General features: G+C 41.7%; 4 protein-coding genes across 6 annotated transcripts in view; 1 reads left to right on the plus strand and 3 right to left on the minus strand.

The window, feature by feature from the left end:
- arhgap15 (Rho GTPase activating protein 15) overlaps window positions 1-3,260 on the plus strand; it is a 24,790-nt gene extending 21,530 nt beyond the window's left edge. The window contains exons 8-10 of the mRNA XM_070914072.1: window positions 933-1,067; window positions 2,121-2,226; window positions 2,929-3,260. Of these exons, the coding sequence (XP_070770173.1) occupies window positions 933-1,067; window positions 2,121-2,226; window positions 2,929-3,112 (425 nt within the window). The 3' untranslated portion in view covers window positions 3,113-3,260. The remainder of the gene's footprint in view (window positions 1-932; window positions 1,068-2,120; window positions 2,227-2,928) is intronic.
- A 4,264-nt stretch (window positions 3,261-7,524) lies between these two features.
- Window positions 7,525-46,159, minus strand: LOC139291989 (kinesin heavy chain-like). The gene is made up of 25 exons (XM_070914091.1): window positions 46,025-46,159; window positions 41,853-41,940; window positions 38,614-38,687; window positions 35,804-35,908; window positions 35,368-35,416; window positions 35,203-35,258; window positions 35,012-35,099; window positions 33,749-33,873; window positions 33,168-33,272; window positions 32,644-32,792; window positions 31,868-32,016; window positions 27,161-27,333; window positions 26,939-27,007; window positions 26,618-26,824; window positions 26,137-26,283; window positions 21,984-22,172; window positions 18,455-18,572; window positions 18,240-18,316; window positions 16,936-17,045; window positions 16,494-16,595; window positions 15,768-15,828; window positions 15,604-15,675; window positions 13,899-14,003; window positions 8,464-8,680; window positions 7,525-7,679 (listed from the first exon to the last, which is right to left on the minus strand). Exons 1-25 carry the CDS (start codon window positions 46,157-46,159, stop codon window positions 7,525-7,527), a joined length of 2,925 nt encoding a protein of 974 aa, XP_070770192.1.
- Window positions 46,160-47,471: 1,312 nt separating this feature from the next.
- On the minus strand, window positions 47,472-68,614 carry epc2 (enhancer of polycomb homolog 2 (Drosophila)). The gene is made up of 14 exons (XM_070914750.1): window positions 68,389-68,614; window positions 66,716-66,875; window positions 65,796-65,941; window positions 63,312-63,518; window positions 61,695-61,843; window positions 61,120-61,300; window positions 60,422-60,616; window positions 60,249-60,332; window positions 58,222-58,349; window positions 56,213-56,538; window positions 55,960-56,093; window positions 55,369-55,528; window positions 50,407-50,641; window positions 47,472-48,359 (listed from the first exon to the last, which is right to left on the minus strand). The coding sequence occupies exons 1-14, from the start codon at window positions 68,539-68,541 to the stop codon at window positions 48,290-48,292; spliced, it is 2,328 nt and encodes a 775-aa protein (XP_070770851.1). The 5' UTR covers window positions 68,542-68,614; the 3' UTR covers window positions 47,472-48,289.
- Window positions 68,615-77,635: 9,021 nt separating this feature from the next.
- On the minus strand, window positions 77,636-107,366 carry acvr2aa (activin A receptor type 2Aa). Of its 3 annotated transcripts, XM_070914157.1 has the most exons (12): window positions 106,728-107,366; window positions 102,245-102,482; window positions 101,820-101,935; window positions 100,830-100,984; window positions 100,036-100,059; window positions 97,116-97,259; window positions 95,579-95,722; window positions 95,340-95,485; window positions 82,795-82,909; window positions 79,380-79,518; window positions 78,252-78,382; window positions 77,636-78,015 (listed from the first exon to the last, which is right to left on the minus strand). In XM_070914157.1, exons 1-12 carry the CDS (start codon window positions 106,780-106,782, stop codon window positions 77,821-77,823), a joined length of 1,602 nt encoding a protein of 533 aa, XP_070770258.1. In that variant the 5' UTR covers window positions 106,783-107,366; the 3' UTR covers window positions 77,636-77,820. The 3 variants fall into 3 exon arrangements, with proteins under 3 accessions (XP_070770258.1, XP_070770257.1, XP_070770256.1); XM_070914156.1 differs by lacking the exon at window positions 100,036-100,059; XM_070914155.1 differs by lacking the exon at window positions 100,036-100,059 and having other exon boundaries at window positions 101,790-101,935.
- Between the last annotated feature and the right edge of the window lie 36,813 nt (window positions 107,367-144,179).

Raw genomic sequence — 144,179 nt, forward strand, 5'->3', positions numbered from 1 at the left:
ATCCATTGTCAAACAATGTCAAAAATGGCCACTGTCTTGTTTTGTAGACACATTTTAGATGAACAATAGCAGTCAGTGTGAATCTCACTGACAAACACATTGCATTTCCTGTGACTACTACATAATAAGTGAGGTTTTGCATTAGCAGTAACTTAATACAGATTTTTTTCTGGGAATGTCGTCCTAGTTCATAATGTTGTAAATGCAGGGGCATTCATGTGCTTTCATCAGTGGACCATAGGCTCAATCACCATTGTGTTACCTCATTAGGTAAATTAGATAGTGACTTAACGGACATTAATTTAAATGAAAATCTTTTGAGACTATAACTTTAAGTGACTACTAACTATATGTTGGTTCGGACATGAATGCTTTTGTAAGCAATAGTCTCGATATTTTCTTCAACTCTATCAAACTCTCAAGAATGTGCATCCAAAGTACTTAATCTCTTTCTAACAGACTGAAATTTAACTGATGTGTGGAGGGTGCATAATCCATCTGCTAAAGTGCCCAGTGATAAAGTTTCATCATAGCACCAATAAGATTAAAGTAAATAAAATAATATTTTAACCTAAGCCTAAATTGATGATAATTTGTTTGTTTGACAGAATTATTGAATTTCAAAAGCAACAATGATTAAATAACATGTGATGCACTGATAAACTCACTGGGGTGTTTTACCTTTTATAAAATATTTTGTGTGTTGTGTGAGATTTTGTGGTTAACCTTAGTACTACAGTAGTTAGTGTTCAGAGTTTTGTAAATTCTAATTCTGATGTGAAAACGGAGCCAAAGCAGATGTAAAATATTGTAATCACCTAAAGTTAGATGGAGAAACATTATTTTTATTATGTAAACATTGTTATAGTAATGTTTTTATCGACATAAACATTATTAAATGATCCCATATCTGTACTGGTCTGTCCCCCCAGAGGAGAACCTGGACCTGGACCACAGTCAGTGGGAGGACATACACGTCGTCACCGGTGCCCTCAAGATGTTTTTCCGCGAGCTACCCGAGCCACTGTTCCCCTTCAGGTTCTTCCAGCCATTTGTGGAGGCCGTCAGTGAGTCAAACCTGACAAACAAACTTCACGTTTCTAACTTTATTAGAATCCTATTTGGGATTATTTTTAGCTTGAATTATCAGATATGTCTGTTACAGATCCTCCTTTTTTTAAGCTCTGAAATTTCAGACGAAAACATCTCATATCAAGTTTTACTTTTTTTAATAATAGTATTAATAACTTAAATTTTTTTATTGCACTTTTCAAAACAAGAGTTGCAAAGTGTTTCACAGATAATAAAACATAATAATTATGTACATACAAAAAGACAATAAGTAAAACAAAGATAACTACATACAGACAAATGAAAAAATAATGGCTCTGTCAGGTCTAGTTACCAGCCTGGATTGATGAGCAGCTAGTGAGTGAAGAGAGGGTTAGATAGGGTTAGGGTTGTAATGTGATCACAACTTAAATTTAAAATCCTTGCAGCCACATTTTTTAATACATGTTAAACTACGATACTATACACATGTTCAACTACAATACTAAACACATGTTAAACTACGAAACTATACACATGTTAAACTACAATACTAAACACATGTTAAACTACGAAACTATACACATGTTAAACTACAATACTAAACACATGTTAAACTACGAAACTATACACATGTTAAACTACAATAATATACACGTTAAATTATGATACTTTATACATGTTAAACTACTATAATATACACGTTAAATTATGATACTTTATACATGTTAAACTACGATACTAAACACATGTTAAACTACGATACTATACACATGTTAAACTACAATACTTTATACATGTTAAACTACAATACTTTATACATGTTAAACTACAATACTACACACACGTTAAACTACAATACTATACACATGCTAAACTACGATACTTTATACACGTTAAACTACAATACTATATACATGTTAAACAACAATACTTCATACATGTTAAACTACAACACTATATACACGTTAAACTACAATACCTTATACATGTGAAACTATAACATGATGCATATATTAAACTATAATACGATGCATATATTAAACTACTGCTGCTGTTTCTCTGAACAGAGATGAAAGAATCTAAATACAAAGTTCAGGCAGTGAAGAAACTGATCCAGGAGCTGCCCAAACCCAACCAGGACACCATGAAGCTGCTCTTCAACCACCTGCACAGGTACGCCTACATAAACCCAAACTACACATGAACCCCACCCAAGGCCTGTACTAGGAGGCAGGATATGAGGTTAGTGAGGTAACTTCAGGGTTATGGTGGTGGTTCACTTATGAGTCAATCTTTTATCTTGGACCTATTTTTCATGGCGGAGCTATACGTTCCCCTCCGTCCGTTTACTTTTTCAAAGAGAGCACTAAAATCATACAAATTTTAAAGTAATTTAAACAATAAATTATTAAAATTGAGTAACTAACAAAAACTAGTGCACACATTGTTTCTTAGAGTAAAGAAATGAATTGAAACCAACAGACCAGAAGTTTAGAAAAACACATTTCAAAATTACAGTCAGTAATAGAAGTTATAAGAACATATTAGTTACTGGGAAAGCCAACGGTACCGCCACTTTAAGTCACTTTTTTAAGCAATTAACAGTAACAGTAGTTGACTGTTAATCGTAGGGTTGTCCACATGCTCAAGTGCCCTGGAGCAAGACACTGAAGCACAAACTGCTTCAGTACTGTACTGTAAGTCACATTGTGAAGTTTATTGTTGTTGTATTTTTATATAATATATATTATAATGTATTTTGGTGTGTAGTTTATTTTCTCAAGTTAAACAAAAGTACTGATTAATACACACTGTACTTGTAAACTCTGTATGTTCCCATGTTTCTATTCAGTTTGTGTTCCTTCTGCTGTTTAGAGTTCTGGCCTTTTCCAGGAAGAACCTGATGTCCACTCAGGGCATCAGCATCGTGTTCGGCCCAACGCTGATGTGGCCTGAACTGGACATAGGAAACATGGCGGTAAACATGGTCTACCAGAACCAGATCGTGGAGTTCATCCTCATTGAAAGTCGAGAAATCTTCAACCTGGACAGGAAGTAAAGTGCCCTGAGGTGGACCTGATCATCTGACAGACTCATATTTACGCATCAAAGCTAAAAATAACCAAATTCTTTCAGAAATGTTATTGTTTGAACAGAAAAGGTTTTGGCTGGACTGTAAAAAATAAATGGATGGCTTGTGATCAGAACACAGTTTGCAGAGGATCCTTTTTTAAAGAAATGTATATCTTAGTGTGTGATATTAATACACATACAGATTCCAAATATAAAGGTGAATTAAATCAAATGATCAAGTTTTCAGATGATACTACACTGTTGTCTTTGTTAGGAACCGAGAGTGTCATGCCTAGTACTACTGTTTATATAATACAGTTTATTACCATATAATACCTTTTTAAGCATTTAAGTATTTGCTGTGTGAATTATACATTTTATGGTTTGTTTTACCATTCAAAGCCACAACAGAGGGACAGAATGAGACATAATGAAGATTTAACTAATGAAATTTATTACAGTACAATGACAGATCACCACCTGTTCTACAGTCATGTTCTTCTTGTACCCTTCCTTATGAATATACACCAAGGAATCCCTGATTGATCTTTATAGTTGTGCTGGGTGTCAAACTTCAGTCACTTTGACTGATTTCTGTAGCAGTGACTTAGTAAAACTCTACTGAGGGTGCTTGTTTCATTTTGTGTTTTATTTAGATAATGTTTATATAGAGCCGTTATCACGATTCAGACTTATCATACTGACACGACAGGGTCAAGTCCATTTTATTTATATAGCCCAATATCACAAATGACAAATTTGCCTCAAAGTGATTTACAAACTGTGCTGATGACACCCTTTATCCTCAGACCCTCGATTTGGAAAATGTCAATGGTAACACTCTATTTTAACCCACAAATATTTATCAGCAGTATATGATCAATTAATAAATGATAATGTTGTATGTAAATATAAATACAGTTTTTATAAACTAACCTTGAAGCTCTGCACATCTTCATACAATTTCAATACATTTCAAAACAGTTTTTAACCCTGAATGATTTTAGTATCAGCAGTTAATAAATGTTCTGTCGTTCCATACAACTTATTGTGTGCATCAACAATTAATGTTTTGTAATGCACCATGTGATTCGTTCACAGGCTTTAATGGTTAACAAATGTTTAGTAACGTGTCGTAAAAGGTTGTTCACGTGAGTAAAGAGTCAATAAATGTTTTAAAACACTGTAAAGATTGTTAATACATATGTCCTTATATCTACTTATACTACTGACAGTTTGTTAGAAAACCATTTATTTGTAGTTTATATACTGTTATTAAATGCTAAATAAGGGGATTAAAGTAAAGTGTATTTGACCATAAATACAATAGATAACATGATGTACTGACTGGCTGATCAGCGGTGAAGTGAGCACTGTTACATCACCTCACTACTGTCCACAACTATCATTTCAGTATTCAGTCAACACACTGCATGACACACAACAACTGCACCACAGTTTAATAATACATAAAGGCCACAGTTGGACAAACACTGTGGTTCAACAAAAACCTGGTCTTAAAGACTCTGTGCTTCTCAGACTCATGATGCTTTCAGATGAATCCAGTTACAACAGCTTACGATGACACACAGCAACAGGTCAACACTGTTTTACACTGTAGAAATATTACATAGATAGAAACACTGAGCTGATGAACACTGGCCCAACAAAGTACAAAAACTAATTCCACTAATTTAATCTATAAAAAAAGCTCTGTGATACATTTTGATTATTAAAAAAAGCTCAATCAATATCGGTGTGATAAAACATTCAGTCCAGGAAAATAGTCACAAAACATTAGGAATAATGAAAATACTTTACATCATTAAATGGCTTTAACATCATGAGATAATTAACTTTTAGATAATATTGTATCCCAGGTAAAAATGATTTGACTAACCATAACTACTGTTTTATTTGTTAATATTATTATTTATTCTTGTATTTATTTTATTTCACTTACTAATTCATTTAAAGATATTATCATAAATATAAAGTCAAAATATGATATTTGACTTGTATGTATTTATTTTGGCCACTGTGATGGGAAAGTCAAAATGTTATGAGAAGAAAATATTCACAGTAATTATGACATTATATATTTAGTACTAATTTTGTAAGGATATTTCCAGATAAATTCATAATGTTACAGGAACGTTTTCTGATATTTTCAGGTCAGGTAATTTCAGGTAATCGTATTTTGTAAACAAAGTCCAAATAGCACTTTTTTTTCTTGTTAAATTACAACTTTATTCTTTATATTATGAGGTTTTATTGTAAAATGACGACTATATCTCATATTATGGTTTTTTTTTTGGGGGGGGGGGGGGTCAAATTTTCTCATCATTTTACTCCTAAAATCACAGATTTCTATTTCCAAACAGTGGAGAAAGAGTGATATATTATTAAGTACTTTTTATTTTATTATTCCTAACGTTCATGTATTTATTTTCCTGGTGGGAAACAGTTGATGATGAACTGTGCACATCGATGGAAAATATATTATTATCTTTTATCAATGTTAATGAAAATAAAAAACGGATGCAAACATTCATCAGAACACAGAAGGAGTTCAAACATGAAGTAGACTCATACATGAATCCTTCAGTAAAGCTGTTACAGATACATAAATACGGTGGAGAAAATATTATCATAATATTATATACTGTATATATGTTACTGAGCTGAGCACAAGAATCAGATTTTATCCTGTTAAGGGACTGTACAAAAATTATGACGTCCAAATTGTGATTTTTTAGTAAAGATATTACGTCACAATTATGACTTTCTAAGTGAAAATTCAATCACTGAATCCAACTTTTGACTCATTTTTGTTTTAAATATTAAATTCAGCGCATTAAAAATTAATGAGTCAAAATGTTGACTGTGACCTAATTTTGGCCAAAAAAGCCCAAACGTTGACTCATAATTTTGATTTCCCTGCAGTACTTTTATTTTTAACATTCCTATTTTTTTAAATTAATTTTTGAAGATTTTGGTTTTTCATAACAACACATGAATCAACATCTGTTCACCAGAGAACAGAAACACCTTAGTCTACATTTAAGTCCATTATCATCTAACTCTTGTTAAGATTTATTCACTTCAGATAGAAACCCTTAGTTAACTTATTAAACTTGTTTGTTTAACAAATTTAACTCAACTGAATTTATCCGGTCAGACTAAAAGACTTAGAGCACCAGATCTGACTTATTTTCTGTCCGAAAAAGAAAAGACAGAGTCAGACAGCTGAACAGACTCAGTGGAGGAAAGAAAGCACTTGTTGGCTGTTAAGGTGGAAAGTAGTAGAAACGAGGAGTCTGGTTCCAATAAAGGCAGAGTGGTGAGAGCAGGAGAGTACAGAAATCCAAAGATCCACAGAAAAGGAAACTGATTTGGAGTCGTCTGTTACCTGTGAAGACAGGAAGTGACAAACCTTTATTTATACGGACTGATGTTAACAAAACTGATCACCAAACTGTTTTTTATTGTACATGTTTAATACTTTTTTAAAAATAAGGTGGTATTTATATTAAAATATAATTTTTTCAGATTTTCATGAAATCAAACCCAAGTAAATTCTATTTATGGTCTTCCTGGACCTGATGTGGTTGCTGTGGCTGTGACTCACCTGAAGCTTACTTGCTGTGGCTCTGATTGGGTTGTTGTGTTGTTGTGGTTGTTGAGGTGGTTGCTGTGTTGTGGTTGTTGAGGTTGCTGTGTTGTTGTGGTTGTTGAGGGGGTTGCTGTGTTGTGTTGTGGTTGTTGCTGTGTTGTGTTGTTGTGGTTGTTGAGGTGGTTGCTGTGTTATTGTAGTTGTTGAGGTGGTTGCTGTGTTGTGTCGTAGTTATTGAGGTGGCTGAGGTGGTTGCTGTGTTGTGTCGTGGTTGTTGAGGTGGTTGCTGTGTTGTGTCGTGGTTATTGAGGTGGTTCCTGTGTTGTTGTAGTTGTTGAGGTGGTTGCTGTGTTGTGTCGTGGTTGTTGAGGTGGTTGCTGTGTTGTTGTAGTTGTTGAGGTGGTTGCTGTGTTGTGTCGTGGTTGTTGAGGTGGTTGCTGTGTTGTGTTGTTGTGGTTGTTTAGGTGGTTGCTGTGTTGCTATGGTTGTTGAGGTGGTTATTGATGTGGTTGTTGGGTGGTTGATGTGTGGTTGTAGTTGTTGATGTGGTTTCTGTGTTGTTGTGTTTGCAGTGTTGTTATGGTCGCTGTGTTGTGTTGTTGAAGTGGTCTCCCTGGACCTGATGTGGTTGCTGTGGTTGTGACTCACCTTTAGCTTACTTGATGTGGCTCTGATGGGGTTGTGTTTGCTGTGTTGTGTTGTTGTGGTTGTTGAGGTGGTTGCTGTGTTGTTGTAGTTGTTGAGGTGTTGCAGTGTTGTTGTGGTTGTGACTCACCTTTAACTTACTTGCTGTGGCTATGATGGGGTTGTGGTTGCTGTGGTGGTTGCTGTCGGGGGGAGAGGTGACGTGGACTGGACATCGCCCCTCCTCCCCGGACGGCCTGTCTGAAGGATGGAGAGGAGGATGGGTGCTGATGTCCTGCTCTGATTGGCTTTGCTACATGGAGACAGGTGACAGGTGAGTCAGCTGTTGGCTTCTTTAACCCTTTAACACCGAGTGTGTCGTCAGCGAAAAAATTCCAACAATTTTTGAAAGCTGAGACGTTGCACTTTACAGCCAATATGGTGTCATTACAGTAATTTCACTCGCGCCTCTCAGTCAAAATAAGCATAAAAGTCCAGGAAGACATTTTGAGGCTTAGGTTTTTACAATTTAAAACCTAAACCTGGCTGTAAAGCGCAACGTCTCAGCTTTCAGAAACCGTTGGAATTTTTCCGATAGCTAACCCTAACCACGTAATTATGGTAATCCAAAGTGCGCTTGCGCAAACATGTCTCCTAAGACACACTCTGTGTTAAAGGGTTAAACATGAACCAGATTCAGACATCAAACTGCTGCTGGATTCTCCTCAGAGGATCAGAACCCTAACCCAAAAACTTACACCAAAATCTAACAAGCAGATTGTCCTGAAAGGTCCTGATTTAATGCTCCTCAGGATGAATCAATTTATGCATTTGAATGACCTTTCCTGTAGCCCCCCCCCCCCCAGGTCAAATCATAGACAACAGAAGTGGACGTAGCCACTGTGATGTCCCCCGTTGGTTTGTGGACTACCATTTTGAAGCCTTGAGTTTGGCATTTTGGCCATTGCCATCTTGTTTTTTTGGAGCCAGAAGTGACCATATTTGGACCAGAGGGTGGAGCTGGGGATCTGACAACCCAAACACACTATGCACGCCTACCTACACCTGCAAGGTGTGAGTAACAAACATTTCGTCACCTATCTGAGCAGAGTGTCCTCTCCTGGAAACGTTCTTGGAGCGAACAACCTCTTTGATGCGGTCCACTTCCTGTTGGTAGCGTTTGCGGTCCCTCACAGCCGACTCCTTGGCGTCTTTCAGGGCGGCTTCCAGAGCTTTCACTCGCTCTGCTGTGGCCCGCAGACGCTTCTCCAACTTGGGCAGCTCACAGCGAAGGTCAGCATTGTCCCGCACCAGCTGGAGAACAGAAAGGGTTTCATTTACTGAGGCTTGAGTTGCTTCAGCGAGTGTTTGATTAAATTAAAGGAGTATTGTACAGATGAAGACATGTTGACAGAGGTTGATTATGCATTCTAGATTCTATACATTTGCAATGGTCAGTTTTACTGGAAATAAATATCTGAAAAGCAGCGTAAACATAACACAGATTGTCTGAAAATACACTTATACATATGCATATATATAATTATATATATATACATATATGAATATATATATACACATATATACACATGAATCTTACCAAATAGAAAATAGAGCAAATCTTATCAATCAACACAATAAACTTGAAATTGACAGACTGTCATTGAACTGTAAAATCACTACACATTGATTGATTGTTTGATTTACAACAGTATTAGAGAAACATCATCTGTATCAACACCTCCACCAGCTGCACTCTGAGCTGTGTTCAATATTACTCAATGAGTGTACGTACATCCTGCTCACTGTGGCTGAAGGTTTCGCCGTCCTCTCTGTTGTTGTTCTACATTAACTTCACTTTTTAACTCAGTTTTAACTAGAGTTTAAAAGAGTTTGTTTATTCTGGATCCTCTTTTTCTGAGATCCTTCAGTTCCACATCCTCTACAGTACTGCGCATGCGCCGACCATGCATGCAGCCTGTTACAGTCGCTCCTGTTTGTTTTTTTCTTTCTTTTACTTTTTCTCCATTATTTATTTATTTAACTCAGAACTTTTTTTAAGTACTGACTTTTGAAGTTGTGCCCTCTTCAAACATGCCGGTGGAGAGAGTTCTGGTCCTTTTTTTGTCTCTGGAAATACTTTCATTCAAACATCGGACAGTCGCGCAGCAACTTCTGGGCCGCTTTGTTTACTCCAGAGATCAGCTGATCGCTCTGAAGCCGGCCGGCTTGGAGACCAGATCATCAGAGATCCCCGCTGAAATCTGGAGAAAAACACGCAGAGGATGCAGAGGGGGAACGAAGCGACGAGGGAAGAGAGTTGGGTCGAGACAGCAGAGGCTTATGGAGAAAAGGACATATAAACTGTGTCTCCCCTCTCTCATCATGGGCAATGTGAGATCGCTGGCAAACAAGATGGACGAGCTGACAGCGCTGGCCATGAGTCAGAGGGAGTACCGGGAGTGTAGTTTAATGTGCTTTACGGAGACATGGCTGCACCAGGACATTCCCGATGACAACGTCTCCATTGACGGCTTTCAGACCGTCCGGGCCGACAGGGATTGCACTGGGAGCGGTAAGCGCAAAGGAGGGGGGCTTGCCGTTCTCTTTAACAACCGGTGGTGCAATCCTTCCCACATCACCATCAAGGATCATGTCTGTTGCCCGGACATTGAACTGTTGGCTGTTGGACTAAGGCCGTATTATTTGCCCAGGGAATTCTCACATGCCATTGTTGTGACTGTTTACATCCCCCACTCTGCCAACCCGAAGTCGGCGTGTGACGTCATTCACTCCGCCATAGCCCGTTTACAGACTCAACACCCGAATGCATTCATTTCTATTTCGGGTGACTTCAACCGCGTCACCATGGCAAAGACACTTCCCACCTTCACACAGTATGTGAGCTGTCCTACTAGAGAGGAGAGGACCCTGCACTTGCTGTATGCTAACATGAAGGATGCATACAGCTCCTCTCCCCTCCCCCCTCTGGGTAGGTCAGACCACAACCTAGTGCACCTCAACCCCTGTTATGTGCCTCTAGTCAAGAGCCAGCCTGCAACCACGAGGACAGTGAGGAGATGGTCGGAGGAGGCTTATGAGACACTTCAGGGATGTTTTGAAGTGACTGGCTGGCAGGTGCTCTGTCAGCCGCATGGAGAGGACATTGATGGGCTCAAAGAGTGCATCACGGATTACATCAACTTCTGTGTGGACTTCACTGTCCCAGCAAGGACTGTCCATTGTTATTCTAACAACAAGCCATGGGTGACAAAGGACATCAAGGCCGTACTGAACGAAAAGAAGAGGGCCTTCAGAGCTGGCAACAGAGATTAGGTGAGAACAATCCAGGGGGAACTGAAGGTGAAGATCAGGGAGGCTAAGGAGAAGTACAGGAGGAAGCTGGAGTGGAAACTCCAGCAGAACAACATCAGAGAGGTCTGGAGTGGAATGAGGACCATCACGGGTTACAGGCCGACCAACAACAGAGGAGCTGAAGGCAGTGTGGACCGGGCCAACGAACTGAATCTGTTTTTCAACAGATTTGACTCTGTGGGCCCTGCTCAACCCCCTCATGACTCTTCTGCTGTCTGCCTCCAACCTTCACCTATTCCACTCCCCCCTCCCCCTCCTGCTCCTCACAGCCCCCCACCCCCCTGTGAGAGCTTTCCTCACACCTCGTTCCCCAGTCCCCAGGCTGATGGCACTCTTAAACCTGACGACACCATCCCTCCCCCACCGGTCATCTCTACAGTGTGCTTCACTGCTGACCATGTTAGGAGACAGCTGATGAGACTCCACTCCAGCAAGGCTGCAGGCCCTAATGGTGTCAGCCCCAGGGTGCTTAAAGCCTGTGCCCCCCAGCTATGTGGAGTACTTCACCATGTCTTCAACATGAGCCTGAGTCTTCAGAGGGTCCCCGTGCTGTGGAAGACGTCCTGCCTCGTTCCTGTGCCGAAGACTCTGCGACCCAGTGGCTTCAAGGACTACAGACCCGTGGCACTGACCTCCCACATCATGAAGACCCTGCAGAGACTCGTCCTGGAGCAGCTCCGGCCCATGGTCAAGCCACATTTGGACCCCCTTCAGTTCGCCTACCAGCCCCGACTTGGAGTGGAGGATGCCATCATCTACCTGCTCAACCGCGTCTATGCCCACCTGGATAAGCCGGCGAGCACTGTGAGAGTCATGTTTTTTGACTTCTCCAGTGCGTTCAACACCATCCGTCTGGCTCTACTGGGTGAGAAGCTGGCGGAGATGCAGGTGGATGCCCCCCTCGTGTCCTGGATTGTCAACTACCTGACTGGCAGGCCACAGTATGTGCGCTTACAACACTGTGTGTCAGACAGAGTGGTCAGCAACACCGGGGCCCCGCAGGGGACTGTCCTCTCTCCCTACACCACGGACTTCAGCCACTGCACTGAGACCTGCCATCTTCAGAAGTTTTTTTTCAACTTTGTCGCATGGTGCGAGCAGAACCACCTGCAGCTCAACGTGACAAAGACAAAGGAACTGACTGTTGATCTGAGGAGGACCAAGGCGCCGATGACCCCTGTTTCCATCCAGGGGGTCAGTGTGGACATTGTAGAGGATTACAAGTACCTAGGAGTTCACATAGACAATAAACTGGACTGGGTAAAGAACACTAATGCCCTCTACAAGAAGGGCCAGAGCCATCTCTATTTTCTGAGGCGGCTGAGGTCCTTCAACATCTGCCGGACTATGCTGAGGATGTTTTATGAGTCTGTGGTGGCCAGTGCTATCCTCTATGCTGTTACATGCTGGGGCAGCAGGCTGAGGGTGGCGGACTCCGACAGACTCAACAAACTGATCCGCAAGGCCAGTGACGTTGTGGGGGTGGAGCTGGACTCTCTGACGGTGGTGTCAGAGAGGAGGATGCTGTCCAAGCTGCGGGGCATCTTGGACAATGTTTCACATCCTCTCCATGACGTACTGGTCGGACACAAGAGCACCTTCAGTGGGAGACTCATTCCTCACAAATGTACAACAGAGCGCCACTGGAAATCATTTCTGCCTGTGGCCATCAAACTGTTCAACTCCTCCCTCTGAGTGTCAGACACTCAGGAAGAGACTGGAAATCTGGATCTACTTCACCTGTTCATATACTACCTCACTATTTATTCTTAAATGTTTAAGTTCAATACATATATAGTTATACACTTCAGTGCAATACATACATACATATATATCTGTATACAAATACATATACATTATTATTGTATATATTTTTTACTTCATTGTTCACTTAAATACTGTAAATGTGTATATTTTTTATTTTCTATTTCTTATTTTTATATTTTGTACATACTTTTAGTTCTAAATTATACCACTTTTTACTCTTGAATGGGAGCACCAGTACTGTACAATTTTACAATTTCTGATTCTGATTCTGAATCATCAGCTGGTGAGGATATTTACTTTTTACCTGGAATCTGTTTTTACCAGTCTGTTAGTATGATGTAATGGACTGGGACCTGTTAGCTTTAGCCTCAGCCTGTTAGCATGATATCATGGCCTGGGACCTGTTAGCTTCAGCCTCAGTCTGTTAGCATGACATCTGCCCTGTTCACACCTAGTATTAACATCTGTCCTGGGTGATCCAATCACAAGTGGACAGCTCTAATACCAGGTGCGAATGCACCAAAGACGCAATGAGATCAGATTGCTCAGACCACATTCGGAGGTGGCCCAAGACACATATTAATACCAGGTGTAAACAGGGTCATCATGACCTGGTACCTGTTAGCTTTAGTCTCAGTATGTTAGCATGATATCATGGCCTGGGACCTGTTAGCTTTAGCCCCAGTTTGTTAGCATGACATTAGGACCTGGTACCTGTTAACTTTAGCCTCAGTCTGTTAGCATGATATCATGGCCTGGGACCTGTTAGCTTTAGCCTCATTTTTAAATTCTGAGTCAGTTTTGGATGGATTCAGTAACTATGGTGCCGTGTTTTGTTCTCAACTGCAAAGAGAAAACGTTTTCAATTCACTACTGCTCTGATTTGTGCCTCTGATGGGCTTCGTCTCAATGGCAACAGTGGCAGAGGCTCATGGGTATCGTAGTACTTTCAGCTGTCTGTCATGACGAAATGAAGAACAAGTATACATGATTTCTCAGAAACTGAAAGGTTGAAATATTTGGTGTCTGGTGTCCATTACTTAAATCTTTAGTATTGTTACATTATCTATGGTCAGTAACATTGAGGTTATCGTTGACAAGCATAAAACATGAAATGGGAATACAGAATGCAGAAAAACACTCCCTCTCACTTCACAGTCAACAATCAGCAAAATCAACAGTGAGGTAGAAATGAAAAGCTTCTTTAAGTCTGATTTAAATTGAGGACGCATTTAAAAAGGACTATGAATGATGGTAAATCTGCCACCGTTATCATTGTAAACTGTTATGTGTGATGTGAGCATAAAGATTGACAGATTAGCAACAGTAAACAAGATGGTCGGGTCCTAGTGAATGGGTGTGAATGTTTCCTTGAGGTGTAATCACTGACCTGTTTGTGGACCTTGCTGAGCTGCTCCAGGTTATTCTCTAAGAAGATGATCCTCTGTCTCTGAGCCAGACTGCCGCCAGCCTCGTCACAGTCGTTCTCTGAACTCTGTTTAAGAAAAAACAAGAAAAACGTCAACACTGATGTTCAAGTATATCTCTGAACACACAGACTGACATACATCTAACATCTCACTCTCACCACGAAACCAAATGACCCTTTAAACTTCTCAAAACCTCAAGGCCAGCAGACATCGGGGGGTATATGATGAGTGTCAAAACAGCCACACCCATTGTTTTAAACGTAGGATGCACCACTGTCCAATTACCCAGCATCTCATTATTGTAGGTTGTGGGACCAAACAGTCAGTGTTCTTGATTATGTTTCATTTAAGCAGCTGCTGGTATTATTATCAGAATCAGAATCAGAATCAGAAACTGTTTATTGCCAAGTAACATACATTACAAGGAATTTGCCGTGGTCTGAAGGTGCTATTGTTTTGACAACAAAATTATTGTGGTTGTCGTCAGTTGTGTTTTATGTGTGTGTCTGTGTGTGTGTGTGTGTGTGTGTGTGTGTGTGTGTGTGATGGCGTCTAACAAACACCTGCTATGTGCAGTAATACTTGAATACTTCATGTTAAAATGACATCAAATTTATAGCATTGAAATATTTTACGTCTGGATTCATGTGGTTTGAAATCCCCTTTTTTATATGTCTACAGAGAAATGTGAAAGCTTTTTTTCAGATTCAGTTGGTGATTTTTAGATGACCAGAAATTCAACTACTCAAATTGAGTCAAAACATCCGTATTTATAAAGCAAATCAAGAGGAAATCAGTTCTAACTGGACTGAAATTCTCAGAGCGATGCTAAGTTGGTTCAACTTTTGGACTAGAAGTCAAAACCTTTTCTGAACTTTCCTAACCTATGAAATAACTCCTACCTGTGCTTATATTTATTAGAGCTGCAGAGGAGCTTTATCCTGTTAGAGCTCTATGAGGTCAGACTGAGATCATCTGTTCAAAGAAAATTTGATTTTTTGAGATGGACTGTGTATGTGATGCAGAGGACAACACATGACATCTTTGCAGTCCCAACTGTATGGAAATCAGCTCAGGTAATCCTTCTGACAACTAGTCTTTCATTTCATAATGAAAAAAAAGGAAACTAAATTACAGACTTTTTTTTTCAAACAATCACGTAATCCAGATATCCTTCTTGTCATTGGATGGGTAAACATTTCTCTTCCTGTGTTTCTGAATCATGTTCAGGTGACCCTTAACAGTGCTAAAGCCAGGAGCTAGCTGCAGCCTACTGCCTACTGGAGTTAGTGGTCAACTGGTTAACCATGTTTATCTAGACCATAACTGTACTCTCCAGCCACAGCAGTCAGGATTTAGACCAATCTGAATTTATTTCAATCTCAGCCTCTACTCTAAATCCTCTACTAAATGATATCAGACAAAAAGCAGCACTGTGCTGCACTATTTGTTGACCTTCCCAAAGCTTTCCATACTAATGATACCTTCTCGGTTCGGATGATGTGGACTGGTCTTAATCCTCGTTTAAGTTTCAGCTTTCAGGGATTCTGAGCTTCTTCAGGGAACTTGAGCTTGAGCTAGAAGATAATCAATTGATTGATCAGCTTTTGTCTGGACCGATCAGTTTAACCCCTGATCAGCCAGCCTGACTGATGGTTTTCTTACATTCTTGACTCGAGTGCCGATGTCCTGGATGAAGACTTTACGAAGGTTGTTCAGCGTCTGCAGCTCTTTAGCCTGTTGGATGAAACATAATAAATCAGCTGATCTCAGATCTGTCACTGCTGCAGATAAAGATTTGATGAATGTAAAAAAAATAATCCACGTACCACAGTGTCCTCCAGACCCTTCAGGTCCTCTTTGGCTTGTTCTCTCTTCTCATTCAAGAACCTGAATCACACAAGCAGAATCCGATGATATTATCATTATGATGATGATGATGATGATGATTATTTTTATTATTATACTATAATAATGATGAGAATCTGAATCTGGGTTTAATAAAACATGGACTGATGAAGAGAAACTGAGTGTTTGTCCACTGAAGGATCTGATGTGAACAAGTTGCCAAGTTTCCATTCAAAAGAAGCACAAAGTTTAACTGAGTTCCAGAAAATCATTAAAAGAAAATGTGAATGAATGCGTGTTTCCATCCACTGCGGCTGTGTGAATATGAGCTGGTTGATAGAGATAAACAGCTGGTGGAACTAATACACAGCTGGTGGCGCTAATTCTTAAGTCACTTCTGCTATTAAACCATCACAGAAGAAGAGGACACAGCGAGATGACATCATTAAAAGATGTGGAGAGCATGATGGAAATATGACTTCTGTTTTATCCACACAGCAACTTTTACACCTCGGCCAAGAGGACAATTTTTTAAAACTTTTATTAGAGATATATATATTTTTAATTTCTAGTGTTTCCAGTTGATTTTTTATATGAAAATGAAAAAGAATAACTGACAGTTTGTGGGAAATGTGAGTCTGGATGTTTGTGTGAAAGCAGCAGAGATGCCTGTTGAGTCTACGGTGACCACAAAGGGACAAACTTACTGCAGTTTCTGGAGTTTCTGGTCTTTGTTCTGATCCTCAGCTCTCAGTTTGTCAAAGTCACACTGAAGTTTCCTGTTCTCCAGCTGCAGAGCCCGATTCACACTAAAACAACACATTTATTACTGCAGCACATCAATCAATACTCCATACCTGCACCCCATTTGAACAGCTGTAGCCTAACATCAAGTCATCAAAATTAAATATGCACGACAAAAATGACACTAAAAACTGACAGAGAACTTTGTATTGATTAAAACAATAACAATAATCAATATCAAACATCAAATTACTAAAATGTGACAACCACTTTCCAACTTTCCACACACTAACCCTATTTAATGAATAAAGACAATATAATAACCCCATTAATGATAAAAACCACACAGAGCAGCAGACAAACTATCAGTCACTGTGCAGTTATAATAATTAATCAATAACATACTCTTTGAGTTGGTCGACATCTCTTTGCTTCTGCTCGATCTCGTCTCGGAGGTGACTCAGCTGTTTGTGATGAACCTCTCTGTGGTTCTCCATCTGCTCCTCCAGAGTTCTCTACAGAACACATGGCAGGAACACTTCAGTTATCTTCAGTTCTTTAACTTGCTTCATTTAACTACAGCAGGAACTGAACCCTAAGTTGCTCCTGATGGAGACCAGCACCTTGCATGGCAGCTCGGTCGCCATCGGTGTGTGAATGTGTGAGTGAATGAGACTTAGCTGTAAAGCGCTTTGGGAACCGTGAAGGTTGAAAAGCACTATATAAGTGAGATCATTTACCATTTATTTCTTTGACTCACTTCATTTAACAACAGCAGGAACATTTCAGTTATCTTCAGTTCTCTAACTCACTTTATTGAACTACAGCAGGAACACTTCAATTCTCTAATTCACTTCATTTAACTACATCAGGAACACTTCACTTATCTTCAGTTCTCTAAGTCACTTCATTTAACTATGGCTTAGCACAGTCCCATAGAATGAGAAGTGATATTTTGGGTGAGACATTTGTACATAGGTAATTACTTAGTTCAGTTGTTACAAATGTGATAAATTCCTTATCATTCAAAAGTGATAGATTTAATCTCCATTGTTTGGTTGTTGGCCTGTGACCTATGTCCCACGATAATGCAAGAGGTACATGATCAGTTACAGTAGTTGGTCAAATGTTTATATCTTCTATCCTGTGCAGCTCTGCTTTGGGGGTAAGAAAATGATAAATTCTAGAAAAAGATGAATATCTATGTGAATGAAAACTAATATATCTACCTTTAGGGAATTTCCTTCTCCAAACACCCACCAGACCTGACTCTGTCGATTGGTGTGTAAGCATTTTACTAATTCTAGAATTGGGAGTTTTTGGGATAGGTTGTCTATAGCTGTGCTATAGTATTGTGGTAAAGATTGTACTAATGAAGCCAGGCTCATCATTTGGAGCATACCTTTTCAAGGGGCTTTTATTCCATCAATAGATCCATTTACCAGAAGCAAATATCTTTGTAGACTTTAGTCAGTGTAAAATTAACTGTCTCAAAAGAGATACTCCTCTCTTTCTACCTGATTGGTGTGTTGAGTTAGGTATATAATTTATATAGATTAGTAACAATAAGGATCCTAAACTGGACCCATGAAGAACACCTGATTTAACACATTGTTGGAATTTGTTTTCTTTAGACGAACTCGGCTCTGACAAGTACTCTGACGTGTGATTTGAAACACAGAGTGAGAACATGATTGGATGACTTTTACCTTCATCTCAACAGCATCCTTCAGTCTGCTCATGTGTTCTTTCTCTTTGTCCATCACCGTCACCTCATGCATTTGACCTGAACACACGCACAAACCAGTTTTCATCTGAAGACTTGAAGACTGAGAGTCTATTATCATCTCTAATCTGTGTTTGATGTTAACAGACAGCTGCCAGCCAATCAGAAAGCAGAGTAACCATGGGGACATTGTCTGACCTTGAGCGTGGAGTTTGGCGACCTCCTCCATCAGAGTGTCCTGACTCTCCTCCAGCTTCCTCTTCTTCTGCTCCACCTTCTGCAGGTCATCTGTCAGAGACACGATCTTCGCCTGGAGCTGCAACAAACATGCAGGACACTTAATTAGCATTAATGTACTGATAATAATATTCAGAATAATATTAATTATGATCATAACAACAACGCAAACAAGAAACTGGATTTATAATTTATTAATTAACATTGACCCACTGCATTACAGACTATATCAACTTCTGTGTGGAGAACATGGTGCCTTCCAAGAAGGTACAGTGTTTTCCCAACAACAAACCCTGGGTGACCCCGACATTAAGGCCCTGCTGAATGAAAAGAAGAGGGCCTTTAGGTTGGGGGACAAAGAGCAGCTGCAGAGCATCCAGAAGCAGCTCCGGCAACAAATAAGGAAGGGCAAGGAGAGCTACAGGAGGAAACTGGAGGAACATCTGGGGCAGAATAACACCAGGGATGTCTGGAGAGGACTTAAGAAGATCTATGGACATGGAAAAGGTGAGGGGAGACACCAGGACAGTGGAGACAGGGACTGGGCTAACCAACGGAACCTGTTTTTCAACAGATTCGATTCTGCCCAGTCTCCCTCCCCCACCTATCCTGCCCCCTCTTCACACCTCCCCAAGCTGCCCTCCACTCCACCCCCCTGCTTGTCCCCTCCCTTATTAACACCAGACCCTCTCCCTAACAGCAGACCAAGTGAGAAGGGAGCTGAGATTCATCAAGGTGAGAAAGGCCTCAGGGCCGGACGGAATCAGCCCCAGACTGCTCAAGTACTGTGCAGACCAGCTGTGGGGTGGTCATGCACATATTCAATATGAGCATCATTGTGGAGAAAGTCCCGGCCCTGTGGAAGACTTCCTGCACTGACGGCACTCTTCAACCTGACGACACCACCCCTCCCCCGCCGGTCACCTCTACAATGTGCTTCACTGCTGACCATGTTAGGAGACAGCTGATGGGACTCCACTCAAGCAAGGCTGCAGGCCGTGATGGTGTCAGTCCCAGGGTGCTTAAAGCCTGTGCCCCCCAGCTATGTGGAGTACTGTGGATCTGAGGAGGACCAAGGCGCCAATGACCCCTGTTTCCATCCAGAGGGTCAGTGTGGACATTGCAGAGGATTACAAGTACCTGGGAGTTCACATAGACAATAAACTGGACTGGGTAAAGAACACTAATGCCCTCTACAAGAAGGGCCAGAGCCGTCTCTATTTTCTGAGGTGGCTGAGGTCCTTCAACATCTGCTGGACTATGCTGAGGATGTTTTATGAGTCTGTGGTGGCCAGTGCCATCCACTATGATGTTGCATGCTGGGGCAGCAGGCTGAGGGTGGTGGACGCCAACAGACTCAACAAACTGATCCGCAAGGGGCATCTTGGACAATGTTTCGCATCCTCTCCATGACGTACTGGTCGGACACAAGAGCACCTTCAGAGGGAGACTCATTCCTCCGAAATGTACAACTGAGCGCCACAGGAAATCATTCCTGTCTGTGGCCATCAAACTGTTCAACTCCTCCCTCTGAGTGTTGACACTCAGGAAGAGACTGGAAATCTGTACCTACTTCACCTGCCATATACTACCTCACTATTTATTCTTTAAATATTTCAGTGCAATACATATATAGTCATACACAACAGTGCAATACATACATATATATACATTGTTATTGTATATATTTTTTACTTTTATTTTTCACTTAAATACTGTAAATGTGTATATTTTTATTTTCTATTTCTCATTTTTATATTTTGTACATACTTTTAGCTCTAAATTATGCTACTTTCTAATCTTGAATGGGAGCACCGGTACTGTACAATTTCCCCTCTGGGATCAATAAAGTATTTCTGATTCTGATTCTGATTCTGAGGTCTATATTTGTTTACATTTAGTCACATTGTCTCCATTAAAGTAGCTGAATCAGCTGTTAGCAGCTCCTGTTTGCAGTGTACTCATGGATGTACAGACAACTATCACTGGATCACTGTGAGACTGAAGGAAACTTTAAAACATGAGGATTCTCAGGCAAGTTCTGCATTTATAAGGAACGTCTGTTTTCTATGATCTAAGTGGGTTTATGGAAATGTTTTCATGATGGACATCAGAGATAATGATATTGTTGGTGAGGGTAAGTTACACTGAATCTAAAAATATGTTTCATGTCTATATTTCTTCTGTATTAGCTTCGCTGCACTGGCTCCCTGTAAAATTTAGAATAGAGTTTAAAATCCTTCTCCTGACCTACAAAGCTCTTGCTGGTCAGGCATCATCATATCTGAAAGAGCTCATAGTACCCTATTACCCCATTAGAGAACTGCGCTCCCAGAATGCAGTGTTGCTTGTGGTTCCCAGAGTCTCCAAAAGCAGAACAGAAGCCAGAGTCTTCAGCTATCAAGCTCCTCTCCTGTGGAATTGGCTCACAGTTTGGGTCAGGGAGGCAGACACACTCTCTACTTTTAAGAGTAGGCTTAAAACTTTGCTTTTTGATAACGCTTATAGTTAGGGCTGGCTCAGGCCTGCCTGGACCAGCCCCTAGTTATGCTGCTATAGGCCTAGACTACTGGGGGACTTCCCATGATGCACTGAGCTTTCCTCCTCTCCCTCTCCATCTTTACACATTCATGTCCCTCCAATGCATGTTACTAACTTCATATCTTCCCCGGAGCTTCTTTGAGCTTTGTCGTCTCGCAGGTTCCTGTGGATCGTGGTCCTGGTACGCCTGGCTGCTGCCGCCATGGGCCCGCCTGACTCTCATCACTACAGTTATTATGTTTAGTCATAGTTATGTTACTATTAAAGCTGTTATTTCTATTATTAATCTCAGCTATTATTACAGATGTAACTACTATTTTCAGTCATATTTCCATTATTATTATAATTATAGCTGCTATGGCTACTGCTAGTGCTGCCATACATCTCTGCCTGTCTGCCTGTCTGTCTGTGTCTCTACGTCTATCTCTCTCTTTCTCTTTCTGTCTGTCTATCTGTCTCTCCCCCTCTCTCTTTCTCCCTCCCTCTCTATGTCTCTCTCTCTCTCTCCCTCTCTCTCTCTCTCCAACCCAAGCAGATGACCGCAAACCTAGGGTCTGGTTCTGCTCAAGGTTTCTGCCTCTTGAAAGGAAGTTTTTCCTTGCCACTGTTGCCAAAGTGCTTGCTCATGGTGGGAACTGTTGGGTGTCTGTAATAACATTATAAAGAGTCGGTCTAGACCTGCTCTATTTGTAAAGTGTCATGAGATGACTTTTGTTGTGACTTTGCGCTATATAAATAAAACTGAATTGAATTGAAATGAATTGAATTGAACTGTGTTCAGATTTCACCGAGATATGAATGTGATCTTTGACACAAATTGCAGAAATAAGGATGTACGTATTTTTATATAAACTGTGCAGATAATCCACTACTATATTATAATACATGATTTTATCCATTAAATAAGGTGAACCTCTGAATTTCTACCTTTAACCATTTAATTTGTTACCTGTGAGACGAGCAGTTGGCAGGTGTTGAGCTCCTTCTCGTTGGCCTCCATCCTGCAGATGTTCTCCGTCAGGTTGACCTCCAGCTGTTTGCTGCGGTTCACCAGAGATTTGACCTCAGACTTCATCTTACTGATGTAGAGACGAGCTGTGGTGAACTCCTCCTCCATCACTCCGCTCATCTCCGTCATCTGAAGAGAGAGAGATACTAACGTGACGAGGTGGGTTTCCATCCACCTGTTTTTAATGTGCATAAAAAAACCTGAGAGGAAATGCTGAAAATTTTAAAAATCAGTTTTTATGCTTGGCTGAGGCAGAAAAGTTATATTTGTATCCATGAAAGCAAAATGTGACAAAGGAAACAGACTTTAACGTCCACTGAAGCTTCCAGTCAAGAGACGAAAAATAGTGTCAGAAAAAAAACTCAGATCTGTGTGGAGCAATGAGGAGACTGTAACCTGTTATATTGTGTCATACAGTATGTCCATCATGTTTTCTACATATTTTTTCACGTGTGAGCTTTGACTAGAGTTCTTTCACGTCCGCAGCATTTCATTAGTAGTTCCACTTCCCCTCAGCACGCAGAATTACGTAACAGCATACGTCGCAGACGCCACTTGCCTAACTAGGGTTAGACCTATACTGCTTTTTACAAATCATCAGAAATACCTGTAGACTCATTTAAATGAGGCGAAGGCGTCTTCTGCAGATAACTGCAAGATGTCGCACTTGGTAATTAGCTGCATCAGTTTCTGATTGAGAAATTTCTGTTTGTGATCTGGATCATGATTATCATAACTACGGGCTTATGATATCTTGTAAAACAAATACAAATTCCATAAAAACAAATGGAAATAAAAGTGTGCATGCGCCGACCATGCATGCAGCCTGTTACAGTCGCTCCTGGTTGTTTTCTTCTTTTTCTCCTTTATTCCTTTTATTTAACTCAGAACTTTTTTAAGTACTGACTTTTGAAGTTGCACCCTCTCCAAACACGCTGGTGGAGAGAGTTCTCATACTTTTTTTCACTCTGGAAATACTTTCATTCAAACATCGGACAGTTGCGCAGCAACTTCTGGGCCGCTTTGTTTACTCCAGAGATCAGCTGATCGCTCTGAAGCCGGCCGGCTTGGAGACCAGATCATCGGAGATCCCCGCTGAAATCTGGAGAGAAACACGCAGAGGATGCAGAGGGGGAACGAAGCGACGAGGGAAGAGAGTTGGGTCGAGACAGCAGAGGCTTATGGAGAAAAGGACATATAAGCCGTGTCTCCCCTCTCTCATCATGGGCAATGTGAGATCGCTGGCAAACAAGATGGACAAGCTACCGGCGCTGGCCAGGAGTCAGAGGGAGTACCGGGAGTGTAGTTTAATGTGCTTTACGCAGATATGGCTGCACCAGGACATTCCCAACGACAACGTTTCCATCGAAGGCTTTCAGACGGTCCGGACCGACAGGGATTGCACCGGGAGCGGTAAGCGTAAAGGAGGGGGGCTTGCCGTTCTCGTTAACAACAGGTAGTGCAATCCTTCCCACATCACCATCAAGGATCGTGTCTGTTGCCCGGACATTGAACTGCTGGCTGTTGGACTCAGACCGTATTATTTGCCCAGGGAATTCTCACATGCCATTGTTGTGATTGTTTACACCCCCCCCCCCTCTGCCAACCCGAATTCGGCGTGTGACGTCATTCACTCTGCCATAGCCCGTCTACAGACTCAACACCTGAATGCATTCATTGCTATTTTGGGTGACTTCAACCACGTCACCATGGCGAAGACACTTCCCACCTTCACACAGTATGTGAGCTGCCCTACTAGAGCGGAGAGGACCCTGGACTTGCTGTATGCTAACGTTAAGGATGCATACAGCTCCTCTCCCCTCCCCCCTCTGGGTAGGTCAGACCACAAGCTAGTGCACCTCAACCCCTGTTATGTGCCTCTAGTCAAGAGCCAGCCTGCAACCATAAGGACAGTGAGGAGATGGTCGGAAGAGGTTTATGAGACACTTCAGGGATGTTTTGAGGTGACTGACTGGCAGGCACTCTGTGAGCCTCATGGAGAGGACATTGATGGGACTCCATTGGACTCCACTGTCCAATGCAGTGGACTCCACTGTCCCAGCAAGGACTGTCCATTGTTATACAAATAAAAAGCCATGGGTGACAAAGGACATCAAGGCCATCCTGAATAAAAAGAAGAGGGCTTTCAAAGCTGGCAACAGGGAGGAGGTGAGAACGATCCAGGGGGAACTGAAGGTGAAGATCAGGGAGGCTAAGGAGAGGTACAGGATGAAGCTGGAGTGGAAACTCCAGCAGAACAACATCAGAGAGGTCTGGAGTGGAATGAGGACTATCACTGGTTTCAGGCCGACCAACAACAGAGGAGTTGAAGGCAGTGTGGAACGGGCTAACGAACTGGATCTGTTTTTCAACAGATTTGACACTGTGGGCCCTGCTCAACCCCCCCCCCATGACTCTTCTGCTTTCTGCCTCCAACCTTCACCTATTCCACTCCCCCTCCTGCTCCTCACAGCCCCCCACCCCCCTGTGAGAGCTTTCCTCACACCTCGTTCCCCAGTCCCCAGGCTGACGGCACTCTTCAACCTGACAACACCACCCCTCCACCACCGGTCACCTCTACAATGTGCTTCACTGCTGACCATGTTAGGAGACAGCTGATGAGACTCCACTCAAACAAGGCTGCAGGCCCTGATGGTGTCAGCCCCAGGGTGCTTAAAGCCTGTATCCCCCAGATATGTGGAGTACTTCACCATGTCTTCAACATGAGCCTGAGTCTTCAGAGGGTCCCCGTGCTGTGGAAGACGTCCTGCCTCGTTCCTGTGCCGAAGACACCGCGTCCCAGTGGCTCCAAGGACTACAGACCTGTGACACTGACCTCCCACATCATGAAGACCCTGGAGAGACTCGTCCTGGAGCAGCTCCGGCCCTTGGTCAAGCCACACTTGGACCCCCCTTAGTTCGCCTATCAGCCGTCGGGACTGATAGGCTGATAGTATAAATAAACTCAGCTTATTTATAGACAGAGGAGCTTCAATAAAACTGATGCTGACACTCAGCTAATAAGCTACGCTAGCATCCTCCATGCTGGACTCTCCAGCTCTCCATCCAATCAGAGCTCAGCTCTGTCAGGACAGATCGCTACAGCTCGTTAAAGTTCACCAAAGTTGAACTTGACACATAAAAACGTGCAGATTTACTTCCTACCTTCACAAGTGAGTTGTGTTCAAACTTGGACTCGTCCGTCCAGAGTACCTTCTTCCAGTCATCTACAGTCCAGTGTTTGTGCTCCTTGGCAAATTTTAGGCGTTTTTGGATGTTTGCAGGCCTCGATAATGGCTTCTTAGCAGCTATTCTTCCCTTTAAGCCTTGTTCCTTCAGTCGTCTGCTTATGGTCATTCTGGAGACTTTCTCAGATTCTGATCTAGAAGCATTAATCTCTGCCTGAAGATCAGCAGGGGTCTTTCTTCTGTCTCTAGTACTTAAAATCTTGAGGTGCCTGACATCTGCTTCAGTTAGCTTTCATTTTCGGCCTCTTCCTTGACGCATTTTGTAAGTACCAGTCTCTGCAATCGAGTCCAAGGCATACTTGACCACACTGTGAGAACACTTTATGTCTTGCCCTATTTGTCTCAAAGATCATCCAGCATCATGAAGTGCTTTAATTCGGACTCTTTCTTTCTCAGTGAGTTCCCTATGCTTCACCATTTTGAGCAGGAGTGAGGAATTTCTAACTGAATTCACGTTTTTATACCCAAATTTGAGCCAGCACATTGGAATTCTCTGAGAAGAAATTAATCAAGAATAACATACAACCACTAAAACAAATTTTTCTGTTCAGGAATGCAAGTAAATAACTGTAATTTGGCATCTCAATCAAAAAATAATCATGCGTTTTACTATACAGTAAATTTGAAAATTCATGGATAACAACAATAATTATATTTTAGCATTAAAGATATCATTTTGATTAAAGAGTTTGCACATACTGGTGGATTAACCATTACAGAAACATAAAAAAAATATTTTGGTAATCAGCAATACTGTTATATATATATATTATATATATATATATATATTGCACTGGCACTATATAAAGTGAAGCGAAATGTGAACAGAAGAGATTCAGTCTTACAGCTTTGAGGTCTGTGGTACCGAGGATGCTGCCAATGTCACTGAGGTCTCTGAGTAGCAGACTGAGGATCTCTGCTGACCTCTTCTTATGATGAGAACTGACCTCCTGCAGGGTGGACATCTCCCTCTGAACTGCCTCCAGACTCACCTAGAAACACAGGACAAGAAGAAGAAGAGCTGATCTCTACAAAGCATACATAGCTCAGACATAGAAAGAGGATCCTATCATCCTAATGTCAAGTATCCTAACGTCCTACCTTCCTAACGTCCTACCATTCTAACATCCTGATGTCCTACCATCCTAACGTCCAACTATCCTAATGTCCTACCATCCTAACATCCTAACGTCCTACCATACAAACGTCCTAACGTCCTACCATCCTAACGTCCTACCATCCTACTGTCCTAACGTCCTAACATCCTTCTGTCCTAACAACCTTCCATACCACTAACCCGACCCTTGTTTCTTTGAGTGGACTCACAGTTTTGTGTGCAAGCTCCTCGTTCAGCTGTTCATTGCAGCAGTTCTTGTTTTCAACCTCTTGGCTCTTGTGGTCGTAGTTGACAGCGAGCTCCTCCAGTGCCTGCAGAACCTCCTTCACCTCCTCTTTGGCCGAGTCACTGTCCCTCTGCAGCCGTGACAGCTCCTCCTGTAGGTGCTCGTAGTCCTGACGGCTCGACGCCAACAGCTGGATGGACGGATTATGAAGAGGTGGGGAAGGCGGTTAAATCAATACATGGGTAGATACACAGTGTAGTGGAGGTTTGTACAGAAAAGGTTGTAACGTGCAGGTGAGACTCACTTCATCCTGATCGATCAGCTGCTGTTTGAGTTTCTCAGCCGTCTGACTGTGCTGGTTGATCTCATCATCCTGAAACATGAGTCAGCAGATTATTAATGTTTCACAGACTCAAACAGAACAAAGGGGTCTGGGTTGGTACAGGTAAGACTCATCTTGTAATCCATCTGATAGTTCAGGTAAGACTCATCTTGTAATTCAGGTGATAGTTCAGGTAAGACTCACCTTGTCGTCCAGCTGATGGTACAGGTCCGTGATAAGTGTCTCGTACTGTGTCTTCTCTTCGTCTAACAGAGGGACAGGGGGCAGGGCCAAGCTGTCAATCACTGCTGTTGTTTCACTGCTGCTGCTTTTCTTGTTTCTGCTGCTCAGCTGCTCCTCCACAGGTACAGACTCACCTGGAGAAGTTAAGAGAGCAAATTTACCCTGACATGCAGGATCAATAACCCAGAAAAAAACATTGCACTGGTTATGATTCCATGTGGAAACTGAAGCACAGCTGTTAGCAGCAGATCTGTTAGCTCCAACTGAACTTTATGAAAGCTCTTCAAACAAAAGCTGATCGTAGTAGTAAACGGCTTTGATATAACTTTAAAGAGATACTTGTAAACGATGTGCCTAAACACACTTCATTGTGTGCCAGTTAGCAGAGAAAAAAACTGTGCAATCAGAGCTGAGTATGTACATTTTGTGTTTAACCCTAATCACACGTCCCATCTTCAAGCTCATGAGAGTCTAGAGAGTCAGAATCAGAAACAGAATCAGAAACTGTTTATTGCCAAGTAACATACATTACAAGGAATTTGCCGTGGTCTGACGGTGCTGACAACAAACATGTAAAAATATAAAGATAAAAGAATAAGATAAGATAAATAATAAATAACTTGTGTTTGTGTTGGGGGGGGGCGGGGTCAGTGGAAGACTTTGACTGTGTTCGTCAGGTGGACTGCAGAGGGGAAGAAACTGTTTTTGTGGCAGGAGGTTTTGGTCCTGATAGACCGCAGCCTCCTGCCAGAGGGAAGAGGGTCAAACAGATAGTGTCCTGGGTGGGAGGGGTCGGCAGCGATCTTCCCTGCTCTCCTCAGGGTCCTGAAGGAGTACAGGTCCTGAAGAGATGGGAGGTTGCAGCCAATCACCCTCTCTGCAGAGCGGATGATACGCTGCAGTCTGCACCTGTCCTTGGTGGAGGCAGCAGCATACCAGACAGTGATGGAGGAGGTGAGGATGGACTCTATGATGGCAGTGTAGAAGTGAACCAGCATTGTTTGTGGCAGGTTAAACTTCCTCAGCTGCCTCAGGAAGTACATCCTCTGTTGGGCTTTCTTAATGAGGGAGCTGATGTTCAGCTCCCACCGGAGGTCCTGGCTGATGATGGAGCCCAGGAAACGGAAGGACTCCACAGTGACCACTGGAGAGTCACACAGGTTGATGGGGGCGGGTGGGGCTGCACTCTTCCTGAAGTCTACAACCATCTCCACTGTCTTTGAAGCGTTAAGCTCCAGGTTGTGACCAGGTCACCAGATGGTCAATCTCCCACCTGTAGGCAGACTCATCCTCACCAGAGATGAGTCCGATGAGGGTGGTGTCGTCCGTGAACTTCAGGAGCTTGACGGACTGGTGACTGGAGGTGCAGCTGTTGGTGTACAGGGAGAAGAGTAGAGGAGAAAGAACACAGCCTTGAGGGGAGCCGGTGCTGATCGACCGCGAGTCTGAGACGTGTTTCCCCAGCTTCACGTGCTGCTTCCTGTCAGACAGGAAATCTGTGAGCCACCTGCAGGTGGGGTCAGGCACGTTGAGTTGGGAGAGCTTGTCCTGAAGAAGAGCCGGGACGATGGTGTTGAAGGCAGAGCTGAAGTCCACAAACAGGATCCTGGCATAGGATCCTGCGGAGTCCAGTTGCTGGAGGATGAAGTGTAGAGCCAAGTTGACGGCGTCGTCTATAGACCTGCTGGCTCTGTAGGCAAACTGCAAGGGGTCCAGCAGAGAGTCTGTGATGGATTTGAGGTGGGACAGGACCAGGCGTTCAAATTATTTCATGACCACAGAGGTCAGGGCGACGGGTCTGTAGTCATTTAATCCTGTGGGCCCTGGTTTTTTGGGGACGGGGATGATGTCAGGACTGTCCCATTGTCTTTCAAAGCGACAGTAGAAGTCGTTGAGGCTGTTGGCGAGGCGTCGGTCGTTAGCAGAGTTGGGGGCTCTTGGCTTGTAGTTGGTGATCTGCCTGAGCCCCCTCCACACAGAAGCAGAGTCGTTGGAGGAGAACTGATCTTGTAGTCTCTCTGAGTACAGTCGTTTAGCTTCCCTCACCGCCTTGCTAAACTTGTACTTGGCTTCCTTAAACTCTGCTCTGTTGCCACTCTTAAACGCCTCTTCCTTTTCCAACCTCAGCTGTCGCAGTCTTGCAGTGAACCAGGGTTTGTCGTTGTTGTAACTCACCCTGGTCCGAGTTGGTACACAACAGTCCTCACAGAAGCTGATATATGAAGTCACAGCGCACGTTAGAGAGAAATATTCCGGGTAGCGGTGTGCGTTGTCCTCGCCGGCGAAGACGCACGAGCGCACCGGCATGTTTGCCTCTACGTCGACGTAGAGCTGCAAAGGTGAGAGCACCTTTGACCAGAATGTCCCATAAAACAGTTAAAGGTGCAAGAAATTCGGGAAACAAATCCACTGGAGTTGTTCCCCTGATGTTCATGAGCTCTTCTCTGGTGAAAGAGCTCCGTGAACCAAAACAAAAAACACTGTTTACAAACAAAACAAGGCAAAACAATGCACTCCAACAGACCGAGGCAGCCATCCGCGGCGCCATCTTGTCCTGTGGACCCTGTTTTTTGGGGGATGGGGAAGATGGTGGAGGCCTTGAAGCAGGCTGGCACGTGGCATGTCTCCAGTGAGGTATTGAAGATGTCTGTGAACACCGGAGACAGCTGATCGGCGCAGCGCTTCAGGCAGGATGGAGAGATGGAGTCTGGTCCAGCAGTTTTCCAGGGGTTGTGTCTCTTGAAGAGCCTGTTCACATCTCTTTCAAGGACAGACAGAGGTGTCGATGTTGGAGGGGTGCAGCTGTGGTGGTAGGAGGTGTGAGAGTTCAGCCCCAGGTGTGATGAGGGGGTTGGGGCTGTTGGGCTGGAGCTGGAGGGTGATGGTGTCAGGACTGTCCCATTGTCTATCAAAGCGACAGTAGAAGTTGTTGAGGCTGTTGGCGAGGCGTCGGTCGTTAGCAGAGTTGGGGGCTCTTGGCTTGTAGTTGGTGATCTGCCTGAGCCCCCTCCACACAGAAGCAGAGTCATTGGAGGAGAACTGATTTTGTAGTCTCTCCGAGTACAGTCGTTTAGCTTCCCTCACCGCCTTGCTAAACTTGTACTTGGCTTCCTTAAACTCTGCTCTGTTGCCGCTCTTAAACGCCTCTTCCTTTTCCAACCTCAACTGTCGCAGTCTTGCAGTGAGCCAGGGTTTGTCATTGTTATAACTCACCCTGGTGCAAGTTGGTACACAGCAGTCCTCACAGAAGCTGATATATGACGTCACAGCCTCTGTGTACTCATCCAGACTGTTGGTAGCAGTTCTGAAAACATCAGTGCAGTCCAAACACGCCTTCAGGTCCTCTGCAGCTTCACTGGTCCACTTCTTCGATGTTCTCACAACGGGCTTAGAAAGTTTTAATTTCTGCCTGTACGCAGGAATCAGGTGGACCATGTTGTGGTCCCAGTGTAGCGCGTGGTCCCAGTGCAACGCAGGTGACGGCGTGAAAAGCATTACTGACTGTGGTGTAACAGTGATCCAGAGTGTTCCACTCCCTGGTGGGGCATTTAATAAACTGTTTGTATTTGGGGAGTTCATGACTGAGGTTACCTTTGTTAAAGTCACCGAGGACAATAACTAAGGAGTCCGGGTTGGTCTGCTCCGTTTCCAGTATCTGGCGAGTGCGCGCTGTCCGTCCTGCACGTTGGCCTCCTGTGGAATGTAAACACCGACCAGAATGAATGAAGCGAACTCACGGGGGGAGTAGTAGGGTTGGCAGTTAAAGAAAAGGGTTTCCAGGGAAGGAGAGCAATGCTGTCAGATCACTGTCACGTCATTACACCAGCTACTGTTGATGTAGAAACAAATACCTCCACCCTTTGTTTTGCCACAGAGGTGTGCGTCGCGGTCCGCTCGGAGTAGCTGGAATCCGTCCAGCTGCAGCGTCACGTCGTGAGTTCTTTCACCCAGCCATGTCTCCGTGAAGCACAAAACAGCAGATGAATAAAAGTCCTTGTTTCTCCTCATCAGTAGCTGGAGTTTGTCCAGCTTATTTCCCAGTGAGCGCCCATTAGAGAGAAATATTCCGGGTAGTGGTGTGCGTTGTCCTCGCCAGCGAAGATGCACGAGCGTACCGGCACGTTTCCCTCTATGTCGACGCAGAGCTGCAAAGGTGAGAGCACCTTTGATCAGAATGTCCCATAAAACAGCTGAGGGGGCAAGAAATTTGGGAAACAAATCCACTGGAGTTGTTCCCCTGATGTTTATGAGCTCTTCTGTGGTGAAAGAGCTTCGTAAACCAAAACAAAAAACACTGTTTACAGACAAAACAAGGCAAAACAATGCACTCCAACAGACAGAGGCAGCCATCCGCGGCGCCATCTTGTACAACAAGAGACAACAAGAGAGCTGCCACCTCAAGTCTGTATGTGTGAACAGAGTCTAAGACCATATTCAGGCTGACATCTGCCCTGTCTGAGAAAACACAGTCCCCTCATTCTTTTCGATGGCACCACTGCGTTGGCTCAGCGGGGGGGGGGGGGGGGGGGGTCAACAAAGAGGACTAAAAACTCAGGGTCGTCCAGAAAAAGTTGAACCTGACTCAACTATTGTTGACATCATCCAGCAAAGTGCTGCTTTGGTCAATTAAATACATGCAGGCTCACACTCCTGGTAGATGTTTTCTACCTTTCCTCCAGCGTTTCAGCTCATTCTCCAGTTTCTGTATCATGATATTCAGACTCCTGCTCTTCTCTTTCTCCTTCTCATACTTCTTCTTCCACTCCTCAGCAGTCAGCTCCAGGTTCACAGACACTGTATTCTTTATGGTTTTAGCTCTAAGACACAAAAACAACACAAGAAGTGGTTTTAATGAACAGTGTGTGCTGTCTGACGGATAAGACATGGTGGATGGACGAACTGATTGATGTTATGAGGTGTTGTGAGAGATGATAGAGATGTGACAGAGATGAAAGGTGATTAGTCACTGTGTCATGACAGCAGGCATATAAACAGAACAATTTCGAGACAAAGGCAAGAAGTAGAAATCTGCACCTCTTCAGTCCAACCTGAGAGATCATTTAAGTCCATGAAACACCTCCTCTAGCCAAAAACTTCTTACTCTCCTCTCCAATGGCAATGCGGCAGCTGTGCATAATGCATAATGCAAAATGCACTCCTTCAAACATCCACATCCAGTAAAAAGATGTTTATGAACTCAGTCATCACATGTGGTTCACTTAATAAGCTGCCCGTGTGGCTTGTGCTATGTCAGAAAGACTAATAGAAAACTAAAGCAACAGGCAGCAAGGGGCTGAATGAGGACTTCCCCTCAGTGAAATGTTTGAATTTATAGCGACTATGTCACACTGTTAATGATTTGCTGTTTATTAATTGTTTCTTTGTTCATTCAGCTACACAACCAGACTCTCTACTTTAACATCACGTGTGTTGTCATGTAGTACCTCTGTCCGAACATGAGGGTGGACTTGCTTTCAGCCTCATTGTAAACAGACGGAGAGCAGCAGATGATGATGGTGGTTCGACAGTTTCCTCCCAGAGAGTCCTGCAGGATTCGAGTCATCTTGCTGTCTCTGTAAGGGACGTGGGTTTTCTATAAACAGACAACAATAAGATACTTACACGTGATCCAAAGTCAAAGTTTTATTACTGAGTTCTGAAGTTTCACAAGAGGCAGAATTTGTTTGTTTTTGTGATGGTTATGTTTCCTGTCGAACATAAAGTTGAATTCTAGATATTTCAGGTTTACATTAGTAGACAATGTCATGATAGCTAGCGTTATGTAGGCTAATGTCATGTTCACTAGCGTTATGTTAGCTAGCATTATGTTAGCTAATGTCATGTTAGCTAGCGTTATGTAGGCTAATGTCATGTTAGCTAGCGTTATGTTAGCTAATGTCATGTTAGCTAACATTATGTTAGCTAGCGTTAGTAAACTGAAGCATGGAGACATGAAGGGAAGACTCACCGTTCCTTCACTCAGAGCTGCGATGACGTTTCCAAGAGCCGACAAAGACTTGTTGATGTTCTTGGCTTCGTCCAACACGGAGCCTTCTGCTCCTGTTTTACTCACCTGAACAAAAACATCATCATCAAGTTATTAGTAAAATCGTTTGGATGAAGAAGCTGATGAACAGCTGAATGATGAAATAATACTCAGGTTAATTATCTGTTCTTTTAAGGTCCCACCCATTAATCAATCAATCAATCAATGTCTAATGATTTCACTGAATTTCAAATTCAAATTGAATGAACACAAACTCCTCATCTGCTGTTTCAAAATAATCACATACTGTGTTAATTAATAACTAGTGCTCTATTTTCTACATCTAAGAATCAGTTTTGAATTATATATGGGCAGATATTATATTTCTGTGATGCTCCTCTCTGATATTTATATTATTATACTCAAGAAATTTTGAAAATAGCAAAGCTACCTGAACATTTCTGGGACATTTTGCTATTCCTCACACTGTGATAAATGCCAAAAAAAAAAACAGTGTTGTTAAGATGTGATGGATCATTAAATGAGTCTGTTGGAGCAGTGACCTTCTCGCTGCCTGCCAGGTCGACCAGGTAAAGTTTCCCCGACAGTTTCATCTCCGTCTCCATGTTCTCCTGCTTGATGTTGATCAGAAAAATACTGTGACTGCGAGAGCTGTGCTCGTTCATGTCTGCAGGAAAAAACAAGGGGAAATATATCTTAATAATCTCAATAAATAAAAACTCATTAATACTCCAGATTATCAGTGTAGCGCCCTCTAGAGCCTGCAGTGGTCATTACAACCAAGCCACCAGGGCTAGCTCAAAGTTCAGTTCAAAGTTAAAATGAACTAGTTCACGTTCATAGTTCACAATTTTGAATTTTGAACAAAGGTCACAGTCCCAAAAAATGAACTAGTTCACTTTCATTAAGTTGATTTTATTCTTTTTCAGTAGAAACTCATCCTACCCAACCACCCCAAACTAAATGAATTACCTTCATGAGGTGCAGTAAGAGTATACTGTGTACAATGTGATGTGTCGTTTCAAATTCGTTGTCCATTTGGCTGACGTTCAAACCTTTTTCTTCAGACCCGGTGGGCACAATTTGCATAAAAGCATGATTTTTTTTCTGTTGGAATCTGTGCTGATTTGTTTACAAAAATCGTTCAGATATTCATATATCTGGCTTCAAGGGTAGCGGTAGCTGTGTTTTTTGCATTGCAGCCGGTTTCATTACAGATGCCAGATGCCGTAAGTCCTCGGGGGCAGAATCGACGTTCATTAGTTGCAAATGTTCCGTTCACTGTTCACCAAAAACATGAGCATGTTGAGTGAACGCTGCTCTTTTAGCATGTTTAAGCACAACACTGATTACAGCCACAATATGAACAAATCTTAACAGTCTTAACAGAAGTGGAGCTAAACATGTCAAGTGTGCCCTGAGGGTGGCGCTAGAGGAAAGATCAGTGAGTCATTAAAGCTCATGGGGTCATTAAAATATAAATCCTCTTAGTTACAGTTAGTATTTTATATCTTGTGTTCATGAGTTTCTCAAGTTTGAACCAGTAGCAGTAATGAAGCAGTACAGTACAGCAGAAATAGTAGTAGTAACAGTAGTAGTAGTTGTTGTAGTTTTGTATGGAACCCAGGAAGACTAGCAACCACATGAAGTGTAGTGTTTATTTTGTGGACCATCTGTGTTTTCAGGACATCAGTAACAATAACAGCAGTAACAGTAGTAGTAGCAGTAGTATTAGTAGTAGTAATAGTAGTAGTAGTAGTAGTTGTAGTAGTACAGTAGTATCAGTAGTACAGTTAGAGACTTACTGGTAACGGCGACATGTCTGTTTGCTTTTCCCTCGTCGATGACGTCCATCACTTCATCAGGACTGGAAACAAAACGCTCCGTGCAGCCCTGACAGGAAATACATATCAACAAAGTACTGACACTGCAGTACTGATACTGCAGGACTGACAGCAGGTCATATTTTGACATTTAAATATTGAAGAGTAGACACCTTCACAAAGGGAACCCTGTTTTTGTCCTCGTGAACAGCCAGGTTTGTCTTTGACACTGAAACAGAAATCACATCAGTCAGCAGGTTAATTTCATTCCAACAGTCCTCATCAACATATTTTAAAAATATTCAATAAATATCAAATATGTTAAATATCATCCTCACCATCGAGTAAGTCTCTGATTTTGTCCAGATAGATTTCAAAATAAGAAACCTACAGAAAGAGACAGATTCACAAAGACACGTTTTATTACGTACAAATACAAGATACAGTAAAATGTATGTTACTTAAATATATTACTATAATATGTAAAATTTTCTCCTGTAAAGCTAAAAAACATATATTCACAGGCTGAGGAAGACTAAAAAGATAATTTTAACCCTTTAAATACATTTAGATTAAATTAGATTAAATGATTACATTTCAGTATCAGTGATGATATATGTTAATTTTAACAGCTATATTGATGAAAATGTGAATATTATTTTGGAAATACTCTCCAAGGCATCCAAGACGATAACATAAATGTTGTGTTGTAACAAATGGTTCTTTCTGGTTTCAGTTTGATGCAGACGGCTCCTGTAAAGATGACATTGTCACCTTGATGTGAAACTCAAGGTTCTCGTCCATGGAGTAGATGTGGTCAAAGATGTCTCTGGCGATACGAGGAATGATTCCCATCAGACGAGGATCGTGCAGGTTCCCCTGAAAAATTCAAAATTATTTAAACATAAAAACACAGAAGACTTCAGATTGAATACAACAAATTCTCTCATGCAGATACAAGAGAGCACTCAAGGCTCCAGTGTGGCATCATGACACTTATCTGAAGTGTTTTCAAGATTTTAAATAAACAAAGTGTGAGAAGGAAACAGAAACAGGTGTTCAGTTTGATGAAGAGGAACGTAGAAAGATAGATGGATGAATAAAGTACTTTATCGTCCCAAAAGAAAATGACAATGCTACAGCAGCTACTTCACATAAATCACAAAAACAAATGAGGTCGGTAATGTTCAATTAAAAGTTATGTACAATAAGTAAAATAAACCTAAACAAAATAGAAAATAGAATTAGTGCTGCAGCTAACGATTAATCTTTCGATTAACTGATTAAGGGTTTGGTCCATAAAATGTCAGAAAATAGTTAAAAAAGGATGATTCAGTCATTATATGTAAACTCTCCAAAACCCAAAGATGATTCATTTATTGTCACATAAGACAGAGAATGTTTTTGTGCTTGAAAAATTACTTACAACAAGTATTTGATCATCAAAATAATTGCATTGCATTATTTTAAAGATAGGACTCTTATGTTAACTCTAATATGTACTGAATATACAGTGCAAGTAATCATACCGCTTCACTTTTTCCACATTTTGTTATGTTACAGCCAAAATAGATTACATTCTTTTTTTCCCTCAATATTCTACACACAATACCCCATAATGACGAAGTGAAAAATGTTTTTTAGACAATTTTGCAAATTTATTAAAAATAAAACACTCAAATATCGCATGTACATAAGTATTAACACCCTTTACTCAATACTTTGTTGAAGCACCTTTGGCAGCGATTACAGCCTCCAGTCTTCTTGGATATGATGCTACAAGCTTGGCACACCTGGATTTGGGGAGTTTCTCCCATTCTTCTTTGCACATCCTCTCAAGCTCAATGAGGTTGGATGGGGAGCGTCAGTGCGCAGCTATTTTCAGGTCTTTCCAGAGATGTTCTATCGGGTTCAAGTCCGGGCTTTGGCTGGGCCACTCAAGGACATTCAGAGACTTGTCCCGAAGCCACTCCTTTGTCATCTTGGCTGTGTGCTTAGGGTCGTTGTCCTGTTGGAAGGTGCACCTTCGCCCTTGTCTGAGGTCCAGAGCGCCCTGGAGCAGGTTTTCGTCAAGGATCTCTCTGTACTTTGTTTCTGCCGCTGAAAAACATCCCCACAGCATGATGCTGCCACCACCATACTTCACTGTAGGGATGGTATTGGCCAGGGGATGAGCGGTGCCTGGTTTCCTCCAGACATGATGCTTGGCATTCAGGCCAAAGAGTTCAATCTTGGTTTCATCAGACCAGACCTTCCGTCTGGCCACTCTACCATAAAGGCCTGATTGGTGGAGTGCTGCAGAGATGGTTGTCCTTCTGGAAGGTTCTCCCATCTCCACAGAGGAACGCTGGAGCTTTGTCAGAGTGACCATCGGGTTCTTGGTCACCTCCCTGACCAAGGCCCTTCTCCCCACTCATTTTGGCCAGGGTGGCCAGCTCTAGGAAGAGTCCTGGTGGTTCAAAACTTCTTCCATTTACGAATGATGGAGACCACTGTGCTCTTTGAGACCTTCAATGCTGCAGACATTTTTCTGTACCCTTCCCCAGATCTGTGCCTCGATACAATCCTGTCTCGGAGGTCTACAGACAATTCCTTTGACTTCATGGCTTGGTTTGTGCTCTGACATGCACTGTCAACTGTGGGACCTTACATAGACAGGTGTGTGCCTTTCCAAATCATGTCCAATCAATTGAATTTACCACAGGTGGACTCCAATCAAGTTGTAGAAACATTTCAAGGATGACCAGTGGAAACAGGATGCACCTGAGCTCAATTTTGAGTTTCATAGCAAAGGGTGTGAATACTTATGTACATGTGATATTTGAGTGTTTTATTTTTAATAAATTTGCAAAATTGTCTAAAAAACATTTTCACTTTGTCATTATGGGGTATTGTGTGTTTGTATTGTGATAGTAGAATTTTGAGAGAAAAAAAAGAATTTTATCCATTTTGGAATAAGGGTGTAACATAACAAAATGTGGAAAAAGTGAAGCGGTATGAATACTTTCCGGATGCACTGTACACTGTACAATGACAGTAATATATGCTGTACATGTGAAGTTTTACAGTTTAGTTTATGGTTCTGTGACTCATTCTGAGGTTAAGCTGTGAAGTATGGAGAGAAATGAGTCTCAACATTGACAAAAGTATGTCTCATGATCTATAAATAAACATTTGTGTGTAATTTATGGTGTTCACAAATAAAACACCCAATCCATAAACAAATACCAACCAATCAGAACAAATGTAAAACAATTTTACAAAAAAAATACATCCTAGGTTGAATAATTGTTAAATGTGTGATCATCTGACACGTGTGGAGTTATATTTGTGTGTTCAAAGTCAAACAGTCTCCAGTCCACAAATGCATGTTGTGTTTAAGTGCTGGTGGAAAACAGGGATATATGGCTTTCCAGTACATTCTTGTAAAAAAGATGAAATATCTTTTCACCCTTTGATAACACAATATTTAATGAAATATTTTTATATTTGTCACCAATATTGAGGTGAATATCTCTCTATATTAAAGCATGTGTAAATTGAAATACATTAAAATATAAAGTGTTGCAGTGAATCACACTCACCTCCATGGTGTGAGTCTTTCCAGATGACGTCTGACCGTAAGCAAAGATGGTCCCATTATACCCTCCCAATACATCTGAAACACACATAACATACAACATACATACATGTATACAGCATTAATACAACATATATACAACATTAAAACAGCATACATACCACATTCATATGACATACATATAACATTCATGCACATTCATACAACATGCATACAACACTCATACAACATTCATACAACATAAATTGAATATCCATATAACGTTCATACAACATGCATACAACATTCATACAACATGCATACAACATTTATACAACATACATATAACATTCATGCACATTCATACAACATAAATTGAACATCCATACAACGTTCATACAACATGCATACAACATTCGTACAACATACATACAACATACATACGTCATAAATACAACATACATACAACATTCATACAACATACATACAACATACAACACGCACACAACACACATACAGCATTCATACAACATACATACAACATACATACAACGTTCATACAACATTCATACAACATACATGTGTCACAGCCCAGGCTCAGTGAGCTAGACAAAGAGGGAGACCACACAAGATTTAAAGTAATTTAAACTATGTTTTAATTGAAAGGAAGACAAAAGCAAAGGTAATAAATTAATCTGTAGTCTACAAGTCAGTGGTGAATGCAATGCTGAATGTATGTGTAGTGTTGTAAAGGCAAAACCAAGGGTTAACCAAACCAAAAGACCAAATGATGCAATTTGAATGAAAGCAATTTTTCAGTTGCTTGAGAATCACAAGGTTGCAAAGCTTTTCAAAAGTATCAATTCTGGAAGCAGAACACCAACGATTAAAGTGACAGGTGAGCTCACGCACAAACTCCACATAGGTTTGACTAGTATTTTTATTCCAATGTCGAAAACATTGACGATAGGCTTCGGGCACCAGCTCATAGGCTTTTAACACAGCAGCTTTCACTTTGGCATAATCTTTACTATCTGCTGGACTGAATGCAGAATATGCTTCTTGAACTTTACCAGTTAAAACACATTGAAGCATCAGAGTGCGATCAGTGTCTGGCCAATTACACATATCTGCCACTCAGTCAAACAAAGAGAAAAATGTGTCAGGATCTTTCTCGTTAAATTTTGGCAATAACCGTAAATTTGTGCCTATGTCAAATCCCACACTTTCCCTGATTGAATGATCAGACAACTTGCACTCCTTAATTAGGTGCAATTTGTACTGTTCCAACTCTAATTTGGTCTGCTCCGTTTTGAATTTCATTTTTTCCAATTCCAGTTGCAATTCAAGTTCTTTTTGTTGTTTTAGTTCATCATGCGCCAATTGCAAAACTAACAACTCCCTTTGTTGTTCGAAGCTTAACCCTGCATTTACCAAACTAGGCTGCGTCACTTCCTTTTTAAGGACCCCAGCTTCCAATAAGTGGGCTTTCAAAATCACCAATCACCAATCTCAATATCATAATGTTCAGCTATTTTCAAAAGCTGATCCTTAGTACACAGATTGAGAGAGTGATCAGAAGGCAAGTGAACAATGTCCTCCACCACAGAAGCCATTATCAAAATCTAAACTAAACAATTGAGCAAATGCAAAAATGTGCAACCCACATCCAAATTTTCCATTTACTTCGTGCAAAACAAGGTGAAGGAAAGCCTAAACAGATTAGGAGAGTCCCCCAGCCCTAACCTTACTTAACAAAGAAACTTACCTAACCAAACTCAACCCTAGTCTTCAGGCAGTCACATATGGGGGGTACTTATGCACTCTAAGCCAGCGGGGTGAAGAAAGAAACCAGCAGGCTGGCACTTTCCCACAACCATGGAGGTGCTCCCGAGCTTAGCTCTACCCACGTTTACCACCAGCCTTGAGTTTATACAGGTGAACCCCCTAAACAGGGTTAGGGTTAAAGGGGAAAACTCCTTAAACAATGGCTATCCACTCCCAGTTTAGACAAAAGTAAATTTGGAAAATATTTAAACAAAAAGGTGGTTAACACTAGCAGAGACAACTACTGCTCTCTAAAACCAAAATCACCAAAACTCCAAACAAAAAAAATGTGTGAATCTCCCAAACAATTGCACCAGTAACAAGTCACAGAGGTAATCTGGATACCTACCCTCTGAACAAACAAGTCCTGGGAAAACTAGAACAAACAAACAAACTGATACCATACTAATTAGACTTACAACTGCCAAGTTTTGAGCCCAATTCAAATCCAAAAGCAGGACGAGTCCCCATTTGTCACAGCCCAGGCTCAGTGAGCTAGACAAAGAGGGAGACCACACAAGATTTAAAGTAATTTAAACTATGTTTTAATTGAAAGGAAGACAAAGGCAAAGGTAATAAATCAATCTGTAGTCTACAAGTCAGTGGTGAATGCAATGCTGAATGTATGTGTAGTGTTGTAAAGGCAAAACCAAGGGTGAACCAAACCAAAAGACCAAATGATAAATACAACATACATACAACATTTATATCAGAATCAGAATCAGAATCAGAAACTGTTTATTGCCAAGTAACATACATTACAAGGAATTTGCTGTGGTCTGAAGGTGCTAATGTTTTGATAACAAATAAGTAGAATATAAAAGCTAAAATAAGAATAAGAATAAAAATAAAAATAAGATAAGATAAATAACAACAGTATACAACATACATACATTCATACAACACGCATACAACACGCACACAACACACATACAACATGCATACAACATACATAAAACATTCATATAACATACATACAACACACATACAATATACATACAACATGTATACAACGTGCTTACAATACTCATACAACATTCATACAGCATATATACAACATACATAAAACATTCATACAACATTAACAAACTCACTTTGAAACAACAACTTTTTAACATTTCTTTTTAACTCTTTTTAAGACTTGGAGCCAGATTGACTGAACCGCAGCACTAACAGACAGAACAAGACTTTGTTATTTTTATTACTGTTTACATAACCTTGTTACTCATATATGTGGCACGTATTGCTGCCACCATGAAAAATAAGTATTTCATGTTTTTATGACAAATGTATTTGTTATTACTCGAAACCAAATTATTCAATTTTCACAAGAAACTTTCTATAAACATATCACTGTATCTTATATCAACATGATGCATGATGCACGATAAGCATGATATAATAATGTATAAAGGGTTAATAATTACGTAAACTGACCTTTAACGATCTGTCTGGCACAGGTGTCATACACCTGAACCTGTTCAGTGTTTGGAGGGAGGACTCTGTCAAACACATACGGCTTCCCCTGAAACACAGTAAACACACCGTCAAAATAATTCCTCCTTTAAGTAGCTTTAAGGTTGTTAAAATGATGTTATTCCTCTCCGTCCGACTCCTGCATTAAGATTCCCAAAACAATGTTTTTAAATTGGAAATGTGACTTTTTGAGCAAAGCCAGAAGAGCAGACTGCTGAAAGTCTTCAGGTATTAAAAAAGATGTTATAATGATTCAATATCAGACTTGTGACAATATTACATTCAATATTAATCCTTAGTGAAGGAATTCATTACATGGATAGATTTTGTTAATTGCTCTTCTTTTGGTTTTGGAGGAAATCTGCATTTTCAGACACATTTCACCAAATTCTCTCCAGAATTTAAATAAAGTTCTGAGGGTTTGAATAAAGTTTGGCTGCACAGCAGGTGTTTGAGCTGAGTGACCCACATTAAAGGGTTAAAAACCAATCAGTTTAGATCTTTCTTGTCTTAAAGCAGGAAGGAGATCCATATATTTTATCTGTCTCTGAAACAACATGATGGACTGACATCATCAAACAAACGTGCTTTAAAATGATGAAATGAAAAGTAGGATGGCAGCATGATGGTGCAGTGGTAAACACTGTCGCACGGGAGACAGAGCGGGCTGCCCCCCGTCAACATATCGATGTGGCCTTCAGCAAGACACTGAATCCTAAGCTCCCGATGGAGGCCAGCACCTTGCATGACAGCTCGGTCTCCATCAGTGTGTGAATGAGACCTGATCTATAAAGCGTTCACTGTATAAGTGAAGACCATAGAGACACAAGGAATATCAGATTATTTTCCCTCAAAAGTTTTTAGTGATCACATTGTGTCTGTAGAGTTAATTTTCCAGAAAATGTGTTGAATCTTAATAATTAATAATAATAATTTTACATTATATTTATCACTAAATGGACATTGTGATGATAATTTAGCTCCTAAAGTCAAGAATGAAACATTACATATCAACTTTTAACTCCACAGTGCTCAGAAAATGATATTATCAGTGAAGTTAGAGTTACTCCATCTGCTGAGGAAGGCCATGTGATATGACTGAAAACTATAGTTCCATTGTTTTCTCAAATCATTGAATCAGAACTCTTTAACACAGACTTTTTGTTTGTTGATGAAGTCAGAAATTCAACAGACAAAAACACGTCTGTAAAGTTATTTAATAACATTTATATCCTCTAGCTAGATAATAATGTTAGCATACCTAAAGAAGCCTAATAAATATATAAACAGAAAGGTTTCACACATCTCATTTAGTCTGTACATGTTTAAAACTGTGAATTAGGAATATTAATTAATCAGAGATTTTCAGACTTTCAATGAAAAAAGCACAAAACCAGTTTGGATAAAATCACTTTACATGTAAACAGACTGTATTATACTTAAATATTTTTCATTTAGCTGTTTTTGTATATATAAACAGTGAAACAATATTTTTTACAACCTTGACCTGTTCTATAATATCAAATAATTATAGCAATCACCATTAAAGATTTGTACATTTTTATAGGCTCTTCTGTGTCATTTCTGTTTTGGGTTCCTGGCAGCTTAAAATTTGTTAGAGTGATCTAAGGACAGTTTCACAGCTACTAAACAAACAAGATGCGACAAGTCAGAAGCTTCCTATTCCTGTCAGAGGCTTTACACACTAATCTACTGACATTTAACTGAACTGAGGACAGTTTGATGGTTTTATCAGCATCCACACACACAGACATTCAGATTAAGAGCAAGTCTCACTGCATATTAAAATGTCAGTGGAATACAGTTTTATATATATATATATATATATATATATATATATATATATATATATACAGTCTCTCATTTCAGCTTTATATATATAAAGCTGAAATGAGAGACTGTACTCTTCAGGAGATCAATAAATCATTAAAATCCACCTCTGAGAACAGAAACAAACAAAAACGTGCTGAATACAGCCGAGTATTATTCATTATTTATTCTATTTTCACTATTACTTGAATAGTGCAGCTGATGATTAACAGGAAAGAAAAGCTGTTTTTTTTGTTCTGATCTTTAATTAATTTATAAGAAAGAACATAACATAAATTAGTTGTTGTTTGAAAGGGCAGCTTAGTTTGTGAATGGTCCTTCTGTCGTGAAGCTTTTCAGACGAAACTTTTATAAATGAGTTTGTAAAAGAAAGAAGATTTTCTTGAAATGTTCAAGCTTTTAAATAAACCCTTAAACCTGAAGTAGAAGCAAACATCATGTTGAGTTAATAACATCTCATTAGAGAGAAACAGACTGAACTCTCCTCGTTATATTTATTATAAATCTGCCATATTACATTTGAACTGGAAACAGATGAGGAGGGAAACTGGGTCAGAGTCATGTGACCTTCATCAGGACGGAGACGATGTTCATGTTACAGGTTTTTAGGACAAAATGGACGATGCCAGTCAATTTAAATTATTGTATTCTATTATTCTTATTACCATTATTATATTAAACTAAATGTATTAAACTCACGTTATTTAAAATCCAGTTGAAATAAAAACAACACAAGGAGACGTGACAGTTTAAGAGGAGCGCCAATCCAACTATTAAACACACTATCTTCACTGCTTTCAGTATTTACATACTAACCAACATCTGTAGTGAAGACTGAAGGAACTGAATTAAAAGTATGAAGTGTAATTTTTGGCTGAATGCAAGTTATGATTATATTGATGATACATATGTTTGACTTCAGTGAATATAAATAGTTGAGGTGATCAATGAAGGATTATCATAGATATCATAGATATATATATATAAACAGGAACACATGTACTTGATTACTGTGTAAAGATGGATTCTTCCAGAGTTCAGCTACACAGAATGCTGCCTTTGTTTTCTCATGTTTAGATGTGAAGCCTCTCTATGAGCTGCAGATGAAACTCACTCACTCGCTCACAGCATCACGGTTAGCTCGGCGCTCCATTACAGTCACGTGATTCAGAATGAGGCAGGAAGTAAAAGGCAGGATGGACGAGATGGAGGAAAGCCCATGTGTGTGACATCTAGAGTCGTCCAATTCATTCGTAAAATACAACTAAAAAACCTATTCTAAGGTCACAGTGACCTTTGACCTTTGACCTTTTGGGTAAAACATCACTTCATCGTTGTATCCTATTAAACATCTGTGTGAAATTTTGTCTTAAGTTCAGGCTAAAACCGTGTTTTGAGAGGTCACAATGACCTTTGACCTTTGACCATCAGATTCTGTTCATCAGTTCAGCCTTCAGTCCAACTGGACGTTTGTGACAAATTAGAAGAAATTCCTTCGAGGTGTTCTTGTTGATGAGAACGGATGGAAACATAATGATGTTGTAACGTTTCAAATGTTTTCTGCTCATTATTAATGTCCTGAAGATTTAATGAATGCTTCCCAAAGTGACGTCCATAAATGTCTTGTTTTATTCAACGAACGGTCTGAAACCAAAACAGATTTGAGCGTTTAGGGGGGTTTTCAACCACATTCTTTTAGATTCTCCGTCTGCAGTTAGACGATGGAAAGTGTTGGTTACAGGAACGATTACCTTGTCTTCAGTCTTTTGTTGAAGCAACATATTCAATTCAACAGGTACCAGAGCTGTTTTATTTAGCTAAATTGAAGGCGGATTAGCCACCATGGTTAGCCACTGGGACTAAACAGTTTACTGCTACTTCTGCAATCTCACCCATAATCATTTCCACAGGTGATATCTTTATTCACTTAGTTTCATGGTGAAGCTCTTTATCTGTAATGATGACTTCATCAGCCTTAAAATCTACATCTCAGTAAATATTTGATAGAAACATGTTTTCTTTCCTGTTTTTGTTGATTAAATTTCAATTTTAGAGGTAGAATACATATATAACTGATTTTATTAACATTTCACAACAGCCTGATGACTGGAATCATCACATCACAGCAGGTTCTGGTGTGTTTGTGTCGGTTTCTATTGTTGCTGACAGACAGACAGACAGGCAGGCAGACAGACAGACAGACAGACAGACGGAGGGTGTGCCGGTAAAATAAACACCGTGTCTACTGGTTTCACACCGACTGATTGTCGGTAGTAACTCACCGCCACCACCACCGTGTCCTCTCCGTTAAATTTGGGGATGTATTTGTCTCCGCGGCTACGCTCCGCGTCGTTCAGCGGCCTGAAGCGACACATCACCTTCACGCCGCACACCCCGCACTCCACCGCGTCCACCATCACCGACGCTGTCCGGTAAACAAGGAGACAAAATAAAAACTACCGACAAATCAGAGACAGACCGAGAGGCAGCAGCTTCAGCTCAGGTTCACACGATTCCGATCCACAAACAGACCGTTTCATGAACCAGATCTCCGGTGATGCTGATGATATCAGTCTGGTCACAGTCTCTCCATCAGGATGCTGACTGACTGAACACTCCCACCTCTCACAGGTCCACTGGACCACCGAGCCGCAGGGAACTCTGGGACATGGAGTCCTTCCTGTTTCCATAGAGAAAAAACTGGTCCAATCGTTTATTAATGGGGAAACTTATCAGCTGCGTGATACGTGGAAGAGAAGAAGAAAAACACATTCATATGAACAGAAGAAGAAAAACTAAAATATGACATTTCTAAAATATTTAGAAAAATCATTTAAACATGTCTATATTTTAAAGGGGATCCTTTATGCTCATATCAGCTCTATATCTTTATTCTGGACTCCACCAGAACATACTGCTCTCCCAAAGACCGTCTGTGACAAGACAGAAAGAGTCCAACTATGGAAGACATCATGGTCCACATCAGGACCAGTGACACTGAAACAAGACTTTACTGATCTACTGAAGACTTAGGTGTTATCAGTGGCCCTCTAGTGTTCAGTCACCCTCTCCCCCTCCTAGATTTCACTGACTGCTGGGACCTTTTTTAACTCCCTTCACCCCCAATCGGCGTCCACCTAAACCATTGGCTTTAAGTCCCAGGCCAGCTTTCGCACATTTCTCAGTTACGCCCCTCGCCATCAGAATCCTCCTTCATATCCCCGGCCTGATAAAAGTACAGCATGTCCAGTTAGCACAACCCCCACACCCAGCTGTGCAGAGGCCGCTCTGCTGAATGTTTAATCTCTTACCAATGAGTCATTTTTAATGATCTTAACACTTCTTATAATCTTGATTTTATGCTTTCAACTGAAACCATCTCTGGATGATAGAGCATTAGTACTAACACCAACATTTATTATATATTATGGATTATAATTATTGATACATTGTGTTGCAGTTCAGTTTAATGATTTATTATTCTGCTGTGGAGTTTAATCTGTAATAATCTCAAATTGCAAAGCAACAAAGTATCGGGTAAATGTAGTGCAGTAGAAGTATAACGTACCTCATAAGCATACTTAAACACAGTGCTTGAGTAAATGTACTTTCCAGCAGGTTGTTTAGTAAAGGGTTAATATCTGTTGAATCATTTTGTTTCTAATTTCCTGTTTTTATTTTCTGAAATTAACAAAAAGGAGGCGACACTCAGAAAGTAGCAGCCTTCAGTCTGTGTTGATGCATTTTTATTGATCTGAAAGTGTGTAAACCAGCTCTCTCGCACGCGCGCGCGCGCGCGCACGCGCGCGCGCACGCGCGCACACACACACACACACACACACACACACACACACACACACACACACACACACACACACACACACACACACACACACACACACACACGTCAGAGCTTCAGTTCACACATGTCTTATCAGCGTCTGTCTGATTTCACCGACAAGTTTAAAAATATAAAAAAACTGTGTTGCAGCTGCAGATCCTCATCTCTTTTTACTGGATGCATATTTTTATTTGATTGTGGCTTTAAATGATCAGAAGGCCATGAAGATATTTGTTAACATTTAAAAAAGATCACCAAAATCCTGATTCAAACAAACAGACGTCACAAAAACATCTTTAAATCTGAAATGAAATGTTTCTAAAAAAAATACTCATGTTCTGATTTTTAAAAGGAATACAAAATGTAAACACAGAGATAAATAACCAATCAGAGCGAGGATACAGACTCACCATGGACCAATCAGAGTGAGGACACAGACTCAGACCAATCAGAGCTAATTCATGATGATAATCTGCTTCAGAAACTAAACTGATGAAACAAACAAAAACTATTTTACATCAAAAACATTTACAAACTGTACAACAATATTAATAATAACAATAATAATAATATCCACAATGTTCTGATTCCGACGCCATTTTCTACTTCTTCTGGAGGTCACGGCGTGTCACATTCACCGGTCAGACACTGAGGAGGAGGAGCAGGGTATGATGGGAGGAGGAGCAGGGCATGATGGGATATGATGTTATGTGACCTCCATGGGCAGCGTGGTCTCTGACAGCCCGTTCAGAAGTCTCTCTGGCTCATGGGAGTCTCTGTCAGAAACACCAAGAATGAACCATTAGTGATGACATCACTTCCCCCAACAGCTCGAAACACCACCATCCATTTAATATTTCAGATCAAAGATGACGTTTTGGATAAACTTTGCAGGAGTGTTTCAAGTTAAACCTAGTTCAACTAATCCTGACCCTTAAACTGGATTTATGGTCGCTGTAATGTCTCTGGCACGCCCATAATGATGTCATTGCGTCGCGTTGTCATGCACCTCTGAATTTTTGGAACTAGACGTATGCGACATTTCGAAATGTTGGGAAACGGTGTGAAACGTTTGACGCTGTTTGACATGAAACGTTGGAGAAACGGTATGAAATGTTATGAAACGTGACATGTTATGAAATGTTGTGAAATGGTATGAAATGTTGTGAAACCTGAAAAGGTATGTATGAAATGTAGTGAAACGTTATGAAATGTTGTGAAACCTGAAACGGTATGAAACGTTGTGAAACTGTATGAAATGTTGTAAAACGGTACGAAATGTTGTAAAACATGAAACGGTAGGAAATGCTGTGAAACTGTATGAAATGTTGTGAAACATGAAACGGTATGAAATGTTGTGAAACTGTATTTCTTTCTTTCTCCCTCCCTCTCTCTCTCAAACCCAACCGGTCAAAGCAGATGACCGCCCACCTAGAGTCTGGTTCTGCTCGAGGTTTCTGCCTCTTAAAGGAAGTTTTTCCTTGCCACTGTCGCCAAAGTGCTTGCTCATGGTGGGAACTGTTGGGTCTCTGTAATAACATTATAGAGTCAGTCTAGACCTGCTCTATTTGTAAAGTGTCATGAGATGACTTTCGTTGTGATTTGGCGCTATATAAATAAAAATTTAATTAAATTGAATGAAACGTTGTGAAACCTGAAACTGTATGAAATGTTGTGAAACGGTATGAAACGTTGTGAAACCTGAGACTGTATGAAATGTTGTGAAACCGTATGAAACCGTATGAAACGTTGTGAAATGTTATGGAACTGTATGAAACATTGTGGAACTGTATGAAACATTGTGAAACGGTATTAAATGTTGTGGAACTGTATGAAATGTTGTGGAACTGTATGAAACGTGAAACGTGAAACCTGAAACGGTATGAAATGTTGTGAAATTGTATGAAACGTTGTGAAACCTGAAATGGTATGAAATGTTGTGAAATCTGAAACGGTACGAAATGTTGTGAAATGTTGTGAAACCTGAAACGGTATGAAACGTTGGGAAACCTGAAACGGTATGAAATGTTGTGAAACTGTATGAAACGTTGTGAAACCTGAAACGGTATGAAATGTTGTGAAACTGTATGAAATGTTGTAAAACGGTACGAAATGTTGTGAAACCTGAAACGGTATGAAACGTTGTGAAACCTGAAATGGTATGAAACGGTATGAAATGTTGTGAAACTGTATGAAATGTTGTGAAACATGAAACGGTATGAAATGTTGTGAAACTGTATGAAACGTGAAATTGTATGAAATGTTGTGAAACTGTATGAAACGTTGTGAAACCTGAAACTGTATGAAATGTTGTGAAACGGTATGAAACGTGAAATGGTATGAAATGTTGTGAAACGTGAAACGGTATGTATGAAAAGTTCTTTAATGTTGTGAAACATTGTGAACCGTTGTTTGACGTTGTGAAACGGTTTGAAACTGTGTTAAATGTTGTGAAGCAGTGTGCAGTGGGCTTTGAGGCACGTGTTCTCTCATTTGGTGGGTGTGTCAGAGGTGGTTTCTAATCTAGTTTCTCCATGTGAGTATGAACAGGACAATGGCCGGCTAAGCGACTGGACGACAGCAGAGATCATTCAGAGCGCCAAGCCCTCGTAGTTGATTTAGCCCTCGGCGTTTTATTTTAAATACGAGGACTGTAGGACGGTCTATGACTGTAACCAAGTAACCAGCTATACTGTAGAGGTGGTGTTTACCTGGGCAGGTGGACTGTAGGTGTTGTTTACCTGGGCAGGTGCACTGTAGGTGAACTGTAGGTGGTGTTTACCTGGGCAGGTGGACTGTGGGTGTACTGCAGGTGGTGTTTACCTGGCTGTGGAGACTTTGGGCACTCGATCAAGGCTGGCGGCGACGGTGGCGAGCTTTAAGGCAGACGTTGGGAGGGCGGAGGGTCGAGCAGTGTGAGGGTGGGCTGGGGAGACGGCTCCCACCTGGCTCCTCTGGTTGGGGAGGGACTGAGGGGAGGAGGAGGAGAGTGACCCTCGAGCTGAAAGACCCGACCTGCTGAGAGATGAGGAGGAAGAGTACGGAGGCCTGGAGGGACCTGGGGAGGAGGAGTTTAACACCATCAAAGTTGCAACACAAGCACATTGTAAATCCATGTTTTTGTATGAAATGTGCTATATAAATAAAGTAAATAAGTATTATTATCTGAAGGTCACCTGATAATGCGAGATACATGGATTACAGATATTTTAGAAATAAAGTCTTTGAATAACTAGATCTGCATAATCTGGAGAAAATGTGTGATCGCTGTTGGTAACATGTTTTAATATGTTGATCTCATGCCCAATATATGAACCAAGTATTTGAGGTACTGATGAATTAATGCTCCAATAGGTAATGGAAATTAAACTTCAAATATATAAAAATGAAGAGAATGAAGTCGATTTGATAAGAATACATTTGCAAGATTAAGACATCTGCAAATCTCAGATCATCTCACATCACATTTATTACTACTGATCTATGTAATAAATGTACCTGTATGTCAACACTCAACTCATAAAGCACCTTAACATATCAATAACCATAATATAGAGCAAATAGTAGTATTACTCTACATATGACTAGACACTATAGTTGTATAAATCTAAAGTATGAACCTAGTTTTCAGATTTTAGTTTAGTTCCTGATGTGCTCAAGGGCTTGTTCTTATACTTCTTATTCTTCATCTTCCATATAGATTGGCGCCACGGATGGCTGCCTCGGTCTGTTGGAGCGCATTGTTTTGCCTTGTTTTGTTTGTAAACAGTGTTTTTTGTTTTGGTTCACGGAGCTCTTTCACCAGAGAAGAGTTCATGAACATCAGGGGAACATCTCCAGTGGATTTGTTTCCCGAATTTCTTACACCTTTAACTGTTTTATGGGACATTCTGGGCAAAGGTGCTCTCACCTTTGCAGCTCTACGTCGACGTAGAGGGAAACGTGCCGGTGCGCTCGTGCGTCTTCGCCGGCGAGGACAACGCACACCGCTACCCGGAATATTTCTCTCTAACGTGCGCTCACTGGGGAATAAGATGGACGAACTCCAGCTGCTGATGAGGAGAAACAACGACTTTTATTCATCTGCTGTTTTGTGCTTCACGGAGACATGGCTGGGGGAAAGAACTCCCGACGCGGCGCTGCAGCTGGACGGATTCCAGCTTCTCCGAGCGGACCGCGACGCGCACCTCTCCGGCAAAACAAAGGGTGGAGGTATTTGTTTCTACATCAACAGCAGCTGGTGTAACGACGTGACAGTGATGCGACGGCATTGCTCTCCTTCCCTGGAAACTTTTTTCATAAACTGTAAACCCTACTACTCCCCCCGTGAGTTCGCTTCATTCATTCTGGTCAGTGTTGACATCCCACCGGAGGCCAACGTGCAGGACGCACAGCGCGCACTCGCCGATCAGATACTGGAAACGGAGCGGACCAACCCGGACTCCTTAGTTATTGTCCTCGGTGACTTTAACAAAGGTAATCTCAGACACGAACTCCCAAAATACAAACAGTTTATTAAATGCTCCACCAGGGAGGGGAACACTCTGGATCACTGTTACACCACAGTCAGTAACGCTTTTCACGCCGTCACCCGCGCTGCACTGGGACACTCTGACCACGACATGGTCCACCTGATTCCCGCATACAGGCAGAAATTAAAACTTTCTAAGCCTGTTGTGAGAACTTCGAAGAAGTGGACCAGTGAAGCTGCAGAGGACCTGAAGGCGTGTTTGGACTGTACTGACTGGGATGTTTTCAGGACTGCTACCAACAGTCTGGATGAGTACACAGAGGCTGTGACTTCATATATCAGCTTCTGTGAGGACTGCTGCGTACTAACTCGGACCAGGGTGAGTTACAACAACGACAAACCCTGGTTCACAGCAAGACTGTGACAGCTGAGGTTGGAAAAGGAAGAGGCGTTTAAGAGTGGCAACAGAGCTGAGTTTAAGGAAGCCAAGTACAAGTTTAGCAAGGCGGTGAGGGAAGCTAAACGACTGTACTCAGAGAGACTACAAGACCAGTTCTCCTCCAACGACTCTGCTTCTGTGTGGAGGGGGCTCAGGCAGATCACCAACTACAAGCCAAGAGCCCCCAACTCTGATAACGACCGACGCCTCGCCAACAGCCTCAACGACTTCTACTGTCGCTTTGAAAGACAATGGGACAGTCCTGACACCATCCCCCACACCATCACCCACCAGCTCCACCCCAACAGCCCCAACCCCCTCATCACACCTGGGGCTGAACTCTCACACCTCCTACCACCACAGCTGCCCCCCACTCCTCCAGCATCGACACCTCTGTCTGTCCTTGAAAGAGATGTGAACAGACTCTTCAAGAGACAAAACCCGCGTAAAGCTGCTGGACCAGACTCCATCTCCCCATCCTGCCTGAAGCGCTGCGCCGATCAGCTGTCTCCGGTGTTCACGGACATCTTCAACACCTCACTGGAGACATGCCACGTGCCAGCCTGCTTCAAGGCCTCCACCATCATCCCCGTCCCCAAAAAACCAGGGCCCACAGGATTAAATGACTACAGACCCGTCGCCCTGACCTCTGTGGTCATGAAATCATTTGAACGCCTGGTCCGGTCCCACCTCAAATCCATCACAGACTCTCTGCTGGACCCCCTTCAGTTCGCCTACAGAGCCAACAGGTCTGTAGACAACGCCGTCAACCTGGCTCTACACTTCATCCTCCAGCACCTGGACTCCGCAGGATCCTATGCCAGGATCCTGTTTGTGGACTTCAGCTCTGCCTTCAACACCATCGTCCCGGCTCTTCTTCAGGACAAGCTCTCCCAGCTGAACGTGCCTGATCCCACCTGCAGGTGGATCACAGATTTCCTGTCTGACAGGAAGCAGCACGTGAAGCTGGGGAAACGCGTCTCAGACTCGCGGACGATCAGCACTGGGTCCCCTCAAGGCTGCGTTCTTTCTCCTCTCCTCTTCTCCCTGTACACCAACAGCTGCACCTCCAGTCACCAGTCCGTCAAGCTCCTGAAGTTCGCGGACGACACCACCCTCATCGGACTCATCTCTGGAGAGGATGAGTCTGATGAGGGTGGGAGATTGACCACCTGGTGACCTGGTGCAACAGCAACAACCTGGAGCTTAACGCTTCAAAGACAGTGGAGATGGTTGTAGACTTCAGGAAGAGCGCAGCCCCACCCGCCCCCATCACCCTGTGTGACTCTCCAGTGGACACTGTGGAGTCCTTCCGTTTCCTGGGCTCCATCATCAGCCAGGACCTCCGGTGGGAGCTGAACATCAGCTCCCTCATCAAGAAAGCCCAACAGAGGATGTACTTCCTGAGGCAGCTGAGGAAGTTTAACCTGCCACAAAAAATGCTGGTTCACTTCCACACCGCCATCATAGAGTCCATCCTCACCTCCTCCATCACCATCTGGTACGCTGCTGCCTCCACCAAGGACAGACGCAGACTGCAGCGTATTATCCGCTCTGCAGAGAGGGTGATCGGCTGCAACCTCCCATCTCTTCAGGACCTGTACTCCTCCAGGACCCTGAGGAGAGCAGGGAAGATCGCTGCCGACCCCTCCCACCCCGGACACCATCTGTTCGACCCCCTCCCCTCTGGCAGGAGGCTGCGGTCCATCAGGACCAAAACCTCCCGCCACAAAAACAGTTTCTTCCCCTCTGCAGTCAACCTGACAAACTCTTACTGACCCCCCCCCCCCCCCCAGAACACAAACACAAGCTATACGTTATATTAACGTACATCACCCCTGTCCCCACTGCGTTACATTAACGCACTCACCCCCCTACTGGACACTTTATCTGGACACTTTACTTTATTCTGGTCACTGCACTGTTTGTTATTTATCTTATCTTATTTTTATTTTTATTCTTATTTTAGCTTTTATATTCTACTTATTTGTTATCAAAACAATAGCACCTTCAGACCACAGCAAATTCCTTGTAATGTATGTTACTTGGCAATAAACAGTTTCTGATTCTGATTTTCACTGTTGCCAACACATTAGCAAAAAAGACATCAAAACGTGCAGCCTGAATGTTGTGCTGTGACTCTTCTAGCGATAAAATGTCGACATCCACAACAATGGGACGGAGCCAGAGGTGGCATCATCGAATGGAGAGGAGCTGTAAAATCTTCTCTCTTCAGCTTCTTCGAACTATCTCATTTATATCATTTTAACTTCAAAACGCAGGAACATGTGAGCTGGTCACAGACATGTAACTATGGAATCAAACAGACTTGCACATGATGGCCGTGACAAACAGCTCCATTGACTGTAGGTCAATGTGCCTTCAAGCAGACTCTTTTCTCTCTCATGATTTTAACATTTTGGTGACTGAACTTTGGCTTTGAGTTATAAGCAAGAATTTGAGAGGTTTCTTCTCTTATAAATGAACTGTCTGACGTGTCTAAGTTGTTGTCTGTCTGCACTCGTTCAGGGAGCCACAATTACCATAGCAACCAGTGACTCAGCAGCTGCTGGGCCGAAATGAACAAAGCTGACTGTGATTGGCTAATTAGACTGCTTAACTTAGTCTAATATCCATGCTGGCTCCTTTCATGGAGCCATGTTTCATTTAATCTTGACCTGGGATGTACACTCAGCATCAGGAACACTTACATGTCTTGAGGAATTTTCCAGTTATTTTTATTGCTTCATTGTGCCTCTTCACCTTTTGTCCTCATGTTGACTTGGCTGCTGTGACACTGATACTTCTCATTGGGTTAATGAAGTTCAGCAGCATCAGTTAACCCTGTGAGGCTCAGACAAGTGAGGTAGCTCACCTGTAGGATGGAGGACTCCGTTGACGCTGGCCTTGTAGGGTTTGTTTTCACTGTTGATGTGACCATGGGGTGGAGGAGGAGCGCTGATCACAGCAGAGGCTGCAAACTGAGCGCTGGCTGAGTCCAGAGTCTTCGAACTAGACTCACCGGACCTGGTGTACTACAGACCAGAAGAGACCAGGACAGGACAGGTTAGGTTGAGACAGCACAGACACAAACAACCAATCAAAACCTACCATAAATCAGACAGATTTACAAGCACACTGCTGTGATTTGCCTGCTGCATTAGAACAAATCTCTTAAATAACTGAATTTATTATCTCTAAATATCAACAATAATTTAGTTAGAACATTCACACGATGACCATGAAAACTATTAGACCAAGACCGTCAAAGACAGAGTTCTGGCAAACCTCTAGTGGTGAGGAAATTGTGAAGCAGTGGTGATACGTGCTTATGTGCTTATGTGTAGGCATGTTCTATGTTTCTGTATTATGGGTATTATTTTATGTCATGCATTATATGTGTTGTGTGCCTGTACATAAAGCTGTGTTGTTTATATATATGTATATACATATATATACATATAACCTGTGTTCGGTGCAGAGCTGTGTGTCTGTATGAAGCTGTGTTGTTCTGTTGTTGCAGCTGTTCCAGCTGCAGTTTCTGCATCCGGACCAGCTGCTGCTGATGACTGTGGTACTGCTCCTCTGTGATGCCCCCTGCTGGCACACAGCGAAAAGACATGTTAACACACACACGTTATTTAACAGGAGCTTCCTCTAATTAATAATGAAACTAATAACATTCATCAGGTATTCACAGGACCCGCCTGCTAACTCACCTGATCCGCAGTTGTCAGGTGACAGAAAACAGGCGAGTCTGTTCTCCTCCACAGAGGACCCTGTGGTCCTTCTGCCCCCCTCCCTCTGGTCCTGAACCAGTCTGGGTCTGAAGCAGAACCTCCTCAGGGTCTGAATGTTGTTCAGGACTGCAGTTAGGGAGGGGATGGTGGTTCCTGAGGTCAGGGGGGGTTTCTGCTGCAGTGCTACTGGGTCATTGAGTAGGCAGGTGCTGGTCCTGGTCCTGGTCCTACACACTGGATGTGTTAACGAGTCCAGCTGCTTCAGTACTGGATCCAGACCTGAGGAGGCTCGGTCCAGGAGGATCCTGATCCGAGAGAGATGGAGAAAAGGCATCAGCTTGAATAAGTGTAAACATTAATTCATTATTCAGTTATTAACTTAATCCATTATTCTCATCTATAATGAACTGTCACGTAGTCACATGTTTGTATGTTCAATAAGAACTGTTTTAGGGATTTTAATGATTAACCATTAATCGATTAATTGCTTTATATAACAATTGATAATTGTTAATAAAAATATATTAACCAGCAATGTGCATTTTTGTCCCATTCCTTCAGAGCTCTCATATGTTAACTTTTATACCACAAGAGGGTGCACTTCACCTCTGCAGGTCAGAGAAAATACTGCTGTGTTGGGGGTGCAGATAACCAGTTCCTTTGTTGCCATAGCAGTCATTAAGAAGTACTAGTACAGCAGTGTGGTAAGACTACTTGAAGTATGTGGCGATGGAGATGGGCTGAGGACACAGCCTTGTGGGGTTCCAGTGTTGGTGGTGATTGTTGGGGATGTTGCATACCCTTACATTCCAGGAGGAGGAGTGGGGTGACGTTGAGGTTCTGGAGCTTCTTCATTATCGTGTTGAATGAGAAAGAGGATTCTGATGGAATCGCCTGGTGATTCCAGGTGTTGTAGCAGGGGATGGAGGAGACATGCTACTGCATCCTCAGGTCCCCTTTTGGCCTTGTAGGCGAACTGGTGATGGTCCAGCTGTAGACTGGCCTCTGACATGATTGTGCTCAGCACCAGCTTTTCCAGACACTTCATGATTACTGAGGTAAGTTCAAATGGCCGATAGTGATCAATTTCTTTGGTACCGGTATGATGGTGGATGTTTTCTGGGGGGGGGGGGGGGGGGCTGCAGACTAAACTCACTACCCACATTCATATGAATGGGAGGACTGGTGTTTTTAGCTGCAACTCCTGATTTGATCTTACTGGGATGCCGTCAGGTACTGGGGCCTAGCTTGGTTTGCGGTAGCTGAACTGGATTATACCCAGTGGGGGTGCTGGTCCAGTGTTCATGTTGCTAAATTCCTGTTCAAGTGTACCTTTGCATCCGAGTTCAGCTTTTACAATGTCCTTTTTAATAGTGCTGCTGATGGATTTGGGGGAAGCCCAGACCTTGCGTTTAAAAGGTTTTTTGATTTCCTTTAAACTCTATTTGATGTGGGGGGTATTGAGGTTTAGAGTTTATGGGAATTGTGGTTGTGATACAGGAGTACTGTAGTTTGTTCTCGTTTAGATCTCCGTCAAAAATATCCCACAGCGATGATGTCCCTGAAGTCCCTTTCCACCATGCATTTAGAATGCAGTATGTCCACTTTATTCTGGAGACCTTCCATTTGACAGGATGATGGAGGGAAGAGGAGGGCAGAAAGATGGTCTTCTCAGCCTGCTGTGCACCCCTCCTCATCTACCAGCAGCTGGTTTGGTGTTGCAAAGGGAAGAAGACCGGAGCAGGAACAGCTCTTCCCGGCTGTCCGTGAGTACTGTGTTGCAGAGGACGTAGCTCAAAACTGTGACTAATAATCCAAAATCACAAATATGACCCAGATTGCCTTGTGTGGATCATCTTAACTTAACGTTGACAATAGTAGCCGAAAGACACAATAACAGACAAGAACGCAAGTCGACAGGTCGGCTGACGTGGAGGCAGGTACAGACTGTTGATGATGGTGGTTAGTATCAGTAGATTAGAGTTTACCTGCCCCCTCGTCCTATCCTGCGGCGGCTCAGTCCCATCCAATGCGGAGGCAGTTCAGTGAGAGAGTGACGGAGACATTGAGGAAGGAGCTTTGGACGTTCAACTCCACCCATCTGCTCCGTACAAGGCTGCAGAAACAAACACACATGGAGAACATTATCAATATTTATTAACCCCTGAAGTGTCCATGTGTAATAACTTCTTTAACAGTATCAACAGTATTTAAAAGCAGAGTAGACTGATTACTGAAGGTGACAAATATCTGTTTTGAATTTTACAGGCCAAATTTAAAAACATAGAAAAACAGCAGCACGCTCACAGCCTGGACTCAATGGAAAAGTACAATTTATGAAGACATGAACTCATAAACACAGACACTTTAGAAAGAGGTTGATAAAGAAGTTACAAACATTCTCTCTTTGAAAACATCATTATTCATTTACTGTACCTTTATTTTTCAAAATAAAAAGGAAAATCAGTTGTTCGGGTTTGTTACTTGAAAAGAAGACAATTTTCATCCTGTCAGATTACCATTTAAACGGCGCTCATTTCAGTCAATCAGGCTTACTTTCAGGCTGACTCACCCAAGCCCTGTTCTTCCAACGTGGTTTAACAAATTTAACAAGCTGTTACCAGGCTAAAACAATCCTGTTTATTCTCATCCAGAATAATTATGCGCTCTTATTTTGAAATAAAAGCAATCACTACTGAGCAGACTCTGGCTCCAAATGACATCACCAGCGCAAGATGGCAGCGGCGGTATCCGCGAGAGTTTGGCTTCATTTTTGTACCGTGGAGGAAGTGGAGACACATCGGCCATCTTTATATATACAGTCTGTGGTGGAGATGTGTCGGCCATCTTTATATACAGTCTGTGGTGGAGTCTCTTTCACGTTTTGCACACTCATTTTAATTGGACACAATTGCATTTTTTGCCCTTATAATACTTATATAAATGAGATTTGTTTTTGATTTTTAACATTTCTAAAAACATGTTTTCACTTTGTCATCATGGGTTATGTGTGTGCAAAACATGAAGGGGTCTGAATACTTTTTTACTGTGTATTCAAAATCTGAATCCAGATCTGTTTCAGTTTTAAGTATCTGTTCAGTATTCAGTCTACATACTGAATGTGTGTTTAAATTAAAATGAAGCCAATAATCATCCTTGACTGAAGTCTCAGTGAGATACACATTTCTCTTCATTTTAAAAGTCACTAAATAAAAATCAGTCATAAATAAGAGGAATTTAAACAAGGCTGATGTCGCAGCTACAAACAGAATCAAACTGAACTTTCTACAACTCTAAACTAACCTGGCTGCTGTCAAAGCTGTTCCATCTACGCTGCATCTTATACATTCAGTTTCAGCTCTTTTTATATGAAGAAGGATTTGCACCCACGAAATATAATGACAGCCAACAGATCAGCTGATCTGAGCTCAGATGTATGCGTTTCTGTGGTTCAGTCAGTTGTTGCTGTAATGTTTTACTTTCCGTAAACTCTGATCAGTTTCAGCTCTCAGGTCTGACAGTCAGAGTCATGAATTAAACTCAGTCTGATCTCTGATCAGCTCTGAGTTTCTTTATGAAACAAACTGATCCTGGTTTTCTTCACAATAAGAGCTCCCTCTTCCTCCTAACACAGGATTACATTACATGTACACTCTCATGAACACTTAAATATAAAGCAACATGTACGGAAATACTGTAAACAGACAAATATATGAATTAATACCTGGAACTTCACAGGATAACAAACTGTATTAAGATGTTCTAGATTCAGTTATATAGTCTGGATCCTTCCTGTCTCTGTGCTGCGATGATGATGATGACTAATTATTATTATAATTAATAATAATAAATGTTGTGTTAATTTAGTTTCATCTCTAGCAGTGCATCACATTTATAAACCACATGCTGTATGTAAACTGCAGGTGTCAGATATGTAGTGGAGAAATACTTGGTCCCACTGTCAGTACTCTGGTACTACATGTACATGTTGTATTTTAACCATCTTAGTACTCACAGAGAGATATTGACATCCAGCTTTCCTCCTGAAGACGAAAACTCCATCAGGATTATTTTCTTCATCAGGTGAAGACGGAGGTGACTGAAGGGACATGAACACACTCAGATTCAGTATCAGAGACATCAGATCAGTTTGTAATCACATGATGATCAGACAGATGTGACACTGACCAGCGGTGGAGACGGACTGTCATCTTCTCCGGAGCTGTGGAAGTCGTACTGTTTGATGTCGGCCTTGTTGACGGTGAAGGGACCGGGGGGTCGACCAGGACGTCTCTGTGGGGGATACAATCTGTCCCGTCTGATGTTCTTCTTCTTTGGTCTGATCAGGTCGAAATCAAGCTCGTCTCTGACGGAGGCCTTCTTCTGCATCTGAAACACAAACAGTGAAGAGCTGAAAATATCAGATCTGTGTGGAGCGATGAGGAGGCTGTAACCTTCCTCACAACACAAATGTCATATTTCCATCATGTTCTCCCCGTGGTTCTCCATCGTTTGAGCTTCGACTGGAGCTCTTTTAATGATGTTTTCTTCTCCTGCAACCTTTTAATGGCAGCAACTGGAGAATTAGCTCCGTTTATTAGCCCCACCAGCTGTTTCTCTCCATCAACCAGTGTTCACACAGAAACAAGCAGCAACATTATATTTAATTCAACTTTCAAATCTGAGCTCCATTTTGATGAAACTTGACTGAGTGCTCAGCAGCAGCAAATCATTTATACAAACTAATGATTTGGTGTGGTTCGACCATGAGTCCTGAGTCTTCATTGGTCAGAACATCAACATGTTGACAGCTCGTGTGATCCCGTTACAAGACGCTCTCTAGTTTTAAAGATTGTAACTATTAGCTATCACACTAGCTAGCTAGCATAATTCAAGCATTCCAGTCCTCTCGATAAGTGAACTTTAAGGTTCCCTACCTTGAACCTGATGTCAGTCTTGTGTCTGTGGCCGTTGTTAAGAGGGACTGCAGTGCTGTATGCTGGTTTCTCCACCAGAGGGAGTGATACCTCTCTGAGGGCATCTCCACTGAAATCTCCCATCTGATACCTGAATACAGAGAAATCGTCAACACACCACTCATCAAACCTTCAGTGGAAACTGTTCCACTGTAGCGCCTCCTGCTGGTCACAAGACTAACATTCATGCAAATAAGTGAGGGGTGAAAACAGTGGAGGATGCTTAAGCAGAGAAAAACATTGAGCTGCTGGGTACATTATTAATCCCAGCCAATCACACGACCCATCACTTCAGGGACACACTGCATGTGTGGAAGGAGCTACAGACTGTAAAACCAGTTTCTTCTTTTGAAAAGGTCCCACATAATGCTCATTTCAGCTGTATGTTCTTATTCTGGGACTCCACGAGAGCAGCTCTGCATGATTCTCAGTTAATTCATCTTATACTGGCCTTCATGCAGCCCCTCAGTTCACCCCCCCCTCACCTCCTCTCCACCACCTCCAGGGTGAGGTGCAGCAGCTCTCTCTTGGACTTTTCTCTCCTCTTGATCATCTCCAGGATGGTGACGGTACGGCTGAACTCTCTCCTCAGTCTCAACATCTTCTCATACGATGCCTCGTCGTTCTTACGGTTCTGAAAAACATAATTACATCAGTTATTCAGAGACTCTTTCATTCCATGTCGTCTTTATTACTTACTGAATAAAATGTGTCAACTGAACTGAAGTCACAACATGTCTCCATTTAATATGAGTCGCTGCACTTCAGCTAACCTTTGTTATTTGACATAAAACCACATCAACGTCTTAACAGATTCTTAAAGTGTTCTGTTGGTGACATTCACACTTTCATTTCTATTATTCCATATGGCTCAAACAGAGAATGAAGAGTCTACACATGTTTAAATAACAGCATTATATTGTATTTTATCTCTACATATCTCATGATATGTAATTGATCTGAAAATGTACGGAGGCTGGGAGGTGTCATGATACATGTGATACAGTAAACTGTGTTTTCATTATTTACTTTAATGATCAGAGAGCTTGTGTTCAGTATGGAAAGAAAACAGTAAAGTAAGAATGTCCTGACAGATTGAATGAATCTGTGTGTTACAGCTGATGTGTTGGTGAAGGTCATTCACCACTAGATCCTATTAATGATCGTAAAGTCTGAAAACAGGCGTCTGTCACCAAAAACAATATAAAATAGAGAAAATTAATGAGTGTTTTTTCTCTTAACCCACTCACACGTAAAGCCACTGATGACCCCACATCAACCTCATTCATTGATCAAGTCAGTAAAGGAAGACCAGATATTCTTACAGCTGCCATGAGATGAACAACACCGAAGTCGAGTTTTAGGGACTTCAACCTTACTGTCTTATTTTCAGGCTGATTCCAGAGATTTATGTTTAATTCTGAACGTTTAGACAAGGGATGCCACAGAGAGGACATTTTCCCACCAGTTGCGTTCCGCCCCTTTTGGCAGCCTCACTCGATTTCACCCGTAAAAATCAAAAGCTCTTTCGATCGATTGTCGATTTACAATCAAAATCGTGACATCAATAATATTGTATATTGCGGCATAACCTAAAAATAGAGATATTAATTATAAGCCATATCGCAGCCCATATACCGTTAACATACTGGTAACACCGTGTAACACGACTACCACGGCTAGTCTAAAGATCGTCCACCATCTTTGTTTTTAGATGTTTTATTACAGAAAGTGTATGAAACCCATGATCAAAATAGTCACACATTCATTGTCATTGTGTTACTTTTGGATGGAATAAATTATTCCCCTTTATGCTAGGGGCCTCTGAGATCCACTGGTCTAGACCAACAAAAACACACAAAACATTCAACGTGGAGAAGCTTTGAAACAGTTTCAGTCTCTACTTTACTAAGGAAAAAAAACTGCTCCATTCAAATCAAATTGAATAAATAAAAAGATATTTAGAGACTTCAGTCACTCTAAAATCCTGCCATGACATCAACATCTTCTTCTGAAAGTAAGTAAGTTTTATAGAACAAAACATTTAGGAATAGCAATAAGATAATCAGCAAGTTTAAATAAAAAACACATTGTGGACTGACCTTTCTGGTCTGCATCTTCTCGGTTCTCCGCCTGAAGGCCACGTACGCGTCGTTGTTGGTGGACCCATCTCTTTTCTCCTGTTTGATGTGAGGAATCAGCGACGGACCATGACAGTTCTTCCTCTTCCTCACCCAGTAATCATACACCGACTTCAGCAGGTAGTCATCCTCGTTCAACAGCAGCTTCGCCTCTGACAGAGAGACCAGCTGAGGACAAAACCAGAACCACAGAGACCCGCTGAAAACAAGACAGGAGGAAGCTAAGGCTGTTACTTTCAAAAAGTCAAGTTCAAATGAACTTAAACAGTTAGAACATGTTGTTCGTTGAATGAATTCAAATGTGATGAGAGTCTGAGAGGTAGAGTCTGAGAGAGAGAGTCCAAGAGAGAGAGAGTCCGAGAGAGAGAGTCCGAGAGAGAGAGAGTCTGGAGATAGAGTTGGGGAGAGAGAGTGAGTCGGAGAGAGCGAGTCCGAGAGAGTCCGAGAGAGAGCGAGTCTGAGAGAAAGAGTCCGAGAGTCTGAGAGAGAGAGAGAGAGAGTCGGAGAGAGAGAGTCAGAGTCGGAGAGAGAGAGAGTCCGAGAGAGAGAGAGAGTCCGAGAGAGAGAAAGAGTCAGAGAGTCAGAGAGAGAGAGAGAGAGAGAGAGTCGGAGAGAGAGAGAGAGAGAGCGAGTCGGAGAGAGAGTGAGTCGGAGAGAGAGCGAGTCTGAAAGAGAGTCCGAGAGAAAAAGTCCGAGAGTCTGAGAGAGAGAGAGAGTCGGAGAGAGAGAGTCAGAGTCCGAGAGAGAGAGAGAGTCCGAGAGAGAGAGAGTCCGAGAGAGAGAAAGAGTCAGAGAGTCAGAGAGAGAGAGAGAGACAGAGAGAGAGAGAGAGAGCGAGTCGGAGAGAGAGTGAGTCGGAGAGAGAGCGAGTCTGAAAGAGAGTCCGAGAGAAAGAGTCCGAGAGTCTGAGAGAGAGAGAGAGAGTCTGAGAGAGAGAGAGTCGGAGAGAGAGAGTCGGAGAGAGAGAGTCGGAGAGAGAGAGTCAGAGTCTGAGAGAGGGAGAGTCTGAGTCTGAGAGAGAGAGAGTCTGAGAGAGAGAGAGGGAGTCAGAGATACAGTGAGCTCATGAACATGTGGTCAGTGACGTCAGACAGATGGTGTCCCCCTTCAGGAAACTCTGGATATTTTCATACAGCTGTTCTGAGTGTGGAGAGTGGGCCGTCAGACGAGGTCCTACAGGTGACGTCGCTTGGCCGGTTAATAAACTGTTGGGTTTGAATTCAGGTCATTACAGTTCAAACATCTCATATTTTCCCACATTCAAACAAAAGATTTAATTTTGAATAAAAGGTGACAGCTCTAGAGGAGAGTAAGGGTCTAGTATAAAACCTGGTTCTGAGGTGTACCTCACTGCAGAGGAATCTCAAATATCCAACAGACGTCAGTTCAAGTTAGAAACAGACGGTGTATCTTTTGAACACCTGAGTACATTTATAACCGATACTGCAACTAACTAATAAATCTAAAAACTAACGCTACTCCCCTAAAGGAAGAAATACACAACAAGACTCAGTTATGGACCGTATGGTATACATAGCATCTTAAGGCCACTTCACCTGATATCAAGTGAGCTGCATTGAAAAAAATATATATTTAAGTGTTGAAACAGTGCAAGCTCTAAAGTTTCCTTCACATGTAACCTGCAGGGTTGAACTGTATGTAAATGTTCAAACTTTAGTGAAGCATTTACATGATAGTTTAGGCTGAAGGATTGTATCTCATTATAGTTTTCTTTTTCTCCGATATCCGATCAGTGATTTTGGCCAGTACTGGACCGATACCGAGTATCAGATTGGCACATACCTAAATTAGAATATATTTTAGAACACGTCCACCTGTTAGAAATAAAGAAATCAATAACTTCATTAGACCATCTCTCATAGTGAAGCAGTGTGTGTGTGTGTGTGTGTGTGTGTGTGTGTGTGTGGGGGGGGGGGGGGGGGGGGGGGGGGCACAATTTATGTGATTAATTGTCCATTAATCAGAGAGGGAACTCTTCGACAATGAAAATAATCCCTTGTCTCCAGGGTTACCTGCTGAGCTCAGACAGTGTGACCTGGTCTGTGTGGGGCCTATTCCAGAGAGCAGGTTTAACCAACTCTGACTCTCCACAATCCACAATCATCCTCACATCATCTCTGACTAACCACTCAAAACATGACACATGATTATTCATTGATCAATGTCACTGATGTTTGTAAAGACGTACACTTGTGCAGATGAATGAGGACATGAAGCTGTGTCGGAGACAGAGAGACGCTCAGTGAGCAGGTTAGTTCACAGCGTTTGTTACCATAGTAATTGACCCAGAGTCAGCTCTGTTTCTGGACCTGAAGACCCAGAGTGTCCCTCATCTCAGGGTTAACTAACTCCGTGTCACTAAACCAGATCTCTGGAACAGGGCCTTGGCGTGTGTACAGACAGCCTTCAGGATCCACTTTGTACCTGGTGTGTGCTGGCCTTCTCCAGTCGGTCCACCATGGTCTCAAACTGCAGAGGTTTGATCTCCATCTTTCGGTTCAGTCTGTTGAGCAGTGTCTCGTCCTCCGAGTCCATGTCGTAGTCTGGCTGCTCCAGGTCCAGACCCAGAGCTGCAGGACCACAAACAGAACATACATACTGATAACTGACGAATCTGAACACTCTGCCGATTCTGATCCACATTGCCACATAGATAAACTGAGCAATAGAGGGGGTGTCAGACAGTGTGCCGACATCGTCCAGCTGAAGTCGGGTCTGGCTGTGGAAACACTTCAAACATGACATTTACGACGGCACCTGAACGTGTTGATTAGAAACAAAACCAGACTGGAAGGAGAGTCCTCCTCCCCACAGCGCCCAGGCAGCCTCTCACTGTAGATTCAGACCAAAGTAATAACTGATGCTACAGGAGTGTTTATCTCTGCAGATATGAGACCGACATGGCAACCATGACCCCAAAACCGAGGTTCATACCGAACTGTGACTCTTGTGTACCATTACACCTCTAGTGTTGGACGCCTTGTCGTATTTAATGTGTTAATATTAACGTTACACATCTTATTTTAACTGATGAGGGTAGTTGGACTGGCTAGCTAGTAATGTTAGCCTCCACACTAAAGTGAACGGCCAGAGCAAAGTGATGTATGATAAGTTAGCTAGCTAGCTAACACATCAGCTAGCTAATATTAGGCCTGTCTGAGTTATTCATAAACCTTCGTTTGACCAGTATATTACTGAACCCGTCCGTCACACGCCGCGCCACCCACCACCACAAGAAAATTCTCAACCTGTAGGAAACACTGTGTATAATCCTGATCCAGGTACAGTGCCTCCAGTGCTCCCTGATGTATTACAGAGGTAGATCAGTATGAAGGAGTACTCACGCTGTAAGTGGATCAGCTGTTTGGGAACTCTGACCTCTCCTTTGTACAGACGGTCATAGTAGGTGGTGTTACTCTCTGCTTCAGGTACGGGGATCACCATGTTCTCCTTCTTCTCCCTGAACACCTGCTGGGCTGAGATGGCCCTCTGCAGGTGGTGCTCCTGAAAGACCACCAGAGAGACACACAGGTAACTGTGCTGCAAGACATGACCTGGACACTCTGTGGTCCTGTTCAGACCGAGAACCTGGACCATTTCTGAACTCATCCATCTGCGGACCCTGTTTACTCTGATGTTTCAGATCAGATCTCTGATCAGTTTAAATGCACCGAAGAGGCCTTGAAGACTGAAAGCAGCTCTGGAGGTTCGAGACTCATTCTGTCCAGATGTCAAAAAGACACATCTGTAATCTTTGCTCCTCCCACAGTGTAACTATGTCTGTCTGTCTGTCTCTGAGCCGTCTGTTCTCCGTCTCTAGCTGTTAGCTAATACTAGTTAAACTGTTATTGTTGTAAACTGCTAAAGGTCAGAAGTTCTTCTTCTTGTGTTTTTGTCAGTTAGCAGCTTCAGCTGCATCAGCACATTCTTCTGGACCGGAGGAGGCCCGACCCTGATTTACATGTAGCCCAGAAAACAAAGACAGAGTGTAATCAGATTTGTGACTGACAGAGACGCAGATATGTGACTGAGTGTCAATGACAGAGACATCAATGTCTTTATCTGGTCCGTGACTCCTGAGAGGACTTGAAGTGGAGCTGACTGATGGACGTTCATCCGGCTCACTGAGCTGTTTCACACTGAATACGACAAGTCACAATAAAATGATCCACATCATGTGTATTACATATGTCCTGTCCCTTTTTTGGACAACATGTGTTTTAGAGTGCGAGTAGTTTTAGGATGGTGGGTGTTGTTCTGAATCATGTGATCTCTTTGTTATATGTGGATGTGTTTGTAAATAAAGACCTGAACAAGAACTTGTCGGTCAAATCGTCCCTTTCTTTGGTATCAGAACTGAAATAATTAATCGATCAACAGAAAATTCATTTGCAACCGTTTTGATTATCTTTGTCACCCAAAATAGTCTTCATTGGTTCAGGTTCTTTAGTTGAAGACGCAGTGAAACCATCTGAATGATCACAAGTAACAGAACTCTGATTGTCACTTTTCAATGTGCATCACTGGGGGTCAAAGGACTAAAACAGACACGAGCTGCACACACGGGTGCTTCGCTGTCACCTGGATGAAGTGGCTCCTCTGTCTGATGACCAGCAGCGTTCTGCCCTCTGAAACTGTCTGCAGGCTCTTATCCCTGTAAACTGCACTCATGGCGTCACTGTAGCAGACTGACACGCTGAAGCTAATGTAGCAGTGATTACCTAGCAGCTAGCCCGGGTACCAAGGATACGGATCGCTCTGCGTCGTCCGTTGCCATGCCAACTACGTAAAAACTTCAACGTCACAGCCACAGAAAGCGCCCACACATCATTGGCGCTACTCTAACAGCGCAAGCTGTACGTAATGAGTACGTAAGCTGCACACATTCATGTATCTGGCCCGCTCCTCGTGCACAGCGTACGGACAGAACTGTACGTAAGTATGTCGTGAATCCCACAGTAGCACCGAGCTAACGCTATCGCCTACAGACAGACTTTAAATTAAAACATGTCCGTACCAGCTCTTCTTCTTTCTCCATCCCTGTCGGCATCTGCGGGACGGCCCGGTTAATGGACACGCAGTCGGTCAGATCCGGCAGGTCTCTGTTGCGATAAACCGGGAGCGGTTTGGCGGCGTCTAGCGCTCGCGCCCGGAACGAGAGTTTACTCATTGTTTGCGCCAAATCAGCGACAATCCGAGGGAAACGTGAATCCCGCCACAAACCCGCACCAATACCGTCGTGAATCAGCTCCGGACGCGACTGTGTCCGCCGCAGTAGATCTCATCGGTGTCCGCTGCTCCGGTAACCGGCGGGAGGACTCGTCAGTGTGCGGGTTTAACGGGACGTAGAGGCCGTTTCTCCGGGCTGCTCTGCTTCCTGCGCCGTGGAAAACATGGCGGACATGTCCACACCAGCGGCGGAGCAATCCCATCAGCCACCGCGGCACATCTAAAAAAAAAAAACACACACTGGAGACATGAAGGTGCGCGCGCAGCTCCTGCAGGCAACGTTGTATCAAGAATCCAATGAAGTTATAAAAGCGTTGTAGGACTCTTTATTAACAAACAGCTTGGTGAACCTAATATATATAAACAGATAATGCCAGGGGATGAGAAACAGACAGAACTGTTATACAGGGGATATAGATTCATTGATGTAATATATTGTTTGAGAGATGTTTTTAAAGTAAAAAAACAAACAATACATTTTCATAGGAAAGAGAAAACACTTTTCTGTGACGTTCTCCCAGTTCCTCTGGACCATGTGTTTTGTTCTGTCTTTTCCCAGAAACCCTCCCAGATACTTTAGGCCGTCTGTTCTCCAGGCCAGGCGAGGGCTTCACTTTTCTTCCAATTCATCCTCGCTGCTGATGCAATAGTAAACTTCTCCACAATAGTGGCTAGAAGGTCTGCATCCCTCTGGCTTCCAATAAAAACAACAACGTCATCGGCTTATGCCCATAAAACATTGTTTCCACTAAAACCAGGTAAAACCAGTCCTTGGATGCTGGAGCATATTCTGCTCAGTAGGGGTTCAAGGGAGAGTGCATAGAGCATCCCCGACAGAGCACAGCCCTGCCGGTCCCCTCTACACACTCTAAAAGGAGCACACAGACCGCCGTTAAACTTCAGCACACTCTCCACATCACTGTACAACACCTTGATCTTAGCTATGAAACCTGCACTGAACCCAGACTTCTCCATGACCTTCCAGAGGAAGTTGTGCTCAACGCGGTCAAAAGCCTTTTCCTGGTCTAGAGAAATCAGACCAGTGTTTATACCCAACGAGCTAGAGATCTCCAAAACATCCCTAATTAGGTAGACATTGTCTACCATGGACCTGCTGGGCACACAGTAGGTCTGGTCCCGATGGATGACCTGCTCCATAGCTCCCCTCAGCCTGTTGGCAGAGGCCTTGGACAGAAGCTTGTAATGCACACACAGCAAACACGGGACACGGGACGCCAGTTTTTGATGTCCTGCAGGTTTCCGTTCTTGGGTGGGAGCGTGAGAACAGCTCTGCGGATTCTGAAATCAGGACCTGACCAGTGCACCCTGTACTTTACCATCTAGCATGTTGGCTAAAGCCAGTTTTTTTACTTTGAGGACTTCAATATATCCTCGATCTCCTGTGGACTCACTCATTTTCTCGAGTTCCACTATAGCACTTTCCAGGTCCTTCATAGATCTGGTGACGTCTCGTGTAACATTGAGGGCGTGCTGTTGACATAGAAGTTTAATCTCACTAGTCTTACCATGGTCCCACCACAGTCTGAGACTGCTAAAATCACCCTTCCTCTGTCTAAAAACACCCCAGAAATACACAAGAACCTCCCTGAACTTTTTGTCAAATGTTAAAACTGAATTAAAATGCCAAGCGACACTGGAGAGAAGTTCCTGGAGAAGAGGAAGCCCACTCCTCCACTTTAAAATGGCTTCTCTCTCGCTCTCTCCTCCTGTCTGCCTCATTTCCAGTGTCACTGTGTGTTTCTTGTAAGAACATGACACCAATGTGTCATAATAATAAGTGCTCTTTTTTCTGCTTCTCTGGCTCCATTGACATTTAAACTCCCCACTCTAAAAACGTCCATGTTAAGTGAGTAATGACATTTACGACGTAATGTTAAAAACAACATTTAAAACCAATAAGTTCATTAAAACACACATTGTTAGTTTTTGGCATCATCACTGTTCGTTTGTTTCTTTACTTTAAGCAAAAGTTTTTTCAACCTAAAACCCTCCTGGTCAGTGAGGCCAGACTCCTCTCTTTGGCTCATATGGAGTCTGGCCGATGAATAAAACACTGATAAATCAGGGAAATGGTCTTCTACTTTGACACCATGTTGATTCTTTGTCTGCTGGAGAAACGACCTGATCTTTTCTGCAGTGTACAGCTTTCTCTGCTGGCTGCTGCTCAGTGTAAAACACGGTACATCACTGCTGTCCGACACACACTCCTCCTCACTCCTGCTTTCATCCGTCTGCACCTGTTTTCTCACTGTGTCCTCCTCAACTTTACTTGTTTTAGCCTCACTGGCTGCAGTTTTTGTCTGTCTCCTGCGTTTGTTAGCAGGTTTTGGCTTTGCTGCTGCTGCTGCTGCTGCTGCTTTCTCCATCTCAGCTTCCTCCACCTGCTCACTCCATGCAATACTTTCCTCACCTGACTTATTTTCCTGTGTTTCACTTTTCTTACCTGTCTTACCTGCCTGTATCTCTCCTAACTTACCTGTCTTACCCTCCTGTGTCTCACTGACCTCACCTGTTGCAGACACCCCCCACTGTCACCTGTTTCTGACCTCTTTTCTCCCCCCACCTCACTTTCTTCTACCTCACCTACAACCTCATCACCTTTCTGTACATCACACCCACTTCCACCATGTACATTATTCCTTGACACCCCGTGTACCGGGTCGGACACCGCGGAGAGACCGCCGCCGGGGCACCGGACTGGTCAGCGGCAGCCCCGGGTCAGCAGGCGGAGCAGCGGAAGCCCCCCGGGAGAGGAGGAAAGCTCAGTGCATCATGGGAAGTCCCCCAGCAGTCTAGGCCTATAGCAGCATAACTAGGAGCTGGTCCAGGCAGCCCTGAGCCAGCCCTAACTATAAGCGTTATCAACAAGCAAAGTTTTAAGCCTTCTCTTAAAAGTAGAGAGTGTGTCTGCCTCCCGGGCCCAAACTGGGAGCCGGTTCCACAGGAGAAGAGTAAAAAGTCAAGAAGAGTAGTTTATCACTATGACTAGTATTTAAAATATTCTTTATAATCATATGATCTGCTTAATGAGGTAGCTTCATCAGTGTTAACTGTTCCTGCTGCAGCCTCCAGACCCTGGTCAGTAAACGCTGCCAAGACTTTTCCTCCGGGCAGAAGACGATGCTGACTTCAGGGCTGACCCCCTTCACTGTTACCCAGCAGCTGGGAAGCAACACACAGGAGCTTGTTGGGTGTTGAGGAGCTGCAGCGTTCATTCATGCAAACTGTAGCCTACACTGTACATTTACTGTCACTAGACAACTTCACTGCTTCACCTTTCCCTCTGTTCACCAACGCCTGTCTGATCTGAGCGCAGCCACCGTCTCTCTACGCACTGATCTGTTCCTTGAAGGAGCCACACTGCTCTTACAACAGGCTGTGGGAGGAAGAGGAAGGACAGAACGGTGGGGAGGAGAGGGCTGTGAGTGGGCTCAAATGTGCAAAAATAGAAATAGTAATTGATATCCAACATATACACTACCGGTCAAAAGTTTTAGAACACCCCAATTTTTCCAGTTTTTTATTGAAATTCAAGCAGTTCAAGTCCAATGAATAGCTTGAAATGGTACAAAGGAAAGTGGTGAACTGCCAGAGGTTAAAAAAAAAAGGTAAGGTTACCCAAAACTGAAAAATAAGTACATTTCAGAATTATACAAAAAGGCCTTTTTCAGGGAACAAGAAATGGGTTAACAACTTAAAGCTGTTCTGCAGCAATGGAGGTTGATCAAGCCTTGAAAGTTGGTGCTACCAATTCCTACAGGTGTCCCAACTTTTCTTGATTACTTACAACCCCCTCTGTCTGCATAAAAGTAGTGTTGGAACACACTGTGGCACCATACCCTCATGAGCATTATTTGAACAGTATTGTACTGCAGAAAGTAGTGTGTTGCTATAAAAATGGCGAGGAAAAGGCAATTAACAATGGAAGAGAGACAGACCATCATAACACTTAAAAATGTAGGTCTGTAGGACAGAGAAATTGCAAAGAAAGTCAAGGTGTCAGTGAATACAGTTTCCTTCACCATCAAAAGGCACTCAGAAACTGGGGGAAACTCTGACAGGAAGAGATCTGGCAGACTTAAAGCCACAACAGAATCAGAAGACAAGTTTCTGAGAGTCAACAGCTTGTGTGATAGGCGGCTCACAGGACAACAGCTTCAAGCACAGCTTAATAGTGGTCGTAGTAAGCAAGTCTCAGTTTCAACTGTGAAGAGAAGACTTCGAGTTGCAGGTTTGACAGGTCGAGTTGCAGCAAGAAAGCCATTGCTAAGACGTCAGAATAAGAAAAAGAGGCTTGCCTGGACCATGAAACACTGCCAATGGACTACTGAAGACCGGAAGAAGGTGTTATGGACTGATGAATCAAAATTTGAAATCTTCAGTTCATCACGCAGGATTTTTGTACACCGTCAGGAAGGCGAAAGGATGGTTCCTCAGTGTGTGACATCAACTGTCAAACAGGGAGAAGGAAGCGTGATGGTCTGGGGCTGTTTTGCTGGATCCAGGGTCGGTGACTTGTACAGAGTGAGAGGCACCCTGAACCAAAACGGCTACCACAGCATTCTGCAGCGCCATGCAGTACCCTTTGGTATGCGCCTAGTTGGTCAGGGGTTCATCCTACAGCAAGATAATGACCCAAAACATAAGTCCAAGCTATGTCAGAACTACCGTAGGAAAAAAGAACAAGATGGTAAGCTTGAAAACATGGAGTGGCCAACACAGTCTCCAGACTGAAACCCCATCGAGCTGGTTTGGGATGAACTGGACAGAAGAGTGAAAGCAAAGCAACCTACAAGTGCCACACATTTATGGGAACTTCTGCAACAGAGTTGGGAAGAACTTTCTGATGAATATTTGATTTCCATTGTAGAACGAATGCCACGAGTGAGTCAAAAGTTTAGAATACATTTTGGTTTATAAATTGATTCTATGATTTCTTTTTTAACTTCAGTTGTTTATTTGTTCTATGCTTTCATTTCAGAGTACAATGAGACATTAAACTGCATGATTTTCAATAAAAACCTGGAAAAATTGGGGTGTTCTAAAACTTTTGAGCGGTAGTGTAAATATAGCCCCAACCCTTATAAAGAGTCTGTAGTCTGAGAAATTCTGATGTGCATGAAGCAAAAGAAGAAGAGCAGACAGGATGCAGCAGTCACTGAACTTTATTTCAGGGAAACATCAGAACATTTTCTTCTGTACAATATTCAACAATCACCTCCAACACAAGCCTTCAAACTGTGAAATACTCAGAAAATAAACTGCTGACAGACAGTGAACGCACCGCGGTGTTGCTCTTTACTGCAGGATGAAAATATAAAGGGAAATAAATTAAAACATAAATGTATTAATATTAAATATAAAACAAAAAACAGTAAGCTGAGTCCTCTGACAAACTAATGTTTCAACATCTGTGAACATCAAATCCATGAAAACTGACTTTAAACGCACCTTTTACTTATTGATTATATATATTTATCTATTTTCCAGCAGGTTTCAGGAGTAACATTTGATATACGAGGACAGACTTTGTTTCATCTTTGACTCGCCATCATTTCCATCAGTAAGAAAAATATTTGACTCTGAGTTCAATGTGATTATCGATGTCTGTCGTCAACTCTTCAACTGAACTGTTCAATCACTTGAGGATAAATTCAGGACTAAATTTAGGTCCAGCTCTGGGTCCAACTCTGGGTCCAGCTCTGTCACACTTGGCAGCAGCAGTACCTAAGTTTAAACTGATTCATGAATAATAATGAAAAGTGTTTTGATGCTCAAAGTCTTGAACATTCATGTTTGAAAGATTTATTCAGACAAGATGGATTTTTAAAGGACATTAAACTGGAGGCATCATCTCGTAATTTACAATTACTCGAAAACATCTCAAAGTTACCATACTTTACATATTTCTCCTGTGGTTGCGATACTTTTCTCATAATTATGAGATGAAGCCTACCATTGTTTTTGTTACAAAGTGCTTCAGAAGATTCTTGACAAAGAAAAGAAAACCAGCTGATTTTCTCTCGTCAGAAAACAAATCAACATTTAAATGAAACCAAACAGGAAACTGAAGCAGCTGCAGGTCAGATTTCAGTTTGTGTCATCACCCTGATCAACGCCAGAGGAGGATGATGTCATGGTGAAGTTGTGATGATGAGAGAGGTGAGCACCAGCAGGAACATCTGAGGTATCTAACACACACACACACACACACACACACACACACACACACACACACACACACACACACACACACACACACACACACACACACACACACGTCTTCCTCCACAGGAAGTTGCGTTTCTGAGTTTTCGACATAAATTAATAAACCCAGATTGTTTTTCATTTTAACATCATATAAAATAAACAACATGAATCTATTTCTCATATTAACATTATAAAGGATTTTTCCATAAAAAACAAACTCATGCTAAAATCACAATCTGAAACAACATTCATATGTACAAACTGTGCAGGTTTGGCTTCCTGTCAGATACAAATATCAATCATCATTATCATTAATAACAAAGACAGGAGGAAGAAACAGGGCTGAGCTTCTTCTTCTGTCTGAATATCAACACTTTACAGTCTGAACTAAAAACACAGAAGAAGCAGCAGCAGACTGTCTGGACCAGGGACCGGGGACCGGTCTGAGGACGTTCTGCTGCTTCACAGGTTTAATGAACTAATGAACCTTTTATAAAATCAGACAACAGTGAAGTGAGAAGTGTTTTGATTTCCTACAGTTCAAACTGAGCTGTAGGTCCCTGAACGTCTCTGTTTGTGGAGGTTCGACTCAACGATTCACTTCCTGTTAACGTGTCTAGTCAGGCTGATGGAGAATCTTTAAAAGTTCCCATCAGACAACATCTGATCCTTCAGTGAAACAAAACGACTAAAACCAAGTGTTCCAGTTTGAAACGGCGTGAGAACAACCAAGATATTTCTCCTGAACGTGACGTCGATTTAAAACAAGCATTTAGTCGAAGCAGAGCAAAGCCTGCTGGGTAACGAGCCGCCGTGTTCGTTCACTAACAAATTGAAACAGAAACGAAAAGACACGTTGAAATGCAAACATACGGAGCCTCGAAGCTGACAAAAGATGATCAGATGAGTGAAAAATATAACATCAATAAATTATACTGTTCAATAGTTTAAATGGGAATAACCAGAAATATAATAATAATTTGATATTCTACATAAAACTTTATTTTTCAACTCTTTAGTTTTCCAATTTTTCATCCTGACAAAATTTTTTACCATTTCATTATTCTGATTTCCCCAAAACAACATTTATTTTCTTTGTATACTTCAGTATGAATTTCTAACAAAAGGTATTATTTATTATTAATGATAATTTGTTCTATGTTTATTTTATTATCTTTTATTTATTATTATTATTTATTGATGTATTCAGTTATGTTTGATAACATTTAACAACATTTTGTCTGTTTTGAGGCTCCATAGAATCAGAATGAACCACAAACAGAAGAAAAGAGGAAACCAACAGTGAGTATTACAAAATAAAAGTCAAATAAAGACGTGTTCTAAGTGTTTCATCTTCATATTTTGAGGGATTTTTCTTCTCAACACATTTGATCTTAATTTCAAACTCACAGAAGATCTTTCTTTTAGTTTAGTTTGGTTTTCAGACAGCTGATCTGTCATCAGTTTTACTAGCTGGTCGTTCACTGATTAACATCTGAGCGCTTTGATGATTTTATAAAAATCAAAAACACGTTTTGATTGTCTGTCAGATTAGTTTAGAGTAAAAATAAATCAAACAAAGAAATAAAGTGAAACACAACAGATGTTATTTGAGCTGCAGCTAATGATTATTTTAATTGCTGATTAATATCCTAATTAGTTTCTCAATTAATCAATAAATAATTTAGTTTATAAAACATAAAAAAACACGATCTTACGAGTCCAAAGTGATTCAAATAATTTTGACAGTTTTTAGACTCTTGATGGATGAATAAACACAGCTGATTGTTTTCTTTCTTTAATGAACTGTATTGTTATTACTAATATTAATGTTCTGGAGGCAAATGATATAAGAAAATGATGCCGCATTAAACAGACACTCCTCCTATTAATGAAAGTTATTGAGTAATGTCGAAATAGAGGAGCGTCACTGCTGTGGAGCAAAGGAAACACTAAACCCACAGATTCTTTAATGGAGTTTGGTGCAGCAGCAGATTGACAGCGGACTGTTTAGACCACTTGTACTCCCAAAAAGAAGAAAATCATTATTCTTATCGAGTTTCTCAAATGTGTTTCGTGTTTTTCTGTGTTTGTAACTGAATCTCATCTGAAGACATCACTTTGGACCCAAACGGATGTTTTTCACTATTTAATGGGACACTATATTTGCTATCCTTCAACGGGACAAATGTGGAATCTGAAAAAGATACAGTTGGGTTCACAGTAATGATTCATTCTCACAAAAACTTGACCTTTTGTTTGTTTTCAAGATAATTTACATGTTATAACATCATTTTTCAACTTAACGTATGAAATTCGTACATAACAATATGAGTTTTATTTCACTTTATTTCTTTGATTTTACTTCAGTGAAACATTTGAATCTTCCATATATCTCAGTGTTTGTTTAATCACAACGTCGACTGCAGTTTCTCCACTGATGTTTAACAACGTGTTGAGAAAGAAAAGAAAGATCCACGTAGACTTTCAGTCAGTCTGGATCAATGACCTGATTATTAAACTCTTCTCTGACTTTCAGGTGACAATGGAAATATATCCGTATAATTAATATATATATATATATGTATATATTATATATATATTAATTATGGGTGTGTGTGTATATAATCTGTAGATATACCTAGCAGTGATACAGACATTCAGAAGCTGTTTCTTATTGGCATCACATCATTCGGAGAAAAAAAAAAACAGCAAGTGTCTAAAAACTATAGTCGCCCTTTTTATACTGAAACCGAACAAACTGTTTTTATTGTCACATTATTGTAGAAAAGGTCTCTCAGGAAGTCTTTTATTTTGTAGTAAAAAAGAGGAACTGATGTCAGAAGGTGGAGATCAGTGTGGCTCACCCTGCAGAGAGAGAGACTTCTTGTCCTCCAGGTCACCTGACCGGCTCTACCTGAGTCTGAGTTCAGAGACAGAAACGCTCACTGAGGAAGTCCTGTTCCATCCTGATTGGTCCTCGGCCTCGTCATAGGCTCGACTCTTTAGGCGGGTAGTCCAGGTTGGTTACCATGGTGACAACAGTGACGATCTCCTCAGGCGCCGTGACGCTCGTCTGCCGCTGCATCTGCACGACGCGTTCCTCCACGCAGCCGGCGGACAGCCGGGCTTCAGCTTCATGGTCCCAGCATTCCTCAATGGTCTCACAGAGCACCGCTAGACCCTGCAGGGGCACCAAAATATCAACAACACCGTCAGTAAAATACACAGACATCAAAATATCCACAACAGTCAGTAAAACACACAGATACCAAAATATCCACAACACCCGTCAGTAAAAAAAACAGACACCAAAATATCCACAACCCCGTCAGTAAAACACACAGACACCAAAATATCCACAACACCGTCAGTAGTAAGAGATGAGTGGTGCATGATGGGTAACGTAGTCTGACTCACAGCATGTTTCTGCCAGCACTCTCTGAGCGTCGGTCTCAGCTTCTTATGGACCACCACCTCCTGCATGTCCTCCAGAGACGGATGCTGACCCACCTCCTCCTCAAACGGCACCATGTACTCGTCCACTGGACCTGGATCAGAGAGAAGGGCTACCATCTGAGTCCAGAACAGACAAACAGACATCTGGACCTGGATCCAAACCAATAAATCGATTGTACGCTGGATTCAGATTTGATAAAAGTTGAATCCTGCTTTAGTATCAGTTTGTGGAAACAGTTTTTATGGAGGCAGCAGCATTACACAAAGAGATACAAAGAGACATAAAGAGAGAGACACAAAGAGACATAAAGACACAAAGAGACACAGACATGAATAGACACGCTCTCTTTCCATTTCTGTGGAAAAAGTCTGAAGAACTTCTGGTGATTTTAAGTCCTTTTCATTTTCCTTCATAGACTTTTGTATATATATATACATATATATACTGTATATATACATATATACAGTATATATATACACACACACACACACATATATACAGATATATATATATATATATATATATATAAACTTTAAACTTTCTTTTCTAGGAGAATGTGTCCTCTATGTTGCATTCAGACCGACTTCAGACCTGCGTGAAGAAACAATTTGTACAATTTCTCCCCGGGGATCAATAAAGTATTTCTGATTCTGATTCTGATTCTGAAACACAGCTTCCTGTTTGAATGAGATCATTTCAGGAGCATACTGCGTTCACGTCACATCGTTTAAATGGTCATTACAAGCAGCCGAGGGGGAAAGACAGTTCAGAGGTATCAGGAAGGTTACAGACTTCCTATCCTGCAAGGTGCTGCGTTGGCCAATCAAATACATGCAAGCGCACATTCCTTCTAGATTAGTGTAACAGATCTAATGTTCATCTCTCGGCCGTAAAGGAACTGCTGCTGTGAAAACTTTCCAGAGTTGTAAAGCCTATAAAGTTTTGATTGCATCTCCTTAAACAACTTGCACACTCACACAGCTGGTACATATGACTGAAGTCTGAGTGTCCAGAGAAGGGGGTCATCCAGACTTAATATCATGGTTTCTACCTACCCCCCCCCCCCTCCTGTCTGAGGGTTTTCTTACCATCAGCAGCTTTGCAGCGAGAGGCGAGCTCCCACAGCACCAGACCCAGAGCGTACATGTCTATCCTCAGGAAGGCGTCTCTCTGGAAGTTAATGGCCCCCTCCAGGACCTCGGGGGCCATGTACCTCCTGGTCCCCACCTGACACACAAACAGGGATACATTCACACCTGGTAAAAGTCTGAACCATTGAAACACTGAGAAAGTCCTCTTTGCTCAGAATACCAGTTTGACCTCTGACACTTAGTTCCGATGCCATGTTTCCCACTATCACAATGCTGCTTAGTGAGCAATGACCTGCTGGAAACTTGAGGCACAGCCATATTTAGAACAGGTGAACACCGGCTGCAAGATGAGTTCATTGAACAAGCCTCAGATGAGGAGATCAGATCCATCTGAATGTCATCTGAATGCATGCTTCGATGGAAGGACACAACTCAAAAACATGACCTTTTGGACGAAGGAGTTTAGTTGGTCAATGCCAAAAATGTGCTTACATTTGACTGCTGACCTAAAAATAGTGCAGAATCAAAATATTTATATATATAATAATATTATTTATTTGTATTTTACATGTCATAAGGTCTTGTATTTGTAAATGTTTCTGAATCCTCAAACTTTTTTTATTTCCAGGTTTACATGAAAATATTTGAGATTTTCAATGTGGACTCAGACTTTTGAACCCCACTGTATCGACCAAAGCTTTATTGAACTGAGCGATGATGTCAGAGCTGCTGAGTGAAGCTGCAGTTCATCTAACAGCCACCAGGTGGAGCAGTAATACCACTGGACTGACTTCATCTCACTGTTTCTGTTGTTTCACCTGTTCACTCACTCAGACACATCACAAAGCCAGCTTGTTCATCCACAACGCCTGCAGGAAATGAAAGCTAGCTTAGTTTAGCATAGTTTTCATAGCCTAGCCTGTTAGATGAGCTTGACCTCTGCATGCACTGCAACCTTTCCTCAGAGTGGATGTTTCTAATGTGACTTCATTTGCCCTACACAAGTAAATGAAATCATTCAAAACACAAACTGCTTGTGTTCACTGGCTTATATTGTTTAACACTACGCTAATTACAACCTGGTACATCCATGGTGTCGGCTAACAGTATTTAGCTAGATGTTTGGCTGATTTCTGCGTAATATTCAACATGAAGAAACTCTTCAGCGGTTACATAACTTTCAAACGAGCCACAATTTAATGTCACAGGTGGCTCCAGTACTGAAACGAACAGCACCACAGCTCTGCTGCTGACTAGAGAGTCGCCTTCAGTGTTTGACGAATATCAGCAAAATAACTGATGACAGAACACATTAAGAATTGCATTGACTGCACAGACAGGGACATCCTCAATAGATGGGCTGAACATTAAAGAATCCACTGACAGCGCAGCATTGTCCAGATCCAGACATTTATGGGCTTAATGAATGAATGATCTTTATTTACAGCAGAGCCATCTTTGAGACGCCTTGCAAACACACACTAAACAGGCCATGTGGTCATAGCAACAGGCCTCTGTCACATGAACAGGAAGCCAATGAAGGAAGGCCAGAATTTAGTTTTATGATCTTGAGTTACAGTGCATCCGGAAAGTATTCACGGCGCTTCACTTTTTCCACATTTTGTTATGTTACACCCTTATTCCAAAATGGATTAAATTAATTTTTTTCCTCAAAATTCTACACACAACATCCCATAATGACAATGTGAAAAAAGTTTTTTTGAAATTTTTGCAAATTTATTAAAAATAAAAAACTAAGAAATCACATGTACATAAGTATTCACAGCCTTTGCCATGAAGCTCAAAATTGAGCTCAGGTGCATCCTGTTTCCACTGATCATCCTTGAGATGTTTCTGCAGCTTAATTGGAGTCCACCTGTGGTAAATTCAGTTGATTGGACATGATTTGGAAAGGCACACACCTGTCTATATAAGGTCCCACAGTTGACAGTGCATGTCAGAGCACAAACCAAGCATGAAGTCAAAGGAATTGTCTGTAGACCTCTGAGACAGGATTGTCTCGAGGCACAAATCTGGGGAAGGTTACAGAAAAATTTCTGCTGCTTTGAAGGTCCCAATGAGCACAGTGGCCTCCATCATCCGTAAGTGGAAGAAGTTCGGAACCACCAGGACTCTTCCTAGAGCTGGCCGGCCATCTAAACTGAGTAATCGGGGGAGAAGGGCCTTAGTCAGGGAGGTGACCAAGAACCCGATGGTCACTCTGTCAGAGCTCCAGAGTTCCTCTGTGGAGAGAGGAGAACCTTCCAGAAGGACAACCATCTCTGCAGCAATCCACCAATCAGGCCTGTATGGTAGAGTGGCCAGACGGAAGCCACTCCTTAGTATAAGGCACATAGCAGCCCGCCTGGAGTTTGCCAAAAGGCACCTGAAGGACTCTCAGACCATGAGAAACAAAATTCTCTGGTCTGATGAGACAAAGATTGAACTCTTTGGTGTGAATGCCAGGCGTCACGTTTGGAGGAAACCAGGCACCGCTCATCACCAGGCCAATACCATCCCTACAGTGAAGCATGGTGGTGGCAGCATCATGCTGTGGGGATGCTTTTCAGCGGCAGGAACTGGGAGACTAGTCAGGATAGAGGGAAAGATGAATGCAGCAAAGTACAGAGACATCCTGGATGAAAACATGCTCCAGAGCACTCTTGACCTCAGACTGGGGCGACGGTTTATCTTTCAGCAGGACAACGACCCTAAGCACACAGCCAAGATATCAAAGGAGTGGCTTCAGGACAACTCTGTGAATGTCCTTGAGTGGCCCAGCCAGAGCCCAGACTTGAATCCGATTGAACATCTCTGGAGAGATCTGAAAATGGCTGTGCACCGACGCTTCCCATCCAACCTGATGGAGCTTGAGAGGTGCTGCAAAGAGGAATGGGTGAAACTGCCCAAAGATAGGTGTGCCAAGCTTGTGGCATCATATTCAAAAAGACTTGAGGCTGTAATTGCTGCCAAAGGTGCATCAACAAAGTATTGAGCAAAGGCTGTGAATACTTATGTACATGTGATTTCTCAGGTTTTTTATTTTTAATAAATTTGCAAAAATCTCAAATAAACTTTTTTCACGTTGTCATTATGGGGTGTTGTGTGTAGAATTTTGAGGAAAAAAATGAATTTAATCCATTTTGGTATAAGGCTGCAACATAACAAAATGTGGAAAAAGTGAAGCGCTGTGAATACTTTCCGGATGCACTGTATATGATCTGGTTTTCCTGAAGTGGTGATGATCCTAGCAGCAGCATTTTGAGCCAACTGAAGGCGACAGAGGGAAGCCTGAGTAACACCTGCACATTACAGAAACCCTCCATGTGTGTACGCTGCTGCACACAGACGAGCAGGTAAGTGAGGAAGAGGTCAGACTCTTCTTCTGGTGTCCTCTCTCAGGTGGACTCACCTGTCCATGCGTGTCTCCAGGAGATTTTCCTGCCTCAAACCTGAGGGCGAGGCCGAAGTCAGCGACACAGGCGGTTAGGTTCGACTTCAGCAGCACGTTCTTACTCTTAAAGTCCCTGAAAAACACAGAGTAACACATCTGTGATGTCTGAGGGTACACCTGTGTCTATATATACACCTGTGTGTGTATATATGTACCTTTGTGTGTATATGCACCTGTTTGTGGGTATACCTGTGTGTGTGTGTGTATATATATATATATATATATATCTACATATATACACACACTTGTGTGTGTATATGTACGTACCTGCATGAGTGTGTGTCCGTGTCCTGGTATTTATCACATTATGGGGACCACGATCTGTTTACTTGTGCACATGCGCCGACCATGCATGCAGCCTGTTACAGTCGCTCCTGTTTGTTTTCTTACTTTTCTCCTTTATTCCTTATTTAACTCAGTACTTTTTAAAATACTGACTTTTGAAGTTGCACCCTCTCCAAACATGCTGGTGGAGAGAGTTCTGGTACTTTTATTCACTCTGGAATTACTTTCATTCAAACATCGGACAGTCGCACAGCAACTTCTGGGCCGCATTGTTTACTCCAGAGATCAGCTGATCGCTCTGAAGCCAGCCGGCTTGGAGACCAGATCATCAGAGATCCCCACTGAAATCTGGAGAAAAACACACAGAGGATGCAGAGGAGGAACGAAGCAACGAGGGAAGAGAGGTGGGTCGAGACAACAGAGGCTTATGGAGAAGAGGAGATATAAGCCGTGTCTCCCCTCTCTCATCATGGGCAACGTGAAATCTCTGGCAAACAAGATGGATGAGCTACCAGCGCTGGCCAGGAGTCAGAGGGAGTACTGGGAGTGTAGTTTAATGTGCTTTACGGAGACATGGCTGCACTAGGACATCGACGGCTTTCAGACCGTCCAGGCTGACAGGGATTGCACCGGGAGCGGTAAGCGTAAAGGAGGGGGGCTTGCCGTTCTCGTTAACAACAGGTGGTGCAATCCTTCCCACATCACCATCAAAGATCGTGTCTGTTGCCCGGACATTGAACTGTTGGCGGTTGGACTCAGGCCATACTATTTGCCCAGGGAGTTCTCACATGTCATTGTTGTGATTATTTACACCCCCCCCTCTGTCAACCCGAAGTCGGCGTGTTACGTCACATACTCCGCCATAGCCCGTCTACAGACTCAACACCCAAATGCGGGTGATTCGGGTGACTTCAACCACGTCACCATGGCTAAGACACTTCCCACCTTGACTCAGTATGTGAGCTGTCCTACTAGAGAGGAGAGAACCCTGGACTTGCTGTATACTAACGTTAAGGATGCATGCAGCTCCTCTCCCCTCCCCCCTCTGGGTAGGTCAGACCACAACCTAGTGCACCTCAACCCGTTATGTGCCTCTAGTCAAGAGCCAGCCTGCAACCATAAGGACAGTGAGGAGATGGTCGGAGGAGGCTTATGAGACACTTCAGGGATGTTTTGAGGCGACTGACTGGCAGGCACTCTGTGAGCCGAGTGCATCACGGACTACATCAATTTCTGTGTGGACTCTACTGTCCCAGCAAAGACTGTTCATTGCTATTCAAATAACAAGCCATGGGTGACAAAGGACATCAAGGACATCCTGAATGCAAAGAAGAGGGCTTTCCGAGCTGGCAACAGGGAGGAGGTGAGAATGATCCAGGGGGAACTGAAGGTGAAGATCAGGGAGGCTAAGGAGAAGTACAGGAGGAAGAACAACATCAGAGAAGTCTGGAGTGGAATGAGGACCATCACGGGTTACAGGCCAACCAACAGCAGAGGAGTTGAAGGCAGTGTGGACCGGGCCAACGAACTGAATCTGTTTTGATTTGACACTGTGGGCCCTGCTCACCCCAGCAGGCTGAGGGTGGCGGACTCAACAAACTGATCCGCAAGGCCAGTGACGTCACATCCTCTCCATGACGTACTGGTCAGGCACAAGAGCGCCTTCAGTGGGAGACTCATTCCTCCCAAATGTACAACAGAGCGCCACAGGAAATCATTCCTGCCTGTGGCCATCAAACTGCTCAACTCCTCCCTCTGAGTGTCACTGACACTCAGAAGAAACAGACTGGAAATCTGGACCTGCTTCTACACATACTACCTCACTATTTATGTTTATTCTTTAAACGTTTCAGTGCAATACATATATAGTCATACACAACAGTACAATACTTACATATATATACATATATATATACACACACACATTGTTATTGTGTACATTTTTTACTTGAATCTTTCACTTAAATATTGGATATTTTCGTGTGTATATTCTTATTTCTTATTTTTATATTTTGTACATGCCTTTAGTTCTAAATTTATGCTACTTTCTACTCTTGAATGGGAGCACTGGCATTGTACAATTTCCCCCCAGGAATCAATAAATTATTTCTGATTCTGATACATAGTCACGTCCTGGGGACCTCTAACAGTATGGGGACAAAAAAATCAGGTCCCCAGAAGGAAAACCCTTTTAAATGAATGCATGAGTCATTCTGAAGGTGCCTGTGAAGTTTTTAGCTTTGGCCCATAAGACATGTTCACCAGTCAGTCAGTGTGTGTGTGTGTGTGTGTGTGTGTGTGTGTGTGTGTGTGTGTGTGTGTGAGAAGGGTGCTCAGTTGCCCCCCTATAGTATCCAGCAGGTAGTGCACTCACTGCTTCTCTCACTCACACTCTCACACACACACACTCTCACACACACACACACACACACACACACACACACACACACACACACACACACACACTCAGTGTCCAGTTTATTAGTTACACCTAGCTAAAGTAATGCAGTCTAATGCAACAGCCCTCCAATAAATCCTCCTTCATGAAGGTTATAATGTTCAGTTTGTGTTGTTTTAGAGATGCAAAGATTCAACTGTATGGTCATTTTGGAGGATGTAGTATGTGGTGCTGTTGAAGTGTACTGCATTATACAGAGAGGTGTTTGTTATTTAGCCTACCCTCATTGAAATTAATGAGGTGGACAAAATAATAGAAACACCCGGACAGCACAGTTCAACAGCACCACATAGCACAGCCTCCAAAATGACCACACGGTAGAATCTACACCTCTCTAAAACAGTTTATACTGAACATTATAACCTTCATGAAGGTAGGATATACTGTAGGGCTGTTATATTAGACTGCATTAGTTTAGCTAGGTTTACCTAATGATCTGGAATGTGTATATATACACTATATTGCCAAAAGTATTCACTCACCCATCCAAATAATTGAAATCAGGTGTTCCAATCACTTCCATGGCCACAGGTGTATAAAATCATGCACCAAGGTATGCAGACTGTTTCTACAAACATTTGTGAAAGAATGGGTCGCTCTCAGGAGCTCAGTGAATTCCAGCGTGGTACTGTGATAGGATGCCACCTGTGCAAAGTCCAGTCGTGAAATCTCCTCGCTCCTAAATATTCCACAGTCAACTGTCAGTGATATTATAACAAAGTGGAAGCGATTGGGAACGACAGCAACTCAGCCACGAAGTGGTAGGCCACGTAAAATGACGGAGCAGGGTCAGCGGATGCTGAGGCGCATAGTGCGCAGAGGTCGCCAACTTTCTGCAGAGTCAATCGCTACAGACCTCCAAACTTCATGTGGCCTTCAGATTAGCTCAAGAACAGTGCGTAGAGAGCTTCATGGAATGGGTTTCCATGGCCGAGCAGCTGCATCCAAGCCATACATCACCAAGTGCAATGCAAAGCGTCGGATGCAGTGGTGTAAAGCACGCCGCCACTGGACTCTAGAGCAGTGGAGACGCGTTCTCTGGAGTGACGAATCGCGCTTCACCATCTGGCGATCTGATGGACGAGTCTGGGTTTGCCGGTTGCCAGGAGAACGGTACTTGTCTGACTGCATTGTGCCAAGTGTAAAGTTTGGTGGAGGGGGGATTATGGTGTGGGGTTGTTTTTCAGGAGCTGGGCTTGGCCCCTTAGTTCCAGTGAAAGGAACTCTGAATGCTTCAGCATACCAAGAGATTTTGGACAATTCCATGCTCCCAACTTTGTGGGAACAGTTTGGGGATGGTCCCTTCCTGTTCCAACATGACTGTGCACCAGTGCACAAAGCAAGGTCCATAAAGACATGGATGAGAGAGTTTGGTGTGGATGAACTTGACTGGCCTGCACAGAGTCCTGACCTCAACCCGATAAATCACCTTTGGGATGAATTAGAGCGGAGACTGAGAGCCAGGCCTTCTCGTCCAACATCAGTGTGTGACCTCACAAATGCGCTTCTGGAAGAATGGTCAAAACTTCCCATAAACACACTCCTAAACCTTGTGGAAAGCCTTCCCAGAAGAGTTGAAGCTGTTATAGCTGCAAAGGGTGGACCGACATCATATTAAACCCTATGGATTAAGAATGGGATGTCACTTAAGTTCATATGCGAGTCAAGGCAGGTGAGCCAATACTTTTGGCAATATAGTGTATATATAGTATAGTACAGCAATATAACATAGAATAATAGAATATCAAATATAATATGGTAGTATGGTTATAGTATAATATATATCAAAATATATCAACAAATATAACGAACCAGTCCAATGATCAAACAGAGACAGTGGACAGAGAGTGTGGCGTGAGTGTCTCAAGTGTACCAAACACTGTGGAGAAATGGGTCTGTGTGTGGTGTTACGGTCTGTGGTCTCCGCTGCCGTTATACAGTCTGATGGCAGCAGGTACAAATGAGTGCCTGAATCGCTCCGTTTTGCTCCTGGGTGGGTGGCTGAATGAACTGCCCATCTGCCTCAGCTCATCATAGAGGGGGTGAGGGGGAGTTTCTAGGATGGCTTTGATCTTGTCCTTCATCCTCCTCACTGACTCCAGACTGTCCAGTCCTAGCCTGACCACAGAGCCGGCCTTCTTTACCAGTTTGTTCAGTCTCTGGCCTCATCAGCCTTGCTGCCACCACCCAGCACACCACAGCAAAGAACAGAGCACTGGGTACTACAGACTGGTAGAAGGTCTTCAGGATCCTGTTGCACACACTGAAGGATTTAAATCTCCTCAGGAAGTCGGCTCTGTCTCTTCCTGAATAGGGCGTCAGTGTTATGAGCAGTTCAGTTTTTTATTGATTTGGACCCCAAGGTACCTGTATGAGTCCACCCTCTCCACTTCCTGTCCCTGGTTGATAACAGGGACAGGGGCCCTCGTGTTCCTCTGGTAGTCCACCACCAGCTCTTTGGTCTTGCTGATATTGAGCTTCAGGTGACTGTTGTTGCACCATGTGATGCAAACAACTCTAATTGATTACTCTTGGAAGGGATGTGGTACAATCGATCATGTTAATGATAGCCTTGCTTTCTTACTTATTTATTTATTTATTTTTTAAATCTTTTATTTAAACTGTTGACTTTAGGGTCAAGATTTGTAGTGAAGGCAACTCAGGTGAAATTTATTTATAGAGCACGTTTTAAAAAACAAAAAGGTTTTGTTCAAAGTATTTTACAGAGAAAAATACAATTTAATAACATAAAACAAAAATGGTAAAACCGGGAAAATTACGAGGTCTAAAAATTGTCAGCTGTTGTCAAATAGCTCTGTATCCTGATCCAAATTTTACACTGAAATAAGCAAAGCTATGTGTGTAACTGTGGCTTCCGCTGGCAGGCTTTTATTGTGAAATCGCGCAGAAGTAGGCTGTATGTTCAACCTCAGCTTGTTAAATGGTTAAATGCCATTCCTTCATCCAGGTGCAGGTGGTTGATGGAAATCAAACACATGGATGGAAATCAAAAACAGTGCAGAAATCAGCGGAGTGAGTGGTGTGTTTAGTAAGGGCTCAGTGTTTTCACAAAATATAACAGATTCAATCCATGTCAGAGTTTTGTGCGTTATGAAGCAATTTATTCATGAAAATGTCAAAGGATGCTAGCCATACGCAGTTGTATCGTTAACTAGCTAGCTAACGTTACGGTGCCAAAGTTAACAGCTAGCTAGCTAACTAAAGCAGGGATTAAAGTTTTAGGGCACCATCGAATAGTCGAATTAAACTAACTACCTAAATAAATGAATAAACGAATGAATAAATAAATAAATAAAGTTTGTGAGGTGAGGTTGTGTGATAAAGTAAGCTACTGCCCACTGAAGTCCAATAATTGAACTAAATTAACGCACCGTTACCTGGGAATATGATTAGTTGGAGCAGTGTTGAGGCGAGTGTCATGCTTTTAGCTCCTTGCAGTTTGACATGATAATGTTACACTTTAGGTTGCTTCCAAGAGAAAGTATCCACTGTTATCTTTTATAGTCAGAACATTTCCAAGCACTAGGTTATTTTTAATAATATAATGTGCGAACGGCCGACGTCGTTTGTCAGTCAGTAGAGTAATGTTAGGTTCGGGTGACAGAAGAGGACAAAGACTGTGAGAGAGAGTGAGTGCCTGCTTTTCAGGGTGTCTTCTCAGTATTCAATATTTTTTGAGGCTACAATGACCCCTTTTTTAACATCAAAAAATGTCAGGTCCTCCGTGTTGTTTGAGTCTCATCTGTCATTTAGAAGTGTTTCCGAAGTGGCAGCCTGAGAAATGTGAGAACTCTTTAAAGTTTGCAGTTCCTTTGTTTTTCAAGCATCTAAGCATAAGAATAAATATGTTACACAGCTAACAACTTTGAAAGCCTCAAATGTAATTTGAGGATGTGGTGTATTCGCCCTATGTTCATTCTCCAAAGGAGATTTTGTAGTTGAATACAGGGGGGATATGATAAATAATGTCGAATTCCAGAGAAGAAGAAATATTTACCACCCACCATGTGCTGCATTTATGTTTGCGTTCAAGTCGCAAGGGAAGACATGGTGGTAAGATTTTAAGATAAACCTTAACCATACTCCTTTATACTAAACTCCTTACACAACTCCAAGAGAAAGGTAAGGCTCTGATTTTGTTGTATATATTGTCTTTTAAATTTGACATACAGTATGTGGGGCTTTCTCCCAAATAATACAATTCTTTGTAGAAGAACTGGAGGAGACCTTACATTTATGTAATATTGTTTTTTTCCTTTTTCTCTTGTTTTTGTCCTTTTTAAGTATTGATGCCTCGAGAGAAGATGAACCATTTGGGCCGCTAGTCAATGATGAGCACAGACGTCCAAACTGTAGGATGAAGAAAACTGACGTGGATGGACTCCTGCACCTACGTCTGTTTGCCCTTAATGATATAAATGAAGGAGAAGAAATTACCTATGACTATGGAGGTGAAGACTGCCCGTGGAGAATACAAGTATGTGGCACAACTACACAGTGTTGCAGAATATCTCAGAATAACTTTGTGGTTGACGGTATAATCATTTGAAACTATTAGAATCTAAATTATCTCTATTTCTGTTTAAATTTTATATACAGTATATTTAGGACATATAATCTTTTATAGTAATTTATTGTGAATTAGGACTGCCAAATAGTTTTATGCAATCCATCTAGAAGGCTAATGATATTGGGAGATTTGGGACAGATTTGAACATTTATAGGGATTTTCCTTTTGGTAAAATATCACTCTATTCTGTGACGTTCATGACGTCCCCACAGCACACCTTACGTCAGTGTTTAGGTAGAAAGTTTGTGTTAAGTATCTGACAAACTGGAGACAATTGGTCCCCATAAGGGACCACGACATGCTGTGTGAAATGTCCCCACAAAGCTTGTTTTAGTCAATGTGTGTGTGAAAGCAGACAGCGGTGGACGGAGCAGGAAGAAACATTCTAGTTGAATTTGATGTTTTCTCTCTCAAGTCTGGTGTCTGTTGGCATGCATTAAATTTAGAGATATGTCCTTAAGAAAGCAGTAAACAAATGTGGGGAGTAATCGGTGCCATGATTCCTGATCCAATCACAGATAATAAAAAATGACCATGTCATTATTGATCTTGGACAACACCTTAAACAAAGGTGGGATGTCAGCCAAGAAACAACAGTGTGTACGAGAGAGGATGCGAGAAATGGGAAGACTGACAATGCCAGAAGAGTTACCACCTTAAAAACAATGGAGGATTTCATAAATCCAAAGAATTACTTGGAGACGGTCAAAGCTGTCAAGATGACTTGTGGCTATGATAGTGACACTAACAAATTCTCGATTCCATCATGGAATAAATAAACACAAATAAACTTGGGAAAGCCTTGGTTAGAGTCAGCAAACTCTTAAAAGCACAGGGTTTGATTCTGAACAACGAAGAGCTTGTGAGGAATGCCACTGAGTTTCAAGGAGTCCACAGTGAAAAGTGGAATGAGATGATATCTGCAACAGCACTAAGGAACATCGCTGAAGCAAAGTGGAATGTGCCCACACTGAGAAACTGATGCATTTTTTGAACATCCTCAGTGTAGGGAATGCCCTTTCTCAGTCAAAATGCAAGATGAGTGTAGCAGTGGACTATCTCTATTTTCCGTGTATATATTTATTTTTGTCCCCCATATTTTTTATATCAGTATTTATTATTTGAATATTGTTTTTCTTCTTTTTTTTTTAAAGAAAATACTTCTAATTCTTATTGACACAGTGCTTGTCTGCTGTGTGTTTCTGCACCTTTCTGTCTTTGCTGCTTTGACTTTTTCCCCGCTGTGGGATTAATAAAGTCTAAATCTAAGTCTAAAGTCCTTCTACAACGGCGCTGCAATTTGCCAAGATCGGTAAACTTCTAATGGCACTCAAGCAAGGAAGATTAGCAGAGTTCCATGGCAAGAACTTGGAAGAAATCAAGATAGGTCCAGATGGTATGTTTTATTTTTATTTTCCATTGTCTACCATCATTTTTCCATCCTTTTTATTTTTATTTGATCACATTTATTAGCTGTACTTGGTATGTCTCCCATAGAAAAAGTTCTGGGCAATGATGAGGAACACAGGAGCGGAGAGGAAGGACACTGTTCATCTACTGTTGATGGTATGTAGTGTCAGTAATTTAATGTCAAAAAGAAATAGGTGCTTAAGTTTATTAGATATTATTCACTAAAATCATTTAGTGATACAAGACAGTAATTTCTTTGTTTTGTTTAAGTCCCAATCTGTAAAAAGGCCTTCAGCAGCCTTATTTTCCTACCGTTACACCATGGTTGATTCTACCTCCTGCTTTTGAGTGCTGTTATAGGACATGTATCACCTAGGCAGCTGCAGGGCAGCCTGGTAGTTAGATTAATTGGACCTCGTGCAAGAACATTTTAATATTCTTGTTCTAAATCTCTCTTACTTTTTACTTAGAGATTTGTTCTTACAAGTGTTACAAGTCAGATCCACCAAACTCTCTTAACTACACAAACTTGTCATAAATCGCTCGTTTCAGCCTGATAAATGCCACCTGTTGGTGAGGAGGTGCACGTTTGTGAGATTTGATCATTAGCATAAGCAACACCACTAAAATGACCATACAAGACTACCTGTCTTGCATGGTCATTTAGTTTGTGAGCATGTTTTATTTAACAAAAACATTACCATTGAGTAAATAGAAGACTTTCACACTGTGTCTTGCTTTTCTAAAATCAGCAGCGAAAGTCTGGTGTGAGCAGAGGCTTCCCAGCTTTAGTGAACTAGCCTTGCTACCAGGAACAGAAATGTATTAAATAATACTGATATTTAAACATAATTTAATTTGCTAAAAAAAAGACGAGACAAAGAGAAGGAGAGAAAGAGAGGGATATAGAAAGTGCACACACTTGGGTGATCAAGAGAGAGAAACGCGAAAAGGTCCTGTTTGTCTGTTCTGGGCTACTGTAGAAACATGGCGGTGCAACATGGCGGACTCCGTGGAAGAGGACCTGCTTCCTATGTAGATATAAAGGGCTCATTCTAAGCTAACGAAAACATGATTCTTAGTTTCAGGTGATTATATGAAAATTATATTCCATTTTTGCTAATAGATCCCCCTAAATCCGACACACTGAATCTGATCTAAATGTTTTATAATTAAGTGTTCCTGCAAAAACAAATGACACATTGATTGGGTATGGTCAGCATTCTTGTAGTACATGTGAAGTATGCATCTTATTGAAAATGTTATTTTTTTTCATAGAACCATCAGCAGAGGAGACTCTTCCACCTACAGAGGGGAATGAAATCCCACCAACACGCAAGAGACACAAACCGCCATCAGCAGAGGATGAGGTATCTTCTGGAGTCGGTGTTGTGAGACCCTCTTCCAGAGGTAAGGTTTTTTTTGTTATTCTAGTAACGCACCTATGAGCCTGAATAGGTTAAACAATGTAACCAACGGATGGATGTATAGTAAGAACTAGTTACTCATTTGGTAGAAGCATATGTGTTAGTACTAATGCTAGTACTAAGTGTTTCAAGTAGTTAAAGTAGCTTTAATATTAACTGAAATTATGTTCAAGAAGCTAACGTTGCTGAAACCATAATGACGTAGTAGTACTTTACTTTAGCATGATGGTTATCCAAAAGGTTTTTAAACGCATTCTACCCTTTAAGTTTGATTGCATAATTGCCACTTAAGCAGCCTTGTGTGAAAACCGATATCCTCAAGCACAGTATCTAATCTGGTAGAAGAAGATGCATACGTGTATGATAAATATTGTTGATTTCCTCTTCCCCAGTGTTCATTTCAGTCCAAGTGGGAGAATGCACAAATTGTTGAACGCTCAATTTGTACTGTAGATGTTGGCATATATATATATATATATATATATATATATATATATATATATATACATACATACTGATACCGGCTTTAGAACTTACAGGACTTGTAGCTCAAACTCTTCCTTCTACTTTTATTTACAAATTTGTTTTTCTGCTCACTTACAGGTAAAGCTGCCCAGAAAAGAACACCCCGGCAGCAGACAGAGGTGCAGGCGGTGGAGAGGCACATGAAACGATTCATCACTTCTTGTGTTGTACCGGCAAAAAGTGACTGTGAGAAATGTTTAAAGGCTGAACCAGAAGCTCTCAAGAACCGGGACTGGCAAACTTTGAAATTTTATGTTTATAACCGCATTACAGCCTACAAAAGAAAAGTTTAGCGTAATTAGCATGGTGATTACCAACGCACAGGTTGGTACTGTAGTTTGTTTACATTCAAATTTCTAAGCAAAATACTTAAGGTGTTGAATGCATGTCAAATGCATGTCCTAGTTTCAAAATACATTTGCAAAGCAGTTTTTAAATGTTGTGCATGGTTTACAGAAAGAGACTGGGCAGGCTTCTGAGTTTTCCAGTTACCTGGAGTTATTAAAAAGTTCAAATGTGCAATTTAAATGAGAGTTTGATATCTTGGAATTTAACTAATGACAGTCACTACTAGGAACTACATGTAACTTACGACAAACATGTGAGATGATTGCTAGTATTATTAGGGTGGTGCTAAGTGTTAGGTGACTGAGTAGTAGTTACAATATTACAACAGTGGTTCTGTGGTTAAAAATTGGAAAAAATATAGTAACCTGTGTGAGTAAACGGTTTAAAGGGTTGACTTTTTGTGTGGCAGATATGGGCTGGACAACACTACTCAATTCTTGGTACTTAAGTGACCCCTGATATCAAAGAGATTAACGCACATAGAAGAGTCAGAACAATGTCTCCATTACACAGCAAATGCTAATTTATTTCCTCTTTTTCCGACATTAAAAAAGTAAGTCTAAAGGTTCTGCAATAGGTTACATAAACTATATGGCCGAAAGTCAGTGGACACCCCTACTAATTATTGAGTTCAGCTGTTTCAGCCCGAGCTAACAGGTGCATAACATCCAGCACATAGACATGAAATCTCGACAGACAAGCACTCAGGGTTTAGAACGGGTCATAAAGAGTTCACTGTAAACCTGGCACTGTCATAGGATGCCACCTTTGCCACAAGTAAGTTTGTGAAATTTCTGCCCTACTAGATCTGCCCCGGCCAACTGTAATAAGAATAATTCTGTAGTACCCCAAAACCCTGGCACAGTGGTTCTTAAGATCAAAATTCATAACTTTCTTTCGTGAAAACATGCATTCCGCGTGAATCTGGGTGCTGCTACAGTAGATGTTCAAATTGGCATTATTGTGGTTTGGTTCCATGTCTGTATTCGGGTATTTGGTCTCATCCTTATGGGTAGCAGATTGCTAACTATGAAAAATTTATATGAAGACTTAACCAAGGTGGTTAAAATGCAATAATCTGAGGTTTGACTTGATATAGATGTATATAATTTGCCATTTTAATGTAGAAATAATAATTATAGTAATACTAATAATGATAATTCTAGCATGGTCCCCAGTAATCAAATGGGAATCTTTGTGGGTTATGCAAAATTACATTTAAATTAGGCCCCCTTCAACCATGTTCACTGGGTTTTTCATAGGCCCCAGGTTAGCATGGTCAAATCATTACTTCATCAATGTAGAGATTTGAAGGCGTGTATAGGCTAACTAAGCAATGGCAAGTGTACTTGTATTTTTTTCACACCTCTAGGCCCTCTAGAAAGGGTGGTCCCCACAGGTGATGATTAAAAAGTTGGCCCCATTATAAATGAAAACCAGCATGTGTGTGTGTATGTACCTGTGTGCGATGGCTGGTTTGTGTCCGTCCTTGTGTCCAGGTATATCTTCGTGCAGGTAGGCAAGACCTCGAGACATGGACTGAGCAATGAGACACAGTTCAGACCAGGAGAGGACGTTTGCCTTCAGGTAGTCTGTCAGAGAACCCTGAGGAGAGAACACAGAACATTAGATTCAGATTAGATTTTATGAATGTTTGGTTGTGTTGTAGTTCTCCATGTGTCCAGCAGGGAGCAGCACCTTCTCATGGTAGGCTGTGATGAGCCACAGCTCTATGTCCATGTTGCTTCCTCTCCTCTCAGCTCCAATGAACTGCAGCAGGTTTTCGTGTCTCATCCCATTCAGGTTGAAGATCTCGTACTCGTTCTGCCACGACTGCTTGTCCTGAATACACACAAATAAACAGAGGTCAAAGGTCCAGTTTGACAAACAAAAACATCTGAACCCAGTGTCGGGGTCCAGAGGCAGGACCATATCATCAACCTCATCATCTCAGAAACATTTCATTAACCACCAGCTGATTATTCACTGAGTGACTTCAGAAGGTGTATTGATGATTAGCCTGGAACCTGACGAATCTGCGAGCTCGTGTTTTATTTGCTGTGGTAGATCCGTCTGCCGCCCCCACCTGAAAACTGCAGGTGTCAACACTGTAAATTGGTTTAAGTGCCTTAAAATGGTTAAAGTCTGTGTAAAAGAAAGATTTGTTTCTAAACACTTGTCACTGTTTACACACCAACACACACTTCAACTATTTCCGCTATTTCTAACATTTCAACTGATCTCATGTCTCAGTTTCATCTCTTACTTTATCTGACAGTTCAACTGCTTTCAGCGTCTACGCGTCTTTAAGCATCTATATGTCAACTGACACTGAATGAAACTGAAAACACACAAACCTTGTGTGTGTGGTCAATTGAGGTCATGATGGTTTTACTGGACGCTAATTGGCCCAAGGACCCGGTCAGCCTCGGGTGGATTAAAGCTCTGAGATTTAAGGCTAAACACACACACACACACACACACACACACACACACACACACACACAGAAGGGTGGGTGTGTGTGAGAGGTTTTGAGATCTTTAACTGGTTCTGAACTCTGAACCAGTTAAAAATACACAGGAACATGAAAACATGTTCATTGAAAACATGGTTTTAGATATGTCTACATCAGTACTCGGTGGTTTCTAACCCGTGGGTCGTGGGTCGGTACTGAACCACAGAGCACTTTCTGCCAGGCAGACAGGAAGCGACGTGAATCAGCAAAATAAAAGCTGAATAACGATAACCCAACTGCACCTCGTCATAGAAATGTAACATGTAGGTCTGAAGAAACAGCTGAGTCCCGACACGACACTAACACAACTCAGGTCTGAATTGAAGGACGTCACAAAGACAAAAGCAGCACTCCCTCACTATACAACTTTTACAATTTCATTCAAGAAAACTAGATGGAAGAATAAATGAAGATCCAGTAAAAGTCTTTCGATTTAGCATCAAGAATTCAATGAGATTCCAAACTCTGTTAGACGTTAAACAAAACAGCAGCTGAATTCTCTAATAACTGATGACACTGATGATCTAACTGTACATTTGAATTCAACTTTTAACCACAGAAATATACACACTGATGAAGTTGAATTTCATGTCTGTTTAGTTTTGTTTTAATGCTCGTCTTCTGTCTCTGTGTCGTTATAGCTGATGGTAGATGTGTGATGATGAATGGTAGATGTGTGATGATGATGGTGCGTTTGAGGCAGCTCAGACAGCACAGACCTGGATGGGGAAGATTTTAACAGCAACGAAATCACTGAGCAGCTGAGCCTTCCACACACAGCCAAAGCGTCCCCTGGCTTTGATCTCCAGTAACTGCAGCGGCTTCTGGCCCAGGATGGGGGAGGGGGGCAGAGGGCCTGGGTCCTGGAAGAAACAACATGGAAACGTGAATGACTGTGGAAAGTCTGCTCCTGCTGCTCTGACTGATCTGAACCTGACAAATAGAAAATATATGTCAATCAAGCACTAAGGGGTTAATCCATCCAGGATATTTGAAAACAGATCAGATGTTTACATTTGACTGGATACGTAAAGAACCGTTGTTTCAGAACATAAAATCAACATGAACCAGGTGAACAGGTCTCTCTGATGGTACATGTCCAGTCTGACACTGTTGGGAGTAATCTAGTGTGGACCACCTCAGAGTCTGTTAATCTGGATTATCATGGACACAAGGGGTTAACAGAAGTCCTACTGCAGGTCTGATTTCTAGCTGAGCTCCACAACACTGGACTCATGAGTTGTATATGATCAGTATGGTGCTCTTTGTTAAGTAGCTGTGTTTCTACTCTGTCACTGACTTTGTGAGTTAGGTAATTTATTATTTCTCTGAAGTGTCTCTGAACAGAAGACGAGCACCATGTGATCGCTGTCTGTTCACGTTCATTCATCCACACAGAGCAGCTGGAGCTCTGCCCTGTCATCACTTTGTTAAATGTTTATTAGTGAAAAGGAGAAAACTGTCATGTCGTCTTCACTCTCGACAAACTCCATCACAAACACAAGCAGCTAATCATAGATCTTAGGGTCTTCATGTGGTATATCTGTTAACGCCGCAACCCCAACGTGTCGTTACATCTTTGTGGAGCCTCATGTCAGATACAATTTCACCTACGACGTATCTACAGAGAGTACAATGTAACATCGGAGATTACGATGTAACCTCCAATGTAACCCCTGAGACTACAATGTAACCTACAAGGTAACCTCAGAGACTACAATTTAACCTATGATGTAACCTCTGAGACTACAATATATCCTCAGAGGCTACGTATGAAACCTAAGATGTACCCTTGGAGAATACAATGTAGCCTCGGAGACTATGAAGTATCCTCAGAGGCTACACATGTAACCTCGGAGACTACAATGTATCGTCAAGGAGTATGATGTAACCTCAGAGACTCGATGTAATGTCTGCGACTACAGTATACCCTACGATGTTTCTCTTACTTTTGTTTTTAAACTTGTCTGTACACCATGGACACTAAACTCGTTGAGTTTGCTCTGGTGGTTTTGCTGGTTTCTGCACCTTTTAGGACCGTGTCCGGGGAGCGCAGCCATGGCCCTATTGTTTACAACAGGGATCATCTGATAGCGCTTCGTAACACGGCAGTGTTACTTGAGGAGACGGGGAGATCGTGCTGGAGCCAAGCGCCGCGCTAGGAGGAAATGCTTTAAACCCGTCCTGCCATCGATTATCATGGGGAATGTGAGATCTCACAGATGGGGATGACAGGAAATACAGAGAACTGACCCGCCTCCACATCAACGCAGGGAAAACCAAAGAGATGGTGATGGACTTCTGCTGGTGCAAACACACCCCTCCCACACCAGTGAACATCCAGGGAATGGACATTGAGATGGTGTACCTAGGCGCTCACCTGAACAATAAAGTGGACTGACAATACCACTGCACTGTACAAGAAGGGCCAGAGCGGACTCTATCTGGTCTTTTGGAGTGCAGGGGGCACTCCTGAAGACCTTCTTTGACTCGGTGGTGGCATCAGTCATCTTTTATGGAGTGGTCTGCGGGGGCAGCAGCATCTCAGCTGCCAACAGGAAGAAACTGGACAAACTGATTAAGAAGGCCAGCTCTGTTCTGGGATGCCCCCTGAACTCAGTGGAGGTGGTGGGAGAAAGGCGGATGATAGCTAAGCTATCATCCCTGAGGTCCCACCCCATGCAGGACACTCTGCCAGCCCTGGGCAGCTCCTTCAGTGACAGGCTGCTTCACCCGCGGTGTGTGAAGGAGAGGTACCGGAGGTCTTTCCTCCCGGCTGCTGTCAGGCTCTACAATCAGACCTGCTCCCAGTAGACCACGCACACCTAAATGGACAATCCACTCTCATGCAATATTTCTGAATGTATAACAAATGGTGCGATATCTACATCTCTCTATGTGCAATAGAGTATAATTACCTTTATTTCTTTCGTTCTGTGAATTTGTAAATTACAGTTGTTTTTTAGTTTTAGTAGCTTTTTTGTATCGGTCTTCATTTTTTAAATTTATTATATCATGATTTTCCTTACTTATGTCTCTACTATTGCACTATCCTGTATGCTACTGTAACAATGCAAATGTCCCTGCTGAAGGATGAATAAAGGATTATCTTAACCTACGATGTAACCTCAGAGACTACAGTGTAACCTCAGAGAGTAAGATATAACCTACGATGTAACCTCAGAGAGTACGATGTATCCTCAGAGCACTTTATAGATTAACAATCAACTGACAAATGGTTACTGGACTTGAACCCGGACCGGATTCGAACCCGAGCTGCTGCAGTAAGGACTCAGCCTTGATATGTGGTACGCACTCTACTCTCTGTCTGTCTGTCTGTCTGTCTTTCTCTCTCTCTCTGTCTCTGCACATATAACTGGCTCAGAGGGAGAGACAGATTCATATCAATCATGCACATAGTGAGCAGATCATCTACTGAGTGCACAACAACATCAACAACCAACACTGAGCATAAATAAATCAAAAATAAAGTGGCAGAGAAACAAAGAGACAAGTGTTTTCAAAAGGACGATGAAGATGCAAAATCAAACCCAGAAATGCGAGGAAAAAATGGAACAAAACCAGTAATGAAACATTCTCCAGTGAAGCTGAACGACAGTGACAGTTTGATCTTCTTACCTCGATCATTATATGAAAGGCGTGCTGAGAGGCAGAAACAGTTGACACAGAGTCAAAAAGAGGAGGCAGAAATACAAATACAAAGAAAGACAAGTGATGGAGGCTGAGAGTTTACCTTGATTTGACTCAGACAGTAAAACATTTTAATATCCTCAGGCAAATGATTACTATTTATTGTGTCTGGCTGCAGCTTTATGAAAGATCTGCAGCTCCACTGTTTTCTGAGGCAGACCAAAGTGGAGGTCATTACAGTAGTAATAATATTACAGATTATAAAGACAAGTACACGTCTCTCCAGGTCTGGTTCTGACAGGCAGCCTCTTCTTCGTGAATTTGTAGTGGTAAAAAGCATATTTTGAAACAGTTTATATGTTTGTGGAAACTAAAGTCAGCATCGAGAAGGTCACGAAGGTCTTCAGTTCATCTTTAGTTTTAATTGACGAGGAATTAAAATGCCCAAAACTCCCACTAAACTACCCAAAACTATCACTTCTGTTTGATCCCTATTTAGGAGTAAAAACAATGACTCATCCACTGATTTTTATCCTCAATACATCATATAAGTGTGGTAATGTGGCTATAGAATATATAGTTGTGTGTCATCTGCATAATGATGCTAATGTTGTGCTCATGTGTGGTGTGTCTGAGCGTATAAAAGTTAAACAGAAGGGGACCGAGAATAGATCCCGGTGGAACTCCATGTGATGTGTTGACGCAAACATCGTAGCGCCTTTCATGCGGACCTAAACAAGTGAAGCGCTCATGTCTTTCTAATAAGCCTGGGTGTGTCTCACCTGTGTGGGCACCAGGACAGGTGGATAGGCCAGTTTGTGGTGTCGGTACATCCAGAAGGAGAAGAGGACGATGGCAGTGACGGCCATGATGGGAACCAGTGAGTACATCAGAGTGGTCAGCACCGGAGGCTTCGACGTCACTGGTTTGTTTGTTGCTACAGCAACACACAGAAGGACAAAATAAGTCAAGTTAAAAAGTAAAGTTACAAGACAAACTGCAGCATCAATTCAATAACAACATGGTTCTTCCAGACAGAGGGTCCGAGTATAGGTCTAAGCCATAAAACTGTAAGAATTAAGTCTTAAAGAATAAAGTGATCATTTTAAAAGAACGGCATCTTATCAGAATATGTCTCAGTGGATAAAATGTTTTGACAATAACATAACTTTCTGAGAATGTTATAAGAATTAAGACAAAAGTCACATCACAACAGTTGTAATTTTATAAGAAAACTTGGTCATATTGAAACAAAAGTCATGATATTATGAGTAGAGAGACAGGCAAGTCTCAGGGAAGAGAGACATGCAGCAAAGCATGCCAGACTCCAATTCGGTCCGCTGCGGTAAGGTCTTCATCTGATTGCAAATTAGAAACAGAGTTGTTGAGATAAAAAGGTGCAAGATAACGTTATGTAGCCTAAATAAATAGGAAATATATTTTGTTAATGTCTTCAGTACGACAGCAGAACCGATAACGTTGGAGCTTATCGACACTACAGTCTTTCATAATTCAGCCCTGGGGCCTGTTTAACACCGGGTTTCGGTACCCATTCCTAATTATGAGAAGTAATTTCTTTGAGAAAAGCCAAATTATCATAATAAGTATTACATTAATAGTCAGAATTTCACCAGAAACATAATATCTATGCATTACATTAAGCAAATAAAGTTGGACTGTATAGAGAAAAAATCATAATATTACAATATAAAATTGTAATACAAGTAAACACAAACATACACAGGCAATGAACAGGGGTACATGGATCTTACTTGGTATCTGCGGAGGGTTGTTGTCAGGACTGTAGAAGAACTTGTTGTTACACAAACTTCCTTCACAGCAGCAGAAGAAGACCTCAGGAGCATCTTTCTTCTCCACACATTCACTCCTGTAGAAGAAGAAGTCAGTGTGTCATGTGCTCAAAGGTGCAGCTGGCTCAGGTTTTGTCTTCATTTAGAAATAAATAAAATATACACATATATATATATATACACACATATATATACACACACATATGTATACATATATATAATTTATAATATCATTATATCATAAATATCAAGTGTAAGTCACACTGAATGATATCAATATATGAGTTTCAAACAGAGACTGAATGTGTTCTGGTTTGAAGCTCTGAGACAGAAGAACAGGTTCTTCAGAGTCTTCAGAGTGAGACTCTCTGACAGTAACCAGTTACCTGTCGTAACAGTTGACATCATCCAGCCAGCAGCCTTGTTTGACCACCTGGACCACTCCGGACACATTTTTCCAGGTAGCGAAGCAGTGAAGTCTCTTATCTTTCTCTCCAGAGCAGGTGACCACCCCGCTGAGGTTCCCCCGACTCTCTGACACTGGCGAGGAGGACAAGGATGATGATGCAGGGTTGTAGTTATAGTGGACGCACTTTTGAGTGTCTGAGCGTCCCAGGATCGCACCTAAGGAGGAGACAGGCGAACAAGTTAACAACAACAACAACACACCTGAGGAGGAGACAGGAGGACAAGTTAACAACAACAACAACACACCTGAGGAGGAGACAGGAGGACAAGTTAACAACAACAACAACAACAACAACACACCTGAGGAGGAGACAGGAGGACAAGTTAACAACAACAACAACACACCTGAGGAGGAGACAGGAGGACAAGTTAACAACAACAAGACACCTGAGGAGGAGAAAGGAGGACAAGTTAACAACAACAACACCACACCTGAGGAGGAGACAGGAGGACAAGGTAACAACAACAACAACACACCTGAGGAGGAGACAGGAGGACAAGTTAACAACAACAACAAAACACCTGAGGAGACAGGTGGACAAGTTAACAACAACAACACACCTGAGGAGGAAACAGAGTGTGAACAAACACGTGACTACATGTGAAGTGTGTGTCTATCAGTCACAGGTTCCTCCGTGTTTTTGCAGCCAACCATCACACAACATACAACCACGTCTCACATGCAGGGGGGCACAATGTGTGTGTCTTGGGGGGGGGGGGGGGGGTCTGCAGGTGGGGGACACCACTTTTAAACTCAAACAAGGAGACTGATTTGAGTGATCTGAGGTTTTCCCCCACCAAAGCCAAGCAGGTTAACACTGACTTCCACACGTCGACTGACACTTCATGTGGGGGGAGCCAGAGCTGCCTGTAGAGGAGGGTCGATCCACAAAGTATCAATACTAGTATAAATCAGATCGATACCAAAACAAAAGGATCTATCCCACTTAAGATCACATGACCTGTGCAGCTACAGCCTCTTTAGTTACAGACTGAACATTTATTTAACATTAAAACATGTTAATCTTGCTTACGTAGCACCAGATCATAACAGACATTCTAACAGAGAGCAGGCCAAGTACTCTTTAGAATATTAGCTAACATTGTTTAAACATACATGAGATGCATTAATAGAACAGCAAAAAGAAATGCTTCATTAAAATACGTTCAGAAGTAGCTTATTAATGAAGCTTCCTTTACACAATAGAACATTAGCTGCTTTTCACAATAAGAATATTAGTTATTGATATTGGTGATTCTGGCCCTGGTTTGTCTTTAAATGGGATCTGAACCAGACTTTGTGGTCGACAGTGGACTCAAACTTCTAACAGAGTTCAAACATAAAAGTGATCATCAGTCAATCATCATGAACACAACAAGGTTCAGGTAGAAATAACTGCTACGTTGATTTTACAGGATTATGACCTGGAGATTGAAATGTCCACTAAGAACTCCACATTTATTGAAGGTTCATAACGCTGCTCTGAAGAGTCCACCAGGAAGCTGCAGGTTGTTGTTGTTGTTGTTGTTGTTACACACGACGGTGGTTATCAACTCGGTAAGTCAACCCAGGGTTTCGTCTGAGCTTATCGACACCACAGTCTTTAATAATTCAGCCCCAGGGCCCGTTTAAAACCGTGTTTCAGTATCCATCCCTAGCGATGAGGAAGAGACTGCTAACATTCATGACTCCACCGAGTCAACAATGTTAGCCCAGCCTCGGGTCGATGAGTGCAGCCGGCGAGCACCTCGTACTTGGTAACACTGTTCGAATAAGAACAGCCGAATATCGATAATGTAAACGTGACTTCAAGCAGAAGTAAACAGAGTCACTGGAGACTGGACAGTTTCATGCAACAACAATAACAGTAGTAAGTGGGAAATTAGCACCAGCTGGTAGATGTTCTCATTTCAAAAAGTTAATTTCCCACCCTGTAGTAATACCCCAATACTACTTTACTTGTTTTCACCTGCCAAGTCTTTATTGTCTTTATTGACTCTAGTCCTCATGAAGGAGAGGACACAATTATAAGACTTTCAGGCCATAGGCTGATCTAGCACAGTAGCCAATCAGGACATGAATACATTTTCATTATTTATAATTTATAATTTAACACATATAAACACAAAGTCATATTTTCCTATTTCCTATTTCCTATATCTAGTCAGTTTTTAGACTGACTTAATGTAGGGCCCTATAGAATCTGTATTATAGCTCAACTATAATGCTGCCATCAGTCCATCGCTGGCCTGGATCGGGCCCCCGTCAAAAAGCACACACTGGGTCGCTGGCCCGTCAAAAGACGCTTGCCACCAGTCCTAACAACTTTTCTGGGGGAAACCCTGCATCACATGAAACTTTTACATTTGTCAATACAAAACACCTGAAGTCAGTCAAACCTGAGATCATCTGGAACCTGGAACCTGAAACCAGAAACCACAACCCACAACAGAGCAGAGAAGTAACACTGAACCAAGACAGCAGAGTGGTAAATATGAACCACACAGCACGCACACACACACACACACACACACAGCAGGAGGTTTGACATGAAGCTGCTGATTCTCATGCAGATGTTTTCACTGCAGCAACATGTGTCCACATGTTCTTCTGTAACTGCAGTTCTGATTTATTGTTACACACACACTTCACCCACATGCTGCCACATTAATAGCCTAGGCCGCAAGACTTTTATCGTGAAAAATCTGCAGGAAGTGTTGCGTTTCATTGACAGTGGCTTCACAGCTGAACAGAAGCTGAGAACAGTTTAGTTGTTAACAGAGAAGGTGGTGAGCATCACATGACTACTGAACTGAAGGTCTTTACTGAAATATCATCTTAAACATAAAGAGATATGGGAAATAAAAATTAAAAAAAAGAGATGAAGAGAAACAAACCCCTACCAGACGATTTACAGTCATCTGGTCATCGTTAGTAAATTCATTGTTAAAATAAAATAAATGAAGGCGTTCAATCAGCACAAAGAATATTAAACAATAATAAAAATAATAATAATAATAATCATCTCTGGAGAGTGCTGTGATAATAAACTGAATATCATTGGGGTTTTAATCTGAAGAAGTCAACTTCTGATTTCATGTTTTAGACCGATGATTCATTGATTTATCAACAGAATAATCTGCAGATGAATCGCTCTGCAGACAATACAGAAGATGTCAAAATTATGATTCAAATCAAGAACCGTCTCATGAAAAAGTCAACAAGATCAGGAGTCTGACCAAAGACAGTTATTTATACTACAGATGTCTGATACCAATAGTACAATTTGTAGTATTAATAATAAGCCTGATGGTGATTTTCATTTTAAATTAAACTTATTATTTTATTTTACAATTATTTTCTCCATGAATGGTTTGGTCTATAAAAGCCAGTTTGATTCAGCATCTGATTTTCTGAAAACTAAAACCATGTTCAGAAGGTTTTTACAGACTCTGGAACATCTGGATGAAAACGTATTATGTCTGCTGAACTTAAAAGGGCGTTTTAACACGTTTCTCAAGTTGAGCTTAGAATCCAACCAAAGAAGACTTTCTGTTGTTATATTGTTTTAAACAAAATAACAATGTTTTGCTTGTGCTGAAGAAGAGTAAAAACATTTCTGCTTCCCTGAAAAAGAAACAAGACTTCGTTAAAAGTCTTTTTGTACCGTTTCTATAAACTTACTTACTAATACTGTTTTTAGTCTGATTAGATCGTTATTGATTGTCTCATAGTTTTAAATTTAATTGTATTTTATTTCTAAGTTCTTGTTTGCCTTGTTTTGTTCGACCAACAGTTCAAATATATGAAAATACCTGAGTGGAGAAACTGGCACCAGAGGTTTTTTGCCATCTTTACCTTGAAGAATGACTGAAATGAGGAACTGATTATCAGACTGACTGATGGGTTCAGGTCTGCTCTGAATCTCTTTGGCTTTTAAAGATAAAACGACGTCATGTTGGAAACTGACTCTCTTTGCTTTGTTATTAATCAATTAGTCAATTGATCGATTGGTTCATCGACAGAAAACTAATCATCTAATGATCAAAACTTCATTGTTTTCAGCTCCTCCAATTGAATATCATGATATAATCCTCTGCCATATTAAACTGAATGTGTGAAACATTGGGCTCTGGGGAACTGTGATGACATTTTACATCATACAAACCAAACAAATAATTGATTATTCGATAATAAAAACAAACATGACCTGCAGACATAGAGCTTGTTTTCTAACGTGATACGCTGAACTTGGAATCAGCAATCATCAATTAGTTGCAGCACCGTGCTGATATATATTACGAACCAATCAGTTCAAATACTACGACTTCTAGTGCAACTGCAGTACAGCTATTGTACAGCTGCTGTACGCACAGTATGTACCGCCAGGTAGGACTCACCTGAGGAGCACGAGATGAGGAAAACACTGAAGGCCAGTTTGGTCGCTGATCCCATTGTGGATCCAAAGACTAAAATACTTAATTTCAGTTATAATCCAATGCCAAGACAACCAGGATTAGCGTCCCTTTAAACTAGCTTTGCTTCTTGTGGTGTACACAGACAACATGTCCCGGTCCAAACATCTGATTCAGTCCTGGTCTTCACGGTTCAACGTGATAAAATAGGACACATTTAACCGCCGCGAGGTGAATCCCGTGAGATATAACCCGTTTATCCGAGTACAGACCCGGTCACAGAGGTGGATGTGTTAGCAGGAGGCACCGCCGAACCATTTAATATCACCTGATTTTCAGGTCCCTTCATCTGGATCAAAGACAGCTGAACAGGCCGATTCACTGTGTAATGAAAGGTAATGTCATTGGCTGTTATGCAGTCGTGGGCGCAAACTTGAGCAGATAAACAGCCTTCTTCTGGGGCACCAAAGAGGACATTTTCATCAAGTTGAACAAATTTAGTGAATTTCCGAAGCGGGATTAAGTCGGTCTCCAACTGTAGGTAGCTGCTGTTTAAATCGCTGCAGATTCCTCCTCTTATTTACAAAAACCTTCCCCTTTTTCTCCAAGGTAACCGTCACATCGAAGGAAAAGTTGAACCCGTGTGTTCACAAAATGTTATCATGTACAATAAGCGTAAGGCTTTCTGCTCCAAACAACGTGTTGGTGGTGTGATGCGGGATCAGAGTCCACGCCTGGAAAACAGCCGTCTACCATCAGCCAAAATGTTACCGAGCGAAGCTACAACCCTCAATCCGCCGCTGACGACCACAGCTCGGTCATCGAACAGCTAGCTGGCCCGGCTAGCCGTTAGCTTAGCTCCGCAGCTAGCTGTCCGTCTGGTTTGATGGGAGCGGGTTTCCTAACTGGATACCGAGGAGGAAAACCACAAGCCACAAGCACAACCATGCAGACTTTCCTCAGTGTGGGGGTGGATCCGTCGTGTAAACGATCCCGGACTGAATGAAAGTAAACATCCGAGGTTTGTTCCTCCCCGCTGGGGTTTCTCTCCGTCCTCACTTCCACTCTCTCCCTGTCTGAGCGAACAGATGCAAGATGGCCGTCCTATTTTTTTCCACCTTCTTCCACAGTCATCTGTCACAGCGTCGAGGATAATGTGACTGACACGAACAGTGGCCAATAGGGTGCGTAGAAGGACCTCGACCGTATTCCTCCGCCAATCCCGTGAGGCGTCCTGACGCAGGACGGCTGGAATGACGGGGAAGGACCGCCTCCTGTCAGAGAGAGTGGCAGGCCGTCGGAGCCTCTGCTCCGGCTGCTTTCATATAATCACGGACCAGAAATGTCAATTTAATAAAATTAATACAACTGTATTAAACACGTGAAAAAATATGTGATAAAAACAGAATAGAAAAAATAGTTTATTTAGCAGACTACATTAAAGAAACAGTTAATAATATAATAGATAATAGGTAGCCTACTTTATTAATCTGAGCAGGAAATTGTACTGTTACAAAGATAATGAGCGAAAAAACACAATACTTACTTATAAACAATAACTTAAAATATGCTGTCTTTCAGAGAGCTAGATGAGCAGAACTATGTCAATCTTATGGAAGCTAATGTACACCAGGAGAAGGAAAAAATAGATTCAAAGTTTATGATAATCAATTAATAATCAAAATAAAACCTCTCACAATAAATCAAAATTATGAAATACAAAGTCAAAATGATGAGATACTATGTCAGAATATAAATGTGTCCATGCAGGGGGAAACTGTTATCTTAGCTCCATCACAAGAGACAAAATCCACCTTCCAACAACTCAGAGTCTGTCAGATATACATGTTGTACCTTGTTAGCTCACAAGCTAGTCACCAATCCATCCTGTAGTCAGCTGGGTTTAGGTGACTGGAGCCAGGGGTCAAGAGCTAGAAGCTAACTCTGAGCTAACTGGACCTAGATGCTTACTCTAAGCTAACTGTATCTAGAATCTAACTGGATTTTTGTGGCTTTATCTCAAACTTTGTTTATTAGCATTAGACGGGTGCCCTCCTCTAAACTAGGTTTTATTTTTCTTTCCCACTTTATTGATAACAGTCAACTTCAAACAGCAGTAACATGTTTAAAAAACAAAAAGAGGAAACAAGGGAATTCAGTTATGACATAAAACAATACAATTTAAAAAATCTATCAAGAGATTGTGCAAGAATATTTTTACATTTGTTTTTACAACAAAATAAAATTAATTAATTAAGGGGCACAGATTAGTAATTGAGTAACATTGCTTTTCTATTTCTCAGTTTGACTAGAGAGTTGTAATAGAGGTTAATATAAATTAGAAATAAGGTTTGGTTTTCTGTTGGTCCTCCATTTCATGTATAGCTTATGGAATTTCTCAAAAATGAAACAGTTGGATTAAAAAACAAACATTTTTGTCCATTGAGTTATTTTCAAAATTAATTAAAATATCACTACCATAAAGCATGACTAATTGACCTATTTGTCTTGATAGAGCGTTTTGCATATCAATCCATAATATTCTGGAAAAGTAGGTGAGAAATTGTTTCGTTGTTGAGTCCACAGAAATTACAAGAACCCTTTCCAGAACGTGCTTTACACGATATATTCTAATTCAATTCAAATTTATTTATATAGCGCCAAATCACAACAAAAGTTATCTCATGACACTTTACAAATAGAGCAGGTCTATACTGACTCTTAATATTATTACAGAGACCCAACAGTTCTATGTAAAAGTTTATATGACACCGCTTTCATTTTATTGTTAGTACAATATTTGTCTGATATTCTCCATGCCCTTTTCCAATTCAAGTCACCATAAATAGAAGACCAGAACATTTGCATCAGAGGAATATTATTCTCTGCAAGGGTATTCCAGATCCGTTTTATTTAGGACATCTAACTCACCAATGAACATATTCCTTCTCCAATCCAATGAGTTTCATCATCATGAGAGTTTTTCAGAACATTTTGGAAAAGCATCAAACACCAAAATATTCTTTCGGGGCAACACTTGAACACTTTTTCATGAATTCAGTAATAAAGACAATAATAACACATCTTCATTCAAAGGTTGCCGAACTTGAATGATAAATGAACCATTTCTGGATAAACAGAGTTTTGTGCTTAAACGGAATATCTTTGTTGTACCATATGTAATATCTGTGTGGAGAGAAGTTGTGTTTATAGGCCAAGGTCCATGCTAATAGTTCCCGTTTGTGAGCTAGTTTAATAGCTAATTTGTCTACAGAATAGTTACATTTAAGAAGATATTCCATGTCACCAACATTACTAAATACATGTATGGAAAAGGTGTTCCATATGCTGTTTTTGTTGTTTAAAAGCTATTGTTAAGTGTTTCATAAGACTTCCATTATCTTTGCTATTAAACAGAATCTTATTGTAACGACTGGGACACAGAGGAAAGGACCTAAAAGCATGACTCAGACAGGTAAAAAGTAAAAACTCAGTCTTTACTTGGCAAACAGGCAGGATTTGGTACACGGTAGAGCAGTCAAACAAAGCAGATAATCCAGGAGGGTGTAGGCAAAAGACGAGGTCAAAATCCAAAACAGGTGATCACAAACCAGGTGGACAGTAGACATAGAACTCAAGGGAATCGCTGGAACACTTGCACAAAGGACAAAGACGAACTGGCACAGAGGGAGGGGAGAACACAGGTTAAATACACACAGGTGAGAGACTAATGAGGACCAGGTGAAACTAATCAGGGCGGGGCAGGTAATCATGAAGGCGGGAAACACACAAGGGCAGGGAGTGAAAACAAAACAGTAAATGTGCAACACAAAACACAGAACAAGACAAAACACACTAACGAACAGGACGAGACATTACACTTATCAAAGCTCTTTTTAAGTCATGAGGTTTAGTCCTCCAGATGAAATTCAATAATTGTGAATTAAGTACTTTATATATTTCAGTTAGTATTTATCTTTTAATAATTGTGCCAAAATATAATTTTGTACATATTTTTTCATCTTTACAAAGTGTAATCCCCAAATATGAGATAGTATCTTTCACCTCTGTGTCATGTATATGAGACATATTACAAACTTTAAGTGGGAAAAGGACAGACATCTTGGCATTCATCTTCAAACCAGCAATTGACAATTATTTAGTTCTCTCCCCAAAACTGAAATCAGCTGGTTGATCCTCATTTCAAAATTTCAAAATAGGGCAGTATTGTATTATTTATTATTAGTAGTAGTACAAGTATTTATAAGAAAAAAATGAAACTGTGAAGCTTTTCACAAAAAGAAATTGTCCACAAGCAAAATAATCCATCTTCCTTCATCATCAACCTCATGATTTAGAATGTGACCTTTGAAATGACCTAGAAGTACAGCGACCCCTGCTGACATCCTCTAAACCAGGTGCTTGTTGAAGACCAAAAGTAAATGACGTCATTACCTATTGGAACACTTGGGAAGTTGTCGGATCCAGGATGTGTTTAATTTACAACTACTACTTAATTTACTTAACTTAGTTTGTAGCACAGAGACTGAAAGCAGGGGGTAACATTATGTGGCTGTTAAATTAGAACTCCACTGTCAATGAAACCAGCTGAGAACTACAGGATGGACTGATGGATTGAAGGACTGAAGGACTGAAGGATTGACATATATTATATACAGACTCTGTACATTTTTGAAGAGAAACAATGACAAGGAGTGTCACATGAGTCTGACCTCGATTCGATCACTGATGGCTGTCCCACTTACAGATCAATTCTGACCCCCATCATATATAATCCCTCTTCTATAATCCACAGTAATCTGTAGTAATGTTGTGTGTCATCTGTCCAACGGCTTCTTTATATTTTTGTCTGGTGGAGTTCACCTGCATACTATCTTTATACTGAAGCATACTGAGTTTCTTCTGAGGGCAGGAAGTCCCAATGTTACACAACCATACACGAGAGCATTAAATATGAACACAATAAAGTTAAATAATGAATTCTTTAAAATCAGTAAAGTATCTGTTACTGATCATGAAAGAGCTGCTAATATGTTTTGTCAATCTGTTTTACAACTCTAAACTGTAAATAAAAGTGAAATGTGTCTGCTGAAGACACCACAGAGATGAGACAGAGACACATCCAGAGGACACGAGAGACAGTTTAAGAGTTAAGATCTTAATTACACATGACTAAATGAACCTTTGGTGTTGCTCTTAATCCGTAGAAAGCTGAATCTCTGTTCCTCCTTCTTCACTTCCATCAAGGCCCCTGCAGTCAATGAAAGCGAATCAAATGAAGAGCTGCACTACTAAAGATGGTGGCGTCTCGACTGAAGATAATAACAACAACATGAGGGACGTCAGGCAGTTGAGCCCCAGCAGATGTTTATGTTTATCATGTATAATAATGATCTTTAACAGTGACTGAGCCTTTATTGTTTATAAATATTGTAACAGGTTGAAACATAATGGTGAATGAGAATGGAAACTCAAGGGCATGTTGAGCACACAATGAAGTTAGAACTAGCTGATGAAGGGAGTCACGTGGGACCGCTGAACAAGATGGACGTTTAACAGCGCTCTTCCGCTCTAAGCCTCGAATGTATCAGTAATTATGCTTCAATCGACTCTGCAATATTGTCAAAGTGTCACCAATATATACTGCGAGTGAATGCATATTAGTTACAACCACCAAGTACTAACTCGAAGACAAGAGCTGCTAAGCAGGGCGCGAGCTATGCAAGCTTGGCAAGTTGGGCTTCCAGGCCTATCGAAAAGGAGCATTGGAGTTTTGAACTGCAGTGGGGCAATAACGTCAGTGTTAAGGCATGTGTGTATGCATGGAACGTGCGGGATAGCCCAGATATGATCATGTTTGTTGTGATATCAGTGGTTGTGAGTATGGCTTATAGGGGAGGGGGGGTTCTGAAGGGGTTGTTGTGCCTCATGGACCATGTGTGGGTGGGGATATCCTTTTGAAAAAGGGAATGGGGTTTATTTTTTGGTGTTCTTATTGTTCGTTATGATTTGTTCAGAACAGTAAAAAGAATGGGGTGGCAATATTAGTGCTCAAGATTTAGTTGTACATAATGAAAAAAAGGATGATGAGGGCAGGATGATATGTATTCAGGCCACAACTGATGGAGTAAAAGTTAATATACGTAATGTATATGCTCCAAACAAACATATTGTCTTGTTAACCATATGAATAAAATTACTATGGTTAACGAGACGATGGGTAGTCGACGAGACAATTCAATGCCATGTCTCAATACAACTGAGGACTCCTATGCTAACCTTCGTCCCTCTCAAATGGACAATCTTGTTGACAGTGCTGCAGGCTCAATGCGATTGACACTTGACTCTATTGCCCCTCTTAAAAAGAAGATAATAAAACAAAGAAAGTCAGCTCCATGGTATAACACCCAAACCCGTAAATTAAAGCAATCAGTGCAGAAACTTGAAAGGAAATGGCGCTCCACCAAACTGGAGGAATCACGTTTAATTTGGCAAGATAGTCTTAGAACTTATAGGAAGGCCCTCTGCAAAGCCAGAGCAGCCTATTACTCATTAATAGAAGAGAACAAGAACAACCCCAGGTTTCTCTTCAGCACTGTAGCCAGCCTGACAGAGAGTCACAGTTCTATGGAGCCATGTATTCCTATAACCCTCAGCAGTAATGATTTCATGAGCTTCTTTAATGATAAAATTCTAACTATTAGAGACAGAATTGATCACCTCCTGTCTTCAGGTAGTACCTTACCTTCAAACTCAGGAATCTCAGAAACCGCTGTAAAACCTGATATATATTTAGATTGCTTTTCTCCCATTGACCTTCACCAAATTACTAAAACCATCTCTTCATTTAAGCCATCGACTTGTCTCTTAGACCCCATCCCAACCTGGCTACTTAAAGAGGTTTTACCTTTAGTCAGCACGTCTTTACTAGACATGATCAATCTGTCTTTATTAACAGGCTACGTACAACAGTCCTTTAAAGTAGCTGTAATTAAACCTCTTTTTAAAAAGCCCACTCTTGATCCAGAGGTTTTAGCCAACTATAGACCTATATCTCACCTTCCCTTTCTCTCCAAGATTCTTGAGAAAGCAGTCGCCAACCAGCTGTGTGATTTTCTACATGACAATAAGTTTCTTGAGGACTTTCAGTCAAGTTTCAGAGCTCATCATAGCACAGAGACAGCACTGGTGAAAGTTACAAATTACCTTCTAACTGCTTCAGACAAGGGACTTGTCTCTATACTTGTTTTGTTAGATCTTAGTGCTGCATTCGACACCATTGACCATCATATCCTATTACAGAGACTGGAACATTTAATTGGCATCAAAGGAACCGCACTTAGCTGGTTTAAGTCGTATTTATCAGATCGATCTCAGTTTGTACATGTTAACGATGAATCCTCCATGTACGCCAAAGTCAGTCATGGAGTTCCACAAAGGTTCTGTGCTTGGACCAATACTATTCACCTTATATATGCTTCCTTTAGGAGATATTATTAGAAAACACTCCATACATTTTCATTGCTATGCGGATGATACCCAGTTATATTTATCGATCAAGCCAGAAGAACCTCATCGGTTAGCCAAGCTCCAAGCATGCCTTGAGGATATAAAGACCTGGATGACCTGTAATTATAGACAGAAGAGAGACAAGAAGTTATTGTTCTTGGCCCTGAACACCTCAGAAACACAGTATCTAAGGGTATTGTTACTCTAGATGGCACTGCCCTGGCATCCAGCGCCACCGTGAGGAATCTCTGAGTTGTCTTTGATCAGGACATGTCCTTTATCTCCCATGTAAAACAAACTTCAAGGACTGCCTTCTTTCACCTCCGTAACATTGCAAAAATCAGGAAGATCCTGTCTCAAACAGATGCAGAAAAATTAGTCCATGCATTTGTCACATCTAGGCTGGATTATTGCAATTCCTTATTATCAGGCTGTCCCAATAAGTCCCTGAGAACTCTCCAGCTGATCCAGAATGCTGCGGCACGTGTACTGACAGGAACCAGGAAAAGAGATCATATTTCTCCTGTGTTAGCTTCGCTGCACTGGCTCCCTGTAAAATCCAGAGTAGAGTTTAAAATCCTTCTCCTGACCTACAAAGCTCTCACTGGTCAGGCACTATCATATCTTAAAGAGCTCATAGTACCCTATTACCCCACTAGAGCACTGTGATCCCAGAATGCAGGGTTGCTTGTGGTTCCTAGAGTCTCAAAAAGCAGAACAGGAGCCAGAGCCTTCAGCTATCAAGCTCCTCTCCTGTGGAATCGGCTCCCAGTTTGGGTCAGGGAGGCAGACACACTCTCTACTTTTAAGAGTAGGCTTAAAACTTTTTGATAACGCTTATAGTTAGGGCTGGCTCAGGCCTGCCTGGACCAGCCCCCTAGTTATGTTGCTATAGGCCTAGACTGCTGGGGGACTTCCCATGATGCACTGAGCTTTCCTCCTCTCCCTCTTCATCTTTGCACATTCATCACAGTCCAATGCATGTTACTAACTTTATATTTTCCCCGGAGTTTCTTTGTCCTTTCTTGTCTCACAGGTTGCTGTTGATCGTGGTCCTGGTATGCCTGGGCGCTGATGCCATGGACCTGCCTGACTCTCATCACTACAGTTATTATGTTTAGTCGTAGTTCTGTTACTATTAAAGCTGTTATTGCTATTATTAATCTCAGCTACTATTATAGCTGTAACTACTATTATCAGTCATATTTCCAGTATTATTATAATTATAGCTGCTATTTCTACTGCTAGTGCTGCCATACATCTCTGCCTGTCTGTCTGTCTGTCTGTCTGTCTGTCTATCAGTGTCTCTACGTCTATCTCTCTCTCTGTGTCTCTTTCTGTCTGTCTCTCCCCCTCTCTCTTTCTCCCCCTCTCTCTTTCTCTCTCAAACCCAACCGGTCAAAGCAGATGACCACCCACCTAGAGTCTGGTTCTGCTCGAGGTTTCTGCCTCTTAAAAGGAAGCCACTGTCGCCAAAGTGCTTGCTCATGGTGGGAACTGTTGGGTCTCTGTAATAACATTATAAAGAGTCGGTCTAGACCTGCTCTATTTTGTAAAGTGTCATGAGATGACTTTTGTTGTGATTTGGCGCTATATAAATAAAATTGAATTGAATTGAATGTTGATTGCTGCAGATTTTAACAAGGCGCAGGATGCCCAACTAGACTGAACAAAGTATCATAAAGTGGTGCCAAGGGATAGCTTAGGTATACAGCTGATGATGAAAGACCTTGGTCTTGTAGACATATAGAGGTTTTTCAATCCATGAGAAAAATAGTATACATTCTTTTCACATATACAAAAATCATACTCAAGGATAGACTATTTCCTGGTCTCTAGGGAAATGATTGAGGAAGTAGCTGACTGTAAGATTGGGGTAACAGCTCTGTCTCATCGTGCTCCAGTAGAGTTAGGCATAGTGATTAAGTCGAGTGGAACTAGGGTAAATAGGTGGAGACGCATCACTGCTTCAGGACCCCACATGTAAGACAGCTCTGTAAACCTACCTTAAGGAGTTTTTTGATCATAATATTGGCTCAACAGAGAGACTGGGGACGGTATGGGAAGCTTCAAAAGCATAAGTAAGGGGCAGGATAATCTCATACACTAGTTCTCTGAAAACACTGACCAACACGAGAATTAAAGAGCTTGAATCTCAGATTGAGAATTTGGAAAACGAGTTGTAACAACATTACAGTGACAATCGATTAAAAGAAATTTGTGACTTTAAATATCAGCTAAATTAGATATACAATAAGAGGGCAGAATATGCCCTCTTTTGGTTAAAAACAAGCTTCTTTGAAAGTGGAGAGAAATCCAGAAAACTGCTTGCAAGACAACTGAAACGGAAAGATGCCAGCTGCTTAATTCCAGCGGTTAATGATGATAGGGTGTAAATTCTGACAGACAATGTGGAAATCAACAAGGTCTTCAAAAGTTTTTATGAGAATAAATCAGAGGCACCCATAGATGAAGGCAAATTTAAAAAACGTCTTTTCAAAAATACATCTTCCTACGGTGTCCCCAGCTCAGGTGGAGATGTTGGAGGCGCCTGTAGATGAGTCTGAAGTTAGGGAGGCTATAGTGTCAATGAAGTCTGGCAAATCACCAGGCTTAGATGCTTTCCGGCCGAGTATTATAGGAGGAACACTGACATTGTAGCACCTATTCTGACCAACATCTATACAGAAGCGCTGGCAGAGGGATAGCTGCCACCAACATAATGATGCAGTAATCATGGCACTGAAAGACAAGAACCCCTATGAGCCAAGTAGCATTCGGCCAATTAGTTTTTGACTCAGGTTTTGACTAAGGTATTAGCAGTGAGAATGGAGAAAGTCCTACCACAAGTTATTTATGATGACCAGGTTGGTTTTATTAAAGGTAGATCATCAGCTGAAAGCTTGAGATGCTGACTCCACGTGGTTAAATTGTAAGGAAGATGTTCCAGTTGCTGCTTTCTTGCTTGATGCTATGAAAGCTTTTGATAGGGTGGAATGGGGATATCTGATGTATACTGATGCAGGATTTTGGCTTTGGGGCAGGATTCATTAAATGGGTTCAGGTGCTCCATTCAGCACTGCGGGCAGCAGTACTTACGAATGGCATTACATCCACCTTCTTCAATCTGAGACGTGGAACTAGGCAGGGTGATCCTCTGTCCCTGTTGCTTTTTACTGTGTTTGTGGAACCACAGGCAGTGTCAAGAAGGACACAAGAATTAAGGGGGTGTTGGTGGGTGGGAGCATAAATTGTTTTTATATGCAGATGACATTTTGTTGTTATTATCAAACCCAGCTTCCTCTAGTCCCGCTGTCATGGGCATTGTTGAGAGTTTTTCTGAGATCTCAGAATACAAAATCAATTGGCAAAAATCTGAGGTAATGCCAGTCTCCCTGGGTTGCTCCCCTGCTGACACTGGAGTATTTCCATTTAAGTGGCTACCATCAGGGATGAAATATATAAAATTGTATAATGTATAGAATTGACTACAGACTTTCAGGAGATGTTCAAATTAATATAAGCCCAGTGTTCCAAGACTAGCTTTGCTAAGTGGAAAATATTGAATTTATCTCTGTGGGGGAAAATACATACAGTTAAAATGATGGCATCTTCCAAGATTAATTATGTCTATGATGCTTCTTTTAAGTTTTCCTGTATCAGTGCTTAAGCAGTATAAAGAAGTAGATGGAGATTACCTGTGGAATGGGAAGAAACCCCAAATTAGTTTGTTGAAGCTGTTTACCACTAGAGGGAGGGGAGGACTGGCATTTCCAAATATAGAACTATATAATGTTGCCTTTGAAATTTTTTAAATATACAAACACTGGTCAGGGAGTGGTTCACATCTGAGCTGGATGGAGATAGAGAAGTCGCTTACCTCCCCTTTTGTATTTATAGATGCTCTTTCTCAAAAACCTTCTAAAGTCCCCTCTTGAAGGGGATATTAATCCATTACTTCAGCATTTGCCAGAGGTTTGGAACAAAGTCCATGAAATGTTTGGCCTGTCTCAATATAAACAAGGTTACTCATCTATAGGGGAAAATCCTGCAATTAAGAAATGGCAGAAAACAGTATGTTGGAGGGCATGGCACGCTAAGGGTTTAGCCACAATTGCTGATCTATTTGTTCGATTTATTGTACTGTTTTACTCTTCAATACATCTACAATATACCAGACTCTACCTACCTAGTAGTATGTTTATTACAGATCATGTGGCAGGGGACCCACACAGCAATGTCACAGTGTCTGATGTACATACTATAATGTATATAGATACATCAGATAACATTTTCTCTGTTAATTAGTCACCATGGTAACCATCTGCAATTTTAAACCAAAAACCCACAACATGACCCTCTCATGATTTAGGAAGTGACTTAATTTAGGATCCTAGTGGCCTGAGGGAGCTCTTCCTTAGCCTGTCAGTGCTGGCCTGGTGTATCCGGTACCTTCTTCCCGGCTGTTATCCGGGTGGTTGGGATCCTTTATGATCCAAGCCTTATTCTTGCAGCTCCTGGTGTGAACATCCTTTAGGCAGGTAGAGCACCACCTGTTGTACGTTCAGCTGAACGACCCACTCTCTGCAGGGCCTGTTGGTCCTGTTCAGTGCTGTTTCCATACCCGGCAGTGATGTTCCCCGTCAGGATGCTCTGGATTTAGCTTTGTGACTGAAGCATCTACAACCTAAAAAACTCCCCCCAAAAATCTGAGTCAGCTTGGACAGAGAGACGGACAAGGAAGTAAGAAAATCTGACAGATGAAATGTGTATTTAAGAATAGATCGTGGGGCAGGAAGTAAAATCAACCAGAATAAAAACCATCACTTAATTAAAAAGTTTAAACTCATATTTCCCCCCAGTTTTACAGTTATATCCAGCAAGTGTAGTACATAAGTATTTGTTTCAATATGTATCAGTCTGTTTCTGTCATTTCAGAGAGAGTTTTGAGTTTTTGTGAATCAAGGTAACCAAAGAGGTCAGAGCACTGATTATCCTGTCAGACTCGAGAGAAACCAAACCTTTAATATAACTCTGTATAATTCTGTGAATGAACAGCAGACAGACTGATGGTCTCTTATATGACCATCAGTGGACCTGTTATGTTCACTCGTGTGGCATGGTGGTGCAGTGGATAGCACTGTCCCACGGAAGGAAGAACGGGTTGGAGCTTCGATCCCTGGCTCCCCCCCGTCCACATGTTGACGTGTTCTTGAGCAAGTCACTGAACCCCAAGTTGCTCCAGATGGAGGCCAGCACCTTGCGTGGCAGCTTGGTCGCCATTGGTGTGTGAATGTGTGAATGAGACCAAACTGTAAAATGCTTTGGGAACCATTAAGGTTGAAAAGATTCCATTTACCATTTTCATGCTTCACTGTTGTTGACAGTGTAGTAGCTGCTTTTTATTGCCAATGTGTGAACAGAGTGTAACCGATACCACTGTCATTAATAACAAGGTCTTTCTGGATACTCCATATAGACCCTTTAAGTTTGCTGTGTGTTGTAGTGTAAGATGTTGTTAATAACTATTAGATAAAACTGTGACTGACTGTGTTTGGACTGCAGTTATAACAATCTCTCTGTACAACCTCAGGTAGAAAATTACCTGCTCTGACCACAGAACAGGACCTGAAACCGACGATGGTCTGCTGTAATGAAATGTACTTTCTGTGTGTTTTTTAATATGAAAATGTTTGACAGAGAAGTTACTGGACATCTGGTCCCGCTGACTCGTACTGCTGCTCAGAAGCAGCTCTTCTCACAGTGGACCAAAGATTTGGAGGTGAAACATTAGCAGTGCAGTCGGCGGTATCTATGCGCCGTGTTCAGTAATGGAGAATTAAAGCAGCTCTTATCTAACTGACCTCCTGAACACTCATTATTGTGCTGACGGTGTGCAGTGGAACATGCAGCCATTGTGTTTATGCAGGATGGAAATACTTCAGCTGCTAGTCATTCCTCTGCTGCTCAGCTCATTAACTTTTAATCAAAGATCTAAATGTGACAGAGAGGTTGAGATTATCCTGCTGCTGCATCTGTTACAGCATGTCATCACTGTCAGACCACCGACCTTCAGCCCACATACATGAAGCTCTGCTGTCCCACAGAATCTCCACCAAAACCTGCCTCACTGCCACACACATCCATATATAACAAATCCAGGGCGTCATATGCATATATGTATACATATATATGTATACACACACACACACACACACACACACAGACACACACATATATGTATACAGTATATATAAGACACATTCATGATCCCCTGCTGCTATATGATACCTATAATCTGCTGCTTAAAGAGGTTTTACCTTTAGTCAACGCTTCTTTACTAGACATGATCAATCTGTCTTTATTAACAGGCTATGTACCACAGTCCTTTAAAGTAGCTGTAATTAAACCACTTCTTAAAAAGCCCACTCTTGATCCAGAGGTTTTAGCCAACTATAGACCTATATCTAACCTTCCCTTTCTCTCCAAGATTCTTGAGAAAGCAGTCGCCAATCAGCTGTGTGACTTTCTACATGACAATAAGATGCTTGAGGACTTTCAGTCAGGTTTCAGAGCTCATCATAGCACAGAGACAGCACTGGTGAAAGTTACAGATGACCTTCTAATTGCATCAGACAAAGGACTTGTCTCTGTACTTGTTTTGATAGATCTTAGTGCTGCATTCAACACCATTGACCATCATATCCTGTTACAGAGACTGGAACATTTAATTGGCATTACAGGAACCGCACTTAGCTGGTTTAAGTCATATTCATCAGATCGATCTGATTTTTGTTCACGTTTGTACAGGTTAACGATGAATCCTCCATGTACGCCAAAGTCAGTCATGGAGTTCCACAAGGTTCTGTGCTTGGACCAATACTATTCACCTTATATTTGCTTCCTTTAGGAGATATTATTAGAACACACATAAACTTTCATTGCTATGCGGACGATACCCAGTTATATCTATCGATCAAGCCAGAAGAACCTCATCAGTTAGCTAAGCTCCAAGCATGGATGGACCTGCAATTATCTGATGACAGAAGTTATTGTTCTTGGCCCTGAACACCTCAGAAACACAGTATCTAAGGGTATTGTTACTCTAGATGGCATTGCCCTGGCCTCCAGCGCCACTGTGAGGAATCTCTGAGTTGTCTTTGATCAGGACATGTCCTTTAACTCCCATGTAAAACAAACTTCAAGGACTGCCTTCTTTCACCTCCGTAACATTGAAACATCAGGAAGATCCTGTCTCAAACAGATGCAGAAAAATGAGTCCATGCATTTGTCACGTCTAGGCTGGATTATTGCAATTCCTTATTATCAGGCTGTCCCAATGAGTCCCTGAAGACTCTCCAGCTGATCCAGAATGCTGCAGCACATGTACTGACAGGAACCAGGAAAAGAGATCATATTTCTCCTGTATTAGCTTCGCTGCACTGGCTCCCTGTAAAATCCAGAATAGGGTTTAAAATCCTTCTCCTGACCTACAAAGCTCTCACTGATCAGGCACCATCATATCTTAAAGACCCCACTAGAGCACTGCGCTCCCAGAATGCAGGGTGGCTTGTGGTTCCTAGAGTCTCCAAAAGCAGAACAGGAGCCAGAGCCTTCAGCTATTAAGCTCCTCTCCAGTGGAATCAGCTCCCAGTTTGGGTCCGGGAGGCAGACACACTCTCTACTTTTAAGAGAAGGCTTAAAACTTTGCTTTTTGATAATGCTTATAGTTAGGGCTGGCTCAGGCCTGCCAGGTGTAGAATAAAGTCATAATTAAAGTGAAAAAGTAATTAGGTTGAGATAATAATTTAAAAATAAATTATAAAAATTTAAAGTTCATAAGAAAAATCATCATATCATGACAATTAAGTAATATTTCTATGAGAAAATATAATTATGAGATCATTATATTATAAGATAATGTAATACTGGAAATATTAGACAATAATGTGATAAAGTTGTAATCATGAGAGAAAATGACTGGTTGTAATTTTAGGAGAAAAAGTCATTATGAGATCATTCATAATTAATGTTGATTATAAGGCAAAATGTATCAGTTGTTTAGGTAGCTGAATTCTGTGAGGAAGAGACGTGTAACTTAATAAAATGAAGAAGAAGTATGTATGAAGACCAGACTGAGTGCTGGTGCTGGCTGCAGTTTAGTTGTTGCAGATCCTGAATGTGATCTGAATGTGAACTTCAGGAAGATGAAGGATGAACTCCATGTTAAAGACAGCCTGAGTCTATGATTAGCCTCTGTGATGCTGGACGTTATGTAACTACAGAAACATATCGAGAGGACCTGAGGGACGACTTCTCCTCCAGCAGCCGCTGCTTCAGGCCTGATTACAGGAACAACTTTCAAATCAACGCTCAGAGGACACAATGTACTGCTGCTGCTGGAAGGGGGTTCTTTATGTAATTCTGTATGGTGTTCCACTGCTTCTTATTACTTCACCTACATTTAAAGCTGCTATCATCAATAGTTTTATACTAACAATGGATACAATTGATGAACTGCAGAGAATCTTCAGCATATCTGCAGCTCTATGGAGCTTTTATGCTCTTTTAGTTCCTAGTTTTGGTTTGCAACACATCTCCTATCTGGTTTAGTCATCTTGATCTCTAATTTCACTCTTGAAATGACGTTATGAGTGCATCCATGTTTCCCTTGTGTCTTTTCCTCACATCTTAGTCGCTTCCACTGAAGACACACAGCTGTCACTCGGCTTTGTTCTGTAGCAACTTCTGATGCTTTCACTGATTTCTTACATTTTATTAGGGATTTGGGGTATTCTCATAATATTTTCAATAGTGGTGCCAATATAACACCTGAGACTGCAATACCTCACTTTGAGGAATAAATTAGGTTTGGGAGCAGGGCCACACCTCAACCACACCTCTAATAACCTGTCAAGCCTACTTATACCTGGTCAACCATCCTGCGCTGTTTGTCTCCGATTTCTTGAGGACAGACACACGTCCTTAATGCTTAAATTAATAATCGCATCTAAAAATTGGACAACACTTCCAATTTCTCCTTTGTCAGCAAGGGCCAGAAAACATGGAGGCCTCAGACATAACCGCGGGAGCCGGCACCAACCCTCTCCTCATGACAAACAGCCTCCCACTTGTACAGTCCCCGGCTATCCCCCACGGCACGGAGTGCCCTCCTCTTTGATTCAGTCACCACGTCCACAAATGGAGCCCGACATCAGAGACTGGACCGTTGCCCGCCTCCAACAATTCTTGAAAGAGAAAGGCCTTCCCTTCCACCGCAACGACAATAAAGCAATGTTGTTTCATCTCTACTTAGCCTCTATCAACACTCCAGCAACAGCAACCACCGTGGCTCCAGTGCTTCCCGCTTCCTCACCAGGGCCAACCACCACCAGCATCCTCATGTGTGGCGTTCCCCCTGTGCCTGCCCCCTCTGTGTCTGAATTGTCTCAGGTGATCTCAGCTTTTTTTTCATCCCTGTGTTTGCAGGCTTCACAAAACTCCAGTGCACATACATCATTTCATCTCACCATCCCTTCCTCCACCCATGCTTCAGCCACCTCTGCTCCTCCCTTTTCTCTCATAGCCAACACAACAATTGGTGATTTTCAGCCTCCTAATTCATTTCCAACTATGGAGGCAGATGGCTTGCTTCTGTTTGGCCCTCAGAGTTCAAATCTCTCGACTCAGAGTCCCGCTCTCCTTTGTCCGCAGTTCACAAGCTATACCCCATTGTCATAGCTGCCACTCTTTAGTGGCACGAATGGTCTAGGAAGTTCATACTCATCCACTCTGAAAAATCCAGTTCTCCACCATCCAGTCCTACTTAGCAGGAATAAACTTCTTCTTCAGTCTAGTCACTGGCCTCCATTGTCCTTCTACCTCCCATTCCCACATTACTATGTTTATCAAAGACTTGTGAAAACAGGAACCTGCTCTCACGCCTAGACGCTTGCCACTCACTTCTGACCTTCTCAGCCTCTGCTGCTTCTCTACGGTCCGTCTGCATATCCCCTGTGGTTGACTTGAGGTGCTCTGATTTTGCCCGACTTCATCTGCCTATACTTCCCTTCATCCCAGACTATCTGACATCACCATCCACACTTCTGACTCTCTTATATTCACGCTCTGAAGGAGTAACAGTAACAGATCAGCTGGGAGTTTTTTTTACTTAGTTTAGATATACATTTTCCATCTCAACTCCTATCTCAGCCTATACGAGCCACTGACCAAATACATCAGCTCCAGGTATGCTGCCCAGGCAACACCCTTTCTCACCGAAACAGGAAAAATTACCACTTGATTCTGGTTTCAAAAGCATTTACCCAAAGTCCTCCACATTTCAGGAATATCTTCAGAACACTATTCGAGCCATTCCTTTTGCATTGGCGCAGCGTCCACAGCAGACAGACTTGGCATCTCAGATCAAACAATCCAGGTTCCCTGCTGCTGGTCATCTCAGGCTTATTGCTCCTACATCTGCAGTCCTAATGATCTCCATCAAGCCCACACTCAACTCAGCTCAATTTAATCTTACTCTTTTGGGGGCCTTTAATCAGCTTGGGGGGAAACATTCCTGAGACAGAACCCCCACACTGAGTCTCCCACCTAACCTGTTTGCAGATGTACAGTCAGCTATCACTGGATTACTTTGATACTGAAGAAAACTTGAAAACATGATGATTCTCAGGCAAGTTCTGTGATTTCTAGGTGGATTTATGAATGTTAGTTCATGTATCATATTGATGTGCGAGATTTGGCTGAGTTATCAGAATCTTTAGCTGACTTCTCTATCTCCTGTGTTCCCCCTGGGGAGGCCTCACTGCTGTAGGGTAAAAGCTTTCTCTGAGTTTCCAAATAAATCACCACTAAATAACAGCATTGGAGCGACTGATTGAAATGATTTGCTCTCCTTGCTCCAGAATGTGAAGCCGCTCAGCATCATCCACCTGAAACATGAAAACTATCAGCTGTCACAACAGAAACGTTAAATAAAGACTGAAGTGTAGCAGAGAAATCTGCTGATTTCGTGTCCATTTAGAAGTCACTCTGTGTCTCAGAGTCTCTTTCAGATGGTTGCTAATTGAATTTTCTGATGGGCTCCCTGCTGCTCATCTTTCCACTGAGAAGCTGCCAAACGCTGCAGAGAGTGGGTGAGCTGCTAATGGCCTCTCTCCAGTAATTAAAAAGCCACTTTATTTCACTTAACACTCAGTTTGAAACTCTGTGATCAGCTTCATATCAGAGGGGATCAGACTTGAACACTTTACTGACTGAACTGAGCTCAGGTATTCAACATCCAGTGTCTGATTTACTGCTGGAACATTTGAGTTTTTAAAATGTACTTTGACCAACATTCAGGTCAGATCCTCTGTGACTTTTCTGGAAAGTAGTAGTAGTTTTATTGACCTGGAAGGAGTTTACATACCAAAATTAAATGTTATGTGTTATGGTTGGACGGTGTTTTGTAAAGATAAGATGGAATCTGTCAGTGACTCTCAGGAGGTTTGACAGTAACATGGTGATGAATCATTTGATGAGTTGTTTCTTTACAGGAAGAATCTGGTCTATCAGGTTCAACTGCACTGATAAACACAAGACTTCTTTAAAGGAATCCAACTCACAGAGCCATGTCTGAACAACTTCTGTAATCAGTGACATTTACTGATATTTTCTATGGATATTAACTGCAGATATTTACTGTGGATATTTCAGCTCCCCAGAGGATCAATTCCTTAACATTTCTTGAGCGCCACCCCAGATGGTGAACACCACTATTGAACTAAACTTGAACGCCACTTTCACCTTAGAACCTCCTAAAGGACAACTAGAACCTCCTACAAGACCTGCCCTGTAGGGGCACCCATCTGTTTGTTCTTTTTTTGCAATCTTTTGGAAACACTGAGACTGAACCAGACAAGAAATATTCTGCAAAACCAAAGCAAGGAGTTAAAAGTGGCTAACAGCTGTGTAGAGCTGCAGAGATGGTGATGATTCTCTGTGAGTTTGTTACTACCAGAAACACTTACTATACGCAGTTGGCTGATTCATTGTCCAAAGTTTCAGACTTCGTCAGCAGAGGTTGGGTCCCCCCTGTTGTTGGTTTAAATACTAACACTTTGATTAAGGTTCAGGAAAGATAGTGGTATTGGTTCAATATTGAAAAGGTGAACATGTCCTGTCTCCTGTTTCAAGTCACGTTTTATTCTACCATAAAGACCTCCATCTTTCCTGAACCAAGAGCTGAGAGGATCTAAACCCAACCAGAAAAACTGTTAGCAGATACTACAGGAAAACAAATGACATACGTTGTCATTGAATCTCACTGACAACTTTAGCATCAACATTTTATGACTTCCCAGATACGTTAATTTATAATGCTTCCTCATGATGACATGTAATCCAGGCAGCAGAGTTGAGTGACAGGGTACAGGTTAACATTAATGGTGTAAAATACCAGTATCACCAGTGAGAGTGTGGTTTCCTGTGAATGTCAGACAGACAGTGTAGTTGTGTGAAGCCGAATGTGTGAATGTGTCTGATTCTCCACCTCCCACACTGCTGTTGGTTTAGTGGAAATGCCACCAGAGCAGCAGACCGGCCTGAACGCCCACACACTGGAGTACTACCAACACACACACACACACACACACACACTATAACACACACAGCGACAGATGGGCAACAGTGAATTCAGTTCAGACAATTCATGTATTCAGACCTGCACACTGAGTTTGTAGAGTGAAAACACACAGAGAAAAACTAGAAATGAGTCATCAGTCCTGAAAAATGTGGAGACATTCAGTTCATGTCATGCAATAATGATAATTACATTATGAAATGTGCAAAATGGATATGTAGTGTTGAGAAAAGCTGTTTAAACAACCAAAATGTCCTCCTCTGGGGTGCATGACTGTGCTTAACTTATTTATTAGAATTAGCTTCTGGATTTGCTCCCAATCAGACACCAGAGCATCAGTGAGGTCCGACACACATGAACTTTTGGTACACAGTGTTTGATTCAGTACACTCAGACCCAACATGGAAATTCATGCTAAACTTTACAAATCCCACCAAATTCCAGGTAATCCCTCCAAATCTGGAAAAAAGACCAGATCTTGGTTTGGTTTGCCCTATGAACCAAATAAAAAGGAAAGTCACAATTTGTAGCTAATTCCAAAGGAACATTTAGTTTATTGACTGCAGCTCAGGTGAGCTTTCTGTCTGAAGGATGGATGGAGCTGACATTTGGGTGTTTGCAGCAGTAACTGCAGCTGAATAAATGTGGTGGAGAAACAGTAGGAAAGCAGGAGGTGGATTTATAGATGAGGAGCTGTAGCTGGTGGAGGACTCAGAGAGAGTCACTCATGGTTGAGTAACTTCAGCTCTGTCACGAAGCTGTTACATTACTGATGGTGTTACCCTGCAGTGTACTGATGGTGTAAATAGTAAATGATCTCACTTATATAGCGCTTTTCAACTTTCAAGGTTCCCAAAGCGCTTTACAGCTAAGTCTCATTCACCCACACATTCACACACCGATGGCAACCGAGCTGACAGTGACAACACAATAATGCTGTAGATACGAGGTTTTCAATGTGACAGTAACAACAGTGTAATGCTGTAGATACAAGGTTTTCAATCTGACAGTAACAACAGTGTAATGCTGTAGATACGAGGTTTTCCTTTATTGGTCGATGATGGAGTTTTCAAAATAAAAGTCTAATATGTGTGTATGTTGACAGTGTGTTCAGTGTGCTCAGTGGATGATCTGCTGCTGATCTCTCGTGATACATTAAACCCTCTGCGTGTCTGCAGGCCTGCAGGGGGGTGGGGGTGTCTGCAGCTGATTGGATGAGAGAGCACACACCTCCTCCCCCCTCCATCCAGCCTCCATCAGCCGGTCACGCTACTCCAATGAGACCAACCCCCACCCCTCCCTCCCCCCCACGCTGCTGCTACTACACTACACACACACACAATCATGTTTCCATCACTTCAGAGTGCATTACATTGACTTACATTAATTTCCTGGAGACTGGAGACCCCAACCCTACCCCTAACCTTAAATCCAAGTCTTCACCCTATTTGCCCTCCTTTTGTCCCCAAAAGGAGGGCAAATCCTCACAATGTAACTGTGGAAATAGAGCCCACATGTCCCCACAGTATGCCCCCACAGTAATACAAGGCCACACACACTTCTGTATTTGTGTTGCTGCTTTCATCAACAATTAAAAGTTCTTTGCATGAGACAGACAGTCATTAAGAAAAGATATCAGATAAACACAAGGAAACCTAAAATGACCCATGAACCGTCATGTACTCAGATCTTTTACTGCAGTAAAAACAATAACACCACAAAGTACAAATATTCCATTACAAGTAGAGTCAAAAAGTAGTGATAGATATAAATACTACTGTATACAAATTATATAATCTACCAAACTACCATTTCATTTCCAATGTCAACAATGAACCTTTAAACTCAGATGTAAACTGAAGGCCTGCTGGTATCTCAGTGTTGCGTGTTTAATGTCCACATGCATGTGAGAAGCGTGTTCACCGGATGCATGTAAACAGGATCAGCAGCAGCAGGTAGATTAACAGATGGTTCATTGTGCTGCAGCTCTCTGATACTCAAACATCCCCAGGGCCCCTGTGACCTTGTGGGGCCACAACTGTCCCCTGACACATGTCCAGGTTAGCATGCTTTCTCACTTCAAAAATAACTTTGGTCAACGCAAGCTCAGATTTAAGGCAGTTTAATCTGCTGACCTGAGTTCAGCTGCAGCACGAGACACAGATAGAAGATAGAAATATATGGAAGCCCATTCCTGCCAGGAAAATAAGTAAGATATGAAATGTTAATAAAATAGATTAACATTAGTCAGAGTGGGTCAAAACTGTGACATTTACAGTAAATTAAACATATTACTTATAAAGTCCCATTTTGGAATTAATACGTCATTATTTTTACTGAAAAAAGTTTATCTCATAATGTAAACCTGATGAGTATTTTTATTTTTATTATTCATCTTGCTCCAGTTTTATTCAAAACATTTTGTTTGTTTCATGCTTCTTATAGCTTATTGTGTATTTATTCTATTTTATTTTTTATGACATATTTTATTGCATAGCAGTTCTCCACCTAAGTGTTTTTCTTATAATTATGACTTATCTCACAACAACCTCCTAAAGGACCACTAGAACCTCCCCAGTGAACCTAAAACCTAAGCGATGTTACCAAGATGGCGCCATACTAGTTGCTCCCTGCTCTCACTCACCATTGAGTTTTTCTCCTCTTTACTTTGTTATTTTCTTTAGTTTGTTAACTTTTTAAATTTGTCTGTACACCATGGGCACTAAACTAAAGACTCTGGTCTTTTTGTTGGTTTCTGCACTGTTTACTACCGTGTCCGGGGAGCGCAGCCATGGCCCTATTGTTTACAACAGGGATCAACTGATAGCGCTTCGTAACAGTGTTACCTGAGGAGAGACCTGATGTCCCCCGTGAGCTGAGGAGGAGGAGACTGGGATATCGGGCTGGAGCCGAGCGGCGCTCTAGGAGGAAACGCTTTAAACCCGTCCTGCCATCGATCATCATTCACGCATGTTATTGTGATAGCGGCGTGTATTCCCCCCTCTGCTGACGCTGACGCAGCCTGTGACGTCCTCCACTCTGTTACAGGCAGACTGCAGACACAGCACCCGCATACCCTCCTTATTTCTGGGGACTTTAACCATGCCTCTTCGTCCTCCACTCTTCCCACATTCACCCAATATGTCACATGCCGCACAAGAGACAATAAGATGCTGGACTTGTTTCATGCCAACACCATGGAGGCATATAACTCATCACCCCTCTCTCCCCTGGGAAGATCTGATCACAACCTGGTGCACCTCCTGAACTCAGGAGGATCAAGGCAAGGAAGGCTGCAGATGCGGAGGGCATTAGCTCAAGGCTCCTCAAGTCCTGTGCAGACCAGCTGCGTGGGATAGTTGAGCACATTTTCAACCTGAGCCTGAGGCTGGAGAGAGTGCCACAGCTGTGGAAAACATCCTGCGTGGTACCAGTGCTGAAGACCCAGCACCCCAAGGACTTCAACAGCTACAGGCCAGTGGCACTGACATCGCACCTGCTGAAGACCCTGGAGAGGCTGGTCCTTGTCCACCTCTGCCCCCTGGTGAGCCCATCTATGGACCCGCTACAGTTTGCCTATCAACCTGGCATTGGGGTGGATGACACTGTCATCTACCTCCTCCACAGATCACTCACTCACCTGGAAAAGGCTGGGAGCACTGTGAGAATCATGTTCACGTTTCTCCAGTGCCTTTAACACCATACAGCCCACGCTTCTGAGGGACAAGTTGGAGTGCAAAGGGGGGGACCAGCACCTCACAGCATGAGGATACGGGACTGTGAGTCTGAAATGGTTGTCTGCAGCACAGGGGCCCCGCAGGGAATAGTCCTGGCTCCCTTCCTCTTCACTCTCTACACTGCAGACTTCACACACAAATGCTACCTGCAGAAGTTCTCTGATGACTCTGCAATTGTCAGCCTCCTCACAGATGGGAATGACAGGGAATACAGAGAACTGACCCAGGACTTTGTGGACTGGTGCGGGCGGGACTGCCTCCACATCAACTCAGGGAAAACCAAAGAGATGGTGGTGGACTTCTGCCGGTGCAAACACACCCCTCCCACACCATTGAACATCCAGGGAATGGACATTGAGAAGTACCTGGGTGTTCACCTGAACAATAAATTGGACTGGACTGACAACACCACTGCACTGTACAAGAAGGGCCAGAGCAGACTCTATCTGGTCTTTTGGAGTGCAGGGGGCACACTTGAAAACCTTCTTTGACTCTGTGGTGGCATCAGTCATCTTTTATGGAGTGGTCTGCTGGGGCAGCAGCATCTCAGCTGCCGACAGGAAGAAACTGGACAGACTGACTAGGAAGGCCAGCTCTGTTCTGGGATGCCCCCTGAACTCAGTGGAGGTGGTGGGAGAAAGGCGGATGATGGCTAAGCTATCATCCCTGAGGGAGAACAGGTCCCACCCCACTCCTCAGTGGCCATTGGAAAGAAGGGACCACTAGAATCACCTAACCCTCCATAATGTCATCTATAGCTACTAGAACTTTCTACATGACAGGAGAACCCCCTAAAACATGCAACTGAAAGACAGGACCACTAGGACCTCTTCAGTGGCCATTTGAACCTCCTGAAAGACCAGTAGAACCCCCTTAATGGTAATTAGAACTTCATAAAGGATGACTGGAACCACTTGAATTACCAAAATAACCAGTAATGGACCCCAAGAACCTCCTCTGTGGTCGCTAGAACCTCTTAATGGGCTGCTACAACCATCTAAAGGATCCTTAGAACCTCATCAGTGACAAGTGAAACTACACAAAGGAACTCAATAACCTCCCAAATGACCAGTAGAATTTCCTAAAATAATGACTAGAACCTCTGAAAGGGACCACTAAAGGACCTCTAGAACCTCTGAAAGGACCACGAGAACCTCCTAAAGACCCCTAGAACCACCTAAAGAACCTCTGAAAGGACCACGAGAATCCTAAAGAAAACATCTGCATTCGCTTTGTTATTACACTCATTTATTCATTTTTTTAATTTGTCTGAACTGGCAGCAGTTTAAAGAACCAATAAGAAGGCCGAACAGTTCTAAATGTTCCTTGAATGGTTCTCCTACTGCATTGCTATGAAGAACCACTTTCAAACTTAACTTTGCTGCAGTTATTCCACATTTCTGTAACTGTGATGAAAAATAGCCTGAAAAACAAACTGCCTCTCCATTCTCATGTAAGTGAAATTCTTGTGGTGTAAGGAATAAATTGTGCAGGCACATTAAAGTTTGTTTTCTCAGTAGATTCAGAGTGAACAGTTGCAGAAAGTTGCATCATTCATTATGTCACAGCTCTGGCAGGAGTTGAGTCTGTAGCTGCTGTTCAGACTGAATGTGATCAACTCACGCCCCCTGTTGGACAGATTGCTGAACTGCAGGATTCACAGTGAACTGTAGAGTCCAGCTCATTTGTCACTGATGAAAAAACTGGAAGCACCTACAGATCCACATACAGTACCAATAGAACCTACTCTAGGACTCTAGAACCCTCTTGTACCTTTGCAAACCACTTGAATGTTCTAAAGGACCTTAAGAACCCCCTACAGGTTCACTAAAACCACCTATTGGACTACTAGAACCACCAACAGGACACCTAGTTCCTCCACAATGACTACAAGAAACAAGGACCACTAAAATCACCCACAAAACCAATGAGAACCACCTCCTCTCCCTCTCCATCTGTTTGCTTTCATGTCCCATTAATGCATGTTGCTAACTTTGTATCTTCTCCGGAGTTTCTTTGTGCTTTCTCGTCTTAATGCTTCCTGTTGTTACAGCTGTATGTGTTTCCCTGTACTGCTTGTTTTCCTCTTCTGCCTTGTCTTGCTCTGCCCAGGTGTTCATCCCAATGAGGTGCACCTGGCCTGGGCATGAATTAGCCTTACCAGCATTGGGAGAGAGGCTTCTGGCATGGGGACTGCTGGTTTTATTGCTTCTCAGCCTGGGATTTTTGTGTAGTTTATGTTTTGACTTTGTGCCTTTTTGGCTGTCTTCATTTGGGCGTTCGTCTTTAAGTAATAAATTCCATGGCTTTGGTTGTTATAAAGGTGTTGCACTGTGGTTAATTGGGTTGTTGGTGGAGTTTTTTTATTAGTCCCATAGGGCCGCCAAAGGGTGGGAGGTAATGGTCGCGGTACGCCTGGCTGTGGTTTGCAGACTTCCATGGATCATTGTTGTGAACCGCTTGTCCCCCACTGCTCTTAGTATTATTATTATTGTTATTGGTATTATCTTTTTTATTTTTAGTCAAATTTCTTATTATTATTATAGTTGTTGTTATTTCTGTTGTTGCTGTGCATCTCTCTCTGTCTGTCTCTCTGTTTTAGAACCTTCAACCTCCCCAATGACCACAAGGAACAAGGACCACTAAAACCACCCATAGGTCCACTAAAACCACATATTGGACCACTAGAACCATCTTCAGGAGCCCCAGAACCTCTTCAAAACCACTAGAACCTCCTAAAGGACCACCAAGGATTCCCTTCACTACTTCACCTGACCTCACCTATTCAGTCCATCAACATGACAAACTGCAGACTTCCACATGATGGTTGACCTGTCATCACATGGCCAAATCCAGCAAACAGTTGGACTGTCCAATTAGAGGACACCACCTGCAGCACATTGTTCACACTTACAACAAACAGGAGATCAGTGATATCCAGAGGTTAAAAAGGTGTAAAGTGTCGCTGAACGGAACAGTTTTCATCCAATAAACAAATATCATCAACACATGTTAATTAGCTTGGCTGTGAAATCACTGGTGTATCTCGCTGTCAATCAACTTATCAATATCTCTGATCTTTCTGAGCAAGATAAACCATCATGATTAGTTTGAACTCCTCCTCCTTATGTGTTGTCATGGTGATGATGGTGGTGAACAACATCTGAGCATCATAGTTCGGTTGTGTCTTAGGCTCCATTTCCACCACAAGTCCTCTCAGGAGTCTCGGATCAGATAAAGAGAAAGACTCTGACATTGACACTCAGTCACATATCTGCGTTTCTGTTGGTCACACATCTGATTACTTTGTTTTCTGGGCTACATGTAAATCAGGGTCGGGCCTCCTTCGGTCCAGAAGGACGTGCTGATGCAGCTGAAACTGCTAAGTTACAAAAACACCAGAAGAAGAAGAAGAACTTCTGACCTTCAGCAGTTTACAACAATAACAGTTTAGCGAGTGTTAGCTAACAGACAGACAGACATATAGGGAGAGAGAGACAGACTCAGACTGTTAATAACCCATAATAGACACTCCTCGTGTAGTAAACTGTCCATTGTCACCTTTCACCTTTTTGTTTTTATTATTTCCATCGCAAGGGAGGGAGGGTGGCTGGGTGGGTGGGAAAAGAGTATTTCTTTTTGTTTCCTTTGTGTGTGTGTGTGTGTGTGTGTGTGTTTATCCATATTGGACACTATCTGTTGTATTCTATTGAAAAACAAATAAATCCTCAAAATGTTAAACACGTCCAGATGTGACGGCTTTCATGTGACGTAGAAGTTATCTCAGGGCACTTTTTAATACTCTTTATAATATTAACTGTCAACAACAAGACAATTCAAACAATTGCTAACAATATGAAAAGACGTATAAACAGGATTTAAAAAAAGTAAATGATGATGATGATGATGATTAGATGAGGACACAGTGATGTTATAACTCCACCAGAGGGCGCCATGACATCACACCTCCTCCAGGAGTCATCAGCTGATAAATGTCTGAACTCTGAGCTTCATTTTGATGATAGATAATAAATATTCAGATCAGCGGTCAGTTTTTTTTTCAGATGAGGAGGACAACGTGCTTTGAAGGACAGGATGACATGAAACAAACACGATATAAAAATAGTTCAATAAAAGCTTAATACACTGAAATTAAACAATAAACAATGAAATAAAATCAATTAAAACAAGAAGAGACAGAGGTTTTAGAAGCAAAAAACATTCAGTCATGAAGTTTGTGATGATTTGATGAAGATTTAAACACAAAATGTATGAAATGCAATGTAGCATGTAAACAAGATGCATAAATACAAAGATATACATATATAACTACACACAAATACAGACATCAAATATATAACTACACATAAATACAAAGATACACATACATAACTACACATAAATACAGAGATACACATATATAACTACATGTAAATACAAAGATACACATATATAACTACACATAAATACAAAGATACACATATAACTTCACATAAATACAAAGAGACACATATATAACTACACATAAATACAGAGATACACATATATAACTGTACGTAAATACAAAGATACACATGTATAACTACACATAAATACAAAGATACACATATACTGTATAACTACACAAATATAGAGATACACATATATAACTACACATAAATACAATGTCACAGCCCGGCTCCTAGGCTGAGACCAGGAAGGGAGACTAAACAGGTTTTTAAACAATGAACAGGTGTGTTTATTTACAACGTGCTAACAAAACAGAAGAAGATGTGAAAAACAGAAATAACAACGCAAAAAGACCGCCACGCCCCCGATGGTAGAGAGAGAAATCCGTGGGGAAGTGATGCCGTTTATATAACCGCACCACACCAGGCCCACGTATGGTACATGAAGGAAATGATGACCCTCCGCCCTGACCTGGATCCTGCAAAACAAAACAAAAAACCAACAGAAGACAGAAGGACACCTAGTGGAGTGGAGGAGTCGTCACAACACTCATGACAAGTGATGATGATTTTAAATCTACAAACATGTTCTATCAGTTTTGTAACCTGTTTTTCCGGAAACAGACAAATGAAAACCTGAACACATTTCGTGTTTCTGCTGTAAAATAAATCTGCAGTCTGCAGAGTAAATGTTTGATCATGTTGGAAGCTGCAGGAGATGGGCGAGGCTCAATCGTCATCAATATGTGAATAAATCAATAATCAGAAAGACTCTTAAATGACTGATGTGTCGTTGTTATTCCTGTCTATGAGACACCGTGAGGACATATGTGTACAGGTGTATGGTACTAGCATCACCATGGGAACAACTTTGTGTCTGTATTGATGAACATGAACATTTTATTTGTTTTTGTCATTCAACTATAAATGCTAATAATTGATTTCTATGTTTTCACAACTTGTTGTGAAGTTTCTTTGTTTTTACACGAAATGAATGTGTGCAATTAATCAAAATAGCAAAATAAAAGCCTCAACATGATCAGAGAAAAAACTGCCTCCCATTGGTTCCCATAATGCACTGTGTCATAACGTTGGCAGCATTAGACGACTGTTTGCTAAAAGCCTTCAGACTGTTGTATTCATCTGACCTCAGATCAGTGTGAGATCACACTGAGCAAGAAACACTCAAGAACACACATTTCCTGTTAACACACACACCCACACACTCACACACACCACTCATGTCCAGACTTTATCACCAGAGGCAAATATACACAAATAAGAGCCAGGCTTTTATTTTTAAAGGACAGAAAAAGATGGGCTTTTATTTTTAACCTCCTAAGACCTGGCATCCACATGCGTGGACATCACATTTTGGGTTATACCATAATAATTCTGCTTATATGGAAATTCAAAATTGTCCCTGTATGCGGAACCACATCATGTCAAAAGATGATGCTTAGTTTTTATACTTATCAGGTCCCAATAAGCCCAAATAGCAAAGAGAAATTAAGATAGAGTTTGGGTCTTAGGAGGTTAAAGGAAACAGAACCACTACATCACATCATGATTCTTCACTCTTCATTCTTGTGGTTTATTGGACAGAAAATCAGTTAATAATTAATCAATAAGAACATATTTTGGGTTACCAGGTTGTAAAAAATCTCATTTAATTTATTAACAACATCTTCAGAACTGATGAATAAACACCTTTTTCCACTTCAGCTGTAATGGATTATTAGAAAGTGAGAAAGTTTTTAATAATGACCAACATTTCAAACTAAACAAATTAACACCAACCTGCCAACTTTTAACTGATGATAAGCATTAGTAAATAATTAAGTTGGAATTTATAATCCCTTAATAAAGGGTGCTTTATTGGAAAGATTTCATCGTCTCATTAAAGAGTTAATAATACTTCTTAATATTAATGTTTCTGTCCTGTTGGACCAGAATCTGGTCTCAGTTGGTGTCCAGTCCGTCCAGCAATTGGGGGACTTCCTGAGCTTTCATCCAGCTAAAAGGTGCTGTTGCTAAGTGACGGTGGTGCAGCTCTGGAAGCGTCTCCTCCCTGCCGGCCGCCCGGCTCTGTAGCCAACATTAAAACCAAACGCACCCGAGGGCTCTGCAAACACTTGGATCAGCGTTTCCTGCTCCTGTGTCCAGACACCGAGGGGGACCTTTAGTCAGCTTTCAGCTGAGAACACTGTCCTCCTCGTGTCGACCTGCTCTGACAGAGTTGCAGCTTTGTTTTCAGTGAGTCAGGAGGAAGAAAACTGACCTGGTGTCTGTTTAACAGAGCTGGCATTGAGCAGACATCATGTGGGGTTTTTATCCACAGAGGATGACTTCCAGGCTTCCAGTCACAGTGTGTAAACTAAGAGTCCACACTGAGACGACACAAACAGCCTCTTTAAACGTCCATCTGCCTCCACCTCTTTGTTTCAACATGACAAACTGGGACTTTATGCTTTTATGTTCCTGTCTGACCCACTGATGCTGCTTTTCTGTTGGTTTTTCAGTTGTTGGATCAAATAAAACCCTGAACATAAAGAAGGTGTCAGGACTGTTAACCAGCCGGCAGTATGAGAATTATTAATGGGATGTCCACAGGGACCAGAACCGGCAGTCTAAAACTAGAGAAATGATGGTTTAAATCAGGAACTGATCAAAGAAGAAAAAGTAAGTAATTAAGTAAAAAAACTGTTTAAATGTTATACAGTTGATCATAATTATGTTCATAGATCTATGTGATACTGCATGTTAACTGTAGTTTGATTGTGCATCTGTGCTGCTACGTCAGCTGTGTTCCTCCTAAGGAAGACAATAAAGTCCAATCTAATCTAAAAGTAAAAACCGGCTGGGGTGCGTGCTCATGGTGGGAACTGTTGGGTCTCTGTAATAACATTATAAAGAGTTGGTCTAGACCTGCTCTATTTGTAACGTGTCATGAATATAAATAAAATTGAATTTGAATTTGAATTTGAAAAGGGGACAAGTACAGAACTAGAAAAGGAGTCTGTGGTTTGAATATATCAAAAAGGATCCGAGAATCATTCAGTTATTTTATTCAGTTATTTTATTCGAGTTGGAAAACAAAAACACATAAAAACAGACCAGAATTTTGGTGTTTTATTTTTTGTAAGCGTCAAAATGAAAGTACTTTGTGTTTGACTTTGTCCAATAAGCAAACCAAACACAGAACAAACAATATCTATGAAACAATATATAATAGCATAAACAGTAGTAAAAAAAGATAAAAGAGAAGAAAGAAAAATGCAGATAACAAATCTAGAATAAGTAAATATGTACAACCAACACAAGCATGTTCAAGAAGAAATAAGGTTTTTAACTGTGACCTGAAAGCTGGCACTATCATATTCAATGACTTCCATAACTGTTTCCTCTGATTGATGTCTTGATGTACAACAACAAGGTGAATACAAGTTGAATATGAGTGAATGTCTGATGACAAAATATATAAAACATGAAAATTATCTGGAAGTTCTTGCTTGTAATTCATGTATTTACACATAAACAAGCATGTTTTTCACTGAAAAACGGCAGTGAATATTTTCTGAAATGAGGTGCAGATGGAAATCATTCTCAAAAACTTCTACTGAAGTAAAAGTCATTTGGTCAGAGATGATGAATATGTAGCAGCAGTGGTTGATAATAAAAACAGTTAAACCAAAAACAATATAACATGTTATCTCAGTATAACAAGCGTCTTTATGGACCTCTTGCAAACATGTTCAATATGGTTTCACCAATTCAATCTTTCATAATTACTAAGAACTGTATATGACGATGGAGTAAGATTTATTTTTGTTGCAAAAGAGCATGATATTAAATTTACTAATATTAAGAGTTAACTCATTTATCATTTACACACTCAATGGGTTCTGAAGTCATTATGTGAGGCTATGAGATTGGTATCATCTGCAAATAATATAGGAGAAGGTTTTGTCTATCAAAAATAATAAAGGACCATGGATAGAACCCTGGGGTACCCCAAGAAGTACTTTCTTAGATATGCAACCATGAATGAAAACTCTTGTTCTCTATCATTTAAATAGTTAATAAGCCACTTGAAATTTAAATTAAGGCACAGTAAGTAATTTGAAAAAAGAATTGTAGGAAAAGTGAATAACAGATAAAAACCTTCAGGTTCATCAGAGGGGACAGACAGACTGTAAACTGAATGTGGATGTGATCAACTGCTTTATTAGGCTCATATAAAAAAAATGGTAATGGTCTCACTCAACCTTAAAGAGGAGGTATTCTGCTCATGTCCAGCTCTATATCTATATTCAGGGACTCCACTAGAGCAGCTTGGCATGATTTACAGATCTAATAAGTCCTTCTTCATCTTATTGTGGCCCTTCATGCGGCCCTTCAGTTCACCCTCTGTCTGACACAAGCCGTCTGAGCTCCTGTCTCTTCAAGGCCCACCTCCCTAAAAGCCCACTTTCTTCTGATTGGCCGGCTCCCTGCAGCCCACGAGGACCAGGGAGATGCCTCTGAGCCCTGAGCACAGCACACCGCTTCATACTGAGCCGCTGTGGTCGACTGCAGGACAGCAACAGTAACTTAGCTTGGAACATAGAGACATGGGGACTGAATGTGATGAACTTCCTTGTTTGTCAGACCACAAATGAGACAAGAAGTAGGTTGGAAAAAACGATAGATGCTGCTGGAGCTGAGTGTTTCTGGGGACTGGGCCTCACTGATTACTGTACAAAAACACAACTTTATTCACTGACTGTGAAACTCCATCATTTGATGGAGAAAATGTTTTCTGGTTTTCCCTCTGATGTCCTCTGGCTGCTCTGCCTCAACTCTCTGTAATTTACAGAAAGCTTTAGAAAGTAACTGCTAACTGCAGCTGCCGTTAGCTCAGTTCGCTTTTTTTCTTTCTCCTTCTTCTTGGTGGGCGTGCTGTCACTGCTGTGCCCTGAGCAGATGACCATCCCTGAGGCTTATTACGTAATACATCTCACGGAAGTGAGACACGACAAGCGAAGGGAGCGTTCAGAGCAGACTGAAGCTTTCGGCTCACAGGGATTACTTTTACATACGTTTTCCTCATTATTTGGCAACTTTGGTAAACGTTTAATAGGAATATCGAACATTGTAACACAATGTATATGACAGAGAATAAGGGAAAGCATAATCGGTCACACACAGCTTTCACACAGCTGCCATTAGGGTTCAGTGTCTTGCTCAAGGACACTTTGACATGACAGGGGAGTCTGGGATCAAAACCTCAACCCACTCTACCGCCCGTGAGACAGCATGAACCACTGCACCACCATGCCAAGTTACCTAAAGATAAAAATGTGTAAGTTTTTCATGAATTAAACCCAACAGATGAAACATTTTGTTTTCACTGATATTTAGTCAGTTATCCTGTCTGACAGTGCAGATCTAACGTGTAGCTTTATGAAGAGCAGATAATTTCTCTTGTTCTTCAGTCTTTGATTTGACACTCATGTCATTCAACAACATGGCACGTCACAGTTCTGTCTCAGAACTGCAGGACTGAGTTTTGTTTAAAGGGTTAGCTTTAGGACCTCTAAATTATTCTTGAGCGCCTCCTTGTGGACATATAAAATAGCCTGTTTCACTAGGTTCATTTCTGTGGCGTTTAGGGGCTCTTTTTATTAAATAGGAGATCTTAAGTTTGATCTCATCCTCACCTTCAACAACAAACTAGAATTTAAAATAAAGAGAAAGTGCAGGTAGTTCTGACTGAAAAGGTCTGAAAAGATGAAAAAGAAATAAAAGTAATGAGTATTTGACTGTTTTCAGTGAGAAGATGTTTCAAGGTCGACCTTTGTCTCCGAGTGGAGGTGTTGATAAGCTGCTGGACGCTGAAATCACAGACAGACATTATCGATGACCTCCTGACCTCTGACTTGCAGCCTTCACATTAACTTTCCTCCTGATGTGGATCTGGTCTCATTACTGCTGAATGAGCTGCGCTCCACACTGAGCTCATTATGTTGCCATTGTGGTTTCATCCAATCAGAGACGGATCTGCTGTCAGTGTTTGGGTGGATAATGAAGACACAGAAACAGTTACAGATTACAACTGCAGGCGGAAGAGAAAAGGGTGATTTAAGTTTCTTTACAATTCTGCGTTAAATCTGAAACAACACACACTTGGACTTTTGTCACAGCAGGTAAAGGCATAAAACACTACTGGCTCCATTTGTTCATTCAGTGTTAAAGATAAAATCCGAATACCATTTTTTTCAGTCAAGATGTGCAATTGTCTACAATTGAGTTTTACCTGAGACGTTTTGGCAGCGCTGTATGCTGACACCACTCAGCTGAAGTCAGGTCTGTCTGGTCTGTGGAAACACTTCAAACATGATGTTGACAACAGCAACTGAATGTGATGATTAGAGACAAAACCAGACTGGGAGGAGAGTCCTCCTCCCGACAGCGTTCAGGCAGCCTCTCACTGCAGATTCAGACCAAAGTAATAACTGATGCTACAGGAGAGTTTATCTGTGCAGATATGTGACATACTCTCTTCATAGAGAATACAGAGTTTAAACATCCTGTCCTGTGATGCGTTTACTTGCTTCATGTTAGTGTCCTGTGAAGCTTGTGAAGCTCATGTTGCAGATACCACGACACAGACCAGAGGTTGAACAAAACGTATTTAAACTAAAAGGTCATCAAATTAAATCGTCCATGAAAAGAGTTTTTGTCTGGGGACAGAAACAGCCCTGACCTGAATCGGTTTCCACTGTTTCCACCTGCTGGGCCTCGTCTCTCTACATGCTGCAGAGCTGCAAGGCCTCTGACATCTGACGCTCAGTGATAAAGGCCAGAAAATTAACTCCCTGTAGGCCTCAAATACATCAAAGAGAAGCTGGAATCATATTAAACCCTGCCCACAGCCTCAGAAACACTCAGAAACACCATAAACATGCCTTTTGTTTGACATTGAAATTACTTGAATGGCTGAAGTGGAGTCCAACGCCGACTCTCCAAAATAAGCTTCATCAGAGGGCAAGCGGCGAGCTGAGAGGGATAACGGCTGAAAAAAGGCTCTGATGTGACTCAATTCATCGACGTCAGGATGAGCTGCAGAGTTGAGACGCCACAAAGACTTCGACTGAGCCGAGTCCCTGAAGACAATTTGTTGGCAGAGATGATGAATGTCCCACGATGCACCATTATTTGTGACCACCACGTCGACTTCACAGAGCCGCCGAGCTGCGACACAGAAACACATCCAGATGATAAAAACATGCTCTGCAGAGGGATTAACAAGCTCAAACCATCCCGACGCTCAGCGGACGAATCTGCAAGATGAACAACGGACAAAAGACCAAAATGTCCTCTGAAGACAACCACTGCGTGAGTGTGACATTGTGAATCGTCTAATTAGAGAAAGAATAATTCAGAATCTTTGATCTGAATGGTGAATATCATCTTGAATGAGTGCTCAACAAACTGAAGTCCGAACAGGATTCATAAGTCTGACGTTATGGAAAAGTGTTTCTCCTGAATCTAAGAATTCAATTATTGAGAGCAACTACAAAAGAAGATGTAAACATCAAGATGAAGGAAGTCCAATTTAAGATTCATACAGAATCAGAATCAGTTCATGAGTACAACATGAGTTGGTTCAGATGTCAGAACAGCAAAGTAAAGAAATAATAAGCAGTAAAATAGAAAAATAAGATTGCAGAGATGAAGAAGAGAGATAACGGCGCAGTAAAACAATTGTAAATACTTATACAACACATACATTATTACACTACAATATACAAATACACAAAAGCAACATATGCAACTAAGTTTACAGAGGAAGTAAGATTCAGTGGGTCACATGAACAACGTGATACCAGAAATATTGTCAGATAAGTTCAGAGCAATCAGCGGTTAATAAATACTTTATATTAAGTGTTTACATTTTATTTATATAGCCCCAAATCACAACAAAAGTTATCTCATGACACTTTACTTATAGAGCAGGTCTAGACCGATTATTTATAATATTATATAATAAGGTCCTTATAAGTCCTTATTAGATGCTTTTAACATTATTATGTCTTAATAAGACTATAAAGTGTTTATAATAGCACCATAAACATGCTTATTGTTAGATTATAGACACTTATAAGCTCTGAAACTTGTTAACAATTTATAGGCTGCTTAAGAATGTTAATGAATGTTACGCAAGTTTTAAAACCATTAAAAACGGATTTATTGAGTCTTACTAATGTACCTATTCTGTCATTGTTAAACCTTAATTAAGCTTTTTTTTTATTTACTAAGGTTAAAAAACAATGTTTTGTAATTTTTGGTTTTTGTTGTATTTTTCACAAATTTTGTGATGTCACATATGTGTTTTAATGTTTGTAGTATTTTCAGACATTTGGGGCAATTTGGGGTTCAGTGGATTTTTTTTGGAGGTGTCAGCTGGTGTTACTTGTGTTTGTGAAAATAAAGTGTGAGGTCGTTTTGGCAGTTCTGACCTCATCATGACCTCAGTGAGGTCACTGTGTACTGACATCATCAGTAAACAGAGCGAGGTGCATCTGTCAGTTATATTCAGTTATTGAGTCACATTTAGAAGAATGACCCTTTAAATTATCCATCAACTTTTATAACATGAGTCAGATGAGTTACAGGACAATGTTACCATGGTAACAAGGTCAGATTAAATAAAGTTTCTCTGGTCTTTGTACATTTCACATGTAAACAATATTTCACATGTGAGAACACGAATGTCACACATGCACAGTATTATATGTGTATATGTAGTGTTGTTTGTGTTTTCTGTTGGTTGAAATAATTTTAGTTAAATCAGGTTTACTCAGAAATGACTTGATGAATGATGAGATCAGATCAGATCCAGAAGATGTTCAGATGAAAATAAACTTTATGAAAAATATTACATCGTAGTAAAAGTGTAACTCTGGGCTGGTTTGTTCCACCGAGGGACTGAGTTGCGTTGCCTTCATTATCAACAAACATAATCCGCTTTTATTGTCACAGAACAGAACAGAACATGAAGGTCTCTGAAGCTGTATGTGAGCAGTGAGCTCAGACT

Source organism: Enoplosus armatus, chromosome 11 (assembly GCF_043641665.1).
Source record: "Enoplosus armatus isolate fEnoArm2 chromosome 11, fEnoArm2.hap1, whole genome shotgun sequence".
NCBI lineage: Eukaryota > Metazoa > Chordata > Actinopteri > Centrarchiformes > Enoplosidae > Enoplosus > Enoplosus armatus.

Bases quoted from the DNA above. Each gene is read 5' to 3' on its own strand.
- LOC139291989 (XM_070914091.1), bottom strand. From the start codon at position 46,159: ATGGTGGACGCGGTGGAGTGCGGGGTGTGCGGCGTGAAGGTGATGTGT. The intron at 35,100-35,202 runs GTGTCTACTCTT...ATTTCCTGTCAG, and splicing joins ACAGGGTTCCCTTTGTGAAG to GGCTGCACGGAGCGTTTTGT. The intron at 26,284-26,617 runs GTGAGTCCACTC...CTGTGTTTCTAG, and splicing joins AGGAGCTTGCACACAAAACT to GTGAGTCTGGAGGCAGTTCA.
- acvr2aa (XM_070914155.1), bottom strand. From the start codon at position 106,782: ATGGGATCAGCGACCAAACTGGCCTTCAGTGTTTTCCTCATCTCGTGC. The intron at 101,936-102,244 runs GTAACTGGTTAC...CTTCTTCTACAG, and splicing joins GATGTCAACTGTTACGACAG to GAGTGAATGTGTGGAGAAGA. The intron at 79,519-82,794 runs GTGAGTCCACCT...TTTGTGTGTCAG, and splicing joins CTGGAGACACGCATGGACAG to GTGGGGACCAGGAGGTACAT.
- epc2 (XM_070914750.1), bottom strand. From the start codon at position 68,541: ATGAGTAAACTCTCGTTCCGGGCGCGAGCGCTAGACGCCGCCAAACCG. The intron at 58,350-60,248 runs GTGAGTACTAAG...TTGTTTCTGCAG, and splicing joins CTGGATGTCAATATCTCTCT to CCTTGTACGGAGCAGATGGG. The intron at 50,642-55,368 runs GTGAGCTACCTC...CCTCCTCCCCAG, and splicing joins CGGAGTCCTCCATCCTACAG to GTCCCTCCAGGCCTCCGTAC.